Raw genomic sequence first — 144,179 nt, 5'->3', positions numbered from 1 at the left:
TATAATCTTTAGATTACCAGTTGACGCTACTTATATATCCTCCCGAATTAAGTAGTTTTGATTTACTGCAACATACAAATTAATTAATTAATTAATTATATTTTTCCATAGTTTACGTCAAACTGTGCATGATTAGTGACACGATTGCATGCATATTGGATTCTCAAAATTTTGGCATATCTATTAGTACTCTCACTCGCCAAATCAATGGGAATAAGATATATACACTGTTTTTTTTTTTTGGGTCAAATGATTTCTCGTTTAATATTAATGATCCATAAATTTAAATGTTCGGTTTGAAGTTTCGGGAACTGTGGAGAATATATTTTATAAATTAACCAATCAATGTCACAATGTCATTAAGAAGAATAACAAAATTACTGTTCTGGTCTCCTTTTTAAAAAAAAAAATCAAATTTCCTAATTTTAGAAAATAAAATAACATCTTTCATTATTATTGTTTTTATCATTATTATTATCGTGGGTTTGGTACAAAATTGACTTTCTTTACCTAAGAATGGAATAAATAGGTATAGTTGGGCAAATTCATGCACTTGTGCAGTTATACGTGTGAGTTTAGTTGGATGGATATATATATTAATGAAGATAATACAAGTGATTAAGTCATGATTAACGAGTTTAAATTAAATTAGTGTTGATAGTATCACACTTGCATTGGATGCCGCGAGCTAAACTAATTAATTTTACTATTTTATCAAGTGACCATCTTCCGTAATCGATTTAAATTGAACCATGTGTCATACATTATTTTTTCTAGAAATATATATATTTGCGAGAATAATAAATAAATGTGAAAATAATTGCATAACTAGTCATGATAATGTCATATTCACATCAGCAATTAGCTTGGGAACACTAGTAGACCAACATCATTAAAATTTTCCCTTTTTGTGTTAATAAATGATTAATGTACCTGAATACATTTTACAATATAATGCTGTCTATTTTCTTGGGACAATTCAAGATTGCTTGGAGCCCTTAACCCAAATATACATTACCTTATATGTTATGATCAATATATGGTAAATGCCAGCCCGAGGGCTCAAAGCACTCGATATATATGATAATTTAGGGAGTCGTGTTGTATTAATTCAGGAGTAATATTGAGTTTTTAATTTAATAAATTTAATCAAACCGTAATTAGGATATGCTTTTTTATCATGTTAAATAAACTCATTTTTTTCTTTTATTTTTATCGTTACTAGTTTTTTATATTCATTGATTTGATTAATATCAATGAGAAGTAATGGAGAATATTTAAATATTTGTCTATTATTATTGTATTATGAACTCCACCCAACCGTTGGATGCTGGGACCTTCGGACAACGATCAGATGAAATCAACGGCTCAGATGACTTATAGAAGAATCAAATGAAATATATTTAAATGTAATTAAATAGTAATGTACGGGTACTTCACCGGGAATAATAAAGAAACTGTGGGGAGGTGTAAAAAGATGGGTCGATATAGTTAGTTGGGTGCACATGATTTGGTGCACTTTACCTTTTTTCATATGTAATATTTTGTAATTAATTGGTTAAATATATGTGGTATTAATGCACGATGATCGATGTTTATGAGCTGCATTAATTATTTATTTTTGGTTGAGCAGTGCAATGTGCAACACAATTGAATCACGGTTTCCTTCGTGGTTAGAAAGGGCACAAGAAATCTCGAGGTGACTGTTATATGTTTAAACGAGATGAATAATATTGTCATGTATAACATTTATTTATCTGTGTTTTTATGCCTAAACTTATGTGAATGCAACTGCATAATAAGTTCGTTCAAATAAAGTACGCAACAGTTATTGCTCGGAAAAAATAATTAATTAATTCAAGTTTTCATATGAAATTTATCATGACCTTTATCATTTAGTCAAATCTCTCTTTATGATTAACGAGTGACGTGTATGTGACCATAATGTTCGGATTGTTTGCAACATCTAAATTTAAGTGATTGTGGATTTTTTATTCATAAATTTGTAAAAATAATTATACTCACTTAGTTACTTATATATATTTAGTTGTTGTAAACACTACTTACATCTCATTATCCATCAAATCGAAGTATTAACCGAATAGCTCATGAATTCAAACCGAAAGAAAATTTATTAGCACGGTCAATTATATATTTATATTTCATTTGCACAATATTTTGTTATATTTTGGATAACATGAAATTCAAGTTGCGACGTTTAAATTTATTGATTAGCATATGAAAATTTGAATAAATTTAGGAAGAAGATTATCATCGCCAATAGTAATTGTGATTCTTATTCTCATAGATTAAAATCTCCGATCCACTGAAGAAATGTAGTATAATTATTTCGTGTTCCGAATTGAAAACTTTAATGATAAAGATTTCTATTTCTTTTTTTGAAAGAATAAAGATTTCTATTTTAAGCTATTGAATTATTGGCCCACACAACATGATTATTATTATAAAAAAATAGTATATGTATAATGTATATACGTAAACCTCTTGATTTAATTCACGCCAAAAACGAAATGGGACCTGGCACAATATATACACTACAATAGCTAGTAGGACCCAAGGGCCAAGATAACATTTTATACACATATGTATATATATAGACACACACGTACACATATACATCTGAACGTTCGATGCACCTATAGTATGTTTGTACAATTTTTTTTTTTCTAATTTTTTTATTTATATTCATATATTAGGTCACAATTGTACAAAAAATAACAAATAGTCATAAACTCATACTTCTATTTGAATTTGTTATAATTTATATGAGAATTTTATCATAATTGTAAAATTTATCGAAGATTAAATTATAATTTGAAATATTGAAAGAAAAAAATATATAATACCTATATCATATTAATATAAGGACAATCTTAACCAACAAAGAAAAAAATTGACGTCTTTGTTTTTCTCTTCTAGAGATATTCTTTGTATATAGTATAGATGCATACTAATTAGAAAGAGTCACTAAACCATCATATTATTATCCTCGTAAGATGTAAAATTAAATTAAGATTTACTCATTATAGTAAAAATATTAGTTCAATAATGTATTTTTACCAATACTCATAAATTTGACGACCACGTATTCTATTACTTATATTAATACAAACATTATCGTTTTCGCTTCTATTCTTTTATCTTTACAACTACTATTTCAGTTACTCTATTACTTGTGCGCTTCTATTCTTAATATTTATCTTTATAACCATTATTTCAATTACCTTATTACTGGCGCGACTACTGTTACTACTATCGGATCTCCACCACCACAGCTGTCTCAACTACCAGAGTCACCACAATTACTAAAGGAGTGTTTGCAATAGATTGTTCTTTTGCAGAAGTGATTAATTTATAAATTATAAAAAAGTTTAGAAAAATTAAAAGTTGGTAGTGTTTGGAAACAAATATAAAAATCTAAAAATCAAAGTTGGGCAGTGTTTGATAAATAAGTTATTAGAATGATTTTAACAATGACCTTCTTATTAGAATTACTTTGGGAGAATCATAATCACCACATGACTAGCTTTTGGATTTCAATTAAGTTAAGCATAAGCTAACACATAATCTAGGTTTAAAAAACACACAAAAATAAAATTTTTAAGCTAAATGCTAACAATCACTTTTTTTAGTGATTTCAAACACTCCCTAATATTGTCACTACTACAACAATGAGAACGATAGAAAAATCTCACCGTTGTAGCATATAATGATATGAGGAATAATAAGAAATTTCACATCTCAGAATATAATAAGAAATCGCCCTTTTTTAATTTTGCATAGAGGGTTAAGTGAAAAGTTGGTTATATAAGTATGTGGACCACCAAAATCATATTGCATATCGTCCGAATTCAAAAGAAAAAGATTCGACGGAAAGAAGTGAAATTTAGAATTACATAATAGGGAGATATGCCACAATGCGACAAGGGGCTTGAGAATATTGACCAATTGATTTGCACTAATCCTCCCAATTTTTTTTTTAGCTTTCTATATATTCATAAAATCACATCAAGAAATGTTAGCATTGATCCAATTGTACAAATAAATAAGCCAATTCATGGCCATAACAATGAGAATTTTTTTTAGATCACAATGGGATGGTATATATCGATCCACTCGATGGATTCGTCGAATTTGTCAAATTACGTTTCGATCTAATTTTTTTTATGATCGTATCGATTTTATTTAATACAACATTTTTTTGGATTAAGAAAGTGAATACAATAATATGAAGTTATTGAAAATTCATGGCCTTAAAAGGGGAATCGATATATATAGATTTGGTTGAGCTTTTAAAGTATAAATAAATTAAGGTAAAGTTTGAAAAGGCATATAATTTTGTAAGATTGTAAGATGCTGAGATCTAGGGCATTGACATTGTCTGGTACCTTTACTTGTGTGTTTGAAAAGGAGAAGTTCCTCTATTGATGTCACCCATTTTTCTAATGGGAGACGTTGGAGTTGAACAAGTTATTTGTCATTGGTTGAAAAAATTTATATCGTATCTCTACACATTTAATGCTGTCTATGTAACATCACATCAAAAAAATTAGGAGAGTATACATGGATGATTTTGAAAGGTCAAAAATGTCCTATCTAAAAAACTTAGGTTAATGGTTTTCATAAAACAAAAACGAAATTAAAGTAGTCGGTAATATGCAATATTCTCATCAAAATTATGTACATAGAAACTTTTATGAGATTATCTCATGTGTCTGAGACGGATTTCCAAACTCAACATACTCATAAAAAAATATTATTTGTTATGTCGAAAGTATTAATTTTACTGAAATGTATATCATCGACTCTTTTAACATACATAGTTTCATGAGAATGTTTCACAAGAAATCTACTCAATTATGTATATTATATCGCCAATTTGAATGAATTTTTTTTTAAGGGAAATCACAATAAATTCTTAGCAATGACATGATTGAGATGAGTTCTTATAAGTTTAGTTTCGAATTCAAATTGGATTTTCCCGACCGAAATCAATGGTCGGCTTGAAAACACTAATTTGAATTTCAACTCGAATTAAAGTTCAAATTCGAGAACGATTTTAAATATACTCATAACATGACTCTAATTAATAGACATTAAAGATTGACTTTATAATCATCGAGTAAAAATAAATTAAACTCGAATTTGGCTCAAGTTACATTTAAATATGTTTGAAAACTTGTTTTAATTTTGTAACTCGGAAATGAATTCAAATGTTTGGTAAAATTCTCAAGTTGACTTGGTCAAAACAATTAGCATTATACCCAATTTATTGATTGACCCTAGTTTGAGAAAAACAGCGAGTGTGTTTTTTGAGTCCATAACATGGGTAGGCCATTAGGCATGGGCATGCCCCGGACCAAATCATGCCTAATTACCAAGCCTCTCCCCTCTTTTGCATCGAAATTGCAATCATACGATGCATTCTTTTCGCATTTTGGAATAATTAGTATCCTTATAAAATGTTTTTGAAAGTGCGACATAATTAGATTCCTTCTGCGGCTTTCATTGCACTTCACAAAAATGGGAGTTGGAATAAAATTATTTAAATTAGTAACTCACTTTCTCATCAAATACCCACTACCCGAGTTGGAACTCCGACCTCTCCTTTGTCAAAGAGTTTTATACCATTATATCAATGTAGGTATCAAATTACGACGTAGATATATAGTGAAACTAATTATGTTGCTTACATGGTACTGAACGTTCAGGTGACAAAAATTTAATAAGATTGCGTAACATTTTTGTGGTTCATATGTTCAATGCCAAGTTACCAAAAATTTAGATGATTTGGATTAGATTAGATGACCTTATTTACATAGTTCCTAGAAACTCTTGTAATTTCATTCCTAGCAGTAATTTTTATAGGTGGGAACATGATTTTGGATAAGATGGAATAAATGCTGAATCGAAACTGATTGCAAGAATAGCAATTATATGACATGATGAACATATGTATAATGTGTTTCTATTAATGGTGACAAATTCTTTGACACAATGTATAGTTTTTGGGCAGCCTCCATAATTATTTCATATGATTAGTTAGGATAAGATATAAACCGTCCATCTCATTTTCTTGTGGCCGAGTGGACTTAAAAAAAATGATGTTTTGTTTTGTTTGTACTTTGTAGTGATGATTTTGTGGATGGGCACTTTTGGTGGGCCAAGTGCATTCAATTTTGATCCATTTTCCGAATGGCCAAATTTTATGAATGTGTTGAAAAGATTGTAATTGCGTGGAATTTTGATTTGACAAATATGGTAATAGTACACACACAATATTATCCATTTCATTTTATTACATTCGATTTTAGTTGAGAAAGTTGTTGATCGAGTGATTCCTTTTTTTCCCTAAATACAAAACTATTTACTCGATGCCTCTTTGCGTCGTGCAAATAGATTATAGGTCACATATATATGTATGATGATATGATATCCAAATAGTTTGATATCAATTGAAATATATTTTCATCTTATAAATACATAATCTTCCTCATATATTTATAATGGGAGACTTTGGTTGCATTCTCACCGATAGACATTCTTAATTTGTTGATTTAGCCCCATGAAAACTGTAATTCAACTAATATTTTTAGTTAATTAGTTAGTGTTCTGAATGTAGGATGGACATAGTTGGACTTAAACCCATCTTAATTTGTGGATTTATTGAATAATAAAAAAAAAAGTTTCCCAAATTTTTTTAGTATCTTCTTTTTAAAAAATACTTTAAAAAAAAATTGAAGGCTTTCCTCCCGTTTCAATCTGGGAATTTTATTTTTAATAGAAATAGATTTCGGGTCGTGATATGAGGAGGCCCAAACAGCCATATGCATTATTATTTGATAGATTAAAGCTGTAAATTTGTTTGGGCTGGCCTCATATTCGGGCAACAAAAGGCTCAGAGTCAATAACCGGCCCAAAAGAAAAGACATGGAAACACAAAATAAATAAATCAAACATAATAAACTTTAATTTAAAACAAATGATAATTACGGTTCTCAAATGAAAAGGCCCATCACCCTTAAAACAGAAAAAAAAGGTCACATTTAAAAAACACAAAATTCAACAAATAAATTTGATTACTCAAACACCTAAGAAAGAAACAATTACTGTAACACCTTGAAGTCAAAATTGGACAAGCTTTTGAATTCTAGTCAAATTATAAAGGGGTAGCTAGCTAGGCTTCTTAGCCGCCGTTAGGTGAGTCTTGATAAAGTAAAATAAGGTTCAAATTTAAGGGTCCCTACTCTCCCTAGCTACTATATTCACCCAAGCTACTTCGTTTACTATCTGGTCCAATATACATTTATTTGTTTTATATTTCTTGTCGTTAGACTCGAAAGTATTCCGCCGGATCGACGTATATAGACATGGCAAGTAGTCGTCGAGCTATATCGTGTTGGTTTGGTAGATGTATCGATCGGGCTAGAGGTCCCGTCATCATCTTATTCGCTCTTGAGTACGCATCGATTAGTTCAAAGAAAACAAACAAAGTAAATGTATTATATATATTTTTTCAAAATACTAAAATGTAGCTGGAATGTTATTGATTAATACATGCAAATTTTGATTTAGGGGAATTTTTTGGGGGATAAGAGAACAAATTTTCTAGTAGGAGTGTCTAATTCATGTAATTTATTAAGTTTTGGCTCGGTTGATGTGGAATATTATGCACACTTTAGGAATTCACTTGGACCTAGGAATTGAATGAGTAGCTATTATAACGATTAAATATTGTTTCAAATGTATATAATGTTTCTACATATTTAATTTGTGTAAATATCTATCGGGTTTTGGCGAGTTATTTTAAATGTCTTCCATTAAATCCAATGTAATTTTTTGGTGCTCATTTCGATAGAGAATATCTCCGAACTAGAGCTATTGCAGCTCTATATCTATTATGTGTATCGGTACATACAAGAAATAAATTTAATTAGGAGAAGTCAAATTATCAGTTATCATTAATTGAAATGGTAATATTTACCTAGCTCTTATGACTAACCGATTCTTCCAATGTATCATTTATGGGTCCAATGGAATTCATAGGTATAGGAAGAAGCCCCTCAAATAGAGATTCTTTCTTTCGATCATATTTCGATTGTTAATACGATATATAAGAACCACTACTACAAAGAGTATTACACCCTTGATCGTGAAATATCGATTTCCTGATTATATTTTTGATGATCCCATAAGTTTTTATGCTTTGGATAAGTAACCTACCTATATGGATTTTCTTTTTCTTTTTTCTTTCTTCTTTTTTTTTTTAAACTAACAAGATGATTAATTGGTCCTATTGTTATTGTGTATATTTTGCTCATTAGCATGACGAAAATATAAAAAAGCTTCACAAATTCGAATATATTCCATGTCAACCAAAATCTTAAATATTCTAATTAATCCCTTCATTTTTTGCGTTTGGCCTACAAAAAGTATAATACTAGGGTTCATAATATTTAAATGTTTCCGATTATAGTTTTTCGTAAAACTATCGAAACATCTTTGATTTTAGAAATTTGAATGATGTAAATTAATTTTAAGATAATAAAATTAAAAAATAATTTAATCAATTAAGTTTTGTCATTTTTAAAATATGTAATATCGTTGTTCCTGTTGTAAGCACATGGTGACTTTCGACCCGTTTGAAGAAATAAACACAAGGCACGAGTATTTATCGTGAGCAATTATTCAAAAAATAAATATATAAATTGCTTTGATTGGAACAATAATTTTATTTTATTTTATCATGTCGCTATATGGCCAATCATATTGTACCACGTGTATGTTTGAAATTCAACCTGAAAAGACATTATGTTTTTGTTCGTACGTTGACTGGCGAATAATTCAATTTTGTCACATAAAAAAAGGTGTATATATAATAATATAAAATATATATTTTGAAATCTATAATATATATGCTCAGTGGCAAAAATGACATGGGATATAATATATATTTACTAAAGCATAGTTTTGTACAAAATATAAATAATATTTGCATTTGAAATTATATATCTCTTTCATCAAACAATAAAATAAACCGGTCGAACAAATCAAATAATCGATTTTCAGAAAATTAAATACCCAAAAAAAAAACCTATAAAATTTTTGCATAATAAAATCTTTTGTAAAATTTTAACTATTCCATATATAGAAGGGACAAGTGCTTCTATTTATTGTCAATTCGTTGATTCCTGAAGCTATCGGAATTATTTTGGTCCAATATTGTCTTAAAATGATTTTTTTTTTAAAAAAAAATAAAATTGAATTAACAACTATTTTCTCATATAGTCATACATAAATAATAATTCGAGCAGGAAATATATATAGAGCTCGGAAACATTAAAGCCTAGGTGCAAAATAAAAAATCAAAGCCAATTTAATGAAATTTTTGAAAATTTGCTAAAATATTCAAGTCCACACAATTTAACAATGTTTTGAAATCCGTGGAATAAATGTTTTATCTAGAAAACATGTTCAGCTAGATTTTCATCCCAAAAGGTCTATTTGATCTAATTTATTTATTTTAAAAAATATCTCCCTATATTACCCAATTGATTGCTCATAAGCATGAAATTAAGTATCAGTTTGAGTGTTTGACTAACAATGTCGATGTGATCAGATGATCAGATCAATATTGTAAGCATGATTAAAAATAATTAATAAGCTTATTAAAATGTAAGATTATAATTGTATTAATATTCAATGAATTTAATTTAAATCTACCTTGTAAGAAATAGAATTATTTTTAAAACTTTGTAATTAAAATTTTAAATATATTAGTTAATTCATCCATTTATGTATTTACTATATACATTAAATGCGCAAGGGTACGTAATTAGTGAATTTTCTTTATAGTTCGAACAAATAGATTTTTTTGTATTAAGATTTAGTGACATGGATTCTTATTATATGAATTAAACTAAAGTGGATGTTTCTTTCAATTAATGTTGGCTTCTTCTTATCCTTCTTTTTCTTGTTCAATTCAAAGCCCCAAAATAAATATGCCGATATTTCTTACCACTTGACTTGGAAAATTCCAGTTTATTTCAACTTATTTTAAACATTATATAAAAATATATTTCGACACTTGTGTTGCCTCAAAATCCACATATATATTATATACAAATACAAAATCATTCAAAGTTTTGAACAATTTCCTATATTCTTGAAATGGATGAGCTCGACATACCCCAATACTTCATCTGTCCCATATCCCTCCAAATCATGAAGGATCCCGTCACCACCATCTACGGCATCACCTACGACCGCGAAAGCATCGAGCGATGGCTTCTCACCGCGGCGGACGAAGGCCACTCCGCCGCCGTGTGTCCAGTCACAAAGCAGCTCCTGCCTCTGATGAACTCGGACTTGACTCCTAACCACATGCTCAGAAGGTTGATCCAAGCCTGGTGCATTGCCAATGCTAAAAGTGGGATCGAACGAATCCCGACTCCGAGATCTCCCGTGAACAAATCTGTTGTGTTCAAACTCATCCGCGATTTGAAAAGCGGGAACCCTTTGTTGCATTTGAATGCTATAAAGAAGTTGGATGAGTTTGCCAAAGATAAAGAAAAGAACCAGAAACCCATGGCGGAAGCAGGAGTGCCGAAAGCTATGATTTTTCTGATCTTGAAGAGATTCAGAGAAGGAAAAAGCTTATTTCTTGAAGAAGCTTTGAGGATCCTGCAGCTAACATGGATTCCTACGGAGGAAAACAAGAAGATTGTGGAAGAAAACTTTGACTTGGTACAATCTCTTTTGTGGGTTTTGAGCAGTGATCATGAAGTAGAAAATATTTCCAGGATTCATGCTCTTAAAATGTTGAAAAATGTGACAGAAGTCGCAAAGACCAGCCTCCTGGAAAGATTAAAGCTCGGTTTCTTCACAGAAATGGTGAATATCCTCCACAAGAACAAATCCCCACAAGACAACAAAGCTGTACTTCATGTTCTGATACAAACTTCCCCTTTCGGAAGGAACAGGATGAAAATAGTCGAAGCCGGAGCCATATTCGAAGTTATGGAACTCGAGCTAAACAATCCCGACAAGAAAACCACAGAGCTCATCTTCTGTCTGTTGGCAAACTTATGTACATGTGCGGATGGCCGGCAGCAGTTTTTAAAGCACGCCGGTGGGATAGCGTTGGCTGCCAAACGGCTGCTGAGGATTTCTCCGACAACTGATGATCGAGCACTTTGTATAATGGAGTCGATTGCTCGATTTTCGGCCACTCGGGAGGTGGTTTCGGAGATGTTGAGGGTGAGTGCTGTGTCGAAACTTTGCATGGTTCTTCAAGCAGATTGTGCTGGTTATTTGAAGAATAAAGCAAGGGATATTCTGAGGTTGCATAATTATGCATGGAGCAATTCGCCTTGCATTCAAGTTTATCTTTTAACTTGGTATACCCGCGGATGAAGAACACAAAAAAAATGAAGAAAATTTTAATTTTTTTGTTCTTGAAAGGGTTGATGCTAGCTGATTCCATTCGATACGCAAAAGAATATCATGATGTATTTAATTTATTGGAGATTATCACTCGAATATTCCACTAAAAAACCAAAAAAAAAAAAAAAGTATCACTTAGGTTTGTTTTCAAACGACATATTCGTCCGAATCTCATGTAAAACCCGATTAGCATAGAATCAACCCTTTATGCTTTGTATTCCATTGTAACTTGTTAATATATGCATGTACGTGCGGTTTGTATATATGCATGTATACCGGTTAGTTCGATGTTGCCTTGAACGGCTCATCGATTGACATGTGTTGGTGGGTTAGGTTATTTTAAAAATAAGATAAGATAAAATTGCAATTTTAGTTTTTTATATTTGTAACTTTGCGATTTCGATCCTTTATGTTTTCATATTTCATTTTTAGTCCTACATGTTTCGATTTTTGGTAATTTCAGTCTTTTTTATTCGAAAAATACTAACATGGCAATTGACACGTCATCTCCACATCAGCATTGTATTGGTGTCATATCAGCGCCACATCAGAAAAAAAGACTAAAATTGCCAAAAAAATAAAGATAGCGGACTAAATTTAAAATATGAAAATATAAAGGACCAAAATCGCAAAGTAACAAACATACCGGACTAAAAAAGCAATTTTCCCTCAAAATAATAATAAAAATTGTTTGCTAAACGAAAGGTTATTTTTAAAAATAATAATAATAAAAATCGTTTGCTAAACCATGGTTTAGCCTAAAAAATTCAAAATGCCAAAAATGTTTCGTGCTTCTTCACTTCGTTCACCCTCTACATTCTATCTCTCAAGCCAACAGTAAATTGTAGCTGAAAAACATCAGTTGTCTCTTCATTCATTTTATATCATCTAGATCACATCCTTTTCTTGCTCTCCCTTTCTTTAATCTCTTGAACTGGATCTCAGCTAGTTACGGCTACCTTTCGAACCATTGCAGGGGCAATTGGCTTGCGAACCATTCTGATTCCGGAACTAACCCCACATAAAAAAGTGCTTGTTGGTGGTATTGACATGCCCGTTTTGGTCCCGCTAGCTGTTTTCGTTTCGAACTTATTTGCGACGACATATATTGCTTAGTGGTGTTATTAACATGACGATGTTGTTTTATTGGACATAATTGTATTGATATTTGAATTTCTTATGATATTAAGAAACTTAATAATGTTCCGGATTTATATGAATGTAATTGTAATTGGATATTTGAATTTCTTATGAATACTGAGATGATTTGCTCACACATTTGATCTGTATTCTTTTATTCTATTTGTCGATGATGTATACACTGCCTTTAATATATCTATATGCAGAAATACTGAGTTCGGGGGTGGGATTTTTCTTGGTACTTCATATCTTATGAATCACTCAGGTTGGTGGCCGAGGCTGTTCTATATATTATGTATATGGACAGGTTCGAGTCCTCCATATCTTCCAAGCATTTTATAAAACAATAAATATAAAAATATGCGTCTAACACCACCGTGAAGAAGTTTAAAAAAGAGTAATGCTCTACATAGAATATACTTGCCAACCATACATATATCACGTAGTACCAAAGTAAACAAAGTACATATACCAAAGTGAACAAAATACATAATACATGGTTCAACTCTGGAATGTTAGCCTATGAGAGAAAATACATAGACAACCAAAATATCACCTTACTAACGAGAACTATAATCACTACAAACAGGGAACAAATCAACCCGCATAAGACCCCAAAACAACAACAGACTCGTTCACGTCTATATGGTGTCTTCTTTGCAGCTACACTGGGTAACACATGCCTTGAGTATGACATGCCACGGTCATTGTCAACAAATCGATTGGTAGGATATACTTGAAGTTGCCTTGGAGGATGTTGAAACGGGCTTGAGGATGGTTCCCGGCTGTCCGTAATATCATTAACCCAATCGCGCATACACATTGTGGTGGTGTCTTCAATTCTATTAAACCTAACGAAGCAAACAATTATAATTGTGATTAAAGACAAGGGGGAATGAAATTATTTAACTTATATATGCGGTAACTGAATTGTTTGAAGGATACTTGAGGCCAGGTATTATAATTCAATATATTTGACAATGAAGAACACCATGGACTCCTAAATATAAACAAACAAATCACACAAGCATAGCATGTAAACACATTTACTGGATATTAATGAAATGTATCATGGTTCCTGCTTTCCCTCAAACTTTATTTACAAAATCATTACACCAAGCAAACTAAGATGGAATGATCAATAGAAAATGGTCAATACATAAAACGACTTCACATCAGTAGAAATGAATACTAGAATCTAACCAATACCCAACCCATAAATTAAAAAATATGGACAAATAAATTACACAATCATAGCACATAGCAGCACAAGCCACAAAGAAACTTGAAATATTTTTGTCAATTCACAAGGAAAATGCACGAAACTCTAGCATAAAGCAGCACAAGATTTCGATCCAAGAAATACATTCATCACCAGGTTGTTACAGAACCCTACAAAATATTATATCAAAAAAATCCTACAAAACACTATTTTCCACGGCAAAGTCACGCAAAAAGAAGAAAAAGATTATTACATCACAAATTCATCCGGGAAAAACGATAATTAAAAAAAATCCAACATTTTCCTCCAAAATTAAAGCTCCAGACCGGACATTAAAGAAAAAGGAACAATCTCGAATATTTTCTCAAGCACCTCCGCCTATTGAACCGAGTTTACCCATCAATATTAATCGCTAACCCATTAACAAAAACACGATATTTAACTCGTCTTCGCAACCAGTAACCAGTCAAGATTCACATAAAAGACCTATGATTGTTAAAAACATAAACTTTACAAATTCAAACCTTCACGTTGGCAGATTTATGAGCGGAAACCGTAGGTTGTGGTGTAGATCTTGACGGTGGCAGAGATATGGCCAGCAACATGGGATCACCGGTGGTGAAGAGTAATTTTGACGGATAAAATGAAGAGATATGGTTTGACAACTTGTTTTTAGATCTGCTTTTTCTTAACTATGGTTGAGTTTGAGAGAGAGAGAGAGAGGGAGGGGGAGTTAAGGAAATGTGAATACAGGAAATTTGATTTATTTCCTTCCACTTGTCAGCGGATTAATGGTTCAAGACACTGCCTTTAAAGGCAGCATCGAACGAGCCGGAGTCCCCCTTGAGAGTATTAAAAATGTGAACTTGTCTCGACATTTAGCTATCTCCTCCTTCCAAATTCCAAATCCACGCAAAAGAATGTTTTTTTAATCAGTAAAATCTGATTTATTAATCAAAAATTATTTACATGTACATAAAATTTCAAAGGGACATAAAAAAGAAGCACAAGGGTATATATATATATATATATATATATATATATTATGCAAGTAAGAATCCGTGATGTGTTATCCGTCCGAGCATCATAGAAACACATGAATATATCTTAATTAATTTGAAGTACCAAAAGATCTAAATTTTTTCTTCAAAAAGGAATAGTAAGGATCGTGATTTAGCTTCTTAATTCTAAAATCGCTCATGATGCATGATTCTTGACTCTCAAAGTTTGAAATTGTAGCGTGTTTCTTGAATTTCTTCATGTTCGAATTTGCATTTACAGACCAGCTCTTCACTTCAATTTTTATATTTTTATTTGCAGATCCACTTCTCGGCCTTTCTTCGACAAATGAAGATTTTGATTAAAACACTGAAGATCAATCTTCTTGCGATCAAAACAAATCAAAACATATAGATCACTGCGAACCAGTGATCCATATCTGACAAAAAAATCAGGGAAACTAAAGAGAAAAACAAAGATCGAGCAAGAAAAAAAGGGATTTTCGACCCAATCATGATTGGGACCAATAAATCGAAAAAAAAAAATCTTTCCCTTTGCCATCTTAACCCAGAAAAAATATCCTCCTGCGATAAACTGCAAAAACACATAAAAACTCTCTTCCCGACCACGAATTACTCCTCTTGTCTCTGTTCAACCGAGCCACTCTTCACTTCCATTACAAAGCAAGGCGAAAGCACTGGATCGACGAATAATTCAGCCTTGCTCTGTAATGGAAGAGAAGATCGATTCGATGAAAACAAAGGGAAAGCAAGAAAAACAATGGAGACGGCGCCAAATTTATATTTTTCTTAATTGGGCTAGGTTCAGGTAACCTAGCCGACTGGGCCAGAACCCAGCAAGGGAAAGAAAGCCCACAAAGGATTGGGGACATGCTGTCAATTAATGAAAATCAATCCACAATGACATAAGCGAGTTGATAAGATTTGATATTACATAAAAAAAAATTTCTCAATGTTGTGGGTTCGTTGAACATATTCTTTGTTGAAATATTGTGGAGCATGTTGCTCTCTCCCTCAGGTTTCTGCCGCACGTGTTCAACCTTTTTAAATTAATGAAAATCTAATCACCTAGAAATGAAATAAAATCGCTTTCTTTAATCGGTAGATTCTGTTTTGTTTTTAATGATAATATAATTTAAAGTTTTTGAATCAGTAATTTTTACTAATTAATTGAGAATCAGAATTTAAATACTTAGGATTAAACAAATTTTGTTTGACCCACTGGTAAGTGTATCTGCAAACGTGCAAACCTGATGAGGTCAAATGGTTGACTTATCACTTAATAGAATCTGTTTGTTAGAAAGAAAGAGCCTACGTCAATAGTTTAATTCGTGGAGGCAATAAAATTCCGCGACACCCTTTCTTCTTCATTCACCCCTTTGTTTCCTCATCCACTTTGCAAATCATTTTTCATAAATTTGAATCTGTTACTTGTGATTCCATCGGTTGACTTTTTTTTAAAAAAAATTTAATTTTGTTCGTTGCTTCGATTTTTTTTTTCCCCGATGGCTTGAAACGAGGTATGTTTTTTCCGTTTGTTCTTTAGGCTTTATTTGATTTCGATTCTTTGTTTTGCATTTCATTTCGTTCGATGTTGTTTATTTATGCTGTCAAGTATTTCACAAAATTTTGTAATTTAGGTGACATCTTTTTGTTGATGTTGTTTGTTTATTTTTATAACAGTTTACATTTTTTTTGCTTATTTATTTTTGTGTTTTTATTGTTGCTTAAAACATTTTAAATTGCTGATTTGAAGCGATGGATCTTAGGTGTAAAATTGATGAGATGCCGTATGGGAGATAAATAAGTCACTGCAGAGATTGAGGTAACTTTTCAACAATCCTCTTATTTTATTTTAGATAATAAATATGTTTCGTGATCATAGGCAGCGGTGCAAGTTTTGCATTTAAATTTCTCGACAAAATATAGATTGTTCCCAGTAGTTACAGTTTGAAAGTGTATAAAATTTATTAGAATGGTGACCTTAACACTTAATATAGTTACAAAAATTGCAAAATAGAAAGGAATGATAAATACTAGCACAAATAATGATTTATGTTGTACTTGGAGTATTTATCATTTATAATATAATATGGTTAAATGTTAGTCATTGAATCATCCATACATATGTCAACTTCCATAAAATGTAAAATATTCATATTATTTAACTCTATTAAAATAAATAGAGAAATACTATCGGTATATCATAGTATCCGATTAATTTGGAATTGTATGCTAGTTCAATCCACAATGAATTATACCCAATTATATGACAATTGACAATATTGAATCAAAAGCAAGTTGCTTGAAAATAAACTCAAAACCATTTTAAGCAAATCCGGTTGAATCCGAACCCAAAAACCATAACTGGTAAAATCATGTATTTGATTTATTATAATGATAATTTCATTTTTTTTTTCTAAAAACATTTGAGTCATTAATTCTTTGTTAATTGTAGTTTAGTTTAGACCTCGAAATAAATAAATTATTTTATTTAGTATTGTGTTTGATAAGTAACTTACGTAATGGCTTTGAGGGTGTTTAAGAAAACTTAAAAACTCTTTCAAACATTTTATAAGTTATTTTAAAGCTTTTAACATCTCAAATTGTATTTGATAAATTTTTTTAAAAAACTGTTATAAATGTCAAAATAAATTATTTTTAAACTTTTTGGATTCCCAAACTTTTTTTTAATATCTTATTTGAATCTATTTTAAGACCAAATTATCTTTATATGTTATAATATTTCAAATATACCCTCAACAATATATAAATTGGTTATTGGTTAATCTCCAATTAATAGTATTATCAGAATAATATTTATTATTAATATTATTTTAATATAAATTTATTGCAACTAATATAATTATGATTAAGACTAATATTTTTATTTAAATAACAATAGTTATTAATGGTCGTAAGTAAATACATATTATTGAAATCATTGTTATATTATAAATTTTGTTACTAAATAATAAATAAATATTAATTATTATATTGATTATAAAAGTAATTATATAAATAATTACTATTATTGATATTACTGGATTATTACTGTTATCGTAATTATTATTATAATGTTATTATTACAATACAGTTTTTATTATTATAATATCTAATTATTAATTATAATAATAATTATTATAATTATATGAATAAAAATTACTATTATATCAGTCAAACGATAAAACTAGTTTAAATAAATGTTATTAACGAAAAAGAGAGAAATATTTCTTAAAAGATCTTTAAAAAATTGCTAAAATATATCATAAATTCACCCAATTTCCCAAAGGATGCAGTAGCTGAATTTTTTTATTGTTTAATTATATTATAATAAAATAACATAAAATCTGTAAGGCATCCAACCAAGGGAATCAAAATTGTGAAGCCCGGCCCAAATTCTCTGGCAATGATTGACAAAAAAGGGTGCACAGTACACTCTCTGTAGCTGTTTCCCCCTGCCTTCCACCGTTGCCGGAGCCCGATAATTCCACCGTTTCCGTGACTTGATTTCAGATCCGTCCAATTCTCCTTGATATTCATACTTTTTAATCGCGAGATGATACGAATCAGACTTGTAGACGTGTGGATTATAGATTTTTCTTTCTGGTGAATGTATTAGAGATTTCGAAATGGTAGATTTTGAAATTCCCAGAATTTGATGCTGTCAGTTGTATTCGACTATAATTCAAAGGTTAGCTTGTACCTAGTGGAAAATGCAGTTGTTTTTGTGTTTGCAAATTGGAGTGCCATTATCGTTTTTATTTCCTACATTGCGACAATTTAGGCTGATGGTAGAAAAACGTCGAATTAGAAGATGATGTGTCGCTTTTTTTTTTTTGTTCTGGAATGGAATTTATATTTGGTATTTGATTTTGCTAGGGTTTGGATATAATGATATACATACACCGTTGGTCAGCTCTTATCCTTCTTGTTTGTCTTTTAATCTTCACGAAGGTTGCTTTTCCCACATCCTTTTTGTCTCGTTTCTGTATGTGCAAGCTGATTAACCTTACTATCATATTTATTTGAGCAGATATCTCTTTTTAAGGGGGCTGTTTTATGCTTCTGCTTTCTATGGTGACTAATGTGAAGATAACCTGTTAGTAAATGGAAAGATATTAATGATTATATGGGAATCTTTCTACTTCCTTCTGTGGCTAATTGTATTTGTTTAGTTATTTTATAGCTCGTAATTCTCTGGCCTGGAATGTCAGGTTTTGTTGGTAACTAAGTAAGCAATGAGCGCAAACTTACCTTTACTTGTTTGTTGAATGCATTGCCTGTCCATGTTGATTTTTTTAAAATAAAAAAACAACCTTTTCTAGTGCAAAGAACACCGGATGGTAACTCTAATCTATACTCGATATTTGTATTTGTGTGGCAGGTGTGACTGAAATGGGTGTCTCAAAAAAATGGGTTAAGGCTTTACTAGGCTTAAGGAGATCCGATAAATCGCCAGCTTCAGAGAAGGATGACAGTGTAGGTGGCATTTCCTTGTATATATACTTGTTGACCTCTTATTCCTCTCCTTTCTCATGCTCTTTTGTAGGGAATTCGTAAATGTTTATTCCAGGTATCTATAGAGCATGGTGGGAGTAGTATCAATTTAGTAGTTTGACTTAATTGATGTTGCATTTTCTCCTTTCATCGTTCTCATTTTCTTAGACATTCCAAAACTACCTGCTCTCCAGCACAAAATCCACTAAATCATTTCTGTTTCCACTTTTTCACTCTTTTGGTGGCTTACACCAATCATTGTTCGGAATGTCCATTTAGTGCTACACTTCTATTTAGATGTATACTCTTAATATTTGGTGGTGGTTACTGGTGCAAACTGCCATACTTTCTTGAAGACTTGTGGATATCTGATTATTACATGACCTGTAATCAGTGGAATTTGTCAATCTGAGCTCTTAGAACTCCTTTGATTGTTCACGTGATGGATACCTCTCTATCTTGTTCCAAATATTATTTGATGGAATAAGCATTAAAAAGGTTGTCTCTAATTTTTAAACACAGAAATCAGGGAGCACGGGCAGGATTTCGCACCGAAGAAAGCAGTCGGTTGAGATTGATAACAATATACATGTAGATGAGTTGGACCAAACTATTGCTGTGGATGTTGAAGGAGCCAACCTCCAATCAATTTCTGATTCAACCAGCTCTGCGTCTAATTCCCTTCAGGTTCAACATGCAGCTCAACTTCGACAGAATGAGAGAGAAGAATGGGCAGCTATTTGCATCCAAACATCCTTTAGAGGGTTCCTGGTATTAAATTGATTCATGCACTAGATTTCATGGACTATGGATACTTCCTGAAATTGCAAACTTTTGTTGTTTTCAAACGCAAGGGTTGTCGCCACTATTAATCTTCAATCATATTTCAATATTATTATAAGTTTAGAATGCTTCATACTTTTGTTAAATTTTCACAAAAAATAGCTGTGCTTTATATTTGTATAATTTGTTTAAATAAAAAATTTCTGTACAGTGGTGCCTTTCAAGTTTAAAAAGTTAAATTATATTTAATGGTGCCTTCAATGTTCAATATATTTTTTGTTGTGAATTGTGATAGCATATTATAGATGATTATCATATGCATATCCACTCATTCCATGTTAGTTTTCTGTAGGGGGACATTATAGGAAGGGTTCTTGCTCGTTATTCATGTATTTTATTGTATGAATGCTTTTTTTATCAGGCTAAACGAGCTTTACGTGCTTTAAAAGGATTGGTGAGACTTCAAGCTCTTGTCAGGGGTCATGCTGTCAGAAAGCAAGCTGCTATCACACTCCGTTGTATGCAAGCTTTAGTAAGAGTTCAGGCTCGTGTTCGTGCAAGGCGTGTCCGAATGGCATTAGAGAGTCAGTCTGCACAACAGAAACTACAACAACAACTCGAACATGATGCCCGTGTCAAGGAAATTGAAGTAAGCAACCTATGGAAATGAAATATTTATGTGAAACAATGATATCACTACATTTGATTATTGTTATGTCATGGGTGTTCCAAAAGTCAAGTGTATATGAACAGGGAATGACCTAGGGCTGAGTTTTTAGTTGGCCAAATTCCTATTACTAGTGAAATATTTTAGGCTATATTAATAACTAATGATTTTCAATATTTGGGTGCTAATTCCGAACTTGATAAGTTGATCATTCATGCATTACATTTTCGTATGCATTTAATGCATAGTGAGGAGCTTGAAAGAATGTGAGCACATAGTTCTAATCTTCTTCAATTCTGTAATGTAAGATATAGGTACAAAAAAAATTCATTCGAGTACCATGAAATATATCGGGTTCTCTTCAACAGTCAAAGACAAACTTTTTCGGAGTGGTGCAAGTTTTCTTTCGTATCATCATGCTTGTCTATGATCAAATCCACTCAGAAATCCGTTCTTGTATTGTATGGCGATATGTGAGAGCCCATGAAAGTTTCACACAACCATTAATCTAGCTTTATATATTTGTTGTCAAGCACTATCCATTCATAAATTTGGATTATCCCGGTGCTTACTCCATTTGCTGAGATAAGACATACACATTCTTCTGGTGAAATTAATTTTGTACCTAGGAGAAAGCAACAAGTTGTTGCTGACATATTGTTACTAGAACCATTATCGTTCTATTTTGGTCGTGGTCTTACTCGTTTTTTAGTATGGCTGATATATTACTTGATTTGATGCAATCAAGTGATGCGAGCATCGGTACTAGTGTTATTATATTCGCTCTTGTCCGGTGCTGTGCACTGCCTCTGATATCATGACAATGGTTAACCCAGGACGGATGGTGTGACGGGGCTGGATCTGTTCAAGAAATTCAGGCCAAATTGTTGAAAAGGAAGGAGGCAGCTGCTAAGCGTGAAAGAGCGATGGCATATGCTTTAGCTAATCAGGTATGTGCTGTAATATCTCTAGTCGTATCATGATTTGGCCTTTCTTTTACTTGCCTTAAGTGTACTGCTTTTTGCAGCTGATGGTAAATAAAATATTCAACTTAGAGTCTTGCTTCTTCATGTGTATCAAATGATAGTACTGCTTCATGTCTGTCAATTCCTGTTCATATACAGTTTTGGCCTACAAGTAAAAGATTGACTATTGATGAAGCATAATTAATATGGTATTGTGCTGGTTGCCTCAAAGTGAACCAGTGAGGTTGGACCTAGAATCTAGATCGAGTTTATAGTAGACAAGTGGATGCGATCATATTTGTCTTTTTTAATCTAAATATAGAGCTTCTCATGGTTTGTAAAATTATGTTGTTGCATATGCTTAAAAGAATAAAGAATTTGAAATTGGTGTAAAGATTATTGCATCAAATAACTTCTATATTTCACGGAATTGGTGGGATCTGGTATATTAAACAGCAAGTCAGCAACTCTTTTGTATGTTGGTTTGATGCGACTTCTAGGATTTGGTGGAAAATTAATGGCTAAAAACTGTAAAAGGGATTGATTTGAATAGTTTGTAAACCAAAATATACGAAGATATGGTTGTTAGAAAAGTGAAAGAGGAACTTAACATGGATCTTAAAGACCTTAAGAATTTTGCTTTCTGATATGGCACAACCAGTTTAGGGCAAATAATTATTTTGAGGAAGTATGTGTATCATTCGTCTAAGTTTCTCATATAGAATACCTTATGCAGTGGCAGGCAAGTTCAAGACAGCAAGCAGCATCTGCTGGTTTTGAACCAGATAAAAACAACTGGAGCTGGAATTGGTTGGAAAGATGGATGGCAGTTCGGCCATGGGAGAATCGGTTCTTAAATATTAATATTAAAGATGGAGGGAATAATAGTGACGATGATTCAGCTGATGCAAAAAATGTGCTCACTACTCGGTTAAATTCCTCTAACAAGAAACCCATGTCAGATATGGGAAATGGGAAACCTGGCACTCGTTTAAGCAATAATTCAAATTTCTTGCATGACAAGAAGGCTTCTCATTCTAATGGCTGTAGTTCTTCACCAAACAAGCCAGCTAGCACGCTGCAAAAACAAGTTCTTTTTTCTTCCAGTAAGTCATGTAAGGCAGTTCTTGAGGATGTGGTTGAGGAAGCTTCCTCAAGATCCAATGTTGGTTTGAGGTCACAGAGCAATCCTAAAGAGCGATCTAGCCTCAACAAAAAACAAGGAAACAAGCGACTTTCTTTGCCTGCTGCTGGTCAGTTTCTCTCTCTATGCGTGTGTTTGTGTCTTCTACCTTGGTTTCGGTTATGCTGTTGTCTTTATATGATAATGTTCCTTTCTGGATGAGTGTAGCACTCCTATTGTGGCAAAGCCAACTTCATGATCCTCTTCACAGAGATCTCTCCTCTACTTGTTACCATACTTTTGTTGGAATCCATGTTATATTTATTTCATAAATCTAACCTACACTAAAGTCAACACTAGATTCTTATCATGCCGAACATCCACAATCATATGTTCTTCAAAAAGTTAATTTGAAACTCATACCAGTTGCAGGTAACGTGGCTCGACCGACCAAGCAATTGAGTAAAACTGTTGTTAAAAAGTCTCCTGTTGCCCCCAAGCCTGTGAAGGGCGGAACCAAATCGAGTGCTATTGATGTAAAGCCCTCGAATCATAGTCCTCAGGATGATCATTAGATTCTGAAAAACAGCATGGGCTTTGCGACTTATCTGGCACCAATTATATTCTTCTGTTCATAAACGATGCATGCGCGCAACTAGGTTCTGTCACTAAATGCTTTCCTCATCATTCGTAAATATCTCACCGACTTGCATGAGATGTATGTTTCTTATTGCGGCAACATGAATGACGGGTCCAAAACTAAGATTGTGTTGTGGAAATTATCATAGTCTTGATGGTTTCGTCCTTTATATCCGAATCTTTAATCGAGATTGCCATGACAGTATACGGCAACATGTACGTGTGTTACTTTGTTATGTCGTCTGTGAGTCAAGACCGGAAAACTGTGGTAAGTTGAGGAGTCGCTTGTTGCGACTTAAACTATGTATTTATTGTGTCATTTTTATGTTGTGGAAGTAGTTTTCAGACATGAGATTTGTTGTGGGATTCTCATTCTATGGTGATAATAGTGTTTGCACTCAAAGTCTGTAATTTTGTGTCATTGTATTGAGTACAAATGTAAGGACATTGTGGTCTTGTGTTATTTGTTATCATCATCATTATATTATCTATACAATTTTTTCATTTACCTCCATTGATCTACTTTGGATCTTCAATATTATTTTATATTTCAATGAATATTTTGCTACTGCTATTTCATATTTTTTTTATGGTACCAAATGCAGGTGTGGACGTTTAGTTAGTGAACAATCACATAAAACGTTTTCTAATTTTTACTCATTGATTAGTCAAATTATTGGCCTTAGAAGAATAATTGTTTTTTTTTTTCTTCTCCCGTGTTTAGTTGGATTTTCGCGGAATAAATTGATATCACCGACATATTTGGTATCAATTCTGCCTCAACGAAAATATATATTAATCAAGTATGCGAAAAGAAAACAATTTGGTGAAGTTTAATCAAATTTTGACCAATTAAAAAAAAATTGATAATAATCACGTATTATGTGGATGGTATCTACCACGTCTTGTATTGTGTCATGCGTGTGAAATTATTGTTGATTGGGTGATCTATGTTATTATTATTCGAATGTAGTTAATGTGTTATCATTACACACAAAATATCAATTTATTAATAAATCATGTGCTCGTGCAGATCTTGCTGGAAGCTTTGGCTTCATAAAATACGAACATTCAAACGTGAATAAAAATACATGATTTGTCAATACTATAAAATTACTATAGTTATGTTATTGATCATGCTATGGTGATGTCTCGTATAAAAATACTTAAGTACAATACCATTTTTTTAAATATATAAATGGGGAGGAGAAATCTTACATAACAACCACATTAATGAGAATTGACAAATATAATATGATTTTAGATCATGAAATTTAAATATTTCTTAAATTTAGAAAACATTTTATACAAATCCGATGATGAAAATCCAAATCAAACTAAGTTATAAGATTACTTTTGGTATATTTCAACAATATACAATAACTACAAAATTAATTAATCTTAATATTTACTAAATGTGACGATATATTTTAGCTCATAAAATGTTGCTTTATATTTGAAATGGAAAAATATTTGGTTCTTAGGATCTTACTTTTCAAAAAGGTAAGAGTACTGGAATTGTCATGAAATCTGTGTTGCTGTATTTGGCCTCAACAAATCATCCTCTAATCACATTTTCTGCATGAAACCTATATACTTCCTGCTCCAAACTAAATTAGTTTGTCTTCATTTTTTCTTTCTTATAAAAATAATATTTTCTCTATCCAAATATATCAGATGACTTTCTATTTTTATTTTATTATTTTCCATATCTGTAAAATAACCATATTGATCTCTCTGTGTTTTTCATAAAAAATGATATTTTTCAAGAAAATCTTATGAATAATAAATTTGATATTTTAGTTTTTTTTTCCCGAATTTATATTTTAAAACTAATTAATAATGTATCATGTTTTTTTAATATTGAAAATAAGTAATAAGTAATTGAAAAAATATATAGTGACACTTCTCAACAAAAAAGCATCATCATCTCTCCGTTATATTTATTTATATATCAAATTTCTTCAACAATCATACTCGCCTCTCCTTCCCCATTGCTCCACTCCCTCGTACAACCCTAAATCCCGCCTTCCGCCGCCGATCTCCGCCGTCTGCGATACAATATCCGCCGGAATGCAATCCGGAACCCTTACGCGGTAAAACCCAGGAATTTTTCCGATCAATCAACCCCGAAAACAGCAGAAGAATCGCCCTAATCCATGGTTTCCCCACCCTCTTCCCCCTTAATTCCAACCCTGATTCTCCTTCTCTCTTTGCCCATTCTGTTCTTCTTCTTGGCCCCTCGATTCTTGCCTCCACGACAAATCTCTATCTCCCTTCCTGATGAGCTTGATGATTTGTCCTTGTTTCACAAAGTTATAGCCATGGATTCTGCTAACTTCTCCCGCCGGCACACCCGGCTCCCCTCAGCCAAATCCCATCTCTCTTCCACCCTCCGCCGCCCCAAAATCGCCTTTCTCTTCCTGACAAACTCTGATCTCCATTTTGCCCCACTTTGGGAACGTTTCTTCGCTAATGTTACTCGTAAACAGTATAATATATACATCCACGCCGACCCCTTTGTGAAAATCAGTCCGTTGACCGGTGTTTTTAAGGAAAAAGTTATCCCTTCTAAGAGAACTCAGAGATCTTCCCCTACACTCATCTCCGCCGAGCGCCGCCTCCTCGCCACTGCGATGCTCGACGACCCTTCTAACGCGTACTTCGCGCTAATCTCGCAGCATTGCATCCCCCTCCACTCGTTCAATTATTTTTACGATTTTCTGTTTGATCTAGGTAGGTTGTCCAGGGATTTGGAGTTTTCTAGCTACATAGAGATTCTGGATAATGAGACCACTTTATGGGATAGGTATAATGCCCGGGGAAATAATGTGATGCTCCCTGAAGTGCATTTTGATGAATTCCGAGTGGGCTCACAGTTTTTTGTGCTCACGAGAAAACACGCTTTGATGGTGATTAAGGATAGGAAGTTGTGGAGGAAGTTTAAGTTGCCCTGTTTGAATGTTCATTCTTGTTATCCGGAGGAGCATTATTTCCCTACTATGTTATCGATGCAGGATCCAAATCGGTGTAGTCATTATACATTAACGAGGGTGAATTGGACTGAAAGTGTGGATGGGCATCCCCATACTTACCATCCTCCTGAAGTGTCCCCTGGACTGATTCACACGCTCAGAGAATCGAATTCGAGTTATTCATACATGTTTGCGCGAAAATTTTCTCCTGATTGCTTGAATCCTTTGATGCAAATGGCAGATTCTGTTATTTTCAAGGACTGATCTTTGCCTCTGGTGAGTAAAGATGGTTGCTTTTTGTGCATATCTTTGGTTTTAAATGCTGTTTGTTATGTTTATTGATTCAGTATTTTCTTGGATGAGTTAGCAGTTAGGTTAGTGGCTTTCTTGGATTAGTGGATTGCGTGATGAACAATTTCATTCAGTAATAATTTTTCTTGTTGGATTGTGGCTTTTTGGTGGGATGATTTTGATAGAAGAATCCAATGGTGATATTTTTTTCAGCTCAAATTTTGTGGAAATGCTTGTTTCAATTCAGATGAAGGATCCGATGTATTTTCTTGCTGCAAAATTCATGGGCACGTTGAAAACCTTACGACTGAAGTGACCAAATTACCCTTTATTGAGGTTTGGTTTTGGGTTGGGTTAGAAGTCACTATTGGATATTAGATCACCGGTTTTATTTAATATTTTTTTCTTGGTCAAGTTCTTCTAGATATCTCTTTAAGAACCTGTAGTTGGAGATTAGTTAAATTTCCTTTTCTTACAATATGCTCCTTGGAGCTTTAGGTGGATTATCCTAGTTTCTTTACCAAGATTAGATTTTGATAATCCAAACATCAATTATAAAATATGCAAAAGTAATCCCTTGGTGTACTATGACTTTATAAGTTGCCTTATTTAAAAAATTGGGATAACCTAAACTAAAAGCTAAAGCAAAGCAAAACTTATCAACTAAATGTGTGTCATCTCTTGCGACCAACCAAATTCACCTTGGGGCTGTGTTTTGGTATACAGGCCTTGATTTGAGTTGCGTAACGTGCATGACCTTGAAGTTTATTTTTTCAAAGAATGTGTGGTATGTCACTTGCATTCGATCGTCATGAAAATATACTAGATGTATTCTGACCTTGTAATTTATAATTGCTCTTGCAGAAGTAGAAAACACAGAGGAAAACTTTTGAGGCTTTTGCAAGGTTGGTGTGCCAATATGGGATTAGGATTTTGACTGGCTGTTAAAAATAAGGTGCCCTCAACCTAAGGTAACCCGAAGGAGTCCAACTTAAGCAATGAATTAGTAGTCAAAGTGATGTTCTCAAAATGTAATCTTGTGGTGGTTGAGTTTTTGGCTTATTCACCCAAAAAATCAGGGTGGTTAAATTGTGATTAGGACTTTTGGTCCTCTTTTTTGTTGTTATTTTTGTACATATGTATGAATTTGAATATATGGATGGGTCTTCGTGTTTGAGATTGAACTATTCTTGGCTTAGAGCATAATAGAGAATCAAGAAAAGGCATTCCTCTTGCCTTTCTTTAGAAGATATGCATAGATGCATTTATAATTTTTTTTATTATTATTATATTATTAACTAGTTAAGGCATCAACATCTTTTGACCCATTTGTTTCCCTTTTGTATAATCCCCCTCTACTTTTAGCTAACGCAAACCTGCGAAATCCTTTGCTTTGTCCTTTGATGATCACACACATGTATGTATGTATGTATATTATTTGTGTGTCTAAAAAATATGGAACAATCCAAGTACAAAGCAAGCAAAATAGTAGTATTTTGTTCATGTACATACATAAGCCTCATATATACCTTATCAGTATCGTGAAACAAAACGTTGACAAGACTTATTCGACTTTGAATGAAATTTGAGTTCGGCAGAAGGAAGGAAGGCCAAGTATTTAAAAATAAGATCACATAATCAGTCAAGACCGTAGAATTAATAATATATGAATTGGTGAGGTTGTGCATAGCATTAATTCGAAGTTATCATTTGTCAACGGATGCAAATTCATGGCATAAGCTATGTTAAAGGTCCCCCACTATGGTGCATCCAAGGGTCGAAAAGATATGCGGAGATGGTATAATTCGACTCCTGATCCGATAATCGTTAAGCCATAGCATCATCCGATGGATACACTCATACACATACAAACGCAAACATAACCATCACTTGGCACATTCGTGATCGTTTTCATTGCTTAATTCCAAGTTATATAACATAATTTTCTTAGAAGAGAATTTATGTTATAATATCCAACCAAGTTGTCATATTACGTGTTGATATGCTTGGTGTTTCGATAAGAAACTTATTTCTTTCATTTTTCGTGTGTGGAATTCTATTATTACAAAAAACAATTAAATGGTCAATTTCACAGCACCCTAAATTATCAGTTACTTGAATACCATCGATTCAAAAGCATGACACACACACAAATATATTTTTTCAAGAACAAACTTTTAAATTTCAATGTTCGGAAATGATGGAAGTAATTGAATGGGAGGTATAAATAAGCCTTGGTAAATTTACAAAATAGTTATTTAATTAATATTATGAATGACTAGTTAATGAGGGACTTATGTAAAATGAAAAACATATTTGATTGTAATATCATCACATTTCAATAAACCTTGGTAAACATTTCAATATATACCAGCATGATCGCGTGCATATACATAAAATTTTTTTATGTTAATTGATTTTCATGTTATTTTTAGAAGTCACATGATAAATTAGATATTAAAAAGTTTAAGAGTGATAACTGTCTAATCTAAAAATACAAATAAAGATAACGAAATATCATTTTGGTAGATAAAATAAAATCTAATGACTAAAAAAAGAGGAGATCATATAAAATGACTAATTTTTCTAATAATTTTAGTTTTGTTGGAAATTAAATTAGGATATAATCGTAATATCATCACAAACTTCATAATTAATTAGAACTTAGTTAATTAAAGGCTTCCTACTGTAATAATATATATATATATATATATATATATATATATATATATATAATAGTTAAATTATAGCTGGTACTGTCATGTTTATTTTGACAACCTAACTAATCCCCACGAATTCTCTGATTTGGTTTGACTCTACAATATCAATAATTTGGACTTGTGATTTGAGAAATTGAAATTAATTAAACCTTTTCCTTAAAAGTAAAACCCAAATAAAGATATGCTTGATGCCCTATGTTCGTAGGGTTTGATATCTTCACATCTATGTTGAATTGAATTATATGTTAACGTCGAATTTACGAATTAAAAAATGTTATTATCATAAAAAAAAAAAAAAAACAGCCCAATCTTTTGTGTTTGGATGTCTAAAAAATGAAATTTGAAATTTGATTTGGAATTGAAATTGGAATTGGAATTGGAATTGGAATTAGAATTGAAATTGGATTTCAAATTCATGGATTGGAATTTCATTTTGGTGTTTGATAAAAAATTAAAATATAATAACGTGAATTGATGATATAATTTTTTTAATAAATGGTATTTTGTAAAATTTACAAAGAAGACTTGAAATTTACGAGTAATTAATATAATATAATTTTTTGGAAAAAAAATTGTTTTTTAAACTCAAATCCTATGAAATGCCACGAAATCTGACCAATTTCATAAGAATTTCATTCAGTTAAATGAAATATCATGAAATCCCATCAAATATCAATCCCGTTTCGAAATCTCATTTTACCAAATAGTAAAAAGTATTTATAATTCCAAATCCCACTAAATCCCAAATAAATCCTTGACTTCAAAGAGTGTACCATGGCTTCTGTTACATTTATAAATCCAACAATTGTTGGGCTTTTTAACAATCAAACAAAATCACAACTCAGGCCCGTAAACAGGCCTCGGCTCAAGTAATGGAGTACACTTCAATCGCAACGGGGCATTTGTCCATTTATTGGTCTTTTTCATGTATTTTGTTTCCTGTCGTGAGAAGAATATTTAAGCGTTTGTTCAATTTAAAATTTTGATATTTTTTTTTATTCTAGCATTAATGTTCTTGAAAGTTTTTTTCTTATTTTTTTTTTCTAATTTTAAAAAACTCTATTGAGAATATTGGCCAATGCTGTAACACGTTTGTTGTAGATGATTATTTTTTTGCTTAGCGTTGATAACAGATGGCGGACCCAGAAATTTTAGTCTATCCGCGCTAAAATTCTAATCTCTCGTATCCTTTAATATTTTGAATTGAATTACCCGGATTACAAACAAATTAAACCAAAATTATTTAAAAAATTTATATACAAAATTTTAAAAAAAATTCGGGCCCACCCGGGCTAAAGCCCGGGTGAGCTTCCACTTCTTTGATTTTCAATATCTCCCTCTTTTCAAGTATATGTTGCATGATCATGTGAGGTCAATATACAGTCCCGAAATTAAAAAATCACGGGATTTTAATCTCGGTAAACTTGGATAAATAGATTTGAGATTATGTATTTCAAATTCCTTAACTTGCTTGGACAGTTGGACCACGCCATATATATCGATATCAAGTTATAAATATTAGTCGCATCTGCACACGCGTTGCGTATGTGATTAAAATATAAATATTATTTATTGTGTATAAATATATATATATTGTATTTTTGTTTCAAATTAATTTAAATTTAAAAACAAAATCAAGGCACACAAATAGAGAAAATCATGGACAAATGAAGTTTAAAATATAGATAGAGATAGAGATTGAGACATAGATAGAGATAGAGATTTTGTTTTTTTAAGGGTATTTTAGATATTTCGTCTTAGGCTTGACCAAATTAATTTTAATTCGGTTAATAAGTGGTGTTCTTTTTTAATAATATAGTATAGTAAGATATGTCATTTGAAATCCGTCCCCAACTCAAATCCGTCATTCCAAATCAAAACTATCCGTCCAAGTCATGTTTTACCCAAATCGTTGCTTCCTAGCAAGCTCATTTTGGGTCAACAAAATCACACTGGTAAGAAATATCCTTGATCCAAAGTATCAGTAAGTGCGTTTGAATAGAATCAAGTGCCTTCATTGCCCCTCTCAGTTGAAACAAAAAGGTAAACAGTACTCTAAAATGCGCTAGATCATCCAACCCCCTCCTAATCCCTTGGCTAATCAAATCTTTTAGTGTGCCATTGCTTAGAAAGAGTGCAAGCTGATGATCTTTGGAGGCTACATGAGGAAGAAGGAAAAAAGGGGAGCATCTATCCGTACCAAGTCTCTAATGAAACCTGGATCCAAAGGGTCCCCAGCAAATCAAGAATCTTGGATATTGTGTCCCCAAGGTCATGATGATCACATGGACATAAAATGACCAATACCACAATCTCGTTGGTGGGAAATAGGAAAAAAGGCTGATGCAAAAGGAAAAGTGAGTTCCACTATAATGAAGAGTACAGAAAAGTCAAACATGGTGCTGCTCATATTATTGTTGTAATTGTAAATAACTAACAGAAACAGAAGCTGACACATTGGTAAAATGAGGAAATTAGGTAACACTGTTCCTAAAAAAGTTTTCTATTTATTTAGGCTGCACAAATCCTTCTAGACATGTGGTTTTGCATAAAGGGTTGTCATTAATATGTGAAGAGAAATAATATTAATGGATTGAACAACACATTAAGCTGTTTAGTAAGTAGTTATTAATTATCAGGATGTGGCAATCCATTGGGCCTCCCTTAACGGTAGAGATCTTCTCGGCTCCTTGTTGCAGCCCCTGAAATAAGGAACAAAGTACTCTATTTTGTGTCCTTTCATGTGTGGTGCCATTTCTTGATATCGATCAAATGCCTTTGCTGCATCAATCTTACTGTTTTTGAAGGATGCAGCTTGTGGGGTTGTGGGGATCTTCGGATTAGTGAAACGGCCAGCAGCGGTTGTCTTGCTACGCCAGAAGCAGTCGTAAGCCTTGAACGAGGTGGCAGCAGATGGCGGTGGCAGCAGCGGCTGCGGTGAGATGAGCTGAGGCATGCGTGGAAGTGGTGGAAGTGAGACATCCTTTTTCGCCGGAATTTCTCCTGGGAAATCGACTACTTGGTTGAGCTTGTGAGGAGGCCAAGTTGGATTCTTGGTGCTCAACCCCATTAGCTTTTTCATCATTTGATTTGGTAATGATTTTGAGTTCTGTTCCTCGAAAATTTCCGGCTCTTCCTCCATACTTTCACTAACTTCTTCCATGTTATCAAAAACTTTTTCGAACTCATCAACTTTGTTTCCCTCCACTTCATTTTCGAGCTGTGAAGTAGGAGAATTTATCAAACTCAATACAAGCCTTCCATCTCCACGTTGAGCGTGGAAATACTTTCTTGGAGGAACAGCAAAAGCTTCAAGAACCAGCCTACCGTTTTTTCGGTGGGAACGAATGTGGAGTGAAACACCGTCGCCATCAGAAATGGACGAGAGTGGCGGCGGAATAGGTCGAGAGGGGCAACTTTTATACTTCACAACATGAAGATCCTCGAAGGGATTCGGCTCCCTGGTACATTCTTTTCCTACCCTTGCACTCTCTTCCTTATCCTCGTCTCCATTATCGCCCAAAACTTCTGAATTCAGGCACGTCGAGAACCCATCGGACCCTGTCTCTGATCCCAGACTCTCTGTGCAAATCTCAAGACTCTTGTCACTCATACAACTTGCTGATCTTTTCACGAGTGGGTGTACATAAGGTGGTGGCAGCAGATTGCATACTGAATTTTCACTCTTTTGAGTAAGAATTGTACCCCAATTAACATCCAATTTTGGTGGTTTCTGCGCCTCTTTCTGAGACTGGATCATCCGCCAAACATCGTCTTGTCCCGGATTGTTATTCTTAATCCTTTCACATTCTTCTTCACCTTCAGATGAAAACGACGAAGAATCATGATCCGGGGTAAGATCAGGGACCGCATCTTCGGAAGAAGCGATCTTTTTTATCACCGGGGAGAAGAAGCCATTTTGCTCCAGCCATTTCTTGGAAGACATATCAGCTGATAGAGTTCTTCTGATGGAGGCTGCTCTGTTTTTCTCACAATCCGAGCCAAGAATCGTGACAATTCCCTGTTTCATTGACATATCTTCACAAGGGAAGATAAAGCAAATAACACTTGATTTATCTGCAAGAAACAGTTCAATTAAGAGCCATACATACATATAAACATCAAGCTAGATATATTTTGATGCCATGCATGATCTATTCGCATTTTCTATTCTATAGGGAGCAAGTATATATATGAGATTCTTACCTTTATCAAGCAAGAAGTAACACACAAGAAGGATCGATGGCTGCTCGATCGAGTTCGAAATAATTTGGAACAAAAAACAGAGAGGATGTAAAGAATGAAGATGAGCTTTGGTGTTTAATTTGGTTGAATGCAAATGGAAGAGTGGGAGCGTTGGGTATTTGTAGGAAGAACCCAAGGCTTCAGGAGTAGTGTAGTGTTAAATGGGACCCTCTCTCCCTACGTCACCACTAAAAAGACCTTTTTTACTTGTTCATAAACTGAATTTCTACCCCCTTTGAAGATTCAAGGGTAACGAGAGATCATGTCGTCAAGTCAAAGAAGTTTTTTACGTCCGATATTTACACATATTCTAATCGTTACGTCCGATATTTGCGCATATTTTAATCGTAAAACGTTGAAATTATTTATGTTCAAAGATTACATTGTTTTGTATAATATAACATGTGTGTAGGTGAATTAAATATACCAAACATTTTTTTTACGTGCATGAACTTGTCACATGTTATATATGCTATTTTATTTTCATGTTTTTTTACCGCTGTGTCTTGTAATACCACAAAGTTGGTGCTGAAAGGGAAATTTAATTTATAAGATAAGGTTTCATACTTGGGCAGAATATAAATTTGGGTAGAGCAATTTACAGATAGGTATAGCATAAAAGAGTGATTAGATGAAAATGGCTTAAGAAGGAAGCTAAGGAAGGCCACCATGGATGCATGATTGGGAGGACAAAATCACTTTATTTACATTTGCCATAAAAGAATCATTCATACCTCACACCATCCATCTCTTATTCTGTACAGATAATAAGTACGTCTGTGGGCGGAATCAAATTAATATTATAAATTTTTTATATGGTGAGTATTCTTACGTGAGCACCATTGAGGCGACACACATCATGTACATTCAATAGAGGAACATCACATCAACTGATATTCACATCGTTGCTGACGTTACTTGTTCAACAATCAACATACTAAAACTCAAATAGTATATATATATTGCAGCTAGCTTCACACATTTAATTTGTTCTCCCAACTTATAGCTAGTATATGTAGTCGATCTATTGGTGTTTTATCTCTTGCAAATTCTCAGAAAATTTTCAGGAAACCATCCTATGAGTTAGTTTAGAATCAATCTTGTATTCGTCAAATTTTGATCTTGGAGCAATAAGTCATGAGTATATTTTTCTCCTAATACTTTTAGTCATACATCTTTTTCATTGTAATATCGACGACATATCTAATGTTTCAACACATAATATCGCAATGAAATAAAAACAACCCAAAACCTTAATAGATTACTTCTAATTAAGCTCTAGTTTATATGGTTATCCATAATATATAATTGATTCAACAACATCACAACCGAGTTTATTTCAATCGAAGTTCAACAAGTGTCGAGTTCCAGTCAACTAAACAAAACCTATCTCACATTTAAATATAATATTAGATAGTGAAATAGAATACTTTGTTTGCCAAATACTATAATAATGATTTTCTTGATGGACTGTTATATATTATAGTGACAATATTTTTGAATGAAACCTATAGTTTAGTTTAATTTTTTTTTATAATAATTAAAAAGCATAAAGTATGTTAACATGCATAATGATGAGTACGACGTAAAGTTCAAATATTGATCCGACACAAATTTCTTGTGATGGATTTGATTGGATCCATGATTTAATGGGTATAGATTTTGTGTCAATGCAAAATCCAGCTTATTGCTTTTCCACATGAGACCAATAAAAAAAAAATTACACACACAAAAAAAATTTATTATTATAAATTTAATATATGATGTTGCTTGTCTCTCTCCCAATAAAGTTTGCAAAAACCTCACTGGCTGAATGTTCCCACCTTATCTATAATTGGCTATTTTCGTTACCCTTTTTTATTTCTTTTTCTTGTTGATTGTTCAATACACTAGTTCAAAGTTATTCTTTTTTGGAAATTTAAATTGAGACACAAACTCGGAATTATATTTTCTTAATTTTTTTCCCTTTAATTTCCCGAATAATTAATTCAAAGTATAAATAATAATATAGGTGGATCTTAATTAATTTGTTGGAGAAAATTATAATTTTTAAGGTTACATTTGATGAAGTTAATTAAATATTGGAGTTGGGGAAAATGATTGAAGAGATAAATTTCAAAGGAATTAATTTAATGATAACTTAAAATCATTTAAGGTTAATTAATATATGTGTTCTCAAAATGCATGATAGATTTAAGTGTTGGATTTAAAAGTATTTGATTCCAAAATTTTCCAACCAAGTTAAACCAATTTTTTTTTCCTTCCCATTAAACAAATATCATAAACAGATTTAGTAATTATAAGATATGAGTAATTTCTTAAAAATAGAAAATGCAGGAACATTAGTTTTAATTATGAGACATTTATATCATTTTTGACAAAAAAATTTGAACTATTTAAGGAAAAATAGAGGTATATAACTATATATTCCAAATGGATTGTGCTGACTCAATTGTTCGAATAATTCTATAATTGTTAGAAATAAATCCATCCATAGTTAACTTAAAATGCAGTTAACAATCAATATTCATTTATTACCTGTAACCATCCATATGATTATAATTTAAATGCAAATTAGCCAGAAATGCCACCGAAAGTTGCTATTTTCTAGGTGCATTTACAAAAGTATTGGCACACAAAAACAAAAATAAAAACAAATAATTGCGACAAAAAAATGCATCTTTAAATGCAAGAGGGGGAAATCGCGAGAAAGGAGAAGAAACAAATTAAGTGGAAAAAACAAGAATTTGGTCAAAAAAAAACAGAAGAATCAAGAAAAACCCTCGACATAGACACGACATTTCTCCATTGGCGACGACCTTAACACACGGACACGTGGCAGAATCTGATTCATAATTTTCATGGCTCCAAATGTACTGTATGTTAAATTATTACTAATATTAGATTCTGTAGAGTTCAACCTAACATATTAGCAAAAAAAAATTGAAATAAGTTAACATATTTTGATGTTGCATATATATATATATATATATATTTCGTTTTTTTCCCCTTTCGAACTTTTTTTCCTTTGTCTTTCTTTCTGTGCCAATAAATTATAAATTCATAATCCAATCACTAATAATGGCAAATTGAAAGTGACCAAAGGAATAATAAAGGTAAGTGCTCGAAACTTTGCAAAAGCTACTGGACTCGAATATCTTTCTTTATATATGTTGCCTTTGCTGATATTATTATTATTATTTTTAGGGAAAATTTCGTTCTACCCCATGTGATATGTTGAAGCATGTGATTGGTCAAATTATGCGGGCCCCACATGATTATTGTAGGACCCCCATGATTTGAACCAATGAAAGAGTTCCACCTACCCCATGGGATAATGCCCATGTGTTCGATCCTACCCCATGGGGTAGGTGGCAGCATGTGAGTGGTCCATTGATGTGGGGCTCACGTCAATTGATGTGGGGCCCACATAAATTGGCCAATCACATGTCTACACGTACCCCATGACCATGGGATAAGACCGAACTTTCCGAATCGAACCATAGACATAGTCTATTCATTAAGAAATAACTTTACAATAAATATGCGTTGGGAAACAATAATTTTTCTTATTCGAAATATAGTTTTTATAAAATTATTATCAAATTCAAAAGATTTGAGTTGTATAATATTTTGCACATCAACTATAACTTTTGATATAATATTAATTAAGCACGGAATATTAGTGTAATATCATGGCAAGAAAACTTATTAGTTTTTCAATTCTTTGAATAAGTTTTTTTGATTAATCATGTGGAAGGATTTAATAGATTTGGATTTTAAATTTTAATATATATCTTGTCAAACTATATATTTTGATTGTTATCAAATCTACTGATTTTCAATTTTTCATGCAACTTCAATTCTAAGTTTTTTTTTTAAAAAAAACTTTCAACTCTCAATTATCTGAGTCATGGCATACATTTGTTTGTTTTAAATTATTTTTTTATTATTTAAATATATATTATATATACATATTACTGTTATATATATATATATACAGATTTATTTTTGTTTTGACGGTTCTACTTCTTTTTTTAAAATATTTTTTCTTATTTTTATTATAACGGTTATTTTCATTTGTTTTTGTGTTTTTTAATTTTTTTAAATTGTGTGTATAGATCTATGATAAAATACATCCAGTAATAAAAATCTAAAAGTTTTATAATTTTTAATTAATAAAATTATATTTTTATGAAAATTAAGTAATTAATATAAAAAATACATCATTGCATTTATAAATTGATAATTGATATATTTGAATTGAAAAAAAACCGTGGCGGAGTGAAAAACATGAAAAAGCTCACGATGAGATCTTACTACTGTGGATGCCCTAATGAATTAGATATTCAAAAGTTTTAAGAGTGATAACTATCTAATCTAAAAATTTTAAAATAAAAACAAAGATAGGGAGTGTTATTTTGGCAAATAAGATAAAATCTAGTGGCTAAAAAAAAGAGGTGACCATATAAAATGACTAGTTTGTCTAATAATTTTGGTTTTTTTTAGAATTAAGTTAAAATGTAATCGTAATTTCATCTCAATGTTTTCACCAATTAATTGAAAGTTGTTTAATTAAAGGCTATCTACTATAATAATACTATAAGATTATAACATTTGAAAATTAAGATTTTTAAAAAAAGAACCCTCGACTTTAGTTTTTCTAATATTAAACTAATATGATTTTATATATTATATACGTACAAAAATTAAAATATGAATAATTTCACCATCCTAAATTTTTCCAGTTTTATTGATTCTCAACTTTTGGAGCTCACCTTTTTCTTGGTGTTTTCCTTTCAATTGGAACCAAATCCCTCTAAAAGTTTTGGCTTTCTACTAATGGGACAAAGGGTAATTAGATGGATGATGTTCTTTGATTCTATGTCCACATCCCAAATAATTTAATTAAATAATTAATAAATAAATAAAAATTTCATGAATTTATATATATTACGTACGTACTAAAGTATAGTACGGTTGAAGACTTCTGCCACCTTTTAGTTTAGTTTAATTAAACACAATTTATTTTGATACGCGTGCCCAGTATACTCAAATTATGCAAGTGAATATACGATTATATATATTAGTTTATTAAATGAGGGCAAAAAAAAAATGTGCTGTCAATTGTTGATAAATACTTTTTCATCCCTTAAAAAAAAATACTTTTTTCATGGAAAACTAGCTACCGTGATTTTTTTGGGTGCATAGAACGTTATGGTAATATTTGGATTCGTTTTTTTTGAAAAGATTGTGTTGAGAAAATATGTTTTCAGATATTTGCTTTGTTTTCTTATTATTATATTTCAAGTACTCGATCGATTTTTAACAAATTATTGAATTAGACAATTAGCGATATCAAATCAATATATCAACAGTCCTGATAAGTGATATCTACTTGATACATAAATAATAAAATATAGAAAGACAAAAAAAATTGTATAATAATTATTGAATTTTTTGTTTCTTTTGGTTTTGGTTTTGGTTTTGGTTTTGGTTTTGTGTTTTAAAAATAAAAAGTGAGCATATGGTTCTGCATGGCCATGACGTACCAGCTTTAAGCATAATTAATTCCCCAACTCTCCAATTCTTCTTTGGACTTTCTTGGTTTCTTTACAACTTGTAACACCTAGGGCTGAGAAAAAATACTGAATGCCGAAAATATCGTCATATTGTATCGAAAAATTTACCGAATATAACGAAAAATCGGTATATCGAAAATTTCGGTACGGTATCGGTATCGGTATCGGTATATAGAATTTTTTATTTCGATATACCGAATATTGATTTTTTTTTTTAAAAAAATTTCACGGTATACCGAAAAAAAACTCGGTATACCGAAAATTTTTTCAGTATTCCGAACTTTGTCGGTATACCGAATTTTTTTTATTTTCGGTACGGTATCCGGTATAAAAATTCTCCATACCAAAAATTCGGCATACCGAATTTTCGGTATGGTACCGGTATGAATTTCTTCATATCGGTATGGTACGGTACGGTATACGGTATCGTAGTTCGGTACGGTATACCGTACCGTACCCAACCCTAGTACCACCAGTTAGCAGGGACGGACCCAGAAAATTTGGTCAGGGGGCACAATTATGGACGAAACTATGTGTTGTTCCGTCCGGGTGGTCGTTTGGGCGACCTAATTTTTTTTTTCTATTTTTTATACATGAAATTTAGTCAACTTTGTCAATATCCCCGTGAACAATTTTTAAATTAAAAAGATAAAAGCTCAACACATAAAAAAAATAGAGCTTAGAAAATTTTAGTTTGGATAGAGATAAAAATATGGCTCCGTTATTGGATACAATTCATAAAACAATCATGAATGTGCATTTTATATCAACTAAAAAACATCCAGAAAAGTTAAAACATTATAATCAATTCATAATAATTCATTATACAATTATTTGATAAGTTATTAAACATATTTTTTTTAAAATATAATACCTCAATATTATTTAAAATTAACATGTACCATATTTTATTTTATTAAAAAATTAATATAAATAAACACTAATAATTTTTTTTAAAATTTGAAAGGGGCCCATGCCCCCCTAAACCCTACATGGGTCCGCGCCTGCCAGTTAGTGAAAGTTCATCATTGTTCTTAATTATATATAAATGAAAATAAATATGTTAAAAAATTATCAGAGACAAATTTTGAAATGTTTCCAATTAACTCTTATTTCCAACAAATACTCGGAATAATGCGATGTAATTTCTGATATTTATGATTAATTAATAAAGTTGAAAATATTGACGAATTAACGACTGTCTATAGTAGAAAGAAGCCTGCAACCCCAAGGCCAAGATTTAATCAATTGCCAAATAACCTAATTAGCAAAGAGAGCATTGGAGTAAAAACAAGGGAAAATGTCCAACAAAATTAATACGGAGAAGGAGTCAAAATTGTTATCTAAGTTTTTCTATTTTGAGTTTTGTTTTTATAAGTACTCAAATTTGGGTTTGATTTTGTAAGTTAGCTTATTGTTTGAGAGTTCTTGTTTTCTGAAGTGACGTCGTTAGGTCGAAAAATAGGAAAAATAAGTTTTTAGGTCAAGTAATTTTACCTCCTTTGGGTTTTGGTCTATTAACTTTTTCGATATGGGTTTTGGTACACTAACTTTACATTTTTTAGTGTTTTTTGGTCTAACTGCATACATGTCAGCTTTTGATTGGTCCACGTCATCATTTTGGACCAATCAGAAGTTGACACGTATGCAGTTGAACCAAAAAACACCGAAAATGCAAAGTTAGTGTACCAAAACCCACATTGAAAAAATTAATGGACCAAAACCAAAAGATAGATAAGTTAATGGACCAAAAAACTTATTTTTCTCGAAAAATATTGAAATGACGTGAAAAGTGACATCACATCAACAATACTCAATCAAAAAAGGACCAAATCAATTAATAAAAATTTAGGTGACTATTTTGACTATTATCACTAAAGAATAAAATCAACATGATTATAATGTATACCACAAGTCCAACAACAATATCGACTAGTGATGTCTTATCTCTCAATATTGTCACTCATATTACACGATAACACTGGATCTTATATGGAACCTAAATTTTACAAAAGCGATCATTATATATATGTTGGCTGCACTTATTCAAATCACACATCCACTCCAAAAATTTGGCCTTGTCTCGTGGAATCTTGCCTCCTCAACTGAAAATCCACGTACAAATATATATATATATATACATATATATATATATATATTAAGTAAGAAGATTTTAGAAAAACTAATTGGTTTCGTGGTATGATATCCTAATTTTGAAATTTCAAATTATTTGAAAAAAAGAGCGAGAAATAACTAATATAATTCATTATGTTTTAACTACTCCTTATGATTAATATTTTAACCCAAAAAAACATTCAATTTTTGTACACATAAATTTATTAGTTTTTTTTTCAAAATTAATTTTAATAATAAAAAAACATTTGTCACACACAACATGTATGTGCAAATACGCTAGCTAAAACATAATGAATTATATTAGTTATTTTCCACTCTTTATTTTTTTAAAAAAATTGAAATTTCAAAATTAGGATACCATACCAAGAGATCAAGTAGTTTTTCTAAGACCTTCTTGCTTAATATATACTAGCATATTTGCACGCACGATGTGTGTGACGAAAATTTTTTTTATACTTAATTTCAATTAAAAAAAATCTAATAAATTTATAGCAATAAAAATAAAATAAAATGATCATATTATATATTAAATAGAAATAATTAAATTAAAAAAATAGAGATAGAGATAGTGGAGAGAAACAATTTTAATAAAATTTGAAACTAGCAGCTTGTTGCATGCAACACATGCTAAATAATTTATTTTTATAATAAAATTATATTTCAATTAAAATGATTGTATTATATATTAAATAAAAAAATTGAGATGAAAAGAAAAAAAATAATTAAATTAAAAAAATTAAATCATAATGGTGGAAAAACATTGAAATAGTGGAGGGAACACGTGACCAGAAATCAGAGTTTGATTCTTCCTATCAATACCTTCTTGGACTAGTCTGTCGTACATGACTTGTCTAGTATAATTTATCTGATTATCGTAGTTTGTAAGCTACTATGTCAAATCCAATATTTACTTAGTGCGCACCAAAAAATAGCGGCTGCAAGTGTTATGAAATGAAGAAAAAATTCCCAATATCGAATCACCCAGAACAATATACTTTGATTAATCTCAGATTACAGAACACAATTCAACACTATTCAATCCACCCAATTAAATCGATCACCAATCAATTCAACCAAGTAATTAAATCAATCACCAAACTTTAACAACACAAACAGAAGAAGATTTACGTGGTTCAGTCTTTACAGACCTACATCCACAGGAGAGCAAACCACCGATTTTATTGAGTAATCAAGAACAATCCCCCTCAAGTTTTTACACAGTAAACATACACCAATGATTCTAAAATAGAATACAAATGAGTAAACCGATTACTATCCTGAGATTTCTTCTTCCTCTATGATATTTCTATTGGCTTCAATTTGCCTTCTCTATCTTCGAGTTCTTGGAGTTCTTCAACTGTAATCGATCCTTGAGTTTTACCGTTGAGATTGTTATCCGTTAGCCTCGACTTCTGATCACTTCCCTTATTTATCCCTTAATGACTTTATCTTTCTAAATGGGCTTGCACAATCCATTACTAAGGCCCACAAGGAATTGAAACTAAGAACCTCTCAAGGCCCAAAGTTATTTGAGGCACTTTGTATTACAATCTCCACCTTGACTCAAATCAGTTTGGCTGCTCTCCATCTAGTCTCAATGGCTAGTTCATGCATACTGCCTTCACCAAGTCCATGCAATGGTTGAACTTGGTTGAAGGCAATGCCTTAGTCAATGCATCAGCAGGGTTATCTTCTGTAGGTATCTTTTCAATGACTATTTGTCCTTTTGACAGTATATCCCTCACAAAGTGTAACTTGACATCAATATGCTTGGACCTTTCATGGAACATTTGGTGTTTTGATAAATGTATTGCACTCTGGTTATCGCAATACACCACCACCTTGTCTTGATTGATACCAAGTTCAGACAGCAGTCCTTTTAACCATATTGCCTCCTTAATAGCTTCTGTTACTGCTATAAACTCAGCTTCGGTTGTAGACAGTGCCACTACCGATTGTAGGCTTGCTTTCCATGTGACTGTCGTTCCAAAGATTGTGAAGATGTATCCAGTCATTGACTTCCTGGTGTCCAAGTTACCAGCATAATCGGAGTCCCCATATCCAGTGATTGCTTTTTGATCATCATTTCTTGTAAACAATAAACCTTTTCCAGTAGTGTCTTTGAGATACCTCAAGGTCCATTTTAAAGCATTCCAGTGTAACAAACCAGGATTCCCCATGAACCTTGACACAGTGCTTATAGCATATGCAAGGTCTGGCCTACTGCAAACCATCCCATACATCAGGCTACTAACCACATTAGCATATGGGATGTGTTCCATTTTTTCTTTCTCACTGTCAGTTTGAGGTGCTTGACTGGCAGAGAGATTTATCTGTTGTCCCAGGGGAGTAGTAACTGACTTGGATTGATTCATGTGTTATCTCAATATCACCTTTTCCAAATAATTCTTCTGGTTTAGATTAGAGCCGTCAATTTGGGTTAGGTCCATCGGGTCGGCCCGGCCCGCCATACAATTTAAGTGGGTTGGGTTGATATTTTTTCAACCCAACAAAAGGTGGGCCTAGATGGGCCAACCCGCCAAGGTCCGCGACCCGCGCGGGTTGGCCCGCCGCGGGCCTGGGTTGGCCCGTGGGCCTGGATTATTAATAATTTATTTTTATTTTTATTTTTATTATGATATATGTATTTTTTAATAAAAGTTATGATTTTTTTTTTGTATTAATTACTTTATATAAAATTTACACACATGAAATCAATAATTTAAAATTTTATTAATATATTTCTATTAATATTTATTTATTTATGAAATGATATTTATAATTAATTATAATTTTATTTATTTATTTTTATTTGTCGTGAGCCAACCCGCGGGCCGGCCCGCCTAACCCGCAACCCACCTTGGGTTGGGTTGGGTTGGGTTGAGGATTTTCGGCCCACTAGAATGGTGGGTCGGCCCGCCATCGACCCGCCCAAAGGTGGGTTTTTAGTGGGCCGGCCCGCCCCGCCATGGGTTGGCTCGTTTGACAGCTCTAGTTTAGATGAGTGACATATCTGCCTCTATCTCTTATGATATCCATCCCAAGAATTCTTTTGGCAGATCCCAAATCTTTCATTTCAAATTCATCACTGAGTTGTTGTTTTAGTTCCCTAATTTCCTCCATATTCTTGCTTGCTATTAGGATATCATCTACATAGATCAATAGGTAGACTATAGCATGATTTCCTTCATGTTTTAGATACACGCAGCTATCATACTTGCTTCTTGAGTATCCTGTGCATATCATGAACTCGTCAAACCTTTTATTCCATTGTCTTGGGCTTTTTTGAGTCCATATAGAGACTTCTTCAGTAAACAAACTTTACCCTCATTTCCAGGTAGTATGAATGTAAGGTCCCAATTTTTCAATCGAAACGTTACTCAAACATACATACTTAAAATTTTGGGAAAAATAAAACTTTGCGGAAGCATCATCTTCTTTATTAAAAGAGCGTATAATAAGTGCACAAAATAGAATAGCATCTAAAAATATTTGCCAAATATGGCCATCAACTTAAAAATTAAAACTTGTTTGCCTCTCATCAAATAAAAATATTTAAAACATCTTCCATTCTAAAGCATTCACACTCATGCATTGCTCGTTGGACCGACCCCTGCCTCTTCTTCATGTCCGCCCACATAATCATCAATAAAAGCATCCACATCATCGTTACCTGCACCATTCAAGTATAGTGAGTCGAAAGACTCAGCAAGAACATGCAGAAAAAGGATTAAAAGAGAAAACATTAACTTAAACTTTCATGCAATAAACATAACTTTGATATAGCCATATCATAAAAATATTTGGGGTGATGAAGTATGAGTAGTGTGGTAACCGTCATAACAAGCCATTCATAGTTTCCTGTTGATCAACAAGCATATGGCATTACGCCCGTAAACTTTCATTCTTTGGATAGTCGCTTCGGAGCTCATCCCGAAGTGTATACCCCATATAACCATCTCGTGATCCATGTTTAAATAGCCGCTCCGAAGCTCATCCCGAAGTGCATACCCCATGTAATCACCACAAGACGCATAAGTCATCAAAACATATCTTCATACATCATAACATATCATGCTTCATACATATCATCATCATTCTTCCATAATCATGAACTTTCATAAAACAATGTCGTGCATGCATAAACCAATGTGAGAACCCTTCATTCATAAAATACTTCCTACATTTCATGATTTTCATGGAAAAATAGTTTTCATGAAGGTTGAAAACATAACTTACATTACAAAGTATATTTGGTTCACGTGAGTCGTTCCGTCCGTCACGGACATTCAAAACTTTAAATGTTTGCATAAAACCTCCTAAATAAGACATCTTAAAATAACATGAACATGAGTTTAGGACCCTTAAAACGAAGGTTAAAAAGTTTGGGACAGACGCATTTTGGACCCTTGTCCGGACCCTTTCACGGACTCATGTCCGGATGGGGAACAGACCCCATGCCCACCCCCGTGCACAACAAAATTATGATTTTTAGGGAAAGAGGGCATCCGGACCCCCTTCCAGGGTCTGGACACTTCGGAAAATTTTTCTGAATTTTACGAATCTGCATCAAGCTTTCACCAAAAAATCCGATTTTTGAGTTCTAAAACCTATCAACCATCATAAACCTTGGAAAAACAATGCCAAACTCAAATGAATCTTCTAATAACACTTCAAAACTCATTCATCAATCCATAAATTCAAAGATTTGAATAAAAAATTCACACCCAACACACTCAACCCAAAAGTTTGGATTTCAAACATCTAAGCCTTTACATCTCATCAAACTTGTACCGAAAACATCAGGAACGCCTCACGTTTCACAATTAAACAATATACTCATGAATCATCAAGAAATATGCATAGATCATCAATCTTCAACATAGAGTTTAAATCTTTAAAATAGCTATATTCTTGAATGGGTTTAAAAACGATAAAAACTTGCCTGAATTTTTTGATTGGGATTAACCTGGACTGCAGAAAGATCGAGCCTTGAGAAGTGGAAGAACCCTAGCCTGAATATCGCAGTGTTTGAGAGAGATTTTGAGTTAAGAAAAGGGAGCGTTCAAATGAGAGTTCAGAATAAAATTCTGAACGCTTATTTCTTTTGTGACTAATGGGCTATAACACGGCCCATTAGTTACATTTAAAATCCTTTAAAATTTTTACTCTTCCAATTAAATAAAAATACACTGCATCCCTTTAAACTTAATTGAAAATATTTTCTTAACTCGTTTCAAGGCTAGACTCGTTCCTGCGACTCAAGATTAATTTCAATATGAAAACTTTAAAATCATACATATTACATAATATTTCATGCTTTCAAATAATTCACATAATTAAACATAACAATTAATCATACTAAATAACATGCATTAAATCACATGATTTAATTATCTTAACGTGATTAAGCTAGTGGACTTTTTGGACCTTACAATGAAACCTTTTGGTTGTTTCATGTATATTGTTTCTTCTAGATCTCCATGTAGGAATGCTGTTTTTACATCCAACTGTTCCAATTCAAGATCCAGATGAGTTGCAATAGCAATCATAACTCTGATAGAAGAGTGTTTAACCACTGGTGAATAAATTTTAGTAAAATCAACCCCTTCTTTCTGTGCAAAACCTTTGGCTACAAGTCTTGCTTTGTACTTGAGCTTGTCTGTTCCTGGGTTAATCTCTCTTAGCTTGTAAAGCCACTTGCATCCTAAGGTTCTCACATCTCTTGGTTTATCCACCAATTTCCAGGTGTTGTTCTTTGTGAGAGATTCCATCTCTTCTTCCATTGCTCCCCACCATTGATTTTTGTTATTTCCTTTGATTGCTTCTTCAAATGAGTTTGGTTCTGAATGTTCAATTTCTCCAGCAATGGTAAGGGCGTACCATGCTAAGTCAGCCTCTGTAGTAACCCAGAATCATTTTAAGATAATAATATGTTAAACATGATTAAGGGTTAGTAATTGACCAATCCCGGAGTATAATTGGACTTCAGAAGCAAAATTTGGGCTTTTGAATTTTGGGCCGGATCGGAAGCTCCGAACCCAGATCGGAAGCTCCGATCCCAGCCACTTCGGAAGCCGATCGGAAGCACAGAGATCGGAAGCTCCGATCCAGGAACAGAAGTTCCGATCTCCAGCTGCGAGCAATGTTCGATGGCTCAGCCACGAGTTTTGACAAGTGTTGAACGAAGAGCAGATCGGAAGCTCCGATCATCGGATCGAAAGTTCCGATGTCCGAGAATTTTGCCTATAAATAGGGGTCTCCGGAGTTTATTTTGAATACGAATTCCGAGTTTCCTTCTTCGATCAGTTATATAGAGTGAGTTATACACTTGAGGGCCCTATCGGTAATAGTGAGAGATTCTGGAATAACAAAGAAGTTGTTATAGTCATCCAGAGTCAGCGACATCAAAGGGCTTACTACGGACGAAGGTATGGTCCGAGAATCTATTTAAGTTTTGGGAGCATTTATTAGCTTAGTTAAGACTTATAGAACTTGTGCAGTGATACGATGAACTTTTGAATATAGGCTTGGAACCTAGGATCCTACTTTACTTGAACTAGCCTAGAGGTACGTACACATTGACTGAGATTTCCAGCGAGTATACATGTTTATATGTTGCATTTATTTGACATTATTATATGGCATGATATATGATTTACCGCTTTCTATATTCATATGTCATGTGCATATACACGTTGAGCCTATACCTTGTTATACCTGATTATAGAGCCGCTCAGCTCTATACTCGATAGTCTATCACTGAGAGTACTGCGAAGGTAGGAACATGTATGTCTGACTACTCTGGTGTACTAGACGAGTGTGGTTGCACCCAGAGGATGATCCGTGCGGTGGCAGCACTCATGTGGCGCTGATACTGAGCATGACTTTTCAGATGACCCTTTATCAGTCATCATGTTGCATGCATTATATACATATGTTTACTCATGTCTATGTACTGGGCGTTAGCGCTCACGTCCTAGTTGTTATCTTGGACACCATATTCCACGGGAGAGGTCGCAGGATGGACGGAGCCGGTAGTTCGAGGCAGGACTAGGGAGCCGGAGCTTTTCAGGGGATTTTATACAGCAGGATTTGTTTAGCTATATACATGTTTTAGACAGTTTACTTTAAGCTTTTCGATATGGTTGTATCACTACAGTATCAAGCCTGAACTTGTTTTACTAAGCTGATATGTAAATTATGGGTTTTGTTTTCGCACGTTTTACTCTGTTAAGCATTTTTCTTTATTAAGTTTAATGCATGCTATTAGTTGCTAGTTAGTAGGTGATTTCATGCAGGGTCACTACATTCAGTATCAAGGCTGAACTTGTTACTAAGCTGATATGTAAATTATGAGTTTTGTTTCCGCACGTTTTACTCTGTTAAGTATTTTGCTTTATTAAGTTTAATGCATGATATTAGTTGCCAGTTAGTAGGTGATTCCATGCAGGGTCACTACATTTTTGTTATCAGAGCATGCTTAGATTTTGGGATTAGTACTTGGGATTTAGTTTAGTCTTGATTAATTATTGTGCATTTGGAATTTTAATGTGCAATTCTTTTCAGGATATGGCTGACGAAAGTCACGATAGTGTTGGCCAGGGAGGTGGTCATCATCATCGTCATCATCGCCATCATGATGATCGATATCGTCCTCATGAGGGTAGACGTCGCTACACTATCAATAAGTTTATGCAAGTAGGACCGAAACCCTTGGTGGGAGGCGAGAATCCTGAACAAGCGAGAGGATGGATGTCTAAACTCGAGAGTACTTTTTGAGCTTTCGAGTGCACTGAGGAGCAGAAATTGGAAGTTCTAGAATTTGTTCTAGAGGATCTAGCACGCTTATGGTGGGATTCCAAGGCTACTCAAGCACGTAATAAGAGAGGACAGGTGACTTGGGGGGATTTCTGTCAGCAGTTTCAGAAACTATATTTTCCTCCAGCTGTTTGCCAGACACGATCTATGGAGTTGCTGACTCTGAGGCAAGGATCAATGACTATTGATCAATATCAGCAACGATTTCTTGATATACTACCTTTCAGTACTCATATCAATGACAGTGATGCGTCCAAGTATGATATCTTTCTGCAAGGCTTGAATCAAGATATCTACTCACAAGTTATCGTCTGTAAAGATCCGACATCTTATGAGACTTTGGTGAACCGTTGCCGTCAAGTAGAGAACAGCAACAGGCGGGCACAGTTGATGATTCCAGGACAGCCTAGTGGATCTCTTGGGCCTAGGGCTCAATCTGTTGTGCAATCTGGATCTATGTCTTCTTCTACTACTTCGTCTGGTTCTCGTGGCTCACGAGTTACATTCCGTTTCGGGAAGAAGAAGAAGAAGGAGGAGTTTTGCAGCCACTGTAGTGGGAAGCATCCTACAGCTTCATGTCGGAAGACTACTGGTGCTTGTTATATTTGTGGTGAGTAGGGACATCTGCGAAGAGATTGTCCTCAGCGTATGGGTTCTGCTAGTGGATCGGGATCACAGATTGGATCTCAGGCTTCTACTTTTCCACGTCAGCAGCCAGCACCATAGAATTCTTCTGGTTATCGTCCACAAACTCAAGGGCAGGTGTTTGCTCTGTCTCAGGAGCAGGCTACTGAGGGAAGCGATCGCATGTTGGCAGGTACCTTTTTGTTATGTGGTATTCCTGCACTTGTCTTAATTGATACTGTATCGTTGCATTCTTTTATTTCTAGTCGCTTCGTTAAGAGACATAGATTACCATATGTATCATTAGATTTGGATTTAGTTGTATCTACTCCGCTGGAGCATGAGGTAGTAACTAAGCGTCTAGTGATGGGTTGCCTTCTAGAGTTTGAGGGTCATGTGTTATCGGCTAATTTGATGATTTAGCGATGACAGATTTTGACTATATTTTGGGAATAAATATGCTGACTTTGTATCACGTTACTGTGGATTGTTATCAGTGGCTGGTACAGTTTTATCCTGTTGAGGGTGATAGCTGGTACTTTTATGGTGAGGGTGCGCGACCTCTGATGCCACTTGTTTCGGCTCTGAAGGCATGTCATGTCTTGGAGTCAGGTGGGGAGGGCTACCTCATCTATGCAGTTGATATGTCCATGAGTAGTACGGGTATTTATCAGTTACCGATAGTCAGTGAGTTTCCTGATGTATTCCCTGATGTGATTCCTGGTTTTCCTCCGGTTCGAGAGCTTGAATTTGGTATTGATCTAGTACCAGGAACTACGCCTATATCCCGAGCACCTTATCATCTGGCGCCGTCAGAGATGAGAGAATTGAAACAGCAGTTGCAGGATCTGCTTGATAAGGGATATATTCGTCCGAGTGTTTCTCCGTGGGGAGCACATGTTTTGTTTGTCAAGAAGAAGGATGGATCGATGCGATTATGTATTGATTACAGGCAGCTGAATTGTGTCACCATCAAGAATAAGTATCCTTTGCCGCGGATTGATGATCTGTTCGATCAATTATAGGGTACTTCTATTTACTCTAATATAGATCTGAGATCGGGATACCACCAGATGCGGGTACGAGACTCAGATATTTCTACGACTGCTTTTAGAACCAGATACGGGCATTATGGGTTTCTGGTGATGCCGTTCGGTTTGACGAATGCACCGGCAATCTTTATGAATCTGATGAATCAGGTATTTTGAGAATATCTGGATAGATTTGTCATCGTTTTCATTGATGATATTCTTGTTTATTCTCATGACAAGAATGAGCATGCACAACATTTGAGGATTGTTTTGCAGACGTTATGAGATAAGCAGCTGTATGCGAAATTAAGCAAGTGTGAATTCTGGCTTGATCGGGTAGTGTTTCTCGGTCATGTGATTTCTAGTGAAGGAATATCTGTTGATCCAAGTAAGATAGAGGCAGTGCTGAACTGGTCTCGTCCGACGACGGTTGCTGAGATTCGTAGTTTCTTGGGTCTAGCTGGATATTACCGTCGGTTCATCGAGAATTTTGCACAGTTGGCCAGGCCTTTGACTCAGCTTACACGGAAATATGTTGCCTTCATATGGTCCTCGGATTGTGAGGAGTCATTTCACGAGCTGCGTAGACGTCTTACTACTGTACCTGTGCTAGCTTTACCTTCTGGATCGGGAGGTTATGTTGTCTATACTGATACCTCTGGTCAGAGGTTAGGATGTGTTCTGACACAGCATGGACATGTGATTGCCTATGCTTCTCGACAGTTGAAGACGCATGAGAATAATTATCCAGTACATGAACTCGAGTTAGCCGCCATTGTATTTGCGCTTAAGATCTGGAGGCATTATCTTTATGGCGAGAAATTTGAGATATTCACGGATCACAAGAGTCTGAAATATTTATTCACTCAGGCGGAGTTGAATATGCGACAGAGACGCTGGATGGATCTTCTGAAGGATTATGATTGTGAAATCAAATATCATCCAGGTTCTGCTAATCTTACTGCTGATGCCTTGAGTCGGCAGGTGAGACTTTCTGCACTTCAGATTAGTGAAATATCTCATATGGTTCAAGAGTGCTGTTCATTGAGTTTACGCTCAAGCACAAGAAGGGGAGGAATGAGATTCGATTGTATACTATTCTATCTGAGCCATCATTATACTCTCGAATCAGAGACGCTCAGATATCTGATGTTAAGATTCAGCGTTTGGCACATCTAGCCAATGGAGTTAACACTTTTGGATTCCATTATCAGGTAGATGGTTTATTGTGTTTATCGAATCGAGTGGTTGTACCTGATGTTGCGGAACTCAGGAATGATATTCTTTATCAAACTCACAGGAGTCGATTGTCAGTTCATCCTGGAAGTATGAAAATGTATAAGGACTTGCGAACTAGATTCTGGTGGAAAGGGATGAAGCGGAGTGTATATCAATTTGTTTCAAGATGTTTGGTTTGTCAACAGGTCAAGGCTGAACACCAACGACCAGGTGGATTACTGCAGAATCTTGAGATTTCCGAATGAAAGTGGGAGCACGTGACTATGAATTTTGTCACCCACTTGCCTATGACTTCACGTCAGTGTGATGCTATCTAGGTCGTTGTTGACCGTTTGACGAAATCAGCACATTTCATTCCTTACAACCGGGAATATTCTTATGATCGCATGGCACGATTATACATCCAGGAGATAGTGCGATTACATGGGATTCCAGTGAGCATAGTTAGTGATAGAGACCCGCGATTTACCTTACGTTTCTGGGGTAGTTTTCAACAAGTGTTGGGTACCACTCTGAGTTTGAGCACTGCATATCATCCGGAGACTGACGGACAGTCAGAGCGGACGATTCGTACATTGGAGGATATGTTACGTTCTTCTGTCATGGACTTTGGCTTATCTTGGCAGGATCAGTTACCTTTGATCAAATTTGTCTACAATAACAGTTATCATCGTAGTATTGATATGGCACCTTTCGAGTCATTGTATGGTCGACGATGTCGTACTCCGTTATTCTGGGATAAAGTTGGGGAACGGCAAGTCGAAGGTCCTGAGTTGGTGCAGCAGATTGTAGACAAGGTAGATTTGATCAAACGGAGGATCAAAGCTGCTCAAGATCGACAAGCCAGTTATGCGAATATTCACCGTAGGCCATTGTAGTTCGAGCCTGGTGAATATGTTTTTCTGCGAGTATCACCTTTCAGGAAGGCGATGAGATTCAGTGTGAAAGGCAAGTTGTCACCTCGTTTTATTGGACCTTTCCAGATACTGGAGAAGATTGGAGATGTTACTTATCGTTTGGCGTTACCGCCATCTCTTTCCAGTATACATAATGTTTTTCATGTGTCGTTACTTCGACAGTACATATCTGATGAATCACATGTGATTCAGTCTACTGATGTTCAGCTATAGCCAGATCTGTCGTATGTTGAACGACCACTCCGTATTCTAGACAGGAAGGAGAAAGTTCTTCGGAACAAGACTATACCACTTGTGATGGTACAGTGGCAACGTCGAGGCGTTGAAGAAGCAACTTGGGAAACTGAGAGCCGTATGCGAGCGGAATATCCTGAGTTGTTTGCTTTGTACTTTTGATTACCATGTAAGATGTAATTACAGTTGTTGTAATAAAACATGGTTTGATGTTTCATATTGTTATCTTGATTTATCTTTAGATTTTATTTCGCGGACAAAATGTCTAAAGGTGGGGAGAATATAGTAACCCAGAATCATTTTAAGATAATAATATGTTAAACAGGATTAGGGGTTAGTAATTGACCAATCCCGGAGTATAATTGTACTTTAGAAGCAAAATTTGGGCTTTTGAATTTTGGGCCGGATCGAAAGCTACGAACCCAGATCGGAAGCTCCGATCCCAGCCACTTCGAAAGCCGATCGGAAGCTCCGATCCAGGAACGAAAGTTCCGATCTCCAGCTGCGAGCAATGTTTGATGACTCAGCCACGAGTTTTGACAAGTGTTGAACGAAGAGCAGATCGGAAGCTCCGATCGTCGGATCGGAAGTTCCGATCGCCATGTGTCACGCATGCACGGATCGGAAGCTCCGATCCAATATCGGTAGTTCCGATCGTGTCCGGGAATTTTGCCTATAAATAGGGGTCTCCGGAGTTCATTTTGAATAAGAATTCCGAGTTTCCTTCTTCGATCAGTTATATAGTGTGAGTTATACACTTGAGGGCCCTATCGATAATAGTGAGAGATTCTGGAATAACAAAGAAGTTGTTATAGTCATCCAGAGTCAGCGACATCAAAGGGCTTACTATGGACGAAGGTATGGTTCGAGAATCTATTTAAGTTTTGGGAGTATTTATTAGTTTAGTTAAGACTTATAGAACTTGTGTAGTGATACGATGAACTTTTGAATATAGGCTTGGAACCTAGGATCCTACTTTACTTGAACTAGCCTAGAGGTACGTACACATTGACTGAGATTGCTAGCGAGTATACATGTTTATATGTTGCATTTATTTGGCATTATTATATGACATGATATATGATTTACCGCTTTCTATATTCATATGTCATGTGCATATACACGTTGAGCCTATACCTTGTTATACCTGAGTATAGAGCCGCTCAGCTCTATACTCAATAGTCTATCACTGAGAGTACCGCGATGGTAGGGACATGTATGTCTGACTACTCTGGTGTACTATACGAGTGTGGTTGCACCCAGAGGATGATCCGTGCGGTGGCAGCACTCATGTGGCGCCGGTACTGAGCATGACTTTTCAGATGACCCTTTACCAGTCATCATGTTGCATGTATTATATACATATGTTTACTCATGTCTATGTATTGGGAGTTAGCACTCACGTTCTAGTTGTTATCTTGGACACCCTATTCCACGGGGCAGGTCGCAGGATGGACGAAGCCGGTAGTTCGAAGCAGGACTAGGGAGCCGGAGCTTTTCAGGGGATTTTATACAGCAAGATTTGTTTAGCTGTATACATGTTTTAGACAGTTTACTTTAAGATTTTCGATATGGTTGTATCACTACAGTATCAAGCCTGAACTTGTTTTACTAAGCTGATATATAAATTATGGGTTTTGTTTCCGCACGTTTTACTCTGTTAAGCATTTTGCTTTATTAAGTTTAATGCATGCTATTAGTTTCCAGTTAGTAGGTGATTCCATGTAGGGTCACTACAGCCTCAGCATATCTGCTAGGAGGCTTAATGTCCCTCCTTTGTCTGTCTCTGGCTAGCTGGTAAGATCTTAGATTTTGGCTTAATGTCCACTCCACCTTTCCATAGATGTCTTGAACTCAATAGCACTCGAGGGGCATCGGTTTATCAAGTAACTTGCTGTTGTGAGTGCCTCACCCCAAAATGACTTTGGTAAGGCTGCATTAGATAACATGCATCTTACCCTTTCGAGTAGTGTTCGATTCATCCTCTCGGCCAAGCCATTTTGTTGAGGGGTACCAGCAACTGTTCTGTGTCTTGTGATTCCTCTTTCCTTACACAACTGGTTGAAGCTCTGTGATAGATATTCCATGCCATTATCAGTCCTAAGGTTCTTCACCTTTAAGTATTTCTCATTTTCAGTAGGTAGAAGCCAGTCCTTAAACTTGATATAAGCCTCATCCTTAGTTTTTAGGATACATGTCCACACCCTTCTTGAATAATCATCAATTATAGACATGAAATACTTACCTCCTCCATGAGTTTCAGTTCTTGAAGGGCCCCAAATATCCGAGTGTATATATTCTAGTGGCCTTGTAGTAGTATGTTTTCCTCGATTGAAAGATACCCTCTTAGCTTTACCAAGAATACAACTTTCACACAATTCTAGTCCTGTTACCTTATCTCCACATAACAGTCCCTGGTTTGCTAATTCTTGTAGTCCCCTTTCACTCACATGTCCTAGTCTTAAGTGCCACAATTTTGCCTTGTTTTGTTGGCCTTGAATGCTAGCAGAACCTCCAACAATTGTTTCTCCCTCTAGGACATATAGTGAATTTTTCTTGACAACTTTCATAACCACCAATGAGCCTTTTGTTACCTTCAAGTGTCCAGTTTCTGCTTTAAAAGAGTAGCCTTCTGAGTCCAAAGTTCCCAAGGATATCAGATTTCTTTTCAGCTCTGGAACATACCTTACATTGGTCAATACCCTGTCCACTCCATCAAACATTCTAATCCTTACAGATCTTGTTCCTCTTATTTTACATGCCTTGTTATTTCCCAGTAATACCAATCCTAACTCAGCTTGATCTAATTTCTCAAACCAAGATTGTATAGGGCACATATGGAATGAACAGCATGTGTCAAGTATCCACTCGTTTGATGTATCATGATTTGTGACAGCTAGCACTTCTGCTGATTCATTTCCCTCCAAAGCTACAGCTACTTCACCTTCTGCCTTTTGCTTCTCGAAAGGTCTTTTATTCCTGTCAGGGAAATTTCTCTTGAAGTGGCCCTCTTTGTGACAGATGAAGCATTTTAGATTTGTTTGTGGCTTCTTTTGAAATCTTCCTTGGCTTTTAGATCGAGGCCTGTATTTTGATTCTTTGAAGCTCCTTTTCTCATTCCTTCCTCTGATCACCAAGCTTTCCCCTTGAGATTCAGAGTTTGTACTAGTCTTTCTTTGAAGTTCTTTTGACTGGATGGCTGACAATACTACTTCTAGAGTGATGGTTTGCTCCCTTCCATATAGGAGGGCATCTCTGAAGTTTTCATAGCTTCTTGGAAGGGCATTCAATAGAATTAATGCCTTATCCTCATCATCTAATTTTACCTCAATATTTTCCAGATCATCCATCATCTTTGTATACTCTTCGATCTGGTCATCAAGCCCTTTTTCTTCCCTAATTCTGAACGAATATAGTCTCTGTTTCAAGTATAATCTGTTGGCCAGAGATTTGGTCATATATAGGCTTTCAAGTTTGATCCACACAGCTGCAGCTAGGGGTGTAAACGAGCCGAGCAACTCGTGAGCAACTCGCGAGTAGCTCGGTCAAAGCTCGACTCGAGCTCGATTTGACCGAGCTCGAGCTCGAGTAGCTCGAGCATACAATCGAGCTTGAGTCGAGCTTTGAAACTATGTGATCGAGTAGCTCGCGAGCTACTCGATAAGCCACATATATATTTATTAAAAAAATAATATAAATATAAATATAATATATATATAATATAATATTATATTTATATATTAATTTATTTATAATATTTATATATTTATTTATAATATTTATTTTATTTTATTTTATTTATTGTATTTATATATTTATTTATTTTATAATATTATATTATATTATATTATATTTATTTATTTATTAATATATTTTTAATTTATATATATATATAATATAAAAGCTCGAGCTCGAGCTCATATTTTACTACTCGATCGAGCTCGAGCTCGAGCTCGAGTAGTGTGTTACTCGAGCTCGACTAGGCTCGATAACACCCCTAGCTGCAGCAGTCTTCTTTTTTGCCACCTCCCTTAGTGGTTTATCACCTAAGCAAAGTATGATTGCACTGTGTGACTTCTCAAGAATTTCATCCTTATTCTTAATCGTTGCTGACATCTCTTCCTTGCCTTTTAGTGCTTCGATTAAACCTTGATGGATCAAGATAGCTCGCATCTTGATCCTCCATAGTGAAAAGTCGTTTTTTCCTGTAAATCTCTCGATATCAAATTTCCAAGATCCCATACTTTCAATTCTCTTCTTCGATTCCCACGGACGGCGCCACTTGTTATGAAATCAAAAAAGAATTCCCAATATCGAATCACCCAGAACAATATACTTTGATTAATCTCAGATTACAGAACACACTTCAACATTATTCAATCCACCCAATTAAATCGATCACCAATCAATTCAACCAAGTAATTAAATCAATCACCAAACTTTAACAGCACAAACACAAGAAGATTTACGTGGTTCAGTCTTTACAGACCTACATCCACGGGAGAGCAAACCACCGATTTTATTGAGTAATCAAGAACAATCCCCCTCAAGTTTTTACACAGTAAACATACACCAATGATTCTAAAATAGAATACAAATGAGTAAAGCCAATTACTATCCTGAGATTTCTTCTTCCTCTATGATATTTCTCTTGGCTTCAATTTGCCTTCTCTATCTTCGAGTTCTTGGAGTTCTTCAACTGTAATCGATCCTTGAGTTTTACCGTTGAGATTGTTATCCGTTAGTCTCGACTTCTGATCACTTTTCTTATTTATCCCTCAATGACTTTATCTTTCTAAATGGGCTTGCACAATTCATTACTGAGGCCCACAAGGAATTGAAACTAAGAACCTCTCAAGACCCAAAGTATTTGAGGCACTTTGTATTACAGCAAGTTCCCACGTCATAATATATATATATATATATATATATATATAAACGTCAAAGCTCCGCCTGATCACTCAATTGGATATTTGGATTGACCACATTGATTTTTTTTTATATTTTTAAAATAAAAAATATTTAGCGGATCTCAATCTAATATAATATTTAAAAGCTGACCATACATGATACAACATCTAAAAAAATTCTTAAGCATGTTTTGAACAAATGATATGTTAAATAACTTGAATGAAGATATTTGCAATCTCTAAACAGTTTTTTCTAGGGTACTCATGCATTATAATATAGAATATATATATATATATATATATATATATATATATATATATAATATATATATATATATATATATATATAAGAGTTTTATTATGCTGCCCACCAACCATGCCCAACTCTGTGCCCATCATGTACAATAGGGTGGGCACAGAGTTGGGCATGATAGGTGGGCTTCTTAACAAAACTCATATAATATATATATATAAAATTAATTTACGTGATGAGTTACTGTTGAGTGTTTCCAATTAGTTGCATTAATTACCAACTCTATGGATTCGATCAACGATTAAGGTAGCATTTGCCATTTTTAAAAAAGTGACCATGCATTTTTCTTTTAACAAATATGTTAAGGAAAAAAATCTATAATTAAATTTTTTTAGAGATTGCATGAAAGGGCCCGTGTCCTGATTTAATATTTAATGATCAAACAACCAGGATTAATTAATGTAAACAGCGAAAACGAGTTAAAAATTTGCGTTTTGGGCCTATAGAAAATTCGGCATGACCTATTCGTAAATAGGACATCCCAAAAACCTGTACAACACAACCAGCAATATATATTCGAAAATAGAGTCACAACTCCAATTCACAAACCTATAGCCGCACTGGCCAGGACTAAACACATGCAGAGCCGGCAAGGCTCGATCACACAAATACCAATTCAAAACAAAGTCCAAAACTATCGATACAGATACACAGGGCATCACCCCGGCAAATATAAAACTCGCTAAACTGATATATACATATATCTGGGAACATGACTCCAAGCTCGACTCACTGGGTACCACTAGATGACGCTCCACCAGATGCGTCAAATCCCCCTGAATAACCTGCTATGGAATCACAAAAAACCACAACATAAAAAGAAAATAGGGGTCGGACCCCAGTACGACGAACTATAAAAATTACGACAAATATAACTGACATAAATAAAATCAAGTACAATGCAATGAAATGCATTTTAATGCGTGACAGGTATCAATAAAATAAGGGATACCAAATGGAGTCCAAACGAAACGTATCACAATAATCTCAGTGGCCACCCGTGCCAGGAACGCAGCAGACCTCGAATCATCACTGCTAATCCACACACGTAGCATCGAGGGCGACAGGAGCTACCCGTCCGGCCTCATGCTGTCATCAGGAGTGTCGTACGTAGCATCGGAGGGCGACAGGAGCTACCTGTCCATGCCTCATGCTATCTCAGGAGTGCACTAAACAATGTCACTCGCTCCATGATGACTCAATACATCTCAAGAGATTAATATCAATAGTAATCAAAGGAGTCAATGCTCAACGTGCTATGAAAAATTGTAAATGAATGAATGCAATCATATAATCCACATAAGCACATAAAGCACATTATCACTCATTACAAAATACTTAATATCATTACATACCATTATAGGCGTCGTAATATAAAAAGCTCATACGTACCTCAATCAACACTTAATTTACCACAGAAATATCTCAAGTATTTCTCGGATATTCCAATCCCAAATTTTCAGAATCTGTAATTCCAGACAAATTGCTCATAAATCCTGAAATTAATATATAACAACTCTAACACATCTAAACATCCAAACAACGATTTAAGCAACTCTAAACTTTGAAAATCCCAATTAAAATAATCTGGAAATTCGAAATAATGGCCGAATAATTTTTGAAAAACATCGAATACCTTCAAACGACTCCGATATAGTACCTACAACCAATAATAAATCAAATATCAATTATCGGAAGTCAATCGAATTGAAATTCCCAAAATTCGAAACCTTAACTACTGAAAATACCTCATAGCTTGGAATTAAATGTCTAAACAACTAACATAATCTTCCCCTAAACTCCGGCGACGATCGGTGGCGGCGAACGGCGGCGACTGGTGCGACGGGTTTTCGGGAATCTCAATAAAAATATGAAATATAGGTACCAAAAGATAGCTCTCGTCGAGAGGATTCCGAAACTATATTTATTTTTGAAATCCGGCCAAAAACAAAGAAGATACGGAGATTTGAAGCAATGAAGAAAATTTAAAGAAAAGAAGAAGAAAACGGACGCAGACGTTGAAGAATCTGGAGGAGAGAGAAAACCGAGGAAAAGAGATATACCATATATTGTATGTATATCCATGTTATTAGATATATATTGGTTTAATGTGTGTCTTATTTTATTCATTCGGGGTTAAAACTTGACCCGGTTTGAGTTATTTCAACTCTTGTGTGCTCTATAAATTAAATATGCATTTTAATATCGTCTATAAACCGATATTTAGTAATACATATTTTTAACACACGAACTAATTAATATAGTAAAATTGGGTCCTTACATTTCTCCCCCTCTAAAAACAAGATTTTGTCCTCGAAATTAACACACATCAAACTTATATACAAAGTGGTTAAACATCTACCACTGATAGTACATAGGAAAATTAGAGTACATGGAATAAGTCATCATATTTTCAAACAAGTGAGGCCATTCTTGACGCATTCTAGACTCCAATTCCCATGTGGCTTCTTCTCTCCCATGTCTACTCCATTCCACCATAACTAAAGGAATCGTCTTGTTCCTAAGTTGTTTTTCTTTACGATCAAGAATCTGCACTGGATATTCAACATAGCTAAGGGAACTATCCAACTCCACATCATTAGCCCTCAAGATATGAGAAGGATCTGGTTCATACTTCCGCAGCATAGATACGTGAAATACATCATGTATCGCAAACAAACTCTGCGGCAAGTTCAAACGATATGCCAAAATACCAATCTTCCCTACAATCTCGTACGGACCGATATAACGAGGAGCTAATTTCCCTTTACGTCCAAATCTCATAGTACCACGAAATGGTGATACTTTCAAGAAAACAAAATCGCCAATCTGAAATTCTAAAGGTCTACGCATGTTATTAGCATAGCTAGCTTGACGATCCTGGGCTGCTTTCATTCTTTTCCTGATCAGTTCAACTTTTTCTTTCATTTCTTGAATAAACTCTGGTCCGGACAACTGTCGTTCTCCTACTTCTTCCCAACATATCGGAGATCTACATTTTCTGCCATACAAGGCTTCAAATGGTGCAATCCCGATAGATACTTGATAACTATTATTGTAAGAGAATTCAACCAAAGCTAAAGATTCTTACCAACCACCACTGAAATCCATCACAATAGCTCGTAATAAATCTTCAAGCGTCTGAATAGTTCTTTCAGATTGTCCATCTGTCTGTGAATGATAGACAGTACTCATGGCCAATTTAGAACCCAAAGCTGATTGCAAACTAGACCAAAACTTAGAAGTAAATCTGGGATCACGGTCTGATACTATAGTAACTGGCACACCATGCAATCGCTCTATCTGATCAATGTACATTTTCGCCATTTTCGTATATGTCCAAGTACGATCATATGGAATAAAATGGGCAGATTTAGACAATCTATCCACAATAACACAAATGGCATCACAACCACGATTAGATCGAGGTAGGTGTGTCACGAAATCCATAGTAATGTGTTCCCAATTCCACTGTGGTACTTCAAGACTAAGTAACATACCACCTGGTCTCATTCTTTCAGCCTTAACTTGTTGACACGTCAGACACTTAGCCACAAAGTCAGAATATCATTCTTCATACCTTCCCACCAGTAACGGGCTTTCAAAATATGATACATCTTTCGAATTCCAGGATGTACACTATGTCGACTACAATGAGCTTCTCGTAGTATATCTTCTTTCAAATCTATCAAATTCGGAACCACAAGTCTACCATTATAATGCAAACATCCATCAGAAGCAACAAGGAATTTCCCTGACTGACCAGCTGGAGTTAATTCTTTCAAGTAATGAATATATGGATCAGTCTTTTGTGCTGCTTTGATTTTCGAAATTATTCGTGGTTCAACTTGAATAGATGACACTATGAAATGATTACCTTTAGCTCGATAAGTCCATCTTGAAGTTTCCAAATGCTCATGAACTTTGGAAATAGTTAAAGATGCCAACATCTTAGTATGAACTTTTCTGCTCAAAGCATCTGCAATTTGATTCACATTTCCTGGCTGGTATTGAATATCACAGTCAAAATCCTTAAGTAATTCCAACCATCAAAGTTGTCTCATATTCAAATCAGACTATGTGAATAAATATTTCAGACTCTTATGATCGGAATAAATCACAAACTGTTTACCGTACAGATAATGATGCCATATTTTCAATGCATGCACAATGACAGCCAATTCTAAATCATGAACTGGATAACGAGTCTCATGTGGTTTCAATTGACGAGATGCATACGCAATCACGCGTCCATTTTGCATCAAAACACAACCCAGTCCATTCAAAGAAGCATCTGTACAGACAACAAATCCACCTGAGCCTGAAGGTAATTCTAGTACTGGAGCCGTAGTCAATTTTTCTTTCAAAGTCTGAAAACTAGCTTCACATTCTTCAGTCCACACAAAACTTCGATCTTTTTGAGTCAATATCGTCATAGGTCTTGCTATGCCAGAAAATCCCTTGATGAAACGCCTGTAATATCCAGCCAAACCCAAAAAGCTACGAATCTCAGAGACATTGGTTGGTCTGGACCAATTAAGAACAACTTCAATTTTACTAGGATCGACAGATACTCCTTGTGCTGATATCACATGTCCTAGAAATAATACTCTGTCCAACCAAAATTCACACTTCGAAAACTTAGCATATAATTGTGATGTTCTGAGTTTCTCAAGTACTAATATCAAATGTTCTTTATGCTCCTTTTTTGACTTAGAATAAATCAAAATGTCATCAATGAACACGATAACAAATCGATCTATAAACTCCCGAAACACACGATTCATTAAATCCATAAAAACTGTTGGAGCATTAGTCAACCCAAAAGAAACAACTAAGAATTCATAATGCCCGTAACGCGTTCGAAATGCTGTCTTGGGAACATCTTCCTCTCGAACTCTAAGTTGATGATATCCGGAACGAAGATCAATTTTAGAATATACAGATGTACCCTGCAACTGATCAAACAAGTAATCAATTCGTGGCAAAGGATACTTATTCTTCACAGTAGCCTGGTTCAATTGCCGATAATCGATGCACATTCTCATCGTTCCGTCTTTTTTCTTCACAAACAAGACTGGAGCACCCCAAGGTGACACACTTGGTCTAATATAACCTTTTTCCAGCAAAGCTTGCAATTGTGCCTTGAGTTCTTTCAATTCTGCTGGAGCTAATCGATATGGAGCTCGAAATATCGGACATGTCCCTGGCATAAACTCAATGCCAAGATCTATTTCTCTCTGAGGCGGAAAACCCGGAATCTCATCAGGGAATACATCAGGAACATCCTTGACGACAGGAATTTCTGAAACTTTCAATTTCTCTTCCTTCGTCGCATCAAGAGCATAAATCATAAATCCTTCATTTTCTATCGACAATAATCTAAACATTTCCATTGTCGATACTAATGGAATGCGAGATTGTGAATCAGTACCATAAAAATTCCACTTATTGCCATAATACGGTCTAAATCTCACAATGCCATGGAAACAATCAACAGTAGCTCTATAATTCATCAGTGTATCCATACCCAAAATACAATCAAAATCAGACATAGCTAGTTTGATTAGATTGGTTATCATGATCTTATCCTCAAATCTAATCACACAATTCAAAACTATCTCATTAGACATCAAGAAAACACCAGCAGGAGTAGCTACAGACACAGTATCCAACAACGGAGTAAAAGCAATCTCATGCTCATCAGCAAATGTAATAGATAAAAATAAATGAGATGCTCCTGTGTCTATCAAGATACGTGCAGGATACTCAAAAATGTAACAAATACCTGCAATAAATCCCCCAGGTGCATCTTGTGCCTGATCCTGAGTCATAGCATGGACTTGAGCCTGCTGTGGACCTAGAAAATGCTGCTGACTCTGAGGAGATGGATACCTAGGATGCTGCGTTGGCTGTACCGGAACATAAGGCTGTGTAGGAGCAAATTGCGGTACAGGTGCAGATGGCCTGAACGATGGTCGCCGAGGAAACTGGCCAAACTGTTGTGGTTGCACTTGCTGTCTTCCAGCATTTGGACACACTCTAAACGAATGTCCAGCTTGCCCACAAGTATAACAAGTCCAAGAAAATCTTGTACATTGGGCACTCACATGATTACCACCACATCTATCACAGTACACCCTACCAGACGATCCAACTGAACTTCCACTACGACTACCACTAGAACTGGAGGAACTGGACTGTGTCTTCTTTTTAAATGACTTTCCTCTAGCTTTAAACCAAGGCTTCTTCGCTTGCTGAGAAGACTGAGTAGGCTGGTATGGAGGTAAACCCATTGGTGTCTGTGAACTGCTTCCAGCTCCTTGAGGAACAGATGCTGGGATTGATTGTGGTTCACCCCTGAGTAAACTCGCTTCAATCTTCTTTGCCTTTTCTATTGCTTTCATATAAGTCGATGGAGTTCCAGTAGTTACCAACGTATGGATCGTTCGTGTAAGCCCCTTCAGAAAACGTGAAAGCTTTGACCGATCATTCTTTGCAACATGTGGGACATAAGGCAAAAGAGCAGAAAACTAAGAAACATAGTCAGCAACAGATTTATTGCCTTGAACCAACAGATTAAATTCATCTTCTTTAGCAGAATAATAGGATGGTGGTGCATATTTGTGAGACCCCGTTTTCAATCGTCTAATCTCGAATAAGCAAACAAAATCAATCACAAAGATCCGCGGAAAAACTAATCAATTTTTTTTTTAAAAAAAAGGGTCGCGTGCCCGCGCCTAAAACAGGCGCGCCCGCGCCAGGAAGTTGCGCGCCCGTGCCCAAGCTTTGCAAGAGCTAGCACGCCTATGCCGTCCATTCGAGCTGCAGAAAAACCAGGGCAATAGCAATCTTTACAAACTCAAAATCAACAATCCAAGCCACCAAGGTTCAATCCATAGCTCATACATGAAACAAGGGATTCGAAATACCATCAAAACAATTAATAATACAAGTTCGACAACATAATTCGATCGACTAAACAAAACAATACAAGTTCAAAGGCACAACCCTACGACTCACGGTGTCTCACTTCTATTACTTCCAACTCGATCTAGTCATGTATCTTCTGACACGATCCTGCCCCACCTGCCGTCAAGTACACATACAACAAAACGACAGCCGGATAATCCGGTGAGAATACAATTCTCAGTAAAAGAGACAAACATGCATATCAAATAATATATCGAAACAAGATATATATATATATATATATACAAGACAAGCAATTCCAAAAGCATGTCTAAACTCAATTCAAATGCATACAATGCAATGCATGTCTTTAAAACTCTGGGATTATCAAGTCTGGATAATCACGAGGTAAAGGTTCTCTTCTCTTATTTGGGATCCCGAGGATAAAATATCACCAACTCACCGACTTTCCCGATCGAGGTGGACGGTGAATATTTTACTCCTCTAGACTTTGGGCACCTATAGGGAGTGTTTCTCGACAATTGGTAAAAATATGCTAACCAACGTCACTCAACTATAGTCCACAGAACGTCTAACTCTTCTGGGCCTCTCTTGCCCGTAAAACCAAGATAATTGGCTCAATATGAATGCAATGCAAGTCAAAACTCATTCAAGTAAAACAAATATCATATAATTCAAGTAGCATGCAAGTATGTGATTTCTTTTGGACACTCGAATTAATTCAAATTCGAGCTAATCGTCTCATTCATTCAATTGTTGTATTCTTACCTTTCCAAGTTCGTCGAAGATTCAAATCTGAAAATAACAACGAACTTAATTAATATCGAATTGAATCAAAACAAGCCGAACAAGAAGTTAAATACTATACCGTCTTCAATCCTCAAAACGATTCAACTTCCAGTTCGTTCCAACCCCGAATCCTTTAATCAAACTCTGAAAAAGTTGAACATACGGATTCGATATAAATCTTCTAACTCAAATAAAACCCAGAAATCAAACCGAATAAACAACCGATAATTCAAAACTCGATTTTGATGGCATAACGGCTATAAACGGTCAATCCAAAAATAAACAACATCATCAAACCACTCAAACCAATCCATATCATATTCTAAACCAACCAAACAATCAAAATCCAACCAAAATCTAAAGACCCATTCCGAAATTAACCTCCAAAAATCATATAAAATCCAAACTTCGTTCTTTTTCTAAACCGACTTCGAATACATGATCTATGCTAGCTCATGAACAACATACTCGAAGATTATCAAATTCTGACAACCCAACAAAAATCAAAGTTCATGGATCATAGCAAAACTTACGTCCAAACGAAGCTCTCGTTGCGGTGATCGTGAATCTCAACTCGAATCTGAAATCTGACGGTCGGATTGAGCGAATCGGACGGAAGAAGAAGCTTGAAGAAGTGGCCATGGCTTTCTCGGCTTCAGTACGTACGAAAATGGAGAGGGAGGAGAAGGAAGGAGAGAGGAGTGAAGGGATGGTGATGGGTAGATATTATATATAACAAATAATATAATAATCTCCCTTGACTAGTCAACCGGTTTAATTGCAATTCGGTCCCTGAAACTCCAAATTCAATCAATTCAATCCCGGCTCAATTAATCTCCACTAATTCCAAAATAAATAATAATAAACTCTGATAACCACGAAATAATTAATTTCAGGGCCTTACAATTCTCCCCCTCTAAGAATCGATTTCGTCCTCGAAATCAAAGCAGTTCCATCTCAGAAAAACAAGATACCGTTCGAAGACTGCTATAATAATTCTTCTCTCAAAATAACTCTGAAGATCGTGATCCTCATCAACTCTGCTTCTGGTACAGTTTCTTCAAGTCCGTATCGGCTCAATTGTACAACTCATCTGAAACGGTTCCGCTAAGAAGCTGCAGCTATATTCGGTCAACTCTGATTCGGTTGCCTCAAACAAAACTGGCGACACATCAATTTCCGTCTCAACATCAAGAAAAATCCGCGAACTTGGCAACAAAAGACGTGAAGCACGTCGAGAATACCCTAAGAATATAGAAGACGAGGTAGTGGAATACAAGGAGAACTGAAGGAGTAAAAGTCGGTAGGCGAGATTGCCTATTTCCTCTAAAATCTCAAAGGAACCCGTGAGTTCATCGAGACAGTTCTCTCCCTTATCATAACTGCCACAGCCTCTAAAAGGAGGAATCTTCTGAATTACTCGGCCTCCCTGCACATAAGTACAGAGATCTGCGCCGGAATTCGACTATTTCGTTCGTCCTTCTTCTCAAGTCGTCTACATTCAAGGCAGGAAGCCTACATCCGTCTATCAAACCTCGAATCAAAACTGATCCCAAATCAGGGAACTCAAAAAATCATCCCAATTCAATTGGGATTCTCATTTCTTCTCGTACAACTCATTTACAACAATTGATACAGATAAACTCTCAAAAGATGAGAAATCCATCCAGCTAGTGCCAAAATCAAGCACTACAGCTCCGCATATCCTCTTAAAGTATATATCGCTTATTCTTGGATGTCCGTCGTTATGAGGGTAATAAACTGAACTGAATTATAATTCAATAACAAAAGTCTCTTAAAGACTGAGTTCAAGGTGAGAGTTAACTCAAAATCTCATTCTGAAGGACAGACTTTGACAAGTCAACTATCTGAAAAATCCTCCTGACAACAATCCCAGTCATACTGTCGTGTCTGAAGTCCATTATGCACGGAAACAGAAATAGACTACAACGATATTTCGATTACACTCAGATAACATCTCCAATTCAAACAGTTCTATACCTCCGTGACCACGAGTCTAACGCTTCCCAATTCGATTCTGCACGGATAAACTGTGACAGGGCAAAACAATATGAAATTCTTCCGGACCAATACTCAACATCGGGTCGAATATGGAATTCATTCCGTACGGAATACCGCAGCAGATTTTTGCAATCGGTCTAATAAAGCTCAGATAGCTTCTAATTTTCGGACTGATCGATTCCTCAATCCTCTGAATATCGTTTGGTCATCTGAAAGATTAAAGAATAACTGCAAAGTGCCAATCTCAATATACTCTGTCTCAAACAAAATCTCTGGCATAACAAAACAATTACTCACAACTGAGGTATCGTCACTGTCCTGAACTCAGACTGCACCCAGTTCTGACTCTTCTTCATTAAATTCTCCAAAACGAATCTTTTTTCTACGCTATCTCCATCTTCTAAATCAATTCTGGCTCAGTTCGGCTAAAAGAATTCTGATAACTCCACATCTGTTCCAGACTCTAAATCAGAAGTGCCACACCCATCGGTCGGCAAAGTCAAGGATACTAGATAAAATAAGAACAGATTCATCGGCTCAAAGAGAATAACGGTAGTATATAAAATAATAATAGATCATTCTGTTCAAACCTCCGTTGCTGCCTCGTATTACTTCGGATCATACTGGAATTCATCATCAGATTCTTCACCATATCCAATCTGTTCCTCAATCTCAAAATCAATTCGGTTGCAAAACTCATACTCTGACTTCTCATTTCAGAAAAGACCTCGAAAATTTCACTGAAAATAGTGATTCCCGATCTAACAAGCAATAAGACCACTGCCAATTCAATAACACGAATCGGATGTTGAGTCTCAAACTGGCCCAACTGCTACTATGACTGCGCTAACACAGACTTCCTCTGAATAAGAATACCTCCAGAATCTGGATAAGAAGATGCAATGTACTGAAGATCATCAGTACAGAGGAAAAAAAAATTACTGGAGCTCTGGGGGATCTCTTCTTCGCGTCAAACAAACTGATCTCATAAGATTCGGTTCAGGTACAAGTGCATTCTCTGGAGTTAGCTGAGAAATCGGCTCCACAACGATAAGAATCTCTCGAAAATCTGCTATAGAACTCAAAACCTTCAATTCTCAGATACAGATGTCGAATTGGCTTCAATCAACGCAGCTTTGATCTTGAAGTAATCACAGAAATTCCAGCTCTAGAATTACATGATCGAGGAAAGGAAATCTCGATACAATCCAAATTCAGACTTCAATAGAATAGCATGCAACGTCTCGGCATGCAGTTCTGTAAGACCAATCTCCAAACTCTGTATGATCAGTACTATACTTCGAACATAACCGAAAAGATTGATACGAATTATAATTCCATCTAAATACCTCTGATAGATTCGGTTCAAAAGATCTACGATACAGTAGACGAGTTTTCACTTCAAATGGTATGCTATACTCCAAGGCAGTCATACGTCGATCCAAGTCCAATCTGCAATACTTCTTCCTGTCAAACTCTCAACTAATGATGTCTGATCTCAAGTCATTGCGGAATCTAACCTCATGACTCAGAGGTAATCCAGAAACCTCATTCGGATGATATTAGCAAATCTCTAACCACTGGTTTATCAACCAATTCAGGCTAGATTATAGGACATCAACTGCGAATGAGAGAATTCCTCCGCGAAATTCTAAATCAGAAGGTCATTCGGCAGATCAATTAGCAAAGAATCCTGGAATCGAGAATCCTTACCGGAGGATTTCTGTTCGTCTCTTGACTCGGATCTGAATCTGTCAACTTCCTGAAACAATCCACAGTAATCTTGTACTGGAAAAAGCAGTTAACAGAAAATCAAATCGAAATCTGATAACTGAAGTACGATACTGCTCAGTTACAATCAAATCAAAACCTCAATCAAATCAGAATCTGAAGTACAATACTGTTCGGTTCCAACTCATCCCATCAATTCAAAGAATTGCGACTACTGATAATCAAAATTCAACAAACAAGATGCAACGATAGATATCAATAAGAAGGAAGATGAGGTGCATAACCAATCATATTAGAATAAGAAAAGAAGCCATACTCTACTGATTCATGCGGTCGTCATAGGTGAAATCTAAGGCTGATCCTCAATAAGAGTACAACCAAAATCTGTTGCCTCGAAGATTGATTCACCAAATGATTAAGTTCTCATAGATTCTGTCATTGCGGCTGATAGGAGTAACTGAAACGGCTAGTATCTTTGTCGGAGTTAAAGACACAAGAAAATTCCCTTTGGAGATCTTTCGATAATATCATGATGACGAACTCTAGCATAGTGTTCGGGCTGATGACAGACCTGACAGCGTCTTCTGATCTCAAAGCACTGCTCACTGATTTCATAAACTGCTTTCTCTTTGATGAAAGATGATCTCCAAGTCCCTCTAACTCTGATCAAACGGTGAAGAGGAATATGTCGAAGAAATTCGGATGAAAGCGGATTCCAAAAAGTGATCGAACCTTGATTTCCTAATGCTCTCTTCTTCAAATACTACCAACCTTTAACAATCCTCTAAGTTGGTACCACACTAACCGAATTCTCCGGTCATCTGTGTAGTTCGGAGAATCACCCAACTGATCGATCTCTTCTATTCGACTCCCGCATCCAACAGCATTCTCGGTACTCTTCAAAATCGATAACCTAAACGACCAAAACTTTCTCGGTAGAACTCCCATCGATGTCAAGGTGACATCTATCAGTGAAGTAGTGGTACAATTTAGATCAGTCGAAGGAGTTACTGCTGGTTGTCATCTGCTAAAATTCTTCAGGGGACAATTCTGATATTCAGTAAGAAAAGGAGTACCAAATTTCCATCTCAAAATTCCGTGTTCCACATCTCTGTTCGATAGGTTTAATCAACTACATATTACTGAATTTTGGATCTCAATCGGATTCTAATTCACCTCACAACAATCTCTGATCTGCTAGCTCAAGCAGATGGTGGAATTCGGATCCGAAATTAAAATACAATTCATATTCCAAGTAATTCATGCTTTAAAATTTAAATCACATAGCCACGTAATTTCAAGTAACTCATAAATAATAAAGCATATTTGAATCAAATCAAGTAATCGTGCTTCGAAAATTAAATCACAACTCATGTAATTCAATTAATTCAAGAATCAATAAATTATGCTCACACGTATTTAAATAATCATTTAAATAAATCAATCACATGCGAGAATTCAATTCATGCGGACTCGATCTACCCCGCTCACTCTAATTCAAATCCAAGAATCTTATCGCTCTGATACCACTTAATGTGAGACCCCGTTTCCAATCGTCTAATCTCGAATAAGCAAACAAAATCAATCACAAAGATCCGCGGAAAAACTAATCAAATTTTTTTTTTTTTAAAAGGTCGCGCGCCCGCGCCGAGAACTCGCAAAACCAGCGCGCCCGCGCCCAAGCTTCGCAAGAGCTAGCGCGCCCGCGCTCACGCCTCGCGGAACCACGGCGCGCCCGTGCCAGAAACTGCGCGCCAGCGCCGTCCATTCGAGCTGCAGAAAAACCAGGGAAATAGCAATCTTTACAAACTCAAAATCAACAATCCAAGCCACCAAGGTTCAATCCATAGCTCATACATGAAATCAGGGATTCGAAATACCATCAAAACAATTAATAATACAAGTTCGACAACATAATTCGATCGACTAAACAAAACAATACAAGTTCAAAGGCACAACCCTACGTGTGACGTCCCGTATTTAAAAACATTTAATAAAAGAGTTGCGGAAAAAGAGTGAGAAAATTTTTCAAAACCTTTTAAACTATGCAGGGAGTGCATCGCCCTAGTACATCAACAAATCATAATATGGAACACGGATGCAACACTACATTTAAGTCCATCAAGATACGGCACGTCAAAACCTACTAATAACATTTAAAGAGGATAGGGGAAAGTGAGTTCAATTAATTAACTATGTATATAAAATACGTTTGAAAATAATCAGAGAACTCACATAACAACATTAATTGAAATAAACATTTGAAAGACGAAACATTTGAAATCCTCAAAACTCGTCTTTAAAAGACTGACAATGAAAATAATTAAATCATTACTTTTAAATATCGTACATAAAATATTGTAACAACATAACATAAATAAATATAAGTAAATCTTTCTGCTTTAAATACATCAGAGCTTTTGAACTATTGTGTCATGCAATGTCTTCGCCTCTTGGACTCTTCAGCCGTGCTACCAAAACTTTTTAAATCAAAACTGCTAAACCATCTGCACCATTCAAGTATAGTGAGTCTAAAGGACTCAGCAAGATTAACATATTCATATCAATATATATCATTATTGTTTCAAAATACTTTAAAATTAAAATAACTTGAACATACATAACATGATACCTTAAACTTGAAGAATTTTAATGTAAACATCATAGAACTTTAAACTTAAAATCTTGAACATGAACTTCAAAACTCTTAAAAGATCCAAGGAACTTGAACATATACATTAACATACTTAACTTTAAATCTTGAAAATAGGCTTCATGCATATTCTCAAAACTTTACCATTTCCTTCTTAAATAAACATTTGCACTTAACATCTAATAAATAAAATCATGCAACTTGGACAACATCAAACCGTGAACATTAACCATGAACATAACATAAAAACTTATCATTTTGGGGTGATGAATTATGTGAAATTGTGGCAACCATCATAATGGGCACATTCGTAGTTCCTGTTGATCAACAAGCATATGGCACTAAGCCTCATAACATTCGTTCTTTGGAAAGGCCCTCTCTGGAGCTCATCCCGGAGCACCAGTCCCGTGTACTTATCTGTCTCTTGAGCCATGTTTGGAAAGGCCCTCTCCGGAGCCCAAACCGGAGCACCAATCCCGTGTTTGCCACCACAAAGACACATAAGACATCAAAAGCATTTTCATACATTAACATGTCATATCATGCTTCATATTAACATCATTCATTCATGTCTCATCATTTTATCATTTCATCATAACTTTCATCATAACATTCATTTCATTCATTATGAAGCATCATTATTTCATCGTAACTTCCTTCATAACTTTTATTCATGAACATAAAACTTTACTCGATAACTTCATGCATGTCATAAATGATAAAAATCATACTTTCATATTGAACATAGGTTTCATGAATGAAACATAGACATGTACATGCATCACATAACGTAATCGATCCACGTAAGTCGTTCTTGTCGTTCTTGACTTAAAACTTGAAACGTTTTGCATAGAAACTCTTAAATATATTTTAGAAGCCTTAAAAGATCATAACCATGAATTTATGACCCTAAAATAAAATATAAAAATCATAAATTTCGAATGAAAGGGGCGCCCGCTCAACTTCTAGGCGCGGGCGCGCCTGACCTACGCAACTAGTTCATCTTTCTCGCTCCAAAACTCTATTATTAATTCAGAATCTGAAAAAGCGGTAAACATGAAAGTTGTAGATCTTGATATTGGATTTCGAATGCTGAAAACCTCACCTAAAATAGATTTTTCAGTAAAAAGTTATACTGATTCCCCCGAGATGTGTCACTGCCGGAAATTCAAAACATTTGACACACTTCAAGGCAATTTTGGTCAATCTTTCAAAATGATTTTGACAAAACTCAAAACATGAAAGTTGTAGATAAATAAGCTAGCTTTCAAATAGAATTGGCCTCATATCATTTGGATCACTATCCTAATTGTTATCCTCAAAATCATAACAAGTATCGGTATTTCGGTGTCACCGGACACAACTTTAACACTTTAACTTCAAACATATACTTCTTTTACCCAAAATCCTAACCTCATAAATCATCAAAACTCATTTTCTTGTAATTGAAAATGGATTAACTAACTTCAAAACACTAAAATATTAAATGATTTTGCTTCAAAACTTTTAAACCGTAACTACCATAAAAAATATTGCTTAACTTCTTCAAAATCTCAAAAATTCATTTTCTTTCAATTAAACATCATTTTCTCACCTTTAAAACTTCCAATAACATCATAATCTTCAAAAGAATCATTATTTTCTACACATCTATCAAAAACTTGTCAAGAACGACCACGCTTCACAATTTCAAAACTTCATAACTTGATACTCGTAATTTCATGCTTCTTCAAAATCATAAACCATTAAAACATGCACATAAACATACATTTTCATATAAAATAATTATAATCTTGAATGGGTTTCAAAACCTTAAAATACTTGTTGAAAAACTTGCCTTAACCGTATATGGAGTTTATCCGGATTCTTGGCAACGAGCTAACCTTAGCACAACCGGAATTCGAAATCTTGGACTTACCTCGGATGAAAGAATAGATGAACAAAATGAAGAACTAAAGGAGTGGAAAGGAAGGGGAAAAGTGACGTGCAAGGAAAAGCAATGAGGGAGAGGAGACAACACATTAAAGGAGTGGGGAATTGAAATTAAAGATGGGGTAGAGGAGTAGATAAGTGTGAAAGAGGGGAGTTAATACAATGCGTGTGTTGACTACATAAAACGTAGTCTGTCCAGAATATCCCAACTCAGAATAATAAAATTTTCTTCTTCCGATGAATAAAATAAAATGATACCAATATTATACTCAAAATACTCATAGAATTATTTTCTATGATCTCGTGCGTAGGCTAGTCTCGTTTTCTCAGTCCAAGATTAATTCAATCATGAAACAATTAAATTATTTAACAAGGCATAAAAATATATTAGCCATATATCTAACATCAATTAATTTAAATCATAACTTTACACTTCATAATTAAAGTGCACAAACTATTAAAATCATTTAGCACAATAAATAAATGTATATTTTTAAAATATGAATTATTCTCTTTTAAATCGTTTACACAACACATAAAATCATTTAATTAAAAATAACTTTTAAATCATAAATAATCAAATGAAATAGCTTAAAATTCATTTAAGATTTTTGAAATAAATCATGAATAGATTTATGGATTTTTCGGGTATTACAATCTACTCTCCTTAAAAAGAATTTCGTCCTCGAAATTCGAATGATCAATATTTAACAACTTAAGTTTTCATGAGTTTAACTCATACACTCCAACACTTACACATCTAGTTCCCAATTTCATTGTCTCATAAATCAACAATCTGCTGCGCACTCTGATAAAAATTTATCGTTCTTATTTGCAATTCTAATCTTATCAAATCAAAACATATCTGTTCGAATCTGCCACGAATCCGCTTGAAGATTTAATTCAGATCGAAACATATCTTTTCATGTCGGCCATGAATCTGCTTTAAGACTTAATTCAGATCACCAAAATCCTCAAAATCTTCAGACATGTGATTCCTACTCCCAACGCTAGCTAAAGGTCAAAGAAAACGGTAACAAAACGGCTTGTTTTCTTCTCTTTCACCGTATAAATATGATCACAAAACAAATTTCAATCACATTCAACTTACTCTTTCACACACAAGGTATTTCTCCAAGATCTCAAAGAAGAAGAAGATGGCATTTTTAATGTTATTCATTGAAACCATCATGATTATCCTTCTCATGTACCTTGTATTTACCGGTGAATATCCACCCCAACTTTTTTATTTGTTCTTACAAATGCTTGTACTCCTTGTCCTTCCATTATATTGTATTGTCGTAATAATAGAGCTTAATTAAACCCAATCAAATTCTCAAATTCATCTGTTAAAACTTAGCATTCACAGTATTAATTTTGAAAATAAGCTTGTTCCAGCAAACTTAACCTTGTAATACTCCAAAAGTAATTTCACATGTCAACAAATTTTCGTGTCACAGCTTAATTCTAAAGCATTTTTCTTATAGTCCAAAGAAACAATCACCGAGGACATTAGTTGTCATCGAATCTATTCTATACAACAAGAGTATTCCAACGGAAAATCAATAATCATCTTACATTCCTCATGGTGAAAGTATAACATCCTCAGAGAATAATCTTAACTGTAATGCCCAAGAAGGAATTTTTTTTTTTTCATCAATAAATCCCGTGCCCTCACAAAATCTTTTACAACAAAACGACAGCCGGATAATCCGGTGAGAATACAATTTTCAGTAAAAGAGACAAACATGCATATCAAATAATATATCGAAACAAGATATATATATATATATATATATATATATATATATATATATATATATATATATATATATACAAGACAAGCAATCCCAAAAGCATGTCTAAACTCAATTCAAATGCATACAATGCAATGCATGTCTTTAAAACTCTGGGATTATCAAGTCTGGATAATCACGAGGTAAAGGTTCTCTTCTCTTATTTGGGATCCCGAGGATAAAATATCACCAACTCACCGACTCTCCCGATCGAGGTGGACGGTGAATATTTTACTCCTCTAAACTCTGGGCACCTATAGGGAGTGTTTCTCGACAATTGGTAAAAATTTGCTAACCAACGTCACTCAACTATAGTCCACAGAACGTCTAACTCTTCTGGACCTCTCTTGCCCGTAAAACCAAGGTAATTGGCTCAATATGAATGCAATGCAAGTCAAAACTCATTCAAGTAAAACAAATATCATATAATTCAAGTAGCATGCAAGTATGTGATTTCTTTTGAGCACTCGAATTAATTCAAATTCGAGCTAATCGTCTCATTCATTCAATTGTCGTCTTCTTACCTTTCCAAGTTCTTCAAAGATTCAAATCTGAAAATAACAACAAACTTAATTAATATCGAATTGAATCAAAACAAGCCGAACAAGAAGTTAAATACTATACCGTCTTCAATCCTCGAAACGATTCAACTTCCAGTTCGTTCCAACCCCGAATCCTTTAATCAAACTCTGAAAAAGTTGAACATACGGATTCGATATAAATCTTCTAACTCAAATAAAACCCGGAAATCAAACCGAATAAACAACCGATAATCCAAAACTCGATTTCGATGGCATAACGACTATAAACGGTCAATCCAAAAATCAACAACATCATCAAACCACTCAAACCAATCCATATCATCTTCTAAACCAACCAAACAATCAAAATCCAACCAAAATCTAAAGACCCATTTCGAAATTAACCTCCAAAAATCATATAAAATCCAAACTTCATTCTTTTTCTGAACCGACTTCAAATACACGATCTATGCTAGCTCATGAACAACATACTCGAAGATTATAAAATCATGACAACTCAACAAAAATCAAAGTTCATGGATCGTAGCAAAACTTACGTCCAAACGAAGCTCTCGTTGCGGTGATCGTGAATCTCAACTCGAATCTGAAATCTGGCGGTCGGATTGAGCAAATCGGACGGAAGAAGAAGCTTGAAGAAGTGGCCATGGCTTTCTCGGCTTCAGTACGTACGAAAATGGAGAGGGAGGAGAAGGAAGGAGAGAGGAGTGAAGGGATGGTGATGGGTAGATATTATATATAACAAATAATATAATAATCTCCCTTGACTAGTCAACCGGTTTAATTGCAATTCGGTCCCTGAAACTCCAAATTCAATCAATTCAATCCCGGCTCAATTAATCTCCACTAATTCCAAAATAAATAATAATAAACTCTGATAACCACGAAATAATAAATTTCAGGGCCTTACAATATTTCTGTGCAAATTGAGTACGAAAGACTTCCCATGTAATCTTTTCACAAGAATCAGAAAGTGTTTCTGTCGTCGTTTCCCACCAAAGTTGCGCACGGTCTTTAAGTTGAAAAGGAACTAACTTCAGTCAAATTTCATCAGGATACTCTAGTCCATTAAACATATTGTTGAGACTTTTCAACCAACTAGCAGCTTTCTCACTCCCTTCATTGCCAAAGAACTTTTGAGGACGCAACTCCTGAAATTGAGAAATTATTAATCGTATTCCTCCCATTTTCTCTGTCAATTGAGCCACTGGATCAGCCTCAGCCTGAATCGAATTTCCTTTGTCAGGATTTACCCGTGGCTGTTGTTCCACCTCTAATTCCACATTCTTCGGAGGCTGAACAGCTGGTCGACCACGTCTTCCCCTGACAATATCATCAAGATTTCTAATATTTTCTGCTGCAGACTCTTCTACAACTTCCTTCCCTTTTCTACCTCTTCCTCCTGGTGCCATTCTACAAGACACAAGGATTTAAATACAGGCAGAAAGAATGTAACGAACAGAAAACTATGATAGGAACTCAGAGTTCTAAAGAAAATTCATAAACTAAGTTCTAAAGCCAAGAACTACTGGTTCTATCAGATAATTTCAAATAATCAACACAACAAGTAAGTCACGTAAGAACAAGTAGTCACACACATACGCAACCATTTTGTTAGTGTCTAAACTCGAGTGTCCTAGACTCTAATTCGAGCATATCCCAGTTTATGCTTTGATAACAAATGAAAGGGCCCGTGTCCTGATTTAATATTTAATGATCAAACAACCAGGATTAATTAATGTAAACAGCAAAAACGAGTTAAAAATTTGCGTTTTGGGCCTATAGAAAATTCGGCATGACCTATTCGTAAATAGGACATCCCAAAAACCTGTACAACACAACCAGCAATATATATTCGAAAATAGAGTCACAACTCCAATTCACAAACCTATAGCCGCACTGGCCAGGACTAAACACATGCAGAGCCGGCAAGGCTCGATCACACAAATACCAATTCAAAACAAAGTCCAAAACTATCGATACAGATACACAGGGCATCACCCCGGCAAATATAAAACTCGCTAAACTGATATATACATATATCTGGGAACATGACTCCAAGCTCGACTCACTGGGTACCACTAGATGACGCTCCATCAGATGCGTCAAATCCCCTAAATAACCTGCTATGGAATCACAAACAACCACATCATAAAAAGAAAATAGGGGTCGGACCCCAGTACGACGAACTATAAAAATTACGACAAATATAACTAACATGAATAAAATCAAGTACAATGCAATGAAATGCAATGTAATGCGTGACAGGTATCAATAGAATAAGGGATACCACATGGAGTCCAAATGCAACGTATCACAATAATCTCAGTGGCCACCCGTGCCAGGAACACAGCAGACCTCGAATCATCACTGCTAATCCACACACGTAGCATCGAGGGCGACAGGAGCTACCCGTCCGGCCTCATGCTATCATCAGGAGTGTCGTACGTAGCATCGGAGGGCGACAGGAGCTACCTGTCCGTGCCTCATGCTATCTCAGGAGTGCACTAAACAATGTCACTCGCTCCATGATGACTCAATACATCTCAAGAGATCAATAGTAATCAAAGGAGTCAAGGCTCAACGTGCTATGAAAAATTATAAATGAATGAATGCAATCATATAATCCACATAAGCACATAAAGCACATTATCACTCATTACAAAATACTTAATATCATTACATGCCATTATAGGCGTCGTAATATAAAAAGCTCATACGTACCTCAATCAACACTTAATTTACCACAGAAATATCTCAAGTATTTCTCGGATATTCCAATCCCAAATTTTCAGAATCTATAATTCCAGACAAATTGCTCATAAATCCTGAAATTAATATATAACAATTCTAACACATCTAAAAATCCAAACAACGATTTAAGCAACTCTAAACTTCGAAAATCTCAATTAAAATAATCTGTAAATTCGAAATAATGGCCGAATAATTTCTGAAAAACATCGAATACCTTCAAACGACTCCGATATAGTACCTACAACCAATACTAAATCAAATATCAATTATCGAAAGTCAATCGAATCGAAATTCCCAAAATTCGAAACCTTAACTACTGAAAATACCTCAAAGCTTGGAATTAAATGTCTAAACAACTAACATAATCTTCCCCTAAACTCCGGCGACGATCGGCGGCGGCAAACGGCGGCGACTGGTGCGACGGGTTTCTGGGAATCTCAATAAAAATATGAAATATAGGTACCAAAAGATAGCTCTCGTCGAGAGGATTCCGAAACTATATTTATTTTTTAAATCCGGCCAAAAACGAAGAAGATACGGAGATTTGAAGCGATGAAGAAAATTTTAAAAAAAGAAGAAGAAAACGGATGCAGACGTTGAAGAATCTGGAGGAGAGAGAAAACCGAGGAAAATAGATATACCATATATTGTATGTATATCCATGTTATTAGATATATATTGGTTTAATGTGTGTTTTATTTTATTCATTCGGGGTTAAAACTTGACCCGGTTTGAGTTATTTCAACTCTTGTGTGCTATATAAATTAAATATGCATTTTAATATCGTCTATAAACCGATATTTAGTAATACATATTTTTAACACACGAATTAATTAATATAATAAAATCGGGTCCTTAAATTGCAAATACTTTATAAGTTTCCTCAAGCAAATGATAATAAAATAAGATCCAACTGGGTATAATTTCTCAAATATATACAAGTTTTACAATATAATTCATTGATTTTATTAAGATTTTAATATTAGATATTAATTAGTCGGTCTCGTGAAAATTTTTATAAGTTTCAATTCCGATTTATGAGAAAGGTGACTAATATTATATATATATATATATATATATATATATATATATATATATTCCTTCTATTCTTAAATATAATAATTGACCTTTTCAAGATTTAATAACACATTTTTGGCGGCACTTTTGATATTTTTGATCCCATGAAATTTAATTAATAATTATTATATGATCACATGCATCTTTAGCCTCTAATATTTATACATGCACGACGGAAAATTTACACATGCGATATATACACATACATACGTATATAGACAAACGCAACACTACACGCATTGCAAAATCACATGCTTTATATTTGATATTTGAAATGTCAAAAAAATAATGGAATTTTAAAATTTGTCCTCTTTTATTTTGGTGCTCAACATTGTAAAGAGATGATGTGATTCACAATTTTGAGAATGTGGAATGCTTGGTGTACCCACCACCAAAAATTGTATGCGGGTATATATATATATATATATATATATATATATATATATATATATATATGCACCCGCATTATAAAACAATTCTGATTGCCTTGAAATTTTTACAGTAAAATTGTTTCGAAAAATGCGAATCCAACGATGTATCATATTATACCAATTTCAATCTCGATGATTGGAATCGTGAAGATGGCCGAAAATTGGGTGAAATTTATAATTTCCGGTCATCTTCACGATTCCGGCCACCGAGATTGAAATTGATATCATATGATACTTCGTTGGATTCGCATTTTCGAGACGATCTTAACGTGAAAATTTCAAGTCAATCGGAGTTATTTTGGACACGGGTGCACACGGTGCGGGGATCAAGACTATTCTATTGGATGTGATAAAGATGTGATAAATTATAGTTCCAATAGAATAGTGTCATATCATTTATGGGCATGGTAGTGGACATGATAGGTGAGCACTTGAAAAAACTCTATATATGTATATATAATTTTTGTATTATGCATCTTAATTAGTGTGTATGATTTTTGTGAGCGATCAGTAAAACCCATCAGATTTTAGTGGATTTTTTTTTTCAAAAAAATGAAATACTAAAACCCACTGATCGCTCAGAAAAATCCAGTACGTATTTAGGGTGCATGATATTAAAACAATATATATATATATATATATATAAATATATATATATATACTTTACAATTTATTCAATATCATGTATATATATCAAATTTACTTTCAAAAAAATGTATATATATTAAATAAAATATAATCGTGTTCCTTTAACATGATAAGATAGAAGTGATTTATAAAAGAGAAAGATAATTCCAAGAATATTCCCATGAATCAAATGTAAGTAAAATGAATGGTTTTGAATTCAATTTCATCGTTTTCAAGTGACATCGAAAGGAGCATCTAACAACTCAATAAACCCTGGTACTGATCTTTATGCCCATCACTTGGTGCACAAATTGTTTATGCCACAAATAGCATTCACAAAGCCATGCTTTCGATTTTTTCACTCAATTAGGCCAGGCAAAATATCATCCCAAAATCCACGGGGAATAAAATTTTAATTTTAAATATTCTTATATAGATACGGTTGTTTGATAAGCTGTGTAATAATTTTTGTTATATATGTTTTTTAGTGAATGATTTATTTGAAAATAAACTTTTTACAATAAATTAGGTTTATGTATCTTGTTTCCGTATATTTATTTATATTACCTGCTAGTAGTTATTGAAATATATCTCTAAAATAATTCAAGTGATTATTTAAATTATGATAAAATTGTATTATAACACCAATTGTTTGCCACATTACTAAAAGTTATAGCTGATTCTAATTGTGCAACTGATCAAATTTTTTAAATCATACTGAAAGGAAAATATGTCTTGGAGATAAGACATAAATTCTATTCAATTGTTTTCCTTTTAATTAATATTTATGTACATAAGTACATGTTTTGCCTTTCTTGTATTCGATATTATCTTAAATTAAAAAATAATAATCTTTTATTTAAGTAATATTGATATATGATTTGATTAATTGAAGATTTGTTTCCATTTTTACAGGACTCTATCTAAAGGAAATAAATCATTTTACTTATTTTAAGCGTGAAGAAGGAGCAGAAGTGTGGAGAGTAGAGAGAGCGTACAAAGCAAGATTAGAGAAAAAAATCATACACGTGAAGAGTATAGAAGAAAAAGGAGAAACTGATTCCAAAATTCAGAGACCAAGCGTTTGAAGATCTAAATCTCCGGTTGAAGAATTCCAGCCACTGTCATCGTGAATACTATCTGACGAAGAGACTTCAAACTCTTCCCTGTGGCTTTGTTTCTTCCTTTTACTACACCTCTGATTTTCCTATACTACTTTCATAGTATTTAGGGTGTAGTTTTAATATCTCGATTGGTTGAGATATTTGTTTGTTTAGTTTACACTCCATAGTTTTCGTTTTCAATCCTTGATTGAATTTAGAGTGTTGTTAAGATTTCTCAAAGTGTTGAGAATCTAACTTTGGTAGGTTTACTAGGATTGGTTTTTGTAATTGAATATTACTTTGTCCTAGTAATAATTTTTGTCATGAGGCATCGCACAAGTCTTTGTACTTGTGCACAATAATTTTTGTGTTATTATTTCCGCTGCGTAATTATGCTTAATTGATAATAATTTTTTGTAAATTCTGATCTATTTGAATATAATTATTTAATTTGTTTTGAATGATGTTGTACCTTGATGTTCCTGACATCGTAGGACAACATTAAAGTATCTGTCTTTATATGTTTTTGTCAATGACATGCGAAGATAATTCTTACAAGTGGCGTCAGAGGCAACTTTTGATACACTAAGAGCTGATTCTGGTTGTTTTATCTTACAGGTACATTATGGAAGTACAAGACTCTCACAAGGATCTTGTGCAAATGTCGCAAGAAGTTAATGAAATAGACCTATGTGAAGAATCTACATTTCTGATTGCGAAAAAATTTGACAGCTACTTGAAAAAAATCAAATATTATATAAAAAGTGAGCAAAAATCCAAATCTTTGGTTGTGCCTACACCTTTGAAGACTCAAAAAACTTCTATCCCTCAAGGAAAGAACAATTTGAGATCGAGAAAAGGAGTGACTAAATTTTTAAGTGACGATGATATTGATGAAGATCATGAGTCTATTGAGAAAGAAAATCAGACATCACTTTCACTTACTGCTCTTGTAAAGAGAAAATCATTGCTACAAGTCAATCCTAATGTTGTTACCTCTGACATGGCAACATCAGGCCACAACATCAGACGGTATGCATCTAATTCCTTGTGTTTGAATGCTGTTTTTCTTAACAATTCCAGTGTTCAGGAGGATGACGAAGATGAGGAAGAACAAGAAGATTCTGATATCAAAGAATGCACAACAATAACCACGGCCATTCTCGTGAGAACTCATCTTCAAATCAATCCTCACGAAGTGTCTACTAGGAAAGCAATCTCAGAACTCTGCTATAAGAATGTTAATCTAAAGTTTTTGTGTCTAAATGCTGTTGAAGATACACACAGGAAAAATGAAGAAACACCTACTGAGGACATGAGAACTCATCTTCAAATCAATCCTCACGAAGTGTCTACTAGGAAAGCAATCTCAGAACTCTGCTATAAGAATGTTAATCTAAAGTTTTTGTGTCTAAATGCTGTTGAAGATACACACAGGAAAAATGAAGAAACACCTACTGAGGAAATTGTTCAAACCATGTATGAAGAACTCTATGCAGATTGGGTGAAAAGAAATCAAGAAAACTGTGTCTTGACCAAAGAAAATGCTGAGATGAAAAGTGCTTTGGCCAAACTTGAAGTTGCTCTAACAAAAAAGGACATAGAACTCTGCACTGTGAAGGATGAATTGGCAAAAGCAAATCAAACTTTGACAAAATATAATTCCAGTTCAAACAAACTCTCGGAATTATTGATGACTGGAAAAATTGATAAAGCTGGATTGGGTTTCGAAGAAAGCACATTTGAAGTTGGTGAATCTTCGCACACTATTTCGAGACCTACAGTGTTTGTAAAAGAAACTAATTGCTCACCATCTTTCAAAGAAGGATCTCCTGTTAAAATCACTCCAAAACAGGTATGTACTCAAAATCAAAAAGGTAGTAGACCTATTTTTATATGTCATTATTGTCATAAACCAGGACACATAAGGCTTCATTGCTTCAAACTGAAGAAAGATTTCATGAAGTGGTATGCTAAGTCGATGTTGCCCTGTGATGTTGGCAACATTAGCCACAACAACAACCACAACACTGCAAAGAAACAATCCTCTGGTAAAAGGTTCTGGGTACCTAAGGTGAAACTCAAATGTTTTGTCATTTATACCTCATTGAAAACTGACTCTGCAGGTGCTTGGTATTTTGATAGTGGCAGTTCTTGTCACATGACTGGATCAAAGGAGTTTCTCACTGATTATGTGGATCAAAGGAGTGGATGTTTGACCTATGGTGGAGGTGCAAAAGAAAATATTGTTGGAAAAGGAACTTTAAATGTGAAAGGATTTCCAGAGCTTCACAATGTGCTTCATGTTGAAGGATTGAATTCAAATTTAATTAGCATTAGCCAACTTTGTGATGATAACCTATTTGTGAAATTTGATAAAAATTCATGTGAGGTGTTTGATGAAGCTAATGTTTGCGTTATGACAGGTACTAGGTCAACCGATAATTTCTACAAAATTGGTGAAAAACACGGCTGTAGAAGCTCTAAGGTAAGCGAATTGGATTTATGGCAACATAAGCTAGGATATGCAAACTTCAAATCCTTGAAGAATCTGGGTAAGTTTGAAGTTGTACGAGAAATGGAAAGCCATGGTGATATCAAAGAAAAGAGAGCAGAAGATGACTTTCAAAACTTGATGAATGAACAACTGGACACTCCCTGTGTTATCCCCGATGTTACCAACATCAATGACACAACATCAGATTTCCAGTTGACTCAATCTGAATAAAGTCAGTCTGATGAAAAGATACATACTGATGTGGAAGAAAATTCTCAGATTCAGAAAGTTCATCTCACATCTCAGGTAATTGGTAACTTACTGGAAAATGTGAGAACCCAAAATAAAGAAAAAGTGGACTATCAAAAGATAATCGGGTTAGTGTGCAATGCTTCTGTGTTTTCCAGGTAATGTATTCCAATTTTGTGTCTTTCATTGAAGCCAAAAATATGAGTGAAGTCTTAAAAGATGAGTTTTTGGTGAATGATATGCATGAAAAACTTGAGCAATTTTTTAGAAATGGTGTATGGTATCTTGTATCACCTTCTGCTCATGGAAATGTGATTGGTACTAAATGGAATTTCAAAATCAAAACTGATGAGTTGAGGAATAGTGTTGGAAATAATACTCGTTTAGTTGCTCAAGGGTACACTTAAGTTGAAGGGGTAGAGTTTGATGAAACTTTTGCTCTTGTTGCTCGTATTGAATCTGTTCGATTATTGCTTTTTATTGCTTGTTATATGGGTCTTAAACTGTATAAAATGGATGTGAAAAATGTTTTTCTTAACGGTATTTTGCATGAACATGTTTATGTCAAACAACCTAAGGGTTTTGAAGACCCTAAGCATTTGGATAATGTCCACAAATTGAAGAAGGCTCTATATGGACTCAAGCAAGTTCTTTGTGCATGGTATGGTAGATTGACAGAATATTTGTTGAGAATTGACTTCAAAAGAGGTGAAAAGGATAAAACTCTCTTTATTCAAAAGCTCAAAGGTGATATCTTGATTTGTCAAATCTATGTGGATGATTTACTATTTTGTGCTTCATCTCAAAATTATGTTGATCACTTTGTTGCATGCATGGAATCTAATTTTGAAATGAGCATGGTAGGAGAGATGAATTATTTTCTTGGAATTCAAGTCAATCAAATGTCTGATGGTATTTTATTGTCTCAAAGTAAGTATGCTAAGTATCTTGTGAAAAAATTCTGTGGTGATAATCTGAAGCATACAAAAACACCAATTGGATCAAGTGAAAAACTGTCCAAAGATGTTGTTGGGGACAGTGTTGACAACACCATGTACCACAACATCATAGACAGACTTTTATATTTGACTGCTTGCCGCACTGATATCATTTTTAGCTTTTATTTATGCGCTAAGTATCAGTCTGATCCTAGAGTCTTACATCTCAAAGCGGTAAAAATAATTTTGAAATATGTAGCAGTTGGAAGTCGTTGTTCTCAATTTTTGTGGATGAATCAAATGGTGAATGACTATGAGTTTAAGAGTGAAACTTCAACTATATATTGTGATAATTCTAGTGCGATTAATATCTTAAAAAACCCAGTACAACACCCCCGCACTAAACACATTGATACAAAAAACATCACTTTATCCTTGATTTGGTTGAAAAAGATTTGATTCATATGGAATTCATCGGTACTGACAATAAACTAGCTGACATATTCACGAAAGTATTGAATTTTGAGAGATTTTCCAACCTTAGGAAGTCTCTTGGCATGCATTCACTTTGATCACTCACTGATGTTGCTCCGTGACGTTGCTAACATCATGAGACAACATCAAACATGCATGTGCATCTTTATAATTTTAGGCATCTTGCATTTCATTCATGCACTTTGTTCAGTGTCTTGTTTGCTATGTTCTGGTCATTAACTGGTTTATCAGTAGTTTTTTTATTTAAAATATTTTGTAACACACGAAGCCAAGTTGATTGCTCACTTATGTCACCAAGTAGTTGAGGAATGTTTGTGTATTTCATGATCTTGTTCCATGTGAAACGTGACTTAGAAAAATTTTATATGTGAGCTGAAAAGAGAGTGTTGACGCAATTGTCTAACACATCAAATTTCGGAAGAAAATGGAAAAAGCTACCTAAGAGAGTCCTATGAAGACCGTTATCTCAGTGTGCAGGCTACCACTTCTGTATCAATAACCAAAAAATCTGGCTAATTAAGTGTGGAAAAATTTTTGATTTTGTTTTGAAAAACTACTGTGTTCCCAGGAGATGTTTCCAACATCAGATGCAAACATCACACTTGTAAACATATCTCATGCATTGATACTGCATTCTTGATATTCTACACTCTGTTTTAGACATTCTTAGGTCATGCATTTGCATTATTTCGTGAATAAATAAACTGGTGAAATTGTTTCGTATTTTTTGGATGAAATATGGTGAAAATCAAATTAACCATAAATTTATCCTTTGGGATTTGAATTTCAGTGGTGTTACATGCGGTGTGGAGTTTTTATTTTTGGGATATATCAGATATTGATTTAACTAGATTATTGCCTTGTATATTGAGTTTTCAAGTTTTCAAAAATTTCAAAACTCACTAATCTCTTTGACCGTTACAGTGTGATGATTGAGAGCATTGCAATTTTACTGGCTAATGGATCTTTTACTGTGTCTTTGACTCTTCAAATTGAAACGTTAGAGCTTAATATTGATACTTATTCTGATCATTTGCATCGTTGTTCTCATAGTATCTCTCCTTGTTCTATTTCTATGTGAATTATTATTTCTTTTATAATCTCACTCACAATTGCAGGAAACAAGTTTGATCAAGATTTTTTCTGGAGATGATTTTTAAGATGAGGATTTGAGATCGTTGCTCACCCAGAACCCTCAGTTGGTGGTGTTTCTTCCTCTGTTGCTAAGGAAGATTAATCGGAGAATGATAAATCTTCACAATCTCCTGTCGCTGCCACTTTTGCTGAATTGGATCCTGCTGAATTTGAGATGTCATTGGTTCATTTTGTTTGGTAAAATTGAAGAAATAAAGTGGAGAACCCTCGAAGAATACTGTGCCTGAATCTGATGATAAGCCCATGTCGAGTTGGCTCTGGTGCTGATAACAGGCCCTCCAAGTCCACAAACTCATCCAGCTCCTCCTCTGATTCCTCTTTTGCTGCTAATGGGTCAGAATCTTCTTCTGAGGACACTGAGATATATGATGTTACTACAGACGATGTTTCCAGCACCGATGGTGACAACATCGACGTAACAGATGGGTATGATCTTTTGGACTTTTTCTTTGAAAATTTCGACTATGTTGAAGCAGCTTCTCTCTGGGAACTTTATGAAACTCATGAGCTTTGTCCTGGAAATAATGTGGACAAAAAGTCTTTTGAGAATCACAACTTGGACTCCTTTCTAGTGGATCATGGTTTGTACTCCACTGTTTCCTCCGTGACTTTACACTGTGCCTATAGTAATTGAATTCTATTGAACCTTGACCTCCGCTATTTGTGAGAAAGACTCCGCAAATTTTGGGAGCCTATGTTCGAGTTCATCTTCATCTAAACAATCTGCTTCATTAGATGTTGCTGCAGATGATGTTTCCAACACTGATAGTGAAAACATTGAAGCAGATGATGAATTTTGTTCGTGTAGAAGATGAACCACTTTCTGTTGAGGGGGAGACTGTCAAGATCTATCCTACTTTTCTCAAGGGTAATTTGAAGATTGATCAATCTTGGAAGGGTAGACCTCTGCATACTGATGTTATGCTTGATGTTGCCAACATCAAGGCACCAACATCAGAATTTGTGCAACTTTCACTTGTCTACCTGGAGTTCCAAATCATGTTTGCTGAGTACCAGATCTTTAATGCTCAATCTCTCATTACTCACTACATTTATTAGGTCGCTAATTACAAGCTTCTCCTTGAAATTGTCATTCATGGACAAAAAGGGGGAGATGATGTAGATGATGTTGGGTTTGCTATGTTGAGGTTGCTAAACAAGAAGCTGGACCGACAATCTGGCACAACTCAGAATGATGAAGAATAATCTTAGGCTTGCTCTGATTAATTGAAAACTTCTTAATGTTTGTTCTCTGCTCATTATTGTTTCATTGTTGATGTTATTCCTCCCATGTTGTCCACATCTGGTGACAACACCATGAACTGATATGATCAAATTTAGGGGGAGTCTAAGTTGTCTAGCTCAGGAGGAGCAACTGATAATTATTAATATGCTTTGTTTTGTCCAAAAAGCAAAAAGTTAGAGATTGAAAGGAAAATATGTCTTGGAGATAAGAAATAAATTCTATTCAATTGTTTTCTTTTTAATTAATATTTATCTACATGTTTTGCCTTTCTTGTAATATTCGATATTATCTTTAATTAAAAGATAATAATCTTTTATTTAAGTAATATTGGTATATGATTTGATCATGCTTACTTTTTAATTGAAGATTTGTTTCCATCTTTACAGGACTCTATCTAAAGGAAATAAATCATTCTACTTATTTTAAGCGTGAAGAAGGAGCAGAAGTGTGGAGAGTGGAGAGAGTGTACAAAGCAAGATTAGAGAAAAAGATCATACACGTGAAGAGTATAGAAGAAAAAGGAAAAACTGATTCCAAAATTCGGAGACCAAGCGTTTGAAGATCTAAATCTCCGGTTGAAGAATTCCAGCCACGGTCATCGTGAATACTATCTGACGAAGAGACTTCAAACTCTTTCCTGTGGCTTTGTTTCTTCCTTTTACTACACCTCTGATTTTCCTATACTACTTTCATAGTATTTAGGGTGTATTTTTAATATCTCGATTGGTTGAGATATTTGTTTGTTTAGTTTATACTCCATAGTTTTCATTTTCAATCTTTGATTGAATTTAGAGTGTTGTTAAGATTTCTCAAAGTGTTGAGAATCTAACTTTGATAGGTTTACTAGGATTGGTTTTTGTAATTGAATATTACTTTGTCCTAGTAATAATTTTTGTCATGAGGCATCGCACAAGTCTTTGTACTTGTGCACAATAATTTTTGTGTTATTATTTTCGCTGCGTAATTATGCTTAATTGATAATAATTTTTCGTAAATTCTGATCTATTTGAATATAATTATTTAATTTGTTTTGAATGATGTTGTACCTTGATGTTCCTGACATCGTATGACAACATTAAAGTATCTGTCTTTATATGTTTTTGTCAATGACCTGCGAAGATAATTCTTACACATACAGTATCCCAACCAACATGTTTACATTGCTCCATTAAACAAGAACAATTATTACACCCGCAATAAATCAAAATTAATGTTATTGCCAAGTTCCTGAAAAGTATGACCCCCTTTTATATATATATATATATATATATATATAAATACATACATTCATACATATATAATTGTACATACATACATATATATAGTGTGTACAATTATACCACACAAAATTGTGCAAGGACGGGAAAGAGTAGGACAAATATTTGCGTGAATTCAATGGGCTTTTTTCACATAATTTAACTACTATGGGCCTTCGATTTCATTAAATGGGCTTCGGTACATTGTTTTATGGGGCCCTTTATGTTCTATCTCTATGTGGACTTAAACCCAATCTAAAATTAGGCCTTGATTGTTTTAGCCTTTTAGGCAATCGATAATCATAGGGTATTTACACCTCATTTATGAGTTATATATGTTGATGACCAATTAATTTAATAATCATTTTGATGGATTATTTTTTCCATCACGCAAAATAACTTACGTAATAATCATATATTGCGCATGATTATAGATATATATGGATATTTTTAAATAATATATTGATACTTTAATTATGAGTTTTAATTTAATTCAACGGAAAATTATTACAAATCGATTGCATTTCCACTCGAAGTAAATATATTCACGCACAAGTACTTAACGTGTTTGTGTGCATAAAATATATATAGTGATGGAAATTAAATAATTCATGCTGCATGGTATGGCTGGTCAAACTATTTTAAAAACCCTACTAATCGATCGAATCAAATCGAATCACGTCGTTATTTTGATCGTTTTGAATAAATTGTGTTGTCAAAATTTTTTTTCTAATCACATTGCAATCGATGGTGTGGACTGTGGAGTCAATTTGAAGTAAAAATTGCATTGCACCGCATCATAATTTTCTAATAATGATATACTACAAACTTGTTCATGATTTTAACACTATTATAGGAAGAGGTACCCAATCTCATTAACTCGGTCTAAACACAAGAAAATTAATTTTGATTTTAAAAGTTATTTTCATCCTCTAAATATGCTAAAATAAATTGTTGTCTTACCTATAATATTGTTCTTGTTGAACTCATACTCCTTTCAAGTCAATTAACTATGACATTTTAGTTTAGTACATTATATAACCATGAAAATTTTATCACAACTATCATTCTTATAATTTTGTTATTTACGTCTTTATTTCCACTTCTCATTCTCTCTTTTTAAAATATAATAACCACTTACTCGTCCAAAACCAACCGACGTCGTTTAAAAGCGTACATTAAATTTTAATTAATAACCCGCAATTTAGAAAAAAACTTCCAAACTGAATCGCATTCGGTTTGAATTTTTTGCCGCTCAAACTACACCATGATCACCCTTACACACCGTCTGTCGTTGCGACGTGGGCATATACAAAAATATAAGGACGATGATATAAGTAGATGTTTTACTGTATCGAGTTACAATAGCGATAATTTTATTAAGAAATCCGAGAATTATCACGTGTCTGAAGATCAATGTAAATTAAAAAATTGTGAAAATTACGTATAATATATCGAAGTTAACTCGTATACATCTCAAAGTGACAGATATTATCCGAAAAATTAACTACTTTGAAAGGTGAACTCACACATGAACAATTAGCTTAAAACAAGGCTAAAACTTGTTCTAACATGCTTGTAGTGAAATTTGACTAGTATGTGAATCAACAAATTTACAAGGAAAATTGGGTAATTAATAATTATAAATCATTTCTCACAGACACAGATGAGATCCAACGTTAATATTAAAGACAGAGCAGCGCCAGTGTGGCACCTTTTCCCGCATATCCCTCTGTGCAGTGCTCTCTCTCTAAAACCTGCCTTAATTTTTCTTCAAGAGAAAATATATTTAATAAAAAAATCATCTTTTCATTAAAAATCCCTATATAAATACGAAATCTGTAAATCCCAGAATAGTAAAATTCTTCTTTCTGTAAGTAATACTTTTTCTCTGCAAATCCGTCAATCTCTCTCTCTTGATGTGCAATTTTGCGAATCGCTTCCGCCATTTCTGAACCCGAGTCTTTCTCGTTCTATGTGTACATATAGGCACAAGGGAAATGGAGAACGGTGATAATAATAATGGGCCAGCAGCAGTTTCATTGAATACTTTGAACATTGAGCCGCATTTGCCGCAAGAAGAAGGAGAGCCTTTGTCTTTAGATCAAGACCAAAGAGTTTATTTAGTCCCATTCAGGTATGCACGTTTAAATGCGCTGGCTCAAAATTGATTTAGTTTTTTTTTTTTGGAGGAAATGTGTGGGGGTTAATCTGATTCGGAGAAGGGAAAAGGTGAAATGATTTTTGAATTTTTTTTCTTGAAAGAAGGTGACTGTTATTTTTACTGATTCAGCAAGAATTTGGACCAGTTTTCAGAAACTTGAAAGGGCAAGAAGTAAAAGAACAGAAGTGTTTTGTTGGATTTGTTTGTTTGTTCTCAATAAAGGGTTTGATTTGTTTCTTGGATTTCTGTTTGATGGTTGGATTAATAATCTCGTGGGTACTGTTTGGATTAGTTATTTTGATTTTTAGTTTTTTTTTGGTAGTTAATCCTTTTTCTGTTGATTTAATTGCACCACTGAGAATATTTATTCTCGCTTTGGTTGATGATAGAGTACGAGCTAGTTGTGATAGCTGATCGTAGGTGAAATTTTTGAAGAAACTTAGATTGTGTTGGCTCACTTTTGCTGTCACAGAATGTGCTAGTATGATGCTATGAACTGATTATTTTACAATAGCATGGTCTCGAGGTTTCTTAATTGATTTTCTGTTGTTTTCTTGATTGCATTTGGGTTTGTTTCAGATGGTGGAAGGAGGCACAAGACCCTTCTTCATCAGATTTAAAAGTGGGAATCCCGTATATAGCATCCCCTGCCTCATCTTATGGCGGTGCAATGAAGATATTGAACAATATATTTTATTCAGATATAGCATTTAACCTTAAGAAAGAGGACCCTTCATTGTCGCGCAGTGTGGAAAATGGAGAAGTCGGGGTATCTGGCAGGGACTATGCTTTGGTCCCTGGCGAAATGTGGCTACAGACACTTAAATGGTCAGTAACTTTCCAGAAATACTCCTAGGTTTATATGTTATTTCAGTTTTTTGACTTTCTTCATGTGAATCCAGTTGTGCACGAGACAGGCTAGAATTTGGCGTGTATCACGATTAAGTTTTGCTGTTTTGTGTTTGTGAAGGATTCCTGCATTAATATAGTGCTTTCTTCTTGCCTAACATTCTTTGTCAACTGCTTGGCATATGATCATTAATTTCCATACTATGCACATGGAAATCATATCGGTTTCACTTCATGCGGGTTGTGGGTTTATATTTAATAAAATTTTCCTTTTGTCGGCATGAGTCCTTATGGAATTAAACGAAGTGACTTTATTTCAATGACCCTTTTTTACCTGTCCAGGCATAGTGATTCGAGAAGTTCATCACAGAACATCAAATGCTCATCAGCCGTAGAAGAAGATATGTCAGATATCTATCCTCTACAACTAAGGCTTTCTGTTCAGAGAGAATCCAATGCGTTTTCTGTCAAAATAAGCAAAAAGGTTTATAGACATTCGAACACTATACTTGTGAAAAAAAATATGACAGAGCTCACACAAATGGCAAATATAGTTATAATAATTGTAAAAATACACTTATAGAGAAATCACATTTTTGAGTTATCTTGCTTGAACTTAAAATGAATCAAGATTCTGTTAGAAGCCATGAACCAGGGATTTTTGTCTGGAACCGATTACTGAAATGGAAACATAACTAAAAAACTAGAGCAGGAAGGAATAGAGACGCAATAAATGATTTTCTATATCCGATTTTTATGCATTGTTTATCATGGCCCTAATCTCAATTGAACATTTCTATAATTGCAGCATGATCATGCAACAAGCATTTGGAAGTCTGGTCATTACTATGTTTTATCTTTTTTTTTAAAAAATAAAATAAAATAAATTAAGCAAGAGATCATTTCTGGATTAGATTCTGAGATTAGTTTTCTTTCAGTTATCCTTCTGATTTTTTCCGTATGCAGTTAATGACTTAATGTGACATTCGTATTGTAAAACTTTTAACATGTTAATTGAGTTTAAAAAATGATTTATCGTATTGGCATAATCTTACCCTAATGCTGCATTAATTTGTCGAGATAAATAATCTCTTATTCTTAGCAGCCCACGTGTACAATCCATTTCTCTCAACTACCGGAGATTTGAAATTAATTTTCCACCTAATTAATATTCGTTTCTTTTAATTTTAAGTTTCCCTTTTGCCTTAATTACAGGATAATTTGGTTGAATGCTTCAGAAGAGCCTGCAAGATATTCAATGTAGATACTGATCCTGTAAGTGCATTTTATTGCCTTTCAAATTTCTCATTGACTGTTGTAGCTATACATTTTCTTGGGGTTAACGGTTGGCCATATGTGCAGTTATGGGTTTGGGATTTTTCAGGGCAGACAACATTGCTTTTCCTGAACGACAAAAACAAGATCTCAAAAGAGTCTCAGAAGCAGGCAGACCAGGATGTGAGTAGCGGATCTTGCTTACTTTTTAATCTGAGATAAAAGAGAATACATTTGTTGAAGTTCTCTTTGACGTGAAATTTTTCGCATTCAACGTCATGCAAATAGTTCGTGACTTTGGTACATGACCAGTCCCTATCCCCAAACAAACTAGGAAAAAAGGGAAAATGAATGAGGACATACTAAATTCTCTGTAATTTTCGTCTTGCTTCAGTAACTATCGGGTAGACAATAATCTATGGTGCACTTACTATTGGTGAGGCATCTTATGTTCTTTCACCTGCTCTCACATTTTTATTTTGTTTTTCTTTCTTATTTTGACTTTTCTTGTGGGGAGATGGTTATGTCCAATATTGGATATATAAGCAGTAATTGCAAATTTAAAAGTTACTCGTAGTCTAGCATGGAATTTTTATCTCAGGTGATCCTTTTTGTTCGTGTACCTCTTACATTTATAGTCTGTATGTCTCCATGAAATTTTATTTATTTATTTATTTTTATTTGTCTTTACAGTCAAAACTGATGTGGTATGGTGACAATACATACCTTTGAAAACTGATTTCTTGAATTTTCCGTCTATATCTTGATGCTTAACTCCTGCAGTCCTGCTACTTTTTCATGTTCATTAACTTCTTTTTCTGTTGATTTATGTAGCTTCTCCTTGAGTTGCAAGTTTATGGTCTGTCAGATTCTGTCAGAAATAGAGGAGTTAAAAAAGAAGAGTTGGCACCATATACTAATGGTACTTCTAATTTGATGAATGGGAGTGCTATCAACAACAGTTATAGTTCTACTCGCCATTCCTCTACTATTTTCGGAAGTTCCTTTGAAGCTGGCTCTTTGGGATTGACTGGATTGCAAAACCTGGGGAATACTTGTTTCATGAACAGTTCTCTTCAGTGTCTAGCTCACACACCAAAACTTGTTGACTACTTTCTTGGGGATTATAGGAGAGAAATAAACTCGGAGAACCCATTGGGCATGAATGTATGTTCTCTTTGGTGTTAGAACCTCATTATAAACGAATTTTTTCCCTTTTCCGATTAATATTTATTGTTCAATTGAACATTATTGTCTGTTAGTCAGTGACGTTTCCAGATAAAACATGCTTACACAATCATCCTTTGAGTTTTCACTTCTGATTTTCGGAATCATTTAAGTTGGTGATTCTCCAGTTGTAATAGTTGTGTGACATATCTTTTTTTATGTGTATGTGATGCTGAGATTGTGCTTGCTTTCCATATTCATGACTTGTGATAAATAAATCTATATCTATTAAAACTTTAATATAATTGCTTTTGAATAGGGTGAGATTGCTTCAGCTTTTGGAGATCTGCTGAAGAAATTGTGGACTCCTGGAGCAACACCTGTGACTCCAAGAACATTCAAATTGAAGCTTGCTCATTTTGCTCCTCAATTTAGTGGTTTTAATCAGCATGATTCTCAAGTTTGTATTATTCTCCTGTTAACATTTAAAATTATATCTTATTCCGGTTGTCTGAACTATCTCAAGCTCTAATTCCATTAAAGTGGGAGGAATATAATATTTTCACTTCACTTGGTTACTACTGTAGGAGCTCCTAGCATTTCTTTTGGATGGACTCCATGAAGATTTGAATCGCGTGAAGTGCAAACCCTATGTTGAAGCTAAGGATTCTGATGGTCGACCAGATGAAGAAGTGGCTGATGAATATTGGAAGAATCATCTGGCTCGCAATGATTCTATAATTGTTGATTTGTGCCAAGTACGTGTGTTTAATTCAGTGGTTTTCATTTCCGTGTTGCTTTTGCTTTTTTATTTATATTTATACTTTTGCTTTCTCTATTTTTTTTGGACCATTTCCTTTTCATTTGAAAACCAAGGAAAGTAAATATCTTGAACGCAGAGTATTCATTATTAATCTCTCTTATTTGTGAAGTACTGATACAAGAATGATATTATGATCTTGAGCCGAAATTATATGCTTATTCTGTTTTTGAGTTTCAGTAATCATGAATCCAGTGAATTCTCATTAAAGATCAATGGCCTTAAATATTCAAATCATGCTACATTTTTCGGATTATTTGTATAACTTTGAAAACTATATTTTTCACCGCACTGCTTTTGACCTTCTCTTCTTAGAGATTGACAGAGGAATGTCTGGTAACTGTTTGGTCTTTATGGTTGCCTTCTCTAGCCTTGCTTAACTTCCCGCTGACTGTTGCCATCTCAGGGTCAATATCGATCAACATTAGTATGCCCAATTTGTAGAAAGGTGTCTGTTACTTTTGATCCATTCATGTATCTGTCGTTACCACTGCCATCGACAACGATTCGGACAATGACATTGACGATTGTAAAAACTGATGGCAATACGCTGCCATCCTCATTTACTGTTTCTGTACCCAAGAATGGAAAGCTTGAAGATTTAATTCAGTCTTTAAGTGCAGCATGTTCTTTGGGGGTTGACGAGACACTTTTGGTTGCTGAGGTAACAGCAGTTATCACACTATTTTAGATTTATTTTTACCCTTCAGGCGATTTTATTATTATTTCTCCTTTTTATACTTCTTACAATTCAAGCTCTAAGATCTACAAACTGTTTCACAGATATATAACAACCGTATAATACGATTTCTAGAGGAGCCTACTGATTCATTATCTTTAATTAGAGATGGTGATCAACTAATAGCATATAGGCTGTCAAAGGATGCTAAGGAAGTTCCTCTGATTGTGTTTATGCACCAGAAAATAGAAGAGTAAGTCCAAAACTGCATGATTCTTTGTCTGTATTTTGCCATGTATAGTATATTACACGCGTCCGCAAAAAGTTTGTGCTTGATTTAGTGGAATCAACAATACAGAATAGTTCTATTCAGCAATTAAACACCATCTTCTGCTGGTAACTAGCCAATCTAATATCTGTATCATTTCGTGATTTCTATGATAATGACTTGCTCAGCATCTATAGAGCATCGGTCATTTCATCAATGGATGAATAATAAGAGGTCATATGTTAGCTTTAACAAAAATAAATTTTGTGCGTGCCATGCTGGGATTTCGGTGGAACTCAACCTATTTATTCCACAGAAAGAATACATAAGATCATTAGCAGGTTGAGCTTGAAATTGTATGCGGATCATAATTTAGTTGGCAGGTACGGACATCAAAGATTGTTTAACCGAGATGCCTTGTGGTTTTTTGGATTACAGTGGTTGCTCAACTGGTTGTAAATGGTGGATGGAATATCTTCTAGAAATAGCATTAGCCTGGAAAATCTTGTTACATGTATTATTTTCCCAAGTCATTTTTGTTAAGATGATTGATGACAAGCATAAAAGATTCAAATTGTAAGTAATATTCCTTTTTTAGTCTATTGTTTAATTCTGCATGCAACAGAAACTGAAAGTGAACGAATACTCTCATCAGTGACTTTAATTGTCAGGGTATCCTCATTTTATAATACTAATACACATATCTAAGGATGCTGCATGTATATATGCAGTTGGATATACTCGTTTTTTGGTTTGCAACTTTATGACCATCTATTGGCAAAGACGAGTTTTATTTTATAATTTCTACATAGTTGGTGCAAATGAGTTTTTAATCATCCATGTTCTAATTTTTCTTTTTGCTCGGGATTTGAACATTAAGGAATCTAAATGTAAACTTAGCTGAGTCCACCTGGTCGTTTGGTGTTATATTTTTTTGGAAGCCAGTAATTCATCTGGACATCACACAACAATGTCTTGATGAACCTTATATGCCAGTTAATATATGATGCCATACATGGAGATTATTGTCATTGCTAGGTTTTGACCTGGCTGCATAATCCCTTGCAAGGAATGTGTTTTGTGGATTTTCTTATACTTTTTAGTTGGTAAAGTTGTTTGCCATGGAAAAAAGTGTTGCTTCTGCGATATTTATCGTCCGGCTGTACCATGCTTTTTAATTTAAGCTGTTTAATTAATATTTATTGCAGGAGATTTGTTTTCGGGAAACTGTCCACAAGTGGGAGGGCATTTGGATTCCCTCTTGTAGTACGCCAAGCCATCACCACTGGATCTGAAATCTTTGAACTGTATACAAAGTTACTTGCTCCATTCTTGGTCCCAGATAAAGAATCTATTGATAATTATTGCAGCACAGACAACAATGCTGCTGAGGTGGAAGTGGAGGATAATAAAAATCCTAGACTAACCGAACCCCCTGAGACAGCTAGTGCAGAAGAGCCTGATTCATCGTGTGGTAACAAGTTTCAGTTTTACTTAACCGATGAAAAGGGAATAGAAAGAGACTCAGAGATTACAATGGAAGAGCCGGTGAATCTGAAGGCCATGCCCACACGATTGAATGTGCTTGCATGTTGGTCAGAGTCAACGGCCAAGCATTATAACGTTCAGCCTCTTAGCTTGTTGCCTGAAGTTTTCAAATCTGGTTTCTTTACGAAAAGACCACAAGAGTCTATCTCTCTGTTTAAATGTCTTGAAGCATTTCTCAAGGAGGAGCCTCTAGGACCTGAAGATATGTGGTCAGTGAGCTATTCTGGTTTCCTTTTTTTTTTTTAATTTTTTTATTTATCCTTTTTTATCCACCACTTACTTGATAGATTACATTGTGAGCATATCTTGTTAATAAGGTGAATATGAAGAATCATATCATACTTTAAGATAGTCTTTCTGCAAATTCTACCCTGTTGGTATCAGTTATCATTATGACTCTTAGCTGGTAGTGGCTCTGTATGTTAGCTACCTCGAAGAAGCACATATAAAGAAACTAGAGATTTGTTGTAATATCTGATGGATTTTGCCGAAGATCCATAAATAGTACTTCATAAATTGCTTAAGGTTGATCAATTAGTGTGATCTAAGTTGATCTTTCTTGTCCTCATTAATTGATATGTGCATTCTAGTATCAACATATTTTCCTCTCTCTAATTTATGCCAGCTTAGTAAGTATTTGTGTCTGTTACTTAGTATTCACTCATTATTTTTCTAATCTGCCATTTGCCCTTTTAGGTACTGCCCGGTGTGTAAAAAACATTGTCAAGCTAGTAAAAAATTAGATCTCTGGAGACTGCCAGAAATTTTGGTGATTCATTTGAAAAGATTCTCCTACAGCCAGTATCTGAAGAACAAATTGGAAACCTTTGTCGATTTCCCCATCCATGACCTTGATATGTCTGATTATATAGATCAGAAGGGTGGGCAAGCTTCAAACCGTTACGTTCTCTATGCTATTAGTAATCATTATGGAAGTATGGGAGGTGGTCACTACACGGCGTTTGTCCATGTAAGTGTACCTTCATTGTTTGATTATTTTTATTTTTTGTTTTGTTTTTGCACTTTATCTCAGAAAAAAAGAGGTTTACTTTTAGTTTCATATTCAGGAAATGAGAAATCAAATCCAAAAAACGAGTCCAAACATAGCATCTTCAAAAGTACTAGATTTAGCAAATCATGTTGTGGCAGTGCATATATGCTAGTTTCATCTAATTTTCTGAGCATGTTCTAACTATTCTGTAAATATCAGCATGGTGGTGATCGGTGGTACGACTTTGACGACAGCCATGTGTCTCCCATCTCCGAGGACAAGATCAAGACTTCGGCTGCGTACGTGTTATTTTACAGAAGGGTCGAAGAAGACATTAACTTGAGAGGACTATGACTTGCTAACTTGAAGAGGATTCTCATCAAAACTACAACCATCTATGGTTTTACATTCTTTTGTTCTTGAATCTCATTTATATTTGTTGTATTTGGCCGTGTTTCTCAAGATTGGGAAAATGGAAGTTAGTGTAGAGAGAAATAGGTGGCAAAAGGGCATCATATAATAGTGAAACTACATATTTGGGGATAGGATCATATTAAGACATATATTTATGTTACAACCATCTTCTGCTGTGAAAAGGACAGAAGAAAGATAGGAATGATTGATTGGTTGGGAGTTCAAGGGGTTTTTTTCCCCACATTATTATTATTACATTTGGGAACCAATTGGACGACACAAGCCATAACATGTAAAATGGACAATTTTTTGGCTACTGATCGCTTGATCTTGGTGCTTTTTTAATCTTAAATTCTCTTGATTCTAATTCTAAGGGCTTAATTCACATTCATCTCCTCTTAAAGATATACTTTGAATATCACATATCCTCTCCTTTTTTGTTTTCTATATATAATCTCGGGAGCATGTTACAGTGATATTTGTTTGTGTCGTAAAATATTTATTCTATTTAAATACTTAAAAATACAAAAAATATTGATTTGGTGTCGTTTTTGCAATTGGTGATAATATATTGTGGGTTGCATTGACAATGTAACAAAATACAGGGGTGGATGACGAAATTTGAAACCCTAAGTATTTATTCTTTCCCCTCGTACTGGAAAAATCCCTGGGGGGAAACGGATTGGGGGCTGAAGAGATTTGGGAAGAGAGAGCTGGAAGCGGCAATGGAAGCTCCGAAAGATGTGGAAAGAAAACAAGCTCTGATGTGCGATTAAATGATGCTTTTAAATATTAGTTTTCAATCTGAAGTTGGTGCCGCCATAGCTGCTCGCTCTTTTTCTTCCACTCTCTCAGATCTCCGATCGCCGCCCCTCCCGGCCTGATGATGATCTTGTTCTGAAGGTTCTTCGAATTTTATTTTAATTTTATATAGTTTCGGAAGTACATTTGTGATCATCAACGCTGATTAATTTGTTGAGTTGGTCTGGGAGATTCATCTCATTTCGATTTGAGTTGCAAACAAGACACTTTTTTGATAGAAACAAAAGCGAAAACTAACGCTCATGGATGAACATGAAAAAGGACGTTTAAGTTTTATCTGCAATCCAAATCACCGATTTACAGTCGCAACAAACATTTTGTAACCTAAGCTTCATCTTCAAAGATTATCAGACGATGACGATGATCATCGTTAGTTTCAATCAGAATTCTACAATCGTAGATAAATTCTTGTGCAGATGCCATTGTAGTGGAAAGAAAACACAAATGATTCACAATATGGGAGAGACCTAGTAGTGTAGTCATATAAAGTTTTTTTTTTTTTTTTTTTTTTTTGCAATTATTGAGTGACGCACTAGGTTTTAATGATACGCAACCTCTATTATTAATCGGCTTTTAATGATACGCAACCTCTATTATTAATAGGCTAACCACTTAGGGTGTTGAATGATACCTACATAATTAATGTATACTAAGAAATTATTACACATTTGGACTTCTTACACAGTTGGATTGGATCGGACTGGAGATGATCCTGTCCAAGTAAAACTCATACCACTTGTATTTGTGCACTTCAACTTGTTATCTTGAAAGAAATGACCATGTTCAAAAACTAATTTTGTTCTAGGTCTTTCATTCATGATGTTCATGGCCGAGAAAAGAAACTCATGATGCAACGTGTGACACAATACATGACATAACATAACTCGAAATTGAATCCGAATTCCCAGAATTTTAAAGATGTTATGCGTCAAATTTCCCGTTTGAGAAATATTTGGTACATACATGATCATTTTTCACTTTCAAACACGAAGCATAGTTATTCTCGAGCTATTCGTCTATCTATCATACACAAATAATTGGTTACACAGTACATATCATAAACTAATAATTGGTTACATAGTACATATCGATGAAATGATTTCTATTTGGTAGGAAACATAGGGGCGTCCGCGTACTACTGTATTTTGTACTTGCCACTTTATTGCTATTGCCAACACATATGTTTAAAATAAAATTCTTCAAAACGCCTTCAAGAGGGTGTCCAAGTTGGTGGAGTAGGTAAACTTTTGAGTCTTGACCATAGGTCAGGAGTTCGATTCCCCCACCAACATTTTTTTGGGCTTAGCCTGCTTGTCTAGTGTGGTTTACCTTGACTAGCGTAGTTTGCAGGCTATTGCGTTAGTTAGGGGATTTACCCAGAACGCACTGCAAGGTAGCGGCTGCGGGTTCCATGTCAAAAAAAATAAAATAAAATAAAATTCTTCAAGAAAAAGGTTTCAAGTCACTTTAGTCTTTAACTGTATTTATATTTGTTGCTTTTGCATTTGTGTAATCAGGGACGGAGTCAAATGGGCCTGTGGGTGTGATAGTACCTCTCAACTTTTTCAAATTTCTTTTAGTTATCCTTTGTTTAGTTGAGAATTTTTTGTCCCCCAAATAATATAGCACTTTGTCCCTTAATCCCTTTTAATTTAGTCAATATCAGTCACAATGTCACTAATCCTTAAATACGAGTTTATTTAATTCAATAATTAAAATTTATTTCTAGAAAACTACTACTTAACCGATCCAATTACACAATTGTTCGATAAAAAGTTTTATACTATCAATATTTTATTTTAATAAAGTTTTGAAAATACAACATGAAAATTTGGTCACCTCTGATGAAAATTTCTCCCCGATTGTATTAAAGAAATATATATTCTTTGTTTTTATTCAAAATTAGTTTTTGGGAGTTTTTGTAAATAAAAATAAAATTTTTGGACGAAGGGTGGTGGAGTGGAGTGGTAGGCAGATGGTGGTTGGATCAAAATTTATACCAAAATTAATACTCCAGAGTATCACAAGTTCTACTCTGTTAGAAAGTAGGTAGCATACGCTTTGTTGCACTTGTACTTCCAAGTTCTCTGAAAATAATCTTTGGATTTGTCGGCAATGAGACGGGCCGGAGTATTCGCGGTTGTATGCCTTCTGTTGGCCGTGTACTGTGCGGTGGACCCGTTTGATCATTGTGCCATTTCTGGTTTTCCAGATTTCAAGGCGTTTAAGGTGGAAATGCCTGCGTGGTCCGAAATCCCAGTTGAGAAGGACACCGAGAACTTGCTGCAGAAGTCGGAAATCAAGTTCTTGAACCAGGTGCAGGGGCCGGAGAGCGTGGCATTTGATCCCATGGGGCGCGGCCCCTATACTGGGGTTGCTGATGGGAGGATTGTTTTCTGGGATGGGGAAAAGTGGAATGATTTTGCTTATACTTCTCCCAATCGGTGAGTTTTGAATGCTTGATGGGTTTTTTTATGACTGGGAAATTTGAAATTTTATGACTTTGCTCCTTGAGATTTTCAGACTTGGAGTTGTGAAGTGAGTGTGTGAGGTTTTATTGCCTAAAATATTATGGCTGAGTTTGTTTGTTTACAGTGAGGTTTATGTTTTCGTTTCTGTATTGAACGATTAACTTTTTTGAATTCTCTCTATCAATTGTTTAACTTGTGGTCTTGCTATTATTTTAGCAAATAAAAAATCTTAGCCGGAAGGTCTAGCTATTATTTTTCGAAGACTCTGGTCTAGCTTCGCCGCAACACCAATTTGTTGAAAAATTTGTATTTGATTATCGTATTGTTTGGGATTACTTTTAAGGAAGTAATTTGGATAAAAATTCTGTGAAGAGAAAGTTCAAAAGTGGCAATCCCAAACACAATCTCTGTTAAAGTTAAACCATTGGATCATATATATATGTACATAGCTAGAACAGGGGTCTAGCTGATAATTTGTGAAGTGAGACAGTATGGGTATCATTAAATCCGTGGTTCTCATTACACCAAGAATTGAAGTAACAGGAAACAACTTCACACGAGTTGAATTCCTTGTGTTGCATTTTCATCTTTTGAAGCTCGATTTTCATTTTGCTATACTGATGTATTTTTCTATAATCTTTGCATAATGTGCGGTACATGTAATTTATTTGAGCATTTACTTCTTGGCCAAAAGTCCTGGTGTACCAAGATTAAAGTATGAGCGAGATTATGTGTCGTGGGACCTTCTCATAAGCCCAATGCATTATTTTGTGAGCATTGAAGAATAAAGAACCATATCGGTAATGAATGCTACCCCTTTATAATTGATTGCTTAAATAATATTGTAGAATAGAACTTTTCTAAAATGAAGCTGTTCTTGTGTGTGTCTTCCTTATTTGTTTTGTGCCTCTCATTCTGTGGAAATATTTCTTTCAACAGTAAACACAAAATCATCAAAGCGGTAATGAATGCTACCCCTTATAATTGATTGCTTAAATTGCCATTTCAAGATTCCATGGATCTATTGTCTTCCATAGCGAGGATATTTATATATTTGTGGTGCGAACCATGATTTGTTTCCGTTTATTATTTTATTAAACTGCTACTTTTGCAACCATGCTAGTCTTTATTGCTGTACGCTAAGAATTGTATACTTGTAGGCATAAATCTTTTAGATCTTATTGTGCCTGGTAAATGTCATATTTTTACAATTCAACAAGTAAATTTTAAGTTTGTTTTTTCATGTCATTAGTTTCTTGTGTTTCTGTCACAGTTTCGTACAGTTTCTCCTCTCAGTGATGATTGTTTATTTCCCGTCTGTCTACCATTGCTATTAAAATTTAGGGTGACTTACTGAACTTCTACAAACTGACTCCTAATCAAGTTATCTCATATTGAGCATGGTTCAAGGAAAAAAATGGCATGTCATTGTTTTACAGAATCCCGCCCATACGAGTGAATTTTTTTCAGGTCAGCGCTATGCGATACAAAACCATCACTATTGAGCTATTTGAAGAACGAACACATCTGTGGAAGACCATTGGGTCTAAGATTTCACAAACAGACAGGTGATTTGTACATTGCAGATGCATATCTTGGGTTGCTGAAGGTTGGGCCTGAAGGTGGTTTGGCAACATCTCTAGCCACCGAGGCGGAAGGAGTTCCTTTTGGATTTACAAATGACTTAGACATTGATGATGAGGGGATCGTGTATTTCACCGATAGCAGCACAACATACAGAAGAAGGTGAGTTGACATTTTTGTATTAATGCCATCTCAGTGTTTAGAGTTTTTCCAAACCATTTATTCCCACGTTTTTAGTTATGTTCCCATAAACTTTGGCCTCTTGGTATTTTACTGGATACTGTTGCATATCCAGCATCCATAGTTCTTACATGGTACCTTGTTTCAGGAATTTTTTGCTGTTAGTATTCTCTGGAGAAAATAGTGGAAGGGTGCTGAAATATGATCCAAGCACGAAATCAACCACTGTTCTTGTTCGAAATCTCCAATTTCCAAATGGTCTTTCCCTGAGTAAAGATAAATCATTCTTTGTGTTCTGTGAGGGTTCGATCGGCAGGTATGCTCCTATCTTATTCCTTGATTTCTCGATCTATTTGTACTTCTTTTGGAAGGTGGCAATTTTTAAATGCATCAGACGTTTAAGGGATGATTCAAAGGTCTATTTGTTTTTGGGCAAGTCTTCCGATGAGATGTTCGAGGAGGTCAAGAAACTATGTTATGAATGCTTGTCCTTGTTTTGGACTTATTTTAACTCAGCCCTCGAATCATATAGGTTGAGAAAGTACTGGGTAAAAGGTGAGAAGGCAGGCACCTCTGAGATTATGGCTGTGCTGCCTGGATTTCCAGACAACGTTCGAACAAATGAAAAGGGCGAGTTTTGGGTAGCAATCCATTGTCGCCGAACCGTATACGCTTACTTCTCAGCAATGTACCCAAAATTACGCCAGTTGTGTCTGAAACTTCCTATTTCTGCCAAGATTCACTATCTGATGCAAATCGGAGGTCGTATGCATGGAGCAATCGTGAAATACAGCCCTGAAGGTAAGCTTTTAAAAATTTTGGAAGATAGACAAGGAAAAGTAGTTAAAGCAGTTAGCGAAGTCGAAGAGAGAGATGGGAAACTTTGGATGGGAAGCGTCCTGTTGCCATTTGTTGCAGTTTACCAGTTAGACTGAGAAAGAAGGTTTATCAATTTCAGATTCTTTTCCCACACTTTTTCAGCTCTTTTTAGGCCAAAGACTCGGTATTCCATATATGTCATAGAACTTGTGTAGCTTCTCTGTCGTGGATTGGTGATTGAAAACAATCTTAAAATTTAAATTTCTGTCATAAGGTTGCTTTTTCATGCGTCGAATTCTATTCCGAATCGTTCTGTTTCACTGGCTTCAATGGTTAATATCCGTTAAATATTTTGTGATAATACCATATTTCAGTCATCTTTAGACATGAAACAGAAAGATTGGAATAAAAAGCCAGAAAGTGAAGATCTGGAATCAACAAATGGAAATAAATCCGAACATAAATTACCAAATACTACAGGAAGTGACACCAAGGCAGGTCTCTCATAGCTCTATTTATAAGCAACAGATAATCAAAGACGCGTGATAATACCATAGGACCACATGAAGGAATGACTCAAAATGACAACAAAATATACAATCAAGTAATGTGCCATTTATACACCGGTTTCAAGGTCCGTGGAGGAAATACTTTATTGCACCAAACTGAAGACTTCTTGTAATATTTAAGGTTGCTGTATTCGTCACCAGAGAGGTAGCATCAACAATAGCAGAATCAACAGGGTAGAATTTACCTGACAATCAAAAGATTGCACAAGATCAACAGAAGTAGAAAAAATAGACTGCCTTAAGCAAGAATCATATCAACAGCAGCAAGTAAAATAGGAACAAAGATTGGCAGTATCTCAAAAAACAAACTACACAGGGTTGGCACATAACAAAGTATCTGAGCATCAGGGACATAGTTATCCAACATCATTAGCTTTTGCATAAACTTTATTAAATGTGCAGTATTTTGAAGAGGGAAATACATAAATATCCTGCCTTAGCTTGTTTTCTTTGCAAATACACAATGCCAATGACCATTCGTGAGAGGTAAATTAAAAATTTAAGAAAATTTGTTCTCTCTTGAAAGATGAACAGTGCTTAGCTATGCGAGACAATTTCAGTGAATGAATCCACAATTCCACAGAGTTCATGCATGATGTCGATGAATCATCAATTAGCCAGTTAAGTAATAATGCCAATTCAAACCAGTTGATCGTATTTCCAGAGCAACCATACAAATGTAACTTAAATGCAATGGTCCTAATCCAAAACAATCAGAGGGGACTAAAAAATGCAGCAACGTGGGGATAAAGCAATTTTATTCAAGGCCAAACAAAAGAAAAATTTCTCTCATAACCTTAAAACTAAACCAATTCCATTATATTGCAGCCCTAGCATTCAAAGAAAGCATTAAACAGAGTAGTGACTCTGTTCCATGTAACAAGCCAAAGAAGATATCAAAGACAGACTTAATGAAAAAAAAAAGATCACTATTACTTTGATGCAGATGATGAATCAAGATTTAGTTTGATGCACTAGCAGCACATGGAGCTCGCGTATTATCCTCGTTCAACGAAGAGCTACCAACCATCTCTGTGATATGCCGCTGTTCGGTAGAGCCTGAACTTGAGCTATCAAAAGTACTGTTTGATACAGTGGCAATGCTGGTTCTATCGATCTCTGATATTTCAAGGTGATCCATCAGTCGAGATACAGGAGCAATAACTTGGTCAACCTCTCTATGAACTTCAGGACTAGCTTCGGGAATTGAACTGTTGCGATTGAACAGTTTCTCCTTCCAACCTCTAGTGCTCTTAGTAATTGACTCCTTGCATCTGGAAAATGCAGAACAGAAGCGTTAATTACATGTAATCATACTGTCATTTGTGCCTTACTCTCCCATCTTCTTGTCATTGCTTTCAATCTGCATTCGGGTAAGTTTGGTAGAAACAAGGGAAAATTCAAAGTTTTTCATAATTAGACTGGGGATGAAAATGAAATGTAGCATGTTATCCAAATTTCCACATACTTCATTGACCATGCACCAACACGAGATTTCAGAGAGTCTGAAAAAGACTGGAAATCTGATGATCCAGCTCTATCTTGACTGCTACTTTGAGAAGTCTGGGTAGGAGACCTTCTGCAACACGCAATTCACTTCTGATGAACAACTAAAACTCTGACCCCTCTTCACAGTAAAAGAGTGTATAATGATTAATAAGCATATATACCTATTGGTCAAGAATGTTCCCTGCTGATCTGCACCTGCACTTGATGCTGATGCTGAAGTCAAAAGCTGGTCAGCTTGGGCAGATGAGGGTCGTGCAATGACAGGCGCAGAGTCTTCTCCTACAGTTAAGAAAGGAGAATTTGGGCCAGCGATCATGAAAGTAGGTGCTGGATCACTGACATCTCTTTGATCAACTGAAGAAGTTGCTGAATTTGCGGGAGATGAATTAGGGCTTGAAAAAACCAAAAAATGGGGACGGCCTTGAGCAGAGGCCCTACTCCTCTGACCGTCTCTCCTAGCAAGCTGACGAGCCCTTCCCATGGCAGCAGCAGCTGCCAAGTGCTGAATAATTCGCTCTTCAAGCTCGGATTCACTAGCGCTGACTGGCAACTGAACCAGACGATCAAGGAATTATTATGTGAACATGACAAGGTAGCATGAATTCAAACTAAGCCATTACCAAAGGTGGGCCCAGGAAAGCGAGATGGGTTCATTTCTTTCCGAAACAAAAATTGCCTTTTCAGAAAAAAATAACAAAATTTCATTTTTCCTCCAGGGCCCACAAGTGATCGCCCCCTGCTCTTAACTAAAACAGTGAATACGAGAATACAGAAACAAGAGTATCCTACATGCTGCAACTCAAAATCTCCAAGGGTTGGATGACGAAATATAGTAGTAGTTCTTGGTGGGTTCATCCGAATATTCCTCTCATGCTCCACAGCATCAAGCAATTCTTGGCTACCAACAAAGCATCATAACATGAGATTCATCGCGGATTAATACTTGCAAGAAGAAACAGAGGCATAAAGGGGAAGCTGCTGAGAAAAATTAGAACACCTGCCGGGATCCTTCAAGCTGATGGGTTGCCAACACATTGGGCACTGGGAGCTTCTCTGGCACCTAAAAATCATCGTATGAACTGATTAACATTGCGCTCCTAGACGATGAATGGTGAAATCTGTAGAACTTTACTATTGTGTCATTGCCAGCCTCCTTACAGAATAAAATTCCTACATCTAGACCCTTTGATTATAAATCCTGTTTGGTTAAGAGACGTGGTTGAATGATCCATATGCCGGTAGACTAGACAAACATTCAGTCCACCTTACCGTTCCCCACTCCAGTTGAGGATAAGAACGCACAAACTCGTTGAACCTTTATAGAGACAAACTTTAGGACAAACAGAGATTAAAACTCAATTTAGAAGTGCAAAGAAGGCCAAATTTTAAATAAAGAGTCTGACAATTACATATCCATAAAACACGCATAACTCTAATGCTACTGTCTGATGAGAGTTCTAAGGTCATGGAAATAGCAACAATCATAATCATAAGAACAACATAAAAAACTGTTGGCCCAGCAAAACTTTTATTCGCGGAAATGTAAGCTTTGTACCATTCAAGAATGCACTGAAGATGAAACTCATGCTTGCAACTGGTCACCTGAAAAATAAAAAAGTAAATTAATCAACAGCAGGCCAATCTTGATCCACAGCGGCGGGAGTTACAAGCTTTAACCATACTGTTGAAGGATCGCTATCAGAAAAATCTTCAAGGCATATGCTGCAAGCATCATCACATGCTTCTTGGATTCCACCTTCGACAAAAGCTGCAGCTGATGTTAAATGGTTCTCAGGCGTCTTTTCCTCTTCCATCTACAACAAACAGTAAAATCTTCATTAAAAAAGAAAAACCATATATACAATAAAAAGAACAATCTTGTCTGAGCATGAATATTGGCAAAAGAAAGCCACAATACACACCCCATTGTTTAGCAGAAAATACAACGCAGTGATGATAACACGACAATATCAACATTGAATTCTCAGATAATACCATTGAGTTAGATAAGATAAAATAACATTCATAGAAAGGATATAGGATCCAATAAAAATATCTCTGAGTTCAATCAAATCGAATCAAGTGGGTGCATAATTCTTTGGGAGCAGATATTCATAATCTTTGCACCTTAACAGAAATCAAGTATCAAATCAGAAATGGGTGATTAAACAAAGCACTTAAACTTAAATTCTACAAATAGATTCCAGATTAGTGGGAGCGGTGAATTCGATATATTTTATATTAGTAAAATTTATGCCTCAGAAAAGTTTTGATTAAATCTTGAGAATTTTTAATTAAAGTAAACCAGCAAAAAAAAAAAAAAAAAAACGCCACTGTATCAGCTAAAAACAATCACCATCCAAAAAAACATTAGGAAAAAAAAAAGAGTTTAGTAATCAAACTTCGTTATATATCTAGAGAGCCCTAGCAGCTGGTAACACGGAAGAAACGAAAGACGCGAAGAATTAAAAAGTCAAACATAAAATTACAGAACTGCAATACAGCAAGTAATCGAGCATTCGAGCCTCCGGAATTACTAAATATTACCGAAAACTTAACGTAATTTCATAAATTAGTTCATTTAAACATTTCCAAGCATCCCAAATCACAACCAAAAATAAATAAAAACCCTCAAAAAAAAATAACAGTAACAAAAATACCGAAAAAAAAGACTGAGTTGCATATACAATCACAAGAATATTTATTTACAACAAAATTTTAAAAATACTCAGTATCTTCTACGACCCATCAATTACAGATGTCCAAGAAATGAATAGAAATTACCTCAAAGAAAAGACTCCTCTTTTCCCAGTGTAATCAACAAAATCAGAGATTTAAGCCCGGATCAAAACTCGGAGTAATCGAAGAACTGATTCATATACATAGAGAATCAGAGGATAGGAGAAGTGGGCAGGAGAAAAGATTAAATTTTGATGAGAGAATTTGGGTTAACAAAAGTGAGAATGAGAAGAAGTCCTGCGGACTTTTCTTTTGTTGGTTTCTGGAGAATTATTCCCCCTTTTTCCTTTTATTTTTCTTTCGGCGATTTAATTAAACCAACGTCTGGTCTCCACTAACCAAAGTTGGAAAGTTCACACATACCATGGTTCAGATATTATGGAGATTCTTTTTACTAATTTAATTTAATTTAATTTTCGTCATATCAATTAATATTAATTGGTCTGATTCTAAATTAGAATTCATTATGATAAACAGAGAGAATCTTTTCTACTAATTATATCTGTCGAGAGACGGATTGAAATGTGATATTAAATTGTTTTGTGATTTAAAAGTAAACATAACAACTCAATTTTACTAGCACATCCGAATCATTGTTATATGTTTGTTTCCCAAAAGTTACAAGTTGACGCAATTATTAAGAATATTTTGCGGAATAATAAAGTTTCGTTTGGACATAATTTAAAAAATGTTTTTAGTGTTGTATAAATGGAAAAAATTTAAAGTATGTGTTTAGATAAAAGTTTTGTAAAATATTTTTGAAAACTATTTTTTTTAAAAATGTTCTTCAAGTATAATTTCTAAAAAACACTTAAAAAATATTTTTATATATTTTTAACATGAAACCATGAAAGACAAAGATGAACAACACGACTTTTGAAATATTAAAATATTTTTATAAAATATAATTATTTAAACACATATTTATTTTTAAAACAACTTTAAAATTATTTTATAAAAAGATTTAAAAAAATAATTTTATAAAAACATTTAATAAGTACATATCGAAATGAATCTAATTTTTTCGATAATGAGAGAATCGAAATTTATCTTTTGATCAGCTGCGTTGTTAGAAAAATTGTTTGATTTGTATCAATCATCAATTCATCAGAGTTTTTGTTAAAGTGACGTGTGGATCCTATAGAATATTAATAAATACAAATACAGAATATGTGTATTTATTTGAAAGTTCTACAAAAAATTTTAAAAAATTAATAATGGACCAAAATAGAACTACGAGATAAGAGTTGTTACCTTGATGGATATTTTTTACATATTCCCCTGCACCTCGCATTCATTGCCATCTAATTTGGTAATGTTTTAAACAATCCCACTATTTCGGCAATGAAAAATTATGTTGACCATTTCTTTTAAATTGATATTTGTTTCTACTTTTTTTTATTTATTTATCGAAAGTATTATGTACGTTAAGTTGTTTTTCTAGGGGCCAAAAAAAAGAAAGAGAAAAATGTGATAAATATATATATATATATATATATACATACATACACACATATATATATATAAATAAAAATATTATTGCTCCGAATTAACCTTTATTTTTTAAAAAATTGCCGCAAATTAATTTTTCCATCGTTGATTATAACCGATCCACCATCATCAAACAAAGAAAAAAAGAAGAAGAAAAAAACAACCACCACAAGGTTTTTCAAAATGATTGTAACCGATCCACCATCATCAATCGAACGCATTTAATTCCTCGTATTCAATTTCCACGCATGATTATATTTAAAAAAAGTTGACCCCAAGAACCTCGAGGGGCATGCACTAGTAAGCAGAGATTCGAAGAAGTGGACAATGTGACCTAACTCCATAGCTTATTCACACAATATTTTAGTGGGAAATATGTCTCATACGAGGATCAAACCCCACACATCACCTCAAACCTTACCGACTTGCGCTATGCTCCTCTGGGCATAATCAGAGTATCTTTAGGTTCCTTCTAGTGTGGAGAATAACAAATTGATCGATTTTGTTTGAGTTAAGTTGTTGAAAGGGTTAATGTCTTATTTAAACATTATAAGTTATCATCCTTAAATTATTCATCTATCATCATCACATTCATGAACTAAACGAGGTTCGTATTTTTTTAGTAGACTCCACATGCATTCTTTATACTAGCCAATGTGACACACGCAAAAGCGTGTATAACAAAATATAATTCTTATTGTTAGAAAGAGATAATGAAGGACTAACACATAAAAGACAAAATCAATTATTTTAAGGGATAAAAGTATTATAATATAGAAAGAATTATCTGTTAGATTCCACGTTATACACTTAAGTTGCCGTATCAGATAACTTTATTATATATTATTATTGGTTAATGAGAAGATATTCTATAGTTGATTCCAACCATCTAGATTCATTCTCATATATTGACCAAATCATTGTATTTTACTCGCATTTTAAGGTTAATCACGCTTATTTGCTTCCGACTTTCGCTTTTTTAGATTACTGGGTTTGACAACCATTTGCCATAAATACAAATGGTTATTAGAATTGATTATTTATTTGATATTAACCCATCCTGTATCTGTATAAATAATTTTCAAAAAACCAGCTAGAATCCATAACCATATCCTATAAATAACCAAGACAAACAATCAAAGCGAGAATCTTCTTCCAACCAGCAGCTGAAATCTGAATATAAACATCATCTTTTTTTGTCACCTCGAGTTGGATCATGCATTGAGGTCGACCCCCTTCAAGGAAACCATACTCTCGATAGCTGATGAACATGAACTCCTCCGCCTTCAGTCCTAACAGCTTCCTCAAATTGGGGATCCTGAATTCCGACCTTGTAAACACAAAATAATCGCTACGCGCGGAAGGCGTGCTTGTTCGATTCTCTGGTATAAATTCATACATAGCTCAACACAACTCTGCTCTAACATCTTAACTTAAAGACACGATGGTGTGATATTGTCCAGAATTAGATAGTTTTAAGGTTCATGGGTAACATTGATTTCATGCAAAAAGCAATGATCTTCTCTCATCTATAAATACCAGGATATGAAGAAAAACAACAGCTACGGTCTCCTATGACTTTCCCGCAGAATGGAGATACATTAATGCAAACTCATCATGTTAACTCAAATTTCATCAACACTTAACAATACTTCATTCACATCAAATACTCTGTCGAATTCCAAATTCATAAAATGCTGTGAATTTCACACATACAAAGACACACACACAAATTATACACACTCATATTTTGTTTCAAAATTTATGTGGTATCAATCCCTGTCAGGCCCTCCCTGCGCGAGGTGGGGCTCACGTAAAAGAAGATTAAAAGTTCGGATTTTGAAGAGGAATATGCACTTGAAGAACAATTTTACCAATCAAGAAAGCATGCCATTGACTCGTTGCTCGTTCCTCTGTGAAGCGCTCCTCCAGAAGCCATACCCATAGAAATGGTCCCAAACTTCACTGTCCCATTCAACGGCGTCGCTTTGGTCGGTCGATTCCTCATCACCATCACAATCATATGTATAGAACCCAAAAGAATTATCTTTGCACTGATTCTCCTTCTCCATTGAATTCGTCCTTTTCTTCTTCTTCTTCAACAATGCGTGACGCTTCCTCCTCCTCCACGCCTTCTTGCACAAACCGGTGGGTAAGCGATAAAGAGCAAGGATTACGAGATGTATCGTCGCGCATGGACAGCAACAAGCAATCGCCGCGCAATCTCCCGCCGTCTCGCCAATCCTGCCCCCCCGGTGTCTCCGGCCGCCATTTTCGATTCTGATTGTAGTCGATGCCGTCGTCGTCGCCATCAACAGCGGTTACCTGACATTAATGCCGCTGAAGCTCCACTTCTTTAATATATTACGAGTATTTTAGGGGAAAAACTACGTTGTTAAATCTAAAGATCCGTGGTCAAATCGAAAACGTAACAGGTGATTGAAAGAGATGTAATTGATTGAATTTTGGATGATTATTGCCCAAAAAATCTGAAATTAGGGCTAATTTCAGATGAGAACGACTGCGTTTATAGACAAATTGTACAATTAGGCCGTGTTGATAACGTGTCTTCAGATAAAATTCCATCTGTTATGTTTGACCTAATGAGTGTTTTTTTTTTAAACCTATGATTTTTAACATATGGACGAGTTTGTTATAATTTGATTCCAAGTCTGAGAATTCGTTCAAATTTAGAAATTAAAGTAGGAAAAATATCGAAATTGTTATATCTAAAATGTTATACGTATCTTGATATATTTTTAGACGTTATGTTCGTATGATAATATAAATTAGCACAACTCTTTTGTCTTGAATTTAGATGGTACATAAATATCATGTATAAAAATGTGTTAGGTGATGGCTAGAATGAGCCACAAATTGGGGAGGATCCCTAGCTAGAGGGGTTTGTAGCATGTTACATGTATAAAAAAACGTGTTGGAGTCTCTACCAAAAAGAAGCATGAGTGGCAAATATAATGCCAGGTTTCCAATTCTTTGTCCTCCTAGCAACTTTCACAACACGTGAATCTTGTCGGCCATCTCATATGCAACCAAATCAAGCTAAAGTTTTAAAACTTGATTTTTTTATTTATTTATTTATTTTTCCTTTAGAAGACAAAATAAGCATTCCATGGCGTCATGATTGGAACTGGGGAGGACGTATTCATGTATTACACACCATTGTGTCGAAAGGGTCCGGTGAAATTAAGGGATGGCATGGCTTGTCGAGCTCTCTGTGCTTCTTCACGGGAAAGTTTGAACCCAAAATGTTGGCTCATGTTCGCCATCATCTCAGGGCTCATGCTTTTCATCATCAACATTAATTAACAAATGCGTATTTGTTGTTTGAGAATATCTGAATTAAGTTTCCAGTCTTCAAACTAGCAGAAGATTGAATAGTTTCTTGTGGAGATGACACAGAGTACTTGGATGTTGCTTTCTCATTGTCGACAGATGATACAGTTTCGTTTTAAGGTATTTAATTTCTTCAATAACCAAACCTGCTGCAAATGAAATACATCTGTTCAAAAATAAATGTGCTACATAAAATTCTATGAACCTAAATCAAAAGGAGAAGATGAAAATGTGCGTGCATACAACAACATACACCTCCCCTCCCTCTTTGACAAATCTTTCCCTAACATCCCTACACAAGAGTATATAGGCCACATTTCAAAATTAGTTTACATGACATCAGAAAATTGACCAGGAAACAAGAACCATAAAGAGGAGCTCGTTCAACGGAGTTGAATGAAGAAAAAATCTCAAATTTCGAAACATGCTACATTCGAGAAAGAAAGTGGCTGATACACAAAATTTTGGTGGTGTTTAGGATTGTCAAGTTTTTCATTCTAAAAATATTTTAAACAAATACCAAATAATTTTCTTTAAATATAGTAATAAAACGGGGTTGAAATCCCGATGTGTTGATTGAGGACTGATCCGCCAAGGTTTTCATGTATACTAGTTATTAATGCACATCCGGTTATGTGTCGAATGAAATGGATGAGGTAAAACAATAATTTTCATTATCAATTTCAGTGTATTGAGAAAAAAACAAAGAGAATCTCTATTTAACATGTTAAACAATTTAAGTTTTCGATGAATTATAATGGCATAGTAGAGTAGGAAAAAATTTAAAAAGAAAAAAGTTTTAAAAAAAGAGAAGTTATTTTATTAACACCTTTAGATTCTGTAGTTAAAAAAAAAACAGACACATTATTTAGATCCAGTAAAAAAAACGATTTATAGTCATACCAAACATATCAAGAGCTCATTCTTAATAAAATAAAAAAGAAGAAAAGATTTGTTTTATTATGAAAGTTCAATATTTTTTATTCTTGAAAAATATTATTATTTAGATAAAAACTAATAATATTAATAAAAAATAAAGTAAATAAATTATGTAAAAGAGAATTTTTTTTTTTTGAAACATGTAAAAGATAGGTTAAAAAAAAAACACAACAAAAACCTTTTTTTTTTTTTTTAGTATATCAAAGAAATTATTATTTTATTATTTATTGAATACAGAATATCACATTTCATGGAAACCATTGAGAGCCGCAAGCAACTAAATCCATCCATGGCGCTGAATTTATCCTTGATGCTCACTCGTGCCTCCCCAAACATCAACCATTTGAAATTCCACAGCCTCAAGAGACAATTCGTCACAAATTGTGAATTGAATGAATCTAAATCATCGAAACTCGAAATTGGGTCTCCCATAATCGTTATCGAGGCTCCACAATTGCTTAAAACTGCAGCTTCTGTCCCTTGTTTACGCGCTAATTCCGGCTTAATTAAGCCCGGCGACGTCGGAAGGTGAGGAAAAATTTAATATTCGTGCTTTAATTCTTCATCTGAGTTAATTTCTTCATAGAATTTTGCTTGATATATGTGGGTGGTGGGGCTCTGAAATGGCTGCAGGATTGTGTCGAGGAAACCCAAGGATGTCTGGGCAGTTCGTCTCAGTGTAGGTACTTATCTTATAGATGGAAAATATTTCAAGCCCTTGGAACTTCCTGAATGAATGCGAGTTGCTATGTTTTAAGGATACAAAAGATGAGATGTAAAGCATGGTGGTGTTATATTGGATGAATAATGGGAGATTGAAGGAAATTTGATGAATGCATAATTGTTTTGACAATATTTCAAGCAGAACGAGCATGCGCTGATATATTTTATTAAACCGCACAAACAAAATCTACCCTTTTTTCAAATGAAAACTCATCAAAACTTTAGCTAGGAGGTGCCAACAATGTTACCACTACATACTATTTTCTTGGCATAGAAGTGAGACCAAATCCAAATGGAAATAGGGGATCATACTTCAGATCACCCACATTCAACAGTAGCTGATCCACAGATTTGAACCACATGCGAGCCAGCTTCCCAGTAAAACCATAGTCTCCAAACAGAACATCAGACACACCCTGCCCCTCCCTTCCCAGTAGCCATCAGTGCATCTATCCCTCCCACATATGGCTCCATCACAACCACACATTTTATCACTCTATTAGGATAGGACCAGGCTCGATTTTACTCAATTTTGTACGAGTGAAATACTAGTTAAAAAAAACACTCACTTTTTTTATAATATATTTATTATGATGGACACATTAATTACAACTCTTTATTATTCAAATAATAATGAGTTAATGACATTAATGTCATCAAAGTGTATTAGTTATTAAACGACTACAGCCATCGTGTCCATTCATTATCGACTAGATTTCTACCCCTAACTTGAGAAACATGGGAAAGCTTCCACTCAACCCCTTCTTCAACTTTCTGCATTACAACTCTCCTAGTGAATTTTTCCGACATTTCAATGAACCCCACGTCCTTAAGATTTCTTAGATGCTCGATGCCCTCTGGCAACTCCTCCATTAGTTTACAATCCCGAAGTGTCAGTTTTACCAGATGAGGCATGCAACCCTTCTCCACTCTCACATTTCTCAATCCTCTTAGTTCCCATGGGCACAAAAATTTTAGCTTCTGAAATTTTCTATCCTTGAAAACTAATTCTTCACCTTCATATGAAAGTTTACCCATGACTAGGGATAACAGATTGGGCAAATCTCCCAGGTGCTGTAATGAATCATCTTTTAATCTGCTCCAAGACAATTGTAGTTCCGTGAGCCCATCAAGGGAATACACCCATTGAGGTAACTTCTCCAAACGTCCCTTCAAAACAACTGTACGAAGAAATGGCAAAGGTGAAGAAGGTAAAGAGTGATCCAAATCCAACACCTCATCCTCCTCCATTGAATAAATGGATAACCTGCGCAGTTTTGTAAGCTTCCCTAATGAGGAGCAAAGATCCTTTCCGTCTTCTCTTCTCAGCTTTGTAATGCCTAATTTTCGGAGTTGAGTTAGCTTCCTTATTTCCCGCACTATTTTAATGCCATCTGCTTCATCTGCATCTATAAAACAAAGCTTTTGCAAGCATGTCAAGTTGCATCCTATTGCATACGGAGCCTTCAAGGTTCTTGTGACAGAATGAAAAATTCCTTTAACTCCGTAAGAGTACACTAGCAGATGCCGAAGCTTGTGAAGTTTCAGAATCTCAATGGGCAATTCCGTCACTTTGGATTTCTTGAGATCTAAGGTCTCTAAGTTTTCAAGATTTCCGATCGATTTTGGAATGAGTTTGATGTTTGTTTTCCTTAAGCCGAGATATTTGAGGTAATAGAACTCGAAAACTTCAGTTGGGAGGCTATCTATTGGAGCTCCTCTTATATCTAAAACTTTCAATAGTCTACAACCACCGCCCAAAGCCTTTTGGAACATCATCATTCCAGATTCTGAGTCTGCAAACTCCAACCAAAACAAAGAGCGCAGATACTGAAAGTTGCAACATTCTTTCGTGTCATTAAATGAAGTACTAATTGTCAATCGTCGGATCTTATGAGGACGGCTCATTTCTTCTTCACGAGCTACTGTGAGAAGATTCTGTTCTTTTGATTTTGAAATGATGAAGTTTCGTAGAATGTCGTGGATACGAAACTTTCTTGGCCTTCCATCTTGATATGTATCCGCTGACTGGATTAGACTTCTGTTGAGAAGCTCGTTAAGGTAGGACTCTGCCACTTCTTCTGGTGTATATCCCTCTTTTGCCTCCACGAAACCTTCTGCTATCCATAGTCGAATTATTTTCCACTTTAAGAGCAATTCATCTTCTGGAAAAATGCTCAAATATAAGAAGCAAGCTTTGAGATAGTAGGGCAGGTCGTAATAGCCAAGAGACAGTAATTTGTTCATTCCTTTGAGAGAGTCCTCTTGTGATTCAAGACCGATGTGACGATCAAACAATTTCCAATCTTCAAGATTGTTGTTCTTGGTTGCTAATAGGCCACCAACGACAACAATTGCAAGCGGCAAACCCTCACATCTCTTTAAGATGCTTTTTGAGATTTCCTTTAAATATGGAGGACATGATTTTCTTGGAAATGCCTTTCTGTGAAACAACTCTTCTGATTTTTCAGGAGTTAAAGGATTCAAATGATACAGATGACCATTTGTCTCGCTACAGGCAGCATTGCCTACGTTGTATAAACGTGTGGTGATGATGATGCGGCCATGAGCACTGACTCTTGGAAATGCGTATCTAATGGATTCCCATGCATCAACTTTCCAAACATCATCAAGGACAATCATGTAAGTTTTATCCTTGAGAAACTCATAAACAAACTCTTTCAGTTTGATATCAGTCATTGCTTCCAGATTTTGAGGCAGTGGAACCATGATTTCATTAGCAAGACCATTAATCATTTCTCGCAAAAGATGCTCCAAGTTGAAATTCTCTGAAAAAGTAATCCACACACGGCAATTGAAATTTTCCTTCACTGATGCATCATCGTATGTCTTTTTAACAAGGGTTGTTTTACCCAAACCACCCATGCCTACTACTGAAATGACCTTAAGCCCATCATCAGTCTGCATAAGCCACTCTAAGAGTTGTTTCTTCGGCTTTTCGATGCCCACGACCTCTGCTTCGTCCAATAGAAGCGCATCACCTCGAGTGTCATAGGTTTTATTGCTTGATCGTTCATTCATATCATTGTACACGTCTTTGAATCTCTCGCGACTCTTGGAAACATTTTCCAGTCTCAACTTGATATTTTGGAATTCAGAAGCAATTCGATGGCGGGATCTCAAATTTTTCATGGAGCAATACATCTTTTTGATGTACCCATTCAACCCACTCGTGTCACGACGTTGATAGGAAAATCGAAGCATGTACATTGCAAGAACATCTTCAGTGTCGTAAGTGATTTCACGCACTTGCTTGACCCATTCTTTAAGTTGCTCATCGCTTTCTTCTCTTGCATCCGCAGCTCGAAGGAAGGCCCTCAAGTGTCCCAATTCATCTCGAATGTAAACTGCATTATTTCCAATCCCTCCGAGTAATTTTCGCTCGTCTCGGAGCAACACAGTAAGCTGATCCAAGAGAAAAGATACTGCACTCTCTGCCATTTTTGCTTCTTCAAGTCCTTGTACCTAGGACTGTAAAATATAAAGATTACAAGGAAATATTCTCAAATATTTATTCTAAAACTAGAAATTTAGTTTTAAAAAAGATCCGACCTTTACGTCCAAAATGCACGCTCTCTGTCCCAAAAAATTTGATTCATTTTCCAAGGTTACGACGATGCACTCTCGAATTATTTAAATTGAATGATAACAAATTTCATTTCAGGGGAAAAAAACAATATTCGGAATTCCAAAATGATTGAATACTGATTTGTTCAAGCGCTACTGTACTTCAGGTCGCGACCGAGATCAAGCTTGATTGAGTATCAAATCAATGGAGGAAATATATATTGAAATGAAAAACACAAAATGATTGAATACATTACAACTGCTACTGAACTAGAAAACTTACCTGGATTATCAGATGCCCATTTAATTTTTCAGCCAACAAGAGGATTCATGATCAAAGTACATAAACAGATCTGGTGCTTGCTGATAATTTGGAGAAATTTAGAACAATAAATTCCATATTATTTTTATATTAAAAAAAATTATACCTGTGCATACATACATACATACATACATACATACGTTGAAGAAGCACGTTGATGAGAGAGCCTATGAAGTAATTGATCGGATACTCGCAGCACTGCTGAACTGCAATTTTTTTTATTTCCTTCACGTAAAAACATAAAAGAAATCGCAATTATTGTTGGTAGCTGTATTCGCTGAGCTCTTTACCAAAAGTCTAGATTGTGACTTATTAAAGAAAGACCAAGCCGCCAAGGTCCTTCAAAAAAAACAAAAAAAAAAAAAAAAAGAAAAGAAAGAAAGACCAAGGCCCAACCACTCTTTTAATTTTTTTGTGACTTAATTATGAAAGAACGACCCCAACTGCTCAAATTATTTATTTATTTATTTTTAATGATGTAGAAATCTGCAAACAATATTTTTTGATGTGTATGTAAATTCCGGATTAACGTAATTCTACAAACAGAAAATTCACATATCTCATCAACTTGGATATTCCAAGTGCAGTTCAAATTAATTATTGAATGTGTATTATACGTACGGAACAAAAGTTTAATCTTTTATTGTTTTTTTTTTTACAAACTTTGATTATATTTTTAATGTATAAATTTTAAAATTGTGACGTGTTTATGTGACTCTTATTATTATTTACATTTGACCCCATTTTAGAGTAGTTATTTATTGTACATGATGAGAAGGGCTCAGTTCACGATAGCATAAAAGTGTACTTTAATATTATATTCAACGGCTCAAAATTGATTTAGACATGTGAAATTCATAATATATATGAACCTCATATATTCAAATTAAAATCGAATCAATAGAATTGATGTATAAATATCACCTTAATTTACTAACATCTCATGATCAACTGATGAGAAGATCATGAATGAAAAATGACCAAAGATTTTTTTTTTCAAAAATAAAAATACTGATCAAGATTATATTTCGGAGTGAAAAAACTAGCCGAAAAAAAATACTGATCAAGATTATATTTCCGAGTGAAAAAACTAGCCGAAATAAATACTGATCAAGAATTCAAGATTATATTTCCGAGTGAAAAAACTAGCTTCTCATTCGTATAAAATTTAGACAACTATTCCAATTTGTTTTTCCTAGTTTCCAACACTAACGAGGAAATGGTTCAATTTGTTTTTCATCGTTTGACAAATAATCATGTGATACGCCTTCAACGTATGCAAATATCGTATAAAGAGATTAATATTTTTAATACAATAACACATTTGAAATAAATTATGTTTTGATGATTACAAAACTATGTTAATTGTTACTAATTATTTAAAATGAAAAAATGCAGATATTAAGAATTTTTCCTAGTACAATTTGGAAATTGGAAGCTTCAAAGTGCAGTTCGAAAGACTCCAAAATATACTTATCTGATGACCATCCAATCAGTTCGAAGGCAACGAAGAAGTAGTTCGGACAATCCGAACTCAATTATATTTAAATCAATCGGAAAGGTGTACGGAGCCAACGAAGAAACAAGTTCGGGCCATCCGATCGTCATACAGCAGTGACAAACATCAGTGGAGAAATTTGCGGAATTAAATATTATATCCAGCTGTTTGGAAGACCCGAAGTACGATGAAACGTTCCGAAAGACTGTCAGCCGAACAAATTTAAATTTGAATTAAAGTGGCGCACTCAGTTCGGACGATCCGAAGGCATGATCAGACGATCCGATCTCACCCGATTTCAACACTATAAAATAGGTCATTTCGAAGTCATTTGGGAACATCAACTTGAAGCAACTCATCTAGCTCTCAAAGCATTCCTCACTTATTCTCCCAAATACTTTTTTGTATAGGTTTTATTGTATAGTGAGCAAGATCAAAATAGTTTTCCACTATTTGAATATGAGATCGAGGTAAGTAGGCTTTACGTTTTAAAATATTATGTATGCTTTAAATTTTTTATCGTTCATATATGTTTTAAAATTCTTGCTATGTACTTCTATTCGTGATATGATTTTGTTAAAAATATTTATGACACTGGTATGACTCGAATTAGGAGTGAAAAAGAAATTTTTGAAATATGATAAATTTACGACCCTGATGCGGTGTGTTATAATAACCGTTTAAGACCTCGTCTTCTTAGAGGAGTAATAATTAGGGACTGATCAGTTAGCCACGTTAAGCTCAGTCATGTCATACTTCGTTATGACGTTTTTGCTATGTTATGTTACGATAAGACAGCTATGATATGATTATGTTTTCAAATATGTCATGCTTGTAATCCAAGTATGAGTTTTCTCAAATGAATATATCCATATATATATTTTTGTTTGTATGATCGATCAACCCCCACTTGATGAGCAACACTCAGATCGCTCACCCCCTTACTTTCCTCACCAAATAAAAATGAAGATTGTGACTTATTAAAGAAAGACCAAGATCCTTCAAAAAAACAAAAAGAAAATAAAGAAAGACCAAGGCCCCAACCACTCTTTCATTTTTTTGTGACTTAATTATGAAAGAACGACCCCAACCGCTCAAATTATTTATTTTTATGATGTAGAAGTTAGTAAGCAATACTTTTTGGCGCTGTAAACTCCGGATTAAAGTAAGTCTACAAACAAATTCACACCTATCTCATCAACTTCGATATTCCAAATGCAGTTCAAATTAATTATTGAATGTGTATTATACGTACGGAATAAAAGTTTAATCTTTAATTGTATTTTTTTTAACAAACTTTGATTATATATGGACCTCACATACTCAAAATTGATTTAGACACGTGAAATCCATAATATATATGGACCTTACATATTCAAATTAAAATCGAATCAATAGAATTAATGTATAAATATTACCTTTACTGACATCTCATGATCAATTGATGAGAAGATCTTGAATGAAAAATGACCAAAAAATTCGTATTTTCAGAAGAAAATACGGATCAAGATTATATTTCCGAGTGAAAAAACTAGCTTCTCATTCCTATAAAATTTAGGCAACTATTCCAATTTGTTTTTCCTAGTTTCCAACACTAACGAGGAAATGATTCAATTTGTTTTTTTCATCGTTTGACAAATAATCATATGTTACGCCTTCAATATTTGCATATAGAGATTAATATTTTTAATACAATAACACATTTGAAATAAATTATGTTTTAATGATTAAAAAATTATATTAATTGTTACTAATCGTTTAAAATGAAAAAAAATACAGATATTAAGAATTTTTCCTAGTACAATTTGGAAATTGGAAGCTTCAAAGTGCAGTTCGAAAGACTCCAAAGTATACTTATCTGATGACCATCCAATCAGTTCGAAGGCAACGAAGAAGTAGTTCTGACAATCCAAACTCAATTATATTTAAATCAATCGGAAAGGTGTATGGAGCCAATGAAGGAACAAGTTCGGACGATCCGATCGTCATACAGCGGTGGTAAACATCAGTGGAGAAATTAATTTGTGGAATTAAATATTATATCCAGCTGTTCGGAAGACCCGAAGTACGATGAAACGTTCTGAAAGACTGTCAGCCGAACAAATTTTAATTTGAATTTGAATTTAAAGTGGCGCACTCGGTTCGGACGATCGAAGGAATAATCAAACGATCCGATCTCGACCAACCCTGGTTTTAGGGCGTGACAGAAGTTGTATCAGTGCAAAACCAGGTTCATGATCTTGATGGAAAATTAAGATGAAGAATGAGAATGAATTACTTGGGGTCTAGTAATTAAGATTTAAAATGTGAACGAATCACTTGGAGACTAGTAAGATTAAGAATAGGAAAGGACCATTTGAGAACTAGTATTATCTTTATATGACTAGTAGAAATTTTGGGAATGATTAGTGAGACTTAAGTTGGACTCATTTTGAGACTATTATTAAAGTATCTGGCCAGTAGAAATATTTAAGTTTTAATTTTGAATTTATACAGAATTATTTGGGAGATAGAATTCAGTACATTATAGATCGAAAATTTAGGTCATGATTGTCAAATTTTTAGTTAGTTTGGAAATGTCGCGTTATAAATTATTTTATTGGGCTATAGGTTGACTCGAAGGATTTTATTAGTCTTAACTTCTCGAAAAAAAAAATATTTTTCTCAACTTTTGTCAAGTAATTGAGATTTCAATCAAGTGATTATTTTTCTTTATTCGCGAACCTTTGCCTAACTTATTAGTAAAGAAAATATTTTTTAAAAAAAATATATACAAGAAAATTTTCTTCATTTTCTCAAATATTTTCAGTTATTAATGATTTACTCTAATTTGATTTTTGAATTAATCTTAGTATTTTTTATCTTATAATAAATATATATTTAGAGATTCTATTTCGTTGAATCCATAAATAAAATTTTCATGTCTTTTAGACCTTTTATATTTAATTTTACTATATGTATATATTTTAAAATTATATATAGTAAATTTTTTTTGGATCAAAATTAGATGGATCTTGAATATAAATTTTTTATTTTCTCCTATACTATCATTTTCATTACTAAAATAGATTTTTTGTCATTCCTCTCAACTTGATAACTAGGTGAAATGGATTTCTTTTATTTTAATCGAAATTTAAGATTTTAGAAAATTATTTAATTTTTATATCTATACATATTTCATTTGTTTACCATAACAAAAGTATAATTTTAAGTTTCTAGAACGAAACTTTTTTTTTAAAGAGGGTAGAATGTATTCGTGATCAAATTTATGATATGTTATTCATAAATTTCTTTTATCTACTAGTGAAATAAAATTATAGTTTCTAATTTCATTTTTCTCTAAATTCATTTCAACCATCATATACTAAATTCTCCTATCTAATTGAAAGTGTGTAAGATATTATTCTTGCACTAAAGAAAGTGAAAATTTCAAATTTATAATATTCACCACATTCTAATTACAAGAAAAACAAATTATATTATCTCTTGGGAATAAATATATATATATATATATATAAATATATATATATATATATAATATTTGTCTCCAAATTATCGATATAGATAATTATTTTTTATTGTGTTGAAAATTATTGTTTAGTCTTTAAATCAACATTTAAAACCTAATTACTACTAATAATATTACGATGATCAACCATATTCCTAGCCTCTCCCACAAACCCACATTCTATTAATAAATTTTAATCATTTGCATTATATCTGAATATTTTATATAATTATTGTTTGATTATTAAATAGGCTTTATTCCTTAATTAATCATAAATCCTCACATCTTTTGAAATTCCTAACTCCTCCAACATGAACCTCACATTTAAGACTACCATGTGCATTTTATTCATTAAATTATAGTATTCCTAAGAAACCATTCTTTTATATATATTTAATATGAAAGTATTATTATTTAAAAGTTGTAACTCATTTATATAAATTCTTTTCAATGTGATAATAATTTCTCCTAATTAAATTGATAAGCTTTCAAGTCCCTTTTAATTTGTATAGTATATAAATCCTCTCACCTACTTTCAGTATTTTTCTTACAAAGAAAGCAGAGAGAAAAACCTTCTAAATATTTTTTCGTCACCATCTTGATTGTTCAAGGATATCCAAACTCACATTCTCCCAAGTTTCCTTGTCAATGCCAACATATTCCCTTCCATACTAGTATCTGCTCATTTTTTTATTAGATTAGAGTAGCAACATAAGAATTGAAGGCCACTAGAAATAATAGTATTTGAAGTGGAGACATTGGATACGGTGTACTTGTGTATATTTAAGGGTTTTTGAGGTATATAATTCTTAAGCTATATCATGAGATTGATGATAGATGATGATCCACAATAGTTTTCCATTATTTGAATCTGAGATCGAGGTAAGTGGACAATACTTCTTAAAATCTTATGTATGTTTTAAAATTTTGTTCGTTCATATATATTTTGAAATCCTTGTTATGTACTTTTATATGTGATATGATTTTGTTAAAAGTGTTTTTGACACTGTTATGACTCGAATTAGGGGTGAAAAGGAAATTTTTGAAATATGATAAGTTTAGGGCCCTGATGCGGTGAGTTACAATAATCGTTTAAGGTCTCGTCTCCTTAGAGGAATAACAATTAGAGAATGATTAGTTAGCCACAAATAAATAGATGAATTTCAATGTCGGGCCAAGTTAAGTTCAGTCATGTCAAACTTCGTTAAGATGTTTTTGCTATGTTATGTTACGATAAGACATGCTATGATATGATTATGTTTTCAAATATGTCATGCCTGTAATCCAATATATAGGTTTTCTCAAATGAATATATCCATATATTTATTTTTGTTCGTATGATCGATTAGCCCCCACTTGTTGAGCGACACCCAGATCGCTCACCCTCTTACTTCTCTTCCAAGATAAAAATGAAGAAGAATTTGAGGAGGGAGAGCTAGCCAATGTTGGACTGATGAAAAATGATAAATTTAGAAGTGCTGCTATTATTTGATTTTCTTTATCTCTATGATGATAAGTTTTAGTTTTCGCTAATGTATTTGGTTTAGGATTTTTTTTATGGGATATAAGAACAAATTTTGTTATAAAATAATATACTGATTTTGGTTAAAAGTCGATACTATGAAGCTTGTTATTTTTAATGTTATTTGAAAATAACGTCGATGTCGACCAACCCCGGTTTTGGGACGTGACATTTACCAAAAACTCTCAGAATATATATCATAGGCCCACCAAGATGAAGGTTTGCATGATCGAGTTTGCTACGTCTTATTGTGGATTTTTTTTTTCCGTATCTCGTTGCCGTCGTTGGGTATTTTTCTACTATGACATAACATAGAAGAATAGTCCCACTCCCACCCAACCAATTGTTAGTATTATAGTATAAATCAATCTCTAAATCATTATTTAATATTTTTGAGGTAAATGACCTTTTAAATAAGCTTCATTAGTCTTTTCTAACATGTAAAGTCAAAAAATGAAAAGTGTCTTTTTTTCTCCCTTTGAAAGTGTTGAGAATTATTCTAAAAAAAATGTAATGAGAGTTTGCCGGATTATTCTTCCTATCATCGAGAACTATGCTTGCTCAATATAATTTATCTATTTAACGTGATTTCTTAACGAAAAACCTCATAAAAAGTGTTTTTTTTTGTTGTTCTAGTCAAGACAATCCTCTTGCATACTTGTATTGCTCCTAATTTTTTTTTCCTTCACAAATATTCGAGAAAATCTAAGATTTAATTTTGATTAATGCACCACGAATCTTGTATCCAAGAATACTGGACTACCGCCCCCAATGGGGTGTCCAAGTTGGTAGAGTAGGTGAATTGTTGGTCATAGATCAGAAGTTCGATTCTTCCTGCCAACACCTTCTTGGACTAGTCTCTCACACATGGCTTGCCTAGTGTGGTTGCAGGCTATTGCGTTAGTCCGAGGGTTTACCAAGAGCGCACCAAAAGGTAGCAATTGCGGATTCCCACGTCAAAAAAAAAAAAAAATACTGTACTACCGCTGACTTTTCTATATTCTATGTACCAATAAAAAGTTACCACGTATTGATTATAGAAAGTTAAAAAAACAGCTACAACTCATTAATTAAAGAATGGAATATTGCAGAATTTTTTTTTCCACGGTAATTTAGAACACAAAAAAAGAAAAACAAAAAACAAAAACAAAAATTGGAGCAGGGGATTTCGTTTTTAGCCGGAGGTAGAGCCTTCATGATAGATTCAATGCATAATTATTTTACATGTGAGGTTTGTATCTTATCTATCTATATCATATCCTAATTATAAAATATTTTTTTTATATCTTTATCTATACGTTTGAATTTTTAACTAAATAAGCATATAACTCAAAATTGCAATTAACAGCCGTTAACATAACATTTTAAAATAAAATCAATTGCTCCATTTATTTTTTTTTAAAAATATTGGTTACAAAAAAGCGATTATATAAACATGCAATGTATACATTATGTAGCTAGTATAAACAATAAATCCATCTCTCGTCTACAACTTCATACATGTCTATGTTTAAATATTATATTATGAAATGAAACTAGTAATAAAATGGAAGCAACTTAAATTTTTTTTTTTTAAAAAAAGATACCACGTATAAATATATTATATTATAATGATGAACACATTAATTAGAAAAAACTGCAAATTTGATCATGTATGTTTGTCAGTTTGCGATTTTGGTCCTCTACGTTTTCATATTTCAGTTTTGGTCTTGCATGTTCTGATTTTTGGCATTCGAAAATGCTTACGCGACACTGCACACGTCACCTCCACATCAGCACTGAATTGGTTTTACGTCAATGCCACGTCGAAAAAAGGACTAAAATTGCCAAAAAAACAAAGATAGCGGACTAAAACTGAAATCTAAAAATATAAAGGATTGAAATCGCAAAGTGACAAAAATACGGGACCAAAAAATCAATTTTTCCCATTAATTACAACTCTTTTATTATTATTATTCAAATAATAATGGGATCAAAGTGTATTAAACGACTAACCTAGCCATCTTGTCCATTCATTATCGACTAGACTGAAACCCCGAACTTGAGCAACATGCGCAAGCTTCCACTCAAAACCTTCTTCCTCTTTCTGCATTACAACTCTCCAAATGAAATTCTCCGACATTTCAATGAACGACAAATCCTTAAGATTGGTTAGATGCTCGATGCCCTCTGGCAACTCCTCCATTACTTCACAATCATGAAGTGTCATTTGTACCAGATGAGGCATGCAACCCTTCTCCACTCTCACACTTGTCAATCCTCTTAAATACCAAACATGCAAACTCTTGAGCTTCTGAAATTTTCTTTCCTTGAAAATTAATTCTTCACCTTCATATGAAAGTTGGCCCATGCCTAGGTATGATAGATTGGGCAAATCTCCCAGGTGTTGTAGTGGGTCATCTTTTAATCTGCTCCAAGACAATTGTAGTTCCGTGAGACCATCAAGGGAATACACCCATTGAGGTAACTTCTCCATAAATCCCCTCAGAAAAACTTTACGAAGAAATGGCAAAGGCGAAGAAGAAGAAGAAGAAGAAGAAGATAAAGAGTAGTGATCCAAATCCAACACCTCATCCTCCTCCATGGAATAAATGAATAATGTGCGCAGTTTGGTAAGTTTCCCTAATGAGGAGCAAAGATCCTTTCCGTCTTCTCTTCTCAGCTTTGTAATGCCTAATTTTCGGAGTTGAGTTAGCTTCCCTATTTCCCTCACTATTTTTATGCCATCTGCTTCATCTGCATTTATGTAACAAAGCTTTTGTAAGCATGTCAAGCTGCGTCCTATTGCATACGGAGCCTTCAAGGTTCGTGTAATACAATGAAAAATGCTTTTAACTCCGTATGAGTACACCAGAAGATGCCGAAGCTTGTGAAGTTTCAGAATCTCAATGGGAAATTCGGTCACTTTGGATTTCTTTAGATCTAAGGTCTCTAAGTTTTCAAGATTTCCAATTGATTTTGGAATGTGTTTGATGTTTGTCCTCCTTAAGCTGAGATATTTGAGGAAATAGAGTTGGAACACTTTACTTGGGATGCTATCTATTGGAGCTCCTCTTATATCTAAAACTTTCAATAGTCTGCAACCACCGCCCAAAACCTTTTGGAACATCATTCCAGATTCTGAATCTGCAAACTCCAACCAAAACAAAGACCGAAGATACTGAAAGTTGCAGCTTTCATTAAATGAAGTAGTAATTGCCATGCGTAGGATCTTATCAGGACAGCTCATTTCTTCTCCACAGGCTACTGTGAGAAGATTCTGTTCTTTTGATTTTGAAATGATGAAGTTTCGAAGAATGTCATGGATACGAAACTTTCTTGGCCTTCCATCATTGTATGTATCTGCTACCTGGATTAGACTTCTGTTGAGAAGCTCGTTAAGGTAGGACTCTGCCACTTCTTCTGGTGTATTTCCCTCTTTCGCCTCCACGAAACCTTCTGCTATCCATAGTCGAATTATTTTCCACTTTAAGAGCAATTCATCTTCTGGAAAAATGCTCAAATATAAGAAGCAAGCTTTGAGATAGTAGGGCAGGTCGTAATAGCTAAGAGACAGTAATCTGTTCATTCCTTTGAGCGAGTCCTCTTGTGATTCGACACCGATGTTAAGCTCAAACATTTTCCAATCTTCAAGGTTGTTGTTCTTGGTTGATAAGAGGCCACCAACGACAACAATTGCAAGCGGCAAGCCCTCACATCTCTTTAAGATACTTTCTGAGATTTCTTTTAAATATGGAGGACATGAATTTCTTCGAAATGCCTTTATGTGAAACAGTTCTTCTGATTTTTCGGGAGTCAGAGGATTTAAAGGATACAGATGATCATTTGTCTGGCTACAAGCAGCATTGCCTACATTGTATAAACGTGTGGTGACGATGATGCGGCCACAAGCCTTAGTTCTTGGAAATGCGTATCTAATGGATTTCCATGCATCGATTTTCCAAACATCATCAAGGACAATCACGTAAGTTTTATCCTTGAGAAACTCATAAACATACTCTTTCATTTTGACTCCAGTCATTGCTTCCAGATTGGGAGGCGGTGTAACCATGATTTCATTAGCAAGATCTATGATCATTTCTCGCAAAAGATTGTTCAAGTTGAAATTCTCTGAAAAAGTAATCCACACATGGCTATTGAAATTGGCCTTCACGGATGCATCATCATAGATCTTTTTAACAAGGGTTGTTTTACCCAAACCACCCATGCCTACTACTGAAATGATCTTAAGCCCATCAGTTGGCATAAGCCACTCTAAAAGTTGTTTCTTTGGCTTCTCAATGCCCACAACCTCTGCTTCTTCCAATAGAAGCGCATCACCTCGAGTGTCATAGGTTTTATTGCTTGATCGTTCATTCATATCAGCGTACACATCTTTGAATCTCTCTCTACTCTTGGAAACGTTGTCGAGTCTCAACCGGATTTCTTGGAATTGAGAAGCAATTCGATGGTGGGATCTCAAACTTATCACCGAGGTATACATCTTTTTGATGTACCAATTCAACCAACGTCTCGTGTCGCGACGTTGATAGGAAAATCGGAGCATGTACATTGCAAGAACATCTTCAGTGTCGTAAGTGATTTCACGCACTGTCTTGACCCATTCTTTGAGTTGTTCGTCGCTGTCTTCTCTTGCGTCAGCAGCTCGAAGGAATGCTCTCATCTGTCCCAATTCATCTCGAATGTAAACAGCATTATTTCCAATCCCTCCAAGCAATTCTCGCTCTTGTCGGAGCAAGACAGTAAGCTGATTGAAGAGAAAAGATACGGCACTCTCTGCCATTTTTGTTTCTTCAAAGTCCTTTCAAAATATTAATTGTTATGCTGCAAAATATTATTTTCATATGTAATAGATAAATCTTGATGAATCTATCGTACAGATTATAGTTATTATTAGCTATAGAAGATCTTTTATATGAAATCCAATACAATACCGAGCCGATAACAATTTTAATATCTTATTACAATTTAATTTATCCTTCAATCACCTTTCAAGAGTAAAGATTTACTATATACCTTCTAAATGATTCCAAAGATCTAGCTTCACACTTCTAACAATCGTATTCGTATCTGCATATTTCATGATACGTCCATATGATATCTCAATCATATAAATACTTGTCAATTTGTGTAATAATGTCAAACCAATAATTCAACTCATGAAGTCATCTTTTCGACCTTGTTAGTATATTAAATCACAATTGTACGTTTCGATGAATTTATATCTATGGATTTTATTACCTTCAATCCAAAGGCCTTTCATGAGTTCATCAAAATTTGTTCGACTTTGTTACTTTCAATTATGCCATAAGCAATTTGCATTGTTTTTAACATATACTCTTGTAGATATATATATATATTATTTCCCAATAGTCTATTATTAAATTTAATTATCAAAATAACTATTAGACACAATTAATATATTCACATTCAAATCTTATATAAAGAACCGACTAAGAGCGTAAACTGGGATATCCTCGCATCAGAGTCACAAACAAAATGCTTGTGTATGTGCTTGATTGTTAGAAATTATTTGCTTTTGCATGGCGTTAATTGCATGTAATATCTGTAGCATTTATATGTTAGTGACAGTGGAAAGTAATGAGTTAAGAGAGTATTTTTGTATTAAGCTTTTATTTATTTTTCATCAAAATAAAAAAAAAACATTTAAATAAATATAAGCAAAAAAAAGAAACAGAAAAAAATTGATGCAATTGAAAAAGATGAGCGGTGTTTACCTTGGATGATAATGAACAACTGTAGTCTCGACCCCCCCCCCCCCCCCCCCCCCAAGAAATCCTAAATATGAAGGAAAATGGTTTTGAATTGAGAACAGCTCCGGTTCTTGCTTCTTTTATAAGAGACCTGCTTAATTTAAAAATATTTTGTACGTGCAGATAAGCAAATTTGACAATAATTACGGTATGAAAGTAGAATAAAAATATAAAATTTCAATTTGCTCGAATTAAAAATATCAGGGTCAACTCTTGGTGTCGGCCTAGCTCATAAAATTCATTGGATTAATCGTTTTGATCCAAATTACAAATTAATTAAAATTATTTGAATTAATCGTGCCGTAGACTTATTTAAGTGAATATCAATTAATTCATATATCAACTTCAATTTTCAGTTATTTTTTTTTAAAACAAACAAACAAACAAAGTTATTGCAAATAAGATATTTCAGCTCTAGCACGACTTTAATTTATTAAGCGATTTTAAATTTATTTTCTTATTTCAAACTTATTTTTCCAATATTTTCGTCAAAAACGTGCATTACATGGATCCAAATGAAGACCACAATGTATTCATATTCATGTATTATTATTGTTTGATTGATTGGACGAAGTAATTTAGGCTGTTTATACTATAGTATCGCTCTATGGCCACCACATGTTGTGAGATTACATGGTTGAAAAATGTTTTAAAGGATCTGAAAGTAAATCACACACAACCAGTGAATTTGTTCTGTGATAATCTGGCGGCTATGCATATAGCCTCAAATCCAGTCTTTTATAAGCGAACTAAGCACAAAGAAATAGATTGTCATTTGATACGCGAAAAGATTCATAAAGGGATGATTCGTACAACTCATATTCGAACCACAGATCAACCTGCAGATTTGTTCATCAAGACATTAAGTTCTTCACAGTTCGAAGTCTTGCTTAGCAAGTTGGGTGTTAACAACATACACGCCAACTTGAAGGGGGAGTGTTAAAGGAAATCTAGGACATTGATATATTACCACCAATATAAGATTGTGTAGTCTGTTAATGAAAATCATGAATGAATTTATTCTCCATTACGTTCTTCTTCCATTTGTTTCACAGGGAATATCAATGTTTAGTTGTTTAATTAGCACGTAGTATCGTATTTTGTTTTTTGTTTTTGCTTTTTTTTCAAACAACAAGATGGAAATATGTTAAAGATAATCCAGTTGCGGTTTGAATTATTAAAAGTTTGAAATTGAATTGGATAATAAATAAATAAAAAAATAGCGATTTTTGCGGTTATATATTGAAATTTTACTAACCAGAAAGTCACTTTCGTCACTTTAAAATAATATATGTGATCCACTTGGGATTTTAAATAAACAATTTTTCAAAATGTCTCATTCCTAATATTGTTATTATTATAAATAAAATAAAATTTTCAGAAATAAATCCTCAACTTTGTGTCTTAGCTTTTAAGATTATAGATCATTTGATTCTAACTTTGTAGAAAGTAAGATTATAGATCATTTGATTCTAACTTTGTAGAAAGTAACGAGAGAATGATATATATCTCAAGAATAATTATATAGGATGTTTATATATAACAATAAGGGTTTAAGAAAAATAAAAAATTACAAAAGATAAAAGATTACAAGATAAAAAGAAATATACATACAATAAATATACAATATATTCCAATAGCCTCAAGATGTCGGACTCATAGAGACACCAATCTTGAAACATAGGAGACGAAGACCTGAACCAGAGAACGACTTTGTTAAGGCATCGACCAACTCGTTAGAGGACGAGACATGAGAAACACGAACTTTGTGGCTCTGAACCAGCTCACCTACAAAATAATAATCCAAAGCAATGTGCTTCATGCGAGAATGAAACACATGATTCGCACATAAATAGGTAGCACCAATATTGTCACAATAGATAGGAACCTGAGAGGACGCACGAACAACACCAAGTTCAGCAAGAAGAGAGTCAACTCATTGCACTTCCACAGCAGCAGAGGCGACATGACGATACTCACCTTTCGTAGAGGATCGAGCAACAGAGCCGTAAGACCCGTGTTAGTTATATTTTATTTGGAATTAATTAGAGATAATTATTTTAAACTGAGGAATTTAAAATAATTAGTTTCAACGTGTGTTTAAAAATATGTATTAGAAAATATCGGATTTATAAGTGATATTAAATATATATTTGAATTTAAGAGCACACGAGTGTTGGAAATAACTCAAGCCGATTCAAGTTTTAACCCCGAATGAATAGAATAAGACACACGGTTAAACCAATACATATCTAATTAAATAGATATGGATATACATGTATATGATATATGAAAGGGCCCGTGTCTTGATTTATATGTAATGATCAAACAACCAGGATTAATTAATGTAAACAACAAAAACAAGTTAAAAATTTGCATTTTGGGCCTACAGAAAATTCGGCATGACCTATTCGTAAATAGGACATCCCAAAACCTGTACAACACAACCAACAATATATACTCGAAAATAGAGTCACAACTCCAATTTACAAACCTATAGCCGCACTGGCCAGGACTAAACACATGCAGAGCCGGTAAGACTCGATCACACAAATAACAATTCAAAACAAAGTCCAAAACTATCGATACAGATACACAGGGCATCACCCCGGCAAATATAAAACTCGCTAAACTGATATATACATATATTTGGGAACTCGACGCCACGCTCGCCTCACTGGGTACCACTAGATGATGCTCCACCAGATGCGTCAAATCCCCCTGGATAACCTGCTATGGAATCACAAACAACCACAGCATAAAAAGAAAACAGGGGTCGGACCCCAGTACGACGAACTATAAAAATTACGACAAATATAACTGACATGAATAAAATCAAGTACAATGCAATGAAATGCGTGACATGTATCAATGAAATAAGGGATACCAAAAGGAGTCCAAATAATCGTATCACAATAAATTCAGTGGCCACCCGTGCCAGGAACGCAGCAGACCTCGAATCATCACTGCTAATCCATACACGTAGCATCGGAGGGTGACAGGAGCGACACGTCCAGCCTCATGCTGTCATCAGGAGTGTCGTACGTAGCATCGGAGGGCGACATGAGCTACCTGTCTGTGCCTCATGCTATCTCAGGAGTGCACTAAAACAATGTCACTCGCTCCATGATGACTCAATACATCTCAAGAGATCAATATCAATAGCAAACAAAGGAGTCAAGGCTCAACGTGCTATGCAAACTTGTAAATGAGTGAATGCAATCATATAATCCACGTAAGCACATAAAACACGTTATCACTCATTACAAAATACTTAATATTATTACATGCCATTATAGGCGTCGTAATATAAACAGCTCATACGTACCTCAATCAACACTTAATTACCACAGAAATATCTCAAGTATTATTCGAATACTCCAATCCTGTGAAACACCATTTATTTATATTAATTCCCTTATACAAATCTGAGAATTATAGGAACTAAGTCTAAAAATCAAACTAACAGTTCCAAATATCCTATCAATGTCTAAATATCGAATAAACGATTCTAAAATGTCGAAATACCCAAAGGTAAATAATCTAAATTTTCAGAAAATTCCTACAAATCTCGAATATTCGCATTTATATTTTCTACAACATCTAAACACTCAATTAATGAATAATCAACACTAAAATTCAAAAATCCCCAATATAAAAAATCTGGAAATTCGAAATAAATCCCAAATAAATTCTGAAAAATATCGAATACCTTCAATCGACTTCGATATAATACCTACAACCAATTATAAATCAAATATCAATTATCGGTAGTCAATCGAATCGAAAGTCCCAAAATTCAAAACCCTAAATTCAAAATTATACCTCAAAGCTTCGAATTAAAGGTCTAAACAATCGACACAACTTTCCCCTAAGCTCCGGCGACAATCGGCAGCGGAAAAAGGAGGCGAACGGCGGCGACGAGTTTTTGGAAATCTCAATAAAAATATGAAATATAGGTACCGAAAGATAGCTCTCGTCGAGAGGATTCCGAAACTATATTTACTTTCGAAATCTGGCCAAAAACGAAGAAGATACAGAGATTTGAAGCGATAGGAAAATTTTGAAAAGAAATCGAGAAGAACAGACGGGGCGGAGGCGGTGGAAAAAGATGGAGGAGAGAGATTATGCGTTATATATATTATATTTGTATATGGATATGTATTAGTTTAATGTGTATCTTGTTTTATTCATTCGGGGTTAAAACTTAACTCGATTTAAGTTATTTTAATTTATGTGTGCTCTATAAATAACATATGCATTTTAATATCGTCTATAAACCGATATTTATAAATACATATTTTTAACACACAAATTAATTAACATAGTAAAATCGGGTCCTTACATTTCTCCCCCTCTAAAAACAAGATTTCGTCCTCGAAATTAACACACATCAAACTTATATACAAAGGGATTACACATCTACCACTGATAGTACATAGGGAAATCGGAGTACATGAAATAATTCATGACATTGTCAAACAAATGAGGCCATTCTTGACGCATTCGAGACTCCAATTCCCATGTAGCTTCTTCTCTCCCATGTCTACTCCATTCCACCATAACCAAAGGAATCGTTTTGTTCCTAAGTTGCTTTTCTTTACGATCAAGGATCTGCACTGGATACTCAACATAGCTAAGGGAACTATCCAACTCCACATCATCAGCCCTCAAGACATGAGAAGGATCTGGTTCATACTTTCGCAGCATAGATACGTGAAATACATCATGTATCGCAGAAAAACTCTGCGGCAAGTTCAAACGATATGCCAAAATACCAATCTTCTCAACAATCTCGTATGGACCGATATAACGAGGAGCTAATTTCCCTTTACGCCCAAATCTCATAGTACCACGAAATGGTGATACTTTCAAGAAAACAAAATCGCCAACCTGAAATTCTAAAGGTCTACGTCTATTATTAGAATAGCTGGCTTGACGATCCTGGGCTGCTTTCATTCTTTTCCTGATCAGTTCAACTTTTTCTTTCATCTCTTGAATAAACTCTGGTCCTGACAACTGTTGTTCTCCTACTTCTTCCCAACATATCGGAGATCTACATTTTCTGCCATACAAGGCTTCAAATGGTGCCATCCCGATAGATACTTGATAACTATTATTGTAAGAGAATTCCACCAAAGCTAAAGATTCTTGCCAACCACCACTGAAATCCATCACAACAGCTCGTAATAAATCTTCAAGCGTCTGAATAGTCCTTTCAGATTGACCATCTGCCTGTGGATGATAGGCAGTACTCATGGCCAATTTAGAACCCAAAGCTGATTGCAAACTAGACCAAAACTTAGAAGTAAATCTGGGATCACGGTCTGATACTATAGTAACTGGCACACCATGCAATCGCACTATCTGATCAATGTACATTTTTGCCATTTTCGTATATGTCCAAGTACGATCATATGGAATAAAATGGGCAGATTTAGACAATCTATCCACAATAACCCAAATGACATCACAACCACGATTAGATCGAGGTAGGTGTGTCACGAAATCCATAGTAATGTGTTCCCAATTCCACTGTGGTACTTCAAGACTAAGTAACATACCACCTGGTCTCATTCTTTCAGCCTTAACTTGTTGACAAGTCAAACACTTAGCCACAAAATCAGAAATATCTTTCTTCATACCTTCCCACCAGTAATGGGCTTTCAAAATATGATACATCTTTCTAATTCCAGGATGTACACTATGTCGACTACAATGAGCTTCACGTAATATATCTTCTTTCAAATCTATCAAATTCGGAACCACAAGTCTACCATTATAACGCAAACATCCATCAAAAGCAACAAGAAATTTCCCTAACTGACCAGCTGGAGTTAATTCTTTCAAGTGATGAATATATGGATCAGTCTTTTGTGCTGCTTTGATTTTCGAAATTATTCGTGGTTCAACTTGTATAGATGAAACTATGAAATGATTACCTTTAGCTCGATAAGTCCATCCTGAAGTTCCCAAATGCTCATGAACTTTATAAATAGTTAAAGATGCCAACATCTTAGTATGAACTTTTCTGCTCAAAGCATCTGCAACTTGATTCACGTTTCCTGGCTGGTATTGAATATCACAGTCAAAATCCTTAAGCAGTTTCAGTCATCGACGTTGTCTCATATTCAAATCAGACTGTGTGAATAAATATTTCAGACTCTTATGATCGGAATAAATCACAAACTGTTCACCGTACAGATAATGACGCCATATTTTCAATGCATGCACAATGGCAGCCAATTCTAAATCATGAACTGGATAACGAGTCTCATGTGCTTTCAATTGACGAGATGCATACGCAATCACGCGTCCATTTTGCATCAAAACACAACCCAGTCCATTCAAAGAAGCATCTGTACAGACAACAAATCCACCTGAACCTGAAGGTAATGCTAGTACTGGAGCCATAGTCAATTTCTCTTTCAAAGTCTGAAAACTAGCTTCACATTCCTCAGTCCACACAAAACGTCGATCTTTTTGCGTCAATATAGTCATAGGCCTAGCTATTTCAGAAAATCTTTGATGAAACGCCTATAATATCCAGCCAAACCCAAAAAGCTACGAATCTCAGAGACATTGGTTGGTCTGGACCAATTAAGAACAACTTTAATTTTACTAGGATCGACAGATACCCCTTGTGCTGATATCACATGTCCTAGAAATAATACTCTATCCAACCAAAATTCACACTTCGAAAACTTAGCATATAATTGTGATGTTCTGAGTCTCTGAAGTACTAAGGTCAAATGTTCTTTATGCTCCTTCCTTGACTTAGAATAAATCAAAATGTCATCAATGAAAACGATAACAAATCGATCTATGAATTCCTGAAACACACGATTCATTAAATCCATGAAAACCGCTGGAGCATTAGTCAACCCGAAAGGCACAACTAAGAATTCATAATGCCCATAACGCGTTCGAAATGCTGTCTTGGAAACATCTTCCTCTCGAACTCAAAGTTGATGATATCCGGAACGAAGATCAATTTTAGAATACACAGATGTACCCTGCAACTGATCAAACAAGTCATCAATTCGTGGCAAAGGATACTTATTCTTCACAGTAGTCTGATTCAATTGCCGATAATCGATGCACATTCGCATAGTTCCGTCTTTCTTCTTCACAAACAAAACTGGAGCACCCCAAGGTGACACACTTGGTCTAATATAACCTTTTTCCAGCAAATCTTGCAATTACGTCTTAAGTTCTTTCAATTCTGCTGGAGCTAATCGATATGGAGTTTGGAAAATAGGACTTGTCCCTGGCATTAATTCAATACTAAGATCTATTTCTCTCTGAGGCGAAAAACCCGGAATCTCATCAGAAAATACATCAGGAAAATCCTTGACGACAGGAATATCTGAAACTTTCAATTTCTATTCCTTCGTCGCATCAAGAGCATAAATCATAAATCCTTCATTTTTTATCGACAATAATCTAAACATTTCCATTGCCGATACTAATGGAATGCGAGATTGTGAATCACTACCATAAAAATTCCACTTATTGCCATAATACGGTCTAAATCTCACAATGCCATGGAAACAATCAACCATAGCTCTATAATTCATCAGTGTATCCATACCCAAGATACAGTCAAAATCAGACATAGCTAGTTTGATTAGATTGGTTATCATGATCTTATCCTCAAATCTAATCACACAATTCAAAATTATCTCATTAGACATCAAGAAAACACCAGCAGGAGTAGCAACAGACACAGTATCCAATAACGGAGTAAAAGCAATCTCATGCTCATCAGCAAATGTAACAGATAAAAATGAATGAGATGCTCCTGTGTCTATCAAGATACGTGCAGGATACTCAAAAATATAACAAATACCTGCAATAACTCCCCCAGGTGCATCTTGTGCCTGATCCTGAGTCATAGCATGGACTTGAACCTGCTGTGGACCTGGAAAACGCTGCTGACTCTGAGATGGATACCTAGGCTGCTGAGTTGACTGTACCGGAACATAAGGCTGTGTAGGAGCAAACTGCGGTATAGGAGCATATGGCCTAAACGATGGTCTTCCAGGAAACTGGCCAAACTGTTGTGGCTGAAATTGCTGTCTTCCAGCATTTGGACATACTCGAGACGAATGTCCAGCCTGCCCACAAGTATAACAAGTTCCTGGAAATCCTGTACAATGTGCACTCAAATGCTTACCACCACATCTGTGGAGGTCTCGGGTGCAAATATATTTAAAAATAATCAATATGACATTTGGCGACGCATGCCTTACATTCGGCGACGCAAAAACGCATCGCGGGAAATTTTTATTTATTTATTTTTTTTTAGGGTGGAGGCGCGGGCACGCCGCCGCTGCGCAAAAATGCGCACCGGACGCGCGGCCGCGCCCCCGGGCTGCGCGGGCGCGCTGCGGCTTCGAATTAGGCTGATTTTCTCTTCTTTTCTTGCTCCAAAAACCCAAAATGGTGATCCCTCAAAGTCTAGATCACAACATACAATAAAAAGATGTCTAAAAATCATTCAAACGTGCATAACATGCAACGAGGTTGAAAGCTCAAATATTCAACATGTTTTCAAAATTTATTTAAAATTTATTTGTCTGCTAGACCCGAGCTCCACTTCTACTCTCAATTCTTAATCCTCAAGGTCCTCTAAAGCTTGACCCCGATCCACCTGTTGCAATGCACACACACAAGACAAAGCAACAGCCGGAAAACCGGTGAGTATAAAAACCCAGTATGAATGACAGAAACAAATGAGCATTTTAAACATTTCAATCATATCAATATAAATCCATAGGTAATCTCAAATGGATAATGCATGGAAGAAATGCATGCTCAAGAATCTGGGGTTATCAATTATCTGATTCAGTCTGAATCTTGATCTTAGGGATCCCAAGGGAAAATAAAACACAACGTCACCACCTACTCTCCCAATCGGGGTGGGCGTTGAGCTTCTCAACCCCGGACTTTGGCACTCCTATATAGAGTATTCTGGTCATGGAAGTTGCTCTACATTCCATGCCACTCAAATATAGACCCAAACATCCGCTGCAATCTAGGCAAGTCTGCCATCAAATCTGAACGAAATCTGGCTCAATATGAATGAGATGATGCAATTCAATATATCAAAATCTCTGCTCAATCTGAGCTTCTCATCTCATATATCAAATCATTAGCATGAATTATATATCGATAATCATCGAATAAAATCAAATTCATAATCTCATGATATTCAATCAATTCATATAATTCAAATAATATGGCAAATAAGTGTGTGATTTATTGGGCTCGAGAATCTTAATCTTCTCAAGGATTCAATCCCAAGCTCTTCATTGTCTATCCATACCTCAATTTCAAGTCCGGAAATGCTCAAGTCTTGAAAGCTACATTCATATGAAATTCATATCAAATTCTTGTTCGATCCAAAAATCGCATTTCAAATAATAATCAATTTCAATCTTGACCGAACTCTAAATAACTCGATTTCTTGCGATTCCAATTCAACAAATTCCAATTCAAAATCTGAAATGGACAATATTATTTCTCAACATCATTCCTTGCTATTCTTGTTAAATAATCATTTAACAATTTCTTCAAAATTCAACCCGACGGCATAACGTCTAAAAATCGGGTATTTCTAAAATTCTCAACATCAATATTACTACAATTCCATCACAATATCATCATCAAAATCATCTCTAATTTTCGAAATTCATCATCCAAAAATTACAGAAATTCTGAAAATTCTTCGAAAATCAAAAGCATGTTCAAACGATGGTATTTTCTCAAACCGTCTTAGATATACCATCTCTATTATCTCAA

General features: G+C 34.6%; 11 protein-coding genes and 1 long non-coding RNA gene across 23 annotated transcripts; 6 read left to right on the top strand and 6 right to left on the bottom strand.

Moving 5' to 3' along the window:
• The first annotated feature begins 10,169 nt into the window (after positions 1–10,169).
• Positions 10,170–11,776, top strand: LOC140892618 (E3 ubiquitin-protein ligase PUB24-like). The gene has a single exon (XM_073301561.1). It carries the CDS (start codon positions 10,192–10,194, stop codon positions 11,434–11,436), a length of 1,245 nt encoding a protein of 414 aa, XP_073157662.1. The 5' UTR covers positions 10,170–10,191; the 3' UTR covers positions 11,437–11,776.
• A 1,153-nt stretch (positions 11,777–12,929) lies between these two features.
• On the bottom strand, positions 12,930–14,745 carry LOC140892774 (uncharacterized). The gene is made up of 2 exons (XR_012152907.1): positions 14,353–14,745; positions 12,930–13,457 (listed from the first exon to the last, which is right to left on the bottom strand). It is a non-coding gene; the product is annotated as an uncharacterized lncRNA (long non-coding RNA).
• Positions 14,746–16,193: 1,448 nt separating this feature from the next.
• On the top strand, positions 16,194–24,028 carry LOC140890425 (protein IQ-DOMAIN 5). Of its 4 annotated transcripts, none has more exons than XM_073298192.1 (8): positions 16,194–16,367; positions 16,617–16,672; positions 19,235–19,329; positions 19,870–20,118; positions 20,552–20,779; positions 21,634–21,747; positions 22,499–23,015; positions 23,312–24,028. In XM_073298192.1, exons 3-8 carry the CDS (start codon positions 19,246–19,248, stop codon positions 23,458–23,460), a joined length of 1,341 nt encoding a protein of 446 aa, XP_073154293.1. In that variant the 5' UTR covers positions 16,194–16,367; positions 16,617–16,672; positions 19,235–19,245; the 3' UTR covers positions 23,461–24,028. The 4 variants fall into 4 exon arrangements, with proteins under 4 accessions (XP_073154293.1, XP_073154294.1, XP_073154295.1 ...); XM_073298193.1 differs by having other exon boundaries at positions 16,604–16,672; XM_073298194.1 differs by lacking the exons at positions 16,194–16,367; positions 16,617–16,672 and adding an exon at positions 18,234–18,541 and having other exon boundaries at positions 23,318–24,028.
• Positions 24,029–25,458: 1,430 nt separating this feature from the next.
• Positions 25,459–27,964, top strand: LOC140890836 (glycosyltransferase BC10-like). The gene is made up of 2 exons (XM_073298952.1): positions 25,459–26,775; positions 27,655–27,964. Exon 1 carries the CDS (start codon positions 25,684–25,686, stop codon positions 26,761–26,763), a length of 1,080 nt encoding a protein of 359 aa, XP_073155053.1. The 5' UTR covers positions 25,459–25,683; the 3' UTR covers positions 26,764–26,775; positions 27,655–27,964.
• Positions 27,965–31,857: 3,893 nt separating this feature from the next.
• LOC140892311 (protein FAF-like, chloroplastic) lies at positions 31,858–33,829 on the bottom strand. Its single transcript, XM_073301160.1, has 2 exons — positions 33,717–33,829; positions 31,858–33,587 (listed from the first exon to the last, which is right to left on the bottom strand). The coding sequence occupies exon 2, from the start codon at positions 33,544–33,546 to the stop codon at positions 32,146–32,148; it is 1,401 nt and encodes a 466-aa protein (XP_073157261.1). The 5' UTR covers positions 33,547–33,587; positions 33,717–33,829; the 3' UTR covers positions 31,858–32,145.
• A 58,675-nt stretch (positions 33,830–92,504) lies between these two features.
• LOC140887178 (ubiquitin carboxyl-terminal hydrolase 8) lies at positions 92,505–101,229 on the top strand. Of its 2 annotated transcripts, XM_073294253.1 has the most exons (14): positions 92,505–92,658; positions 92,775–92,922; positions 93,529–93,777; positions 94,141–94,282; positions 95,014–95,073; positions 95,161–95,256; positions 95,908–96,240; positions 96,560–96,700; positions 96,828–96,998; positions 97,467–97,724; positions 97,844–97,992; positions 99,216–99,764; positions 100,252–100,525; positions 100,766–101,229. In XM_073294253.1, the coding sequence occupies exons 2-14, from the start codon at positions 92,786–92,788 to the stop codon at positions 100,898–100,900; spliced, it is 2,694 nt and encodes an 897-aa protein (XP_073150354.1). In that variant the 5' UTR covers positions 92,505–92,658; positions 92,775–92,785; the 3' UTR covers positions 100,901–101,229. The 2 variants fall into 2 exon arrangements, with proteins under 2 accessions (XP_073150354.1, XP_073150353.1); XM_073294252.1 differs by lacking the exon at positions 92,505–92,658 and having other exon boundaries at positions 92,667–92,922.
• Positions 101,230–102,381: 1,152 nt separating this feature from the next.
• Positions 102,382–107,124, top strand: LOC140887075 (protein STRICTOSIDINE SYNTHASE-LIKE 3-like). Its single transcript, XM_073294102.1, has 4 exons — positions 102,382–104,226; positions 105,724–105,999; positions 106,166–106,333; positions 106,550–107,124. Exons 1-4 carry the CDS (start codon positions 103,898–103,900, stop codon positions 106,950–106,952), a joined length of 1,176 nt encoding a protein of 391 aa, XP_073150203.1. The 5' UTR covers positions 102,382–103,897; the 3' UTR covers positions 106,953–107,124.
• Positions 107,125–107,242: 118 nt separating this feature from the next.
• On the bottom strand, positions 107,243–111,913 carry LOC140893554 (E3 ubiquitin-protein ligase RHF2A-like). The gene is made up of 9 exons (XM_073302641.1): positions 111,699–111,913; positions 110,597–110,728; positions 110,470–110,516; positions 109,912–109,974; positions 109,704–109,812; positions 109,076–109,464; positions 108,874–108,984; positions 108,342–108,679; positions 107,243–107,590 (listed from the first exon to the last, which is right to left on the bottom strand). Exons 2-8 carry the CDS (start codon positions 110,726–110,728, stop codon positions 108,367–108,369), a joined length of 1,164 nt encoding a protein of 387 aa, XP_073158742.1. The 5' UTR covers positions 111,699–111,913; the 3' UTR covers positions 107,243–107,590; positions 108,342–108,366.
• A 3,108-nt stretch (positions 111,914–115,021) lies between these two features.
• Positions 115,022–115,456, bottom strand: LOC140888852 (uncharacterized). The gene has a single exon (XM_073296557.1). It carries the CDS (start codon positions 115,454–115,456, stop codon positions 115,022–115,024), a length of 435 nt encoding a protein of 144 aa, XP_073152658.1.
• Positions 115,457–117,688: 2,232 nt separating this feature from the next.
• LOC140893555 (protein CHLORORESPIRATORY REDUCTION 42, chloroplastic) lies at positions 117,689–118,262 on the top strand. Its single transcript, XM_073302642.1, has 2 exons — positions 117,689–117,965; positions 118,071–118,262. The coding sequence occupies exons 1-2, from the start codon at positions 117,727–117,729 to the stop codon at positions 118,171–118,173; spliced, it is 342 nt and encodes a 113-aa protein (XP_073158743.1). The 5' UTR covers positions 117,689–117,726; the 3' UTR covers positions 118,174–118,262.
• Positions 118,263–118,396: 134 nt separating this feature from the next.
• On the bottom strand, positions 118,397–122,349 carry LOC140893552 (disease resistance protein RPM1-like). 8 transcript variants are annotated; one of them, XM_073302633.1, is made up of 3 exons: positions 122,211–122,349; positions 122,032–122,111; positions 118,397–121,652 (listed from the first exon to the last, which is right to left on the bottom strand). In XM_073302633.1, exon 3 carries the CDS (start codon positions 121,620–121,622, stop codon positions 118,842–118,844), a length of 2,781 nt encoding a protein of 926 aa, XP_073158734.1. In that variant the 5' UTR covers positions 121,623–121,652; positions 122,032–122,111; positions 122,211–122,349; the 3' UTR covers positions 118,397–118,841. The 8 variants fall into 8 exon arrangements, with proteins under 8 accessions (XP_073158734.1, XP_073158735.1, XP_073158736.1 ...); XM_073302634.1 differs by having other exon boundaries at positions 122,203–122,337; XM_073302635.1 differs by having other exon boundaries at positions 122,199–122,332.
• Positions 122,350–130,559: 8,210 nt separating this feature from the next.
• LOC140892969 (disease resistance protein RPM1-like) lies at positions 130,560–134,347 on the bottom strand. Its single transcript, XM_073302031.1, has 2 exons — positions 134,337–134,347; positions 130,560–133,399 (listed from the first exon to the last, which is right to left on the bottom strand). The coding sequence occupies exon 2, from the start codon at positions 133,379–133,381 to the stop codon at positions 130,589–130,591; it is 2,793 nt and encodes a 930-aa protein (XP_073158132.1). The 5' UTR covers positions 133,382–133,399; positions 134,337–134,347; the 3' UTR covers positions 130,560–130,588.
• Between the last annotated feature and the right edge of the window lie 9,832 nt (positions 134,348–144,179).

The sequence above is a fragment of the Henckelia pumila genome, chromosome 3 (genome assembly GCF_033568475.1).
Source record: "Henckelia pumila isolate YLH828 chromosome 3, ASM3356847v2, whole genome shotgun sequence".
NCBI classification, from domain to species: domain Eukaryota; kingdom Viridiplantae; phylum Streptophyta; class Magnoliopsida; order Lamiales; family Gesneriaceae; genus Henckelia; species Henckelia pumila.
This window is presented reverse-complemented; position numbering and strand designations above follow the sequence as displayed.

Coding starts and splice junctions, on each gene's coding strand:
- LOC140892618 (XM_073301561.1), top strand. CDS start 10,192: ATGGATGAGCTCGACATACCCCAATACTTCATCTGTCCCATATCCCTC.
- LOC140890425 (XM_073298192.1), top strand. CDS start 19,246: ATGGGTGTCTCAAAAAAATGGGTTAAGGCTTTACTAGGCTTAAGGAGA. Junction 20,119..20,551: donor CATCCTTTAGAGGGTTCCTG/GTATTAAATTGA, acceptor TTTTTTTATCAG/GCTAAACGAGCTTTACGTGC. Junction 20,780..21,633: donor CCCGTGTCAAGGAAATTGAA/GTAAGCAACCTA, acceptor TGGTTAACCCAG/GACGGATGGTGTGACGGGGC.
- LOC140890836 (XM_073298952.1), top strand. CDS start 25,684: ATGGTTTCCCCACCCTCTTCCCCCTTAATTCCAACCCTGATTCTCCTT.
- LOC140892311 (XM_073301160.1), bottom strand. CDS start 33,546: ATGTCAATGAAACAGGGAATTGTCACGATTCTTGGCTCGGATTGTGAG.
- LOC140887178 (XM_073294253.1), top strand. CDS start 92,786: ATGGAGAACGGTGATAATAATAATGGGCCAGCAGCAGTTTCATTGAAT. Junction 96,701..96,827: donor TTAATCAGCATGATTCTCAA/GTTTGTATTATT, acceptor TTACTACTGTAG/GAGCTCCTAGCATTTCTTTT. Junction 99,765..100,251: donor CTAGGACCTGAAGATATGTG/GTCAGTGAGCTA, acceptor TTGCCCTTTTAG/GTACTGCCCGGTGTGTAAAA.
- LOC140887075 (XM_073294102.1), top strand. CDS start 103,898: ATGAGACGGGCCGGAGTATTCGCGGTTGTATGCCTTCTGTTGGCCGTG. Junction 106,000..106,165: donor AGCACAACATACAGAAGAAG/GTGAGTTGACAT, acceptor ACCTTGTTTCAG/GAATTTTTTGCTGTTAGTAT. Junction 106,334..106,549: donor TGTGAGGGTTCGATCGGCAG/GTATGCTCCTAT, acceptor CGAATCATATAG/GTTGAGAAAGTACTGGGTAA.
- LOC140893554 (XM_073302641.1), bottom strand. CDS start 110,728: ATGGAAGAGGAAAAGACGCCTGAGAACCATTTAACATCAGCTGCAGCT. Junction 109,975..110,469: donor CTTCAGTGCATTCTTGAATG/GTACAAAGCTTA, acceptor GATGATTTTTAG/GTGCCAGAGAAGCTCCCAGT. Junction 108,680..108,873: donor GTTGGTGCATGGTCAATGAA/GTATGTGGAAAT, acceptor TGCATTTTCCAG/ATGCAAGGAGTCAATTACTA.
- LOC140888852 (XM_073296557.1), bottom strand. CDS start 115,456: ATGGCGACGACGACGGCATCGACTACAATCAGAATCGAAAATGGCGGC.
- LOC140893555 (XM_073302642.1), top strand. CDS start 117,727: ATGGCGCTGAATTTATCCTTGATGCTCACTCGTGCCTCCCCAAACATC. Junction 117,966..118,070: donor AAGCCCGGCGACGTCGGAAG/GTGAGGAAAAAT, acceptor AAATGGCTGCAG/GATTGTGTCGAGGAAACCCA.
- LOC140893552 (XM_073302633.1), bottom strand. CDS start 121,622: ATGGCAGAGAGTGCAGTATCTTTTCTCTTGGATCAGCTTACTGTGTTG.
- LOC140892969 (XM_073302031.1), bottom strand. CDS start 133,381: ATGGCAGAGAGTGCCGTATCTTTTCTCTTCAATCAGCTTACTGTCTTG.